Raw genomic sequence first — 144,179 nt, forward strand, 5'->3', positions numbered from 1 at the left:
GCTTGCGATTGCGCTCGCTCCCGTAACCTGGAGCGTTCTGCGCAGGCGCAGTGCTCCTGCGCATTAAGCTCCAGGCCACGTGTGCGCAATCACGAGCGTCACGGCCAGCACTCACGGCCAAGCGCTTGCGCAGCCGAAAAGGATACCGACCTGACGAGGTCGGCATCTGCAACAGAGGCAGAACCCTCAAGGGACTAATAGGTTGCCAGGGACTGGAGGAAGCCCCAGGTAAATAGATCTTTTTTTCACCTTGCACCTGTTCTTTCAGGCAGGGTACACACTTGCAGGGCCATTTTCCCTGTGATTCTCGGGTCTTCGTCGGCTTCTGCGTTCGCGCTTTTGCGTTCGCTCTTTTGTGTTCGCGCTTAACGTGTACGTTTTTCTAGGAATGTTTCCACATTTCTGACGGCATGTACATAATGCGAATGTGCACGTCGTGCAGAAAAAAGCAGAAAGTCGTACAATTTAAAAATGTAAAAAAGTTTATTTATTTTTTTACATTTGAAGGCTATAGAGGATTTGTAAAGATGGGTATCACAACATAATTTATGCATACATGTTGTTGCAAATACAGATATTTACAAAGGTTCTGCAGCTTTCAAATGTCAAAAAAGTGATATAATCAGCTGAAGTCACCCCCACTGATAATGGTACAATCCTATTTCCATAGTTTTGAGTTGTTGTTACAAAGGAAAACTGACTGAAAGATTTTAGGGAACAAAAGGCAAATATTGTAAAAAGCAAAGCGTTCTCTGTGATCGATGCTAATGGTATGCAGTACTAACAGAAATCATCATCAGCAGATGTCCTTTAATAACATTGCATGTAGAAGATGGTCTTTGTAAAGTGCTTCAAAGTGGTAGCGGAAATGTTAGCTTTTTGTGTTAGATGTACCATGCAGGCCTATACTGAAGTTATTGGTTTTCAATTAGAGTTCACAGAATTATTCAGTATGTTTTTTTTCTATGAAACTCTGTTTAATTAAGGACCGCCTAACGCCGATAGGCGTCGGCGGGTTTAAGTGGTTATTACATGGAAATGGCCTTTCCATGTCAGTTCACGGAGACTGTCTCCATGAACAGTGTGCGAGCCGCCGATCGTGGCTCGCACGCCTAATGTAAACACGCGGGGACGAAATCCCAGCTGTTTACATCAATACGGCGCTGCTGCGCAGCAACGCCGTAAGGCAGATCGGCGATCCCCGGCCTCTGATTGGCCGGGGATCGCCGTCATTTGATAGGCTGAAGCCTATCCTACATTGCGCAGGACGGACATCCGTCCTGCGCAGCATAACGAGGGAGAGGGAGGTAAGGGGAAGGAGGGAGCGCCGAAAACGCTGCAGAGGGGGGCTTTGAAGAGCCCCGCTCGGCCACACGGATCTGCGGCGATCAGACCCCCCCAGCAGGTCACCTCCCTAGTGGGGAAAAAAGGGGGGAAGTCTGATCGCCCTGCCCTGCTCACGATCTGCGCTGCGGGCTGGAGAGCCCACGCAGCGCAGATCACACAGAACAGCCCCGGTCCTTAAGTGGTTTAATTTTTACAGGCTCTGGAGCCCGGGGCAATTTCCCCTTTGCCTCTATGGAAGCGCCGGCCCTGGTTTGGTGAATGCACTTGAAAAACAGACAGCACAACCTCTTTGCTGGTAATATAGCAGCAACAGGCTTTATTACAGTGATAAATATATACTATTACTCTTATTGACCATCCTTTCATAAAGAAAAGTCTCAGAACAAACAATGATATTGCACATCTCCAAGGCAGTTTTGTATTTGAAGCAAATTAAATAAATACAGATTATGTCCACTGATGTCTTATGATAGCGCAGGTAAACTCAGACGGTATAGCAATGCTGTCAGCACAAATGCAGTTGCGTTATAATACTTCTTTCAGACGTGGTTAATCGGCTAGTAATCCTGTGTAAAAAAATATATATATATCAACAGTAAGTCAAAAGAATATCAACTGATAAAAAAAATCATCCAACAGACTGAATAGGATTTTTTTAAAGGACAACTGAAGTGAGAAGAATATGGAGGCTGCCATACTTATTTTCTTTTAAACAATACCAGTTGCCTGTCAGTCCCGCTGATCAGTTTGGCTGCAGTAGTGTCTGAATAACACCAGAAACATGCCTGCAGCTAATCTTGTCAGATCTGACAATAATGTCAGAAACACCTGATCTGCTGCATGCTTGTTCAGGGTCTAGATCAGCAGGATTGCCAGGAAACTGGCATTGCTTAAAAGGAAATAAATATGGCAGCCTCCGTATGCCTCTCACTTCAGTTGTTCTTTAAACATTTATTTTTAAATTACCTGCCCAGCAAATATAGAGACCCATTACCTCCCAACTTTTTAAGATAATAAAGAGGTAATAAAGAGCTCTAACCATGCCCGGCCACACATGACATTCATATTACAAAGAATTCAAAAGCAAAAGATGTAGTTTTAGGAATCAAACCACACTGGTCCTGACTATGATCATTAGTTTTCCTTCATTTTAACATTTGAAAAAAAAGAAATATACACATTTTAAACAGTTCCCCTCCCGAGGTTGGAGACAAGTAACTACGTCCCTGAAAATGTCACTTTAGCTCCCAGGGACGTAGATACTGTATATCCTTGAATATAAGTCGACCTTGTGTATAAGTCGACTCCAATATTTTACCCTCTTAAAGAGAGTCTGAAACCAGTCAAATTACCTTTTTTTTTATTTCCCATTCCTCTTCAGCATTAACATCAAATATTATTTGCTGCATCCCCGCGGCAGAACGATGTATTTATCCCCCCTGAAATCCCTGTGGCAAAATCCTCCATTACTTCCTGGAAAAGGCAGAGCTGAGTGCAGTAGCTCTGACTCCAGTGCAGTCAATCTCTCCCGATCTCCGCTTCTCCCCACCCCACTCAGTCTTCTTTCACTGAGAGGGGTAGGGAGAGGTGGAGATTGATTGGACTGGAGGCAGAGCTACAGTGCAAAGCTCTGCCTCCCCTGAGCAGCAAAATCTGCAACTTAGAAAGTCGTATAATTTTGCCCCGGGATGCCCCGGGAATACATTATTCTGCCGCGGGGATGCAGCGAATCATCTTTAATGTTAATGCAGAAGAGGAATGGGAAATAAAGAAAGGTTATTTTACTGGCTTCAGACTCTCTTTAAGCTGGAATGTTGTTCTGACTCAAGTATAAGAAGAATTATCAGTTTCACTTGAGGACCAGGAGGTGTTAAGGACTGTACTGTATACAGTATTGCAGCCATTAACTCCTTCTGTCTTTTTAGTGCAGCCAATAACTCCTCCTCCAGGCCCCCAAGTGCAGCAATTATTCACTCCCCTTCCTGCAGCCCAGTATTTTGCCCTGCCCCTTTCCTTGTCAATTGTTGTGGCCAGGACTATCAGACCTGTGCTTTCTTGGCATTTTCTTTATCAAGAAAATATCACTTGCCACTGGGTAAATTGCTTCAAATAGGAATGTCACTAATCGTACACACATTACTCTGCTCAGTGTTGCTGTGACTCGTGTATAAGTTGATCATTATACCGTTTTAATAAGTGAATCAGACCTAAATTTTTAGAATTATAGTTGAGTACATTCAGTACTTGTCTCTTCCTGATGACGAATGGCGCACATGCACACGCCTGTGCATTACACAGATTGGTGAATGGGTACATGTGTTCCCAAAACCAAGTAAAAAAAATGACATTAAAAAAATTACAAAATAAATTTACAGCTATAATATGCTTTTTAACTTCTTTTTCCCCTTCCCTACCCTATATAACACATTTGTGAATAAAAAGCCAAAGTGACGGAATTTAAAAGACAATACATAAATTGTTACTTCAGGGACTTAGCTTTTTAAATATGTATGCCATGAGGGTGTATTACTGTTATTTTAACAAATAAGAACTTGTACCGTAATTATTGATATATAGAGTTCAATGAGAAAACCAAAAACACAAAATGGAACAAAAAAAACTTTTTCCCAAATTAAATATTGTCGTCATGCATTGTACTAGAGGCGCAATTTAAACGGTGTAATAATCAGGACAATTGGGCAAATAAAATGTGCATTTCATGTACAGTAGCACGTTTTATTTTAAAACTATAATGGCTGAAAACGAAGAAATAATAATAAAATTTAACAAAAACATTTTAAGCAAAAAGTACCACCTAAGGAAAGCCTAATTTGTGGTGAAACAAAAACAATGTTAAGATCATTTACATGTGATAAGTAGTGCTTAAATGATTGCTGAATGAATGGGAGCAGCGCTGGAATGCGAAAATTGCTCTGGATTTGAAGGGAAATATCCTTAGTGGTGAAGTGGCTAATGGTGGGTATACAGTAATGTAGGCACATTAAAAAATACACATATTTACATAGATCTGTAGCAGAGCCGGGACAAGGTCCTCTAGCACCCAAGGCTGAGACACCAAAGTGCGCCCCTCCATCCCTCCCAACCCAGCCGTCACACACTGATTGCTATTAGACTTGGCGCCCCAGGCCCCCCAACACCTTAATCTCTAGTTATCTGGCTTGCAGTCACTGCTATGTATCCCCTTTTCTTATTTCTCTCTGCTTCAAACACAATAGGGGAATGATAGCTGAGTGAGTTGTGCGCCCTGTCCTACACTGCGCCCTGAGGCTGGAGCCTCTCTAGCCTCTGCCTCAGCCTGGCCCTGATCAGTAGATCAGTCTTGAAAGAAGGAATGGAAAGCAAATAAATACTTTCACTAATATGGAGCAATACTACTTTTATACACGGGACGTGAGACAAGGTACTGGGACTTGCATGGGGAGGATGTGCTGCATAGGGCTCAGTGTGTCTTTGCAGCTTGCTTATCTCTGCATTTTTGGCTTAGGGAGGCTTAAAAAGGACAGCTGTTTGCATTCTATGAAATTACTGGACAGGAAATCAGCTGTGTATAGGACACATTCCTTTCCCACCCTACCAGCTTCATATCAGCAATGAGTATACATTTCTCATCCCCTCCATCATAGAAAACTGCCTCTGTACCAGTACCAAAAATACAATCCTGTACTAATCATTGATATTATAAATGCAATTCTGACGGGCACTAGGCCCAATCTGCATGAGCTAGATATATAGATAGCATCTGCCGGCCCTGCTCACCACTAGAGGTCAGGCAGGAGGCAGAGGGCAGGTTCCTTTCCTCCCGAAGAGTAAGAAGTGTCCATTAATGGTGCGATTTTCAGCAAATGATCTTATTTCTGAAGAGAACATTCAGATTGAATGAAAAGATTGATCCACAGCTTTAAAAAATCCATGGTAATCGACCATAACCATAAGGAAATTATCGAAAATGTGATTGTTCAGGATCGATTGGGCCCACTAGCTTCTTGATGGGCTCCTTAAAGGACCACTATCGTGAAAACTTTTAACATTTAAAATACATGTAAACACATACAGACAAGAAATATATTTCTTCTAGAGTAAAATGAGCCATAAATTACTTTTCTCCTATAATGCTGTCTCTTACAATAGGTAATAGAAATCTGACTGAACCGACAGGTTTTGGACTAGTCCATCTCTTCATGGGGGATTCTCGCATGACCTACCATATATTTTTGTTTATGAAGACACTACCTGAAAAGATTTATACAATGATGCTGGCCAGCCTCCCTGCTCGCTGTACACTTTTTTGGCAGCTGGAATGAGCAACTGCCAATCACTAAGTGCTTTTGAAAATTAAGAAAACCTGGGGAACACACCATGAGTGGATGGGCTAGTCCAAAACCTGTTGGTTGTGTCAGTTTTCCACTACCTACTATAAGTGACAGCAACACAGGATACACATAATTTATGGCTCATTTTACTCTGGAAGAAACAAACTGCTTATTTGTATGTGTTTACATGTATTTTAAATTTTACAGTTTTCGCGATAGTGGTTCTTTAAGGCCTCTTTCACAAGTGAAGGTGTAAGGCGGCATTGTCACCACTAGTGAACTACTCCCATGTAACGCTTGGGCAAAGGAAGTGCGGAGCCACCAAACTGAGTCAAATCTGAGCATAACGACAGGAAGAATTCTTTTTTACTGCCAGGTAACCGCACCACACACCACGCACTGATAAGCGTGAGTTTACAAATGCTGTCATTCCATTGCATTTGATTGCAGCCGGAATGGGTCCAGGGGAGAGGCGGAACTGCACAACGAGAGTAAAATTCAGCCTCCTGTGTAAAAGAGGCCTAATGCAGATCAGGGCCGGATTTGTACTGTTTACTGCCAAAGGCCCATATCCACTATCAGCAGCTGCCCCAGGACCGACAATATCCCAAACAACCCCCCCCCCCCCAACATGGCAGGGATTAGATTGCAGGCTCCTCTGAGAACAGTTAGTGATTAGTAATGGCAGGGATTCAATTGTAAGTTCCTTGGTGGGCGACACATTTGGTGAGTGACAGGCAGCTCAGAGAGGTGTAAGGCTCCCTGCACACAGAGAGGTGTAAGGCTCAGAGAGGTGTAAGGCTCCCTGCACACTGCAAATCCGATTTGCGATTCCGATTCCACTTTTCAAAATCCGATTCCAATTTTCCCTGAATGCTATCAACAAAAGAACACAGCATACAGTAACGATTAAAAATTGGAAATCGGAATCGCATGTAAAAAAGATTGAAAATCGGAATCGCATGCAGTGTGCGGGGAGCCTTAGTGCCCATTCACTGCCCCTTCATCCCCCGAGTGCCAGATTTGACTGTTTGTCCACCCTGCTGCCCACGACCCGCCCCTTGCTTTCCTGGTGCCCTAGGCCATGGCTTATGTGGCCTTGCCTGAAATCCGGCCATGCATAAGAGACCACTAAAGATGGCAGGAGAGGACATGTGTAAGCTGCCAAGTGGTGTTGACTTTTTTTTTCTGTTTGGACTTGATGGACTTATGTCTTTTTTCAACCAAACTAACTATGTAACTATATGTAACGTAATATCGTATTTACTTTACGTTGCTGCAGAGATAGGGTACAACCCTACTTCTCCCTCCCTGATCTTTCCTTGCTAGTCAAGGTGAAGATTGTATAGAAAACGCATGCTCTTTGCTGATAACCGTTCGGTCAATATTTCCATCAAGGTTGGCCGAGTGAGGACTTAGCATTTAATTGTTTTTCATTAGATTCACTGTTTTTATCACGTTATAAAAGTCTGTTTGATTGAAAGCATAGCGCAGCATGTGGTAGTTTAGAGGACTTGAGGAGCTGCCTATAGACTGACTGTGAACATTGTTAGAGAACAAAGAGCTGGAAAGTGCCAGTAGTGCATTTTGTAGTTTGTTACATTGTGGAGGTTCTGCAGATGCAGCACAACCACATTCATTCACAAAGGGAAGCACGGCTGCTAGAACATACTCGGAAGGCTCTTGTCAGATAGGTCCAGAGGGTCCAAGTGGGCCAACACGATGGGAAACCTCTGTACTATCCAGAAGCTTACCTCTACCTAGGCACACCTCCCAACTTTTTGAAATGAGAAAGAGGGACACTTAAGCCACGCCCCTGTCACACCCCTGATCATGCCCTGTCACACCCCTAGTCACGCATACCATTAAGATTTCATAAGAAAAATATGTTGGTTTACAATTCAAACCACACTGGTCCTTTCTATTCTGTGTCACTTTCCTTCATATTAACATTTTAAAGAGGAACTCCAGCCTAAACAAACATACCGTCATTAAGTTACATTAGCTATGTTAATTAAAATAGATAGGTAATATAATCTCTTACCCACCCTGTTTTAAAAGAACAGGCAAAGGTTTGTGATTTCATAAGGGCAGACATCTTTTTGGTTGAAAGGAGGTGAAAGGGAGCATGAGACACAGTTCCAACTGTCCTGTGTGCTGATCACCCCTCCCAGTTGCTAGGCAACGTGAATAACAACATAGGTAATCCCTCCATCATGCTTTGCACAGCATCAGGGAAAAACCACCCGGCAGTTTTCTTTGGTGGGTTGAGCTTAGCTAAAAATGCAGCTAAAAAATGATGCTTTGGTAAGAAAAACAAAGTTCTGATGCTGTGAAACTGTTAAAGAAAAACACAAAACCTTTTGAGTTCTGCTAAGTAGATTTTGAGGCCTGGTTCACATTAGCGTTCCCTGTCCGGATCCACCTTATCGGATCTGGACCGCATACTGTACAAACGGAATGTACATTCCGCATAGCAATGCAAAGTCTCTGCGGACGTTCACATGCGTACGTTCCGTACAGCCCCGTTTCTTGCCCCGGGGCGCTGTTGAGAGGGGGGCGCTATAATGGAGGGGGGAGCCGGAGCCGCGGGGAGGGCAGCCCGACCTCTCCCTCCCTCTCCTCTCCCGGGCGCCCTCCGTGCTCCCCCCTCAGATGCAGAGTTCGTGAGCAGCAGGGAAGCGCTGTTTACAACTCACCGGCTGCCTGGCTCCAAGCGCTGCTCTCTCGCCGCTGGTCTCCTCTCTCTGTATACATACTGATACACGCTGCTTCCGGCTACAGGAAGCAGCGTGTATCAGTACGTATACAGAGAGAGAGAGGAGACCAGCGGCGAGAGAGCAGCGCTTGGAGCCAGGCAGCCGGTGAGTTGTAAACAGCGCTTCCCTGCTGCTCACGAACTCTGCATCTGAGGGGGGAGCACGGAGGGCGCCCGGGAGAGGAGAGGGAGGGAGAGGTCGGGCTGCCCTCCCTGCGGCTCCCCCCTCCATTATTGGGGGCATCTACCTATCTAACCTATTCTGGGGGCACCTACCTAATCTAACCTACGCTGGGGGGCAGCTGCTAATCTAACCTACGCTGGGGGGCACCTACCTATCTAACCTACACTGGGGGGCACCTACCTAATCTAACCTACGCTGGGGGGCAGCTACCTATCTAACCTATACTGGGGGCAGCTACCTAATCTAACCTACGCTGGGGGGCAGCTACCTATCTAACCTACACTGGGGGGCACCTACCTAATCTAACCTACGCTGGGGGGCAGCTACCTATCTAACCTACACTGGGGGGCAGCTACCTATCTAACCTACACTGGGGGGCAGCTACCTAATATAACCAACACTGGGGGGGCAGCTACCTATCTAACCTACACTGGGGGGCAGCTACCTAATCTAACCTATACTGGGGGGCAGCTACCTATCTAACCTATACTGGGGGGCACCTACCTAACCTATACTGGGGGGCACCTACCTAACCTATACTGGGGGGGCAGCTACCTTATCTAACCTATACTGGGGGGCAGCTACCTAATCTAACCTATTCTGGGGGGCACCTGTCTAATCTAGCCTATACTAGGGGGCACCTACCTAATCTAACCTATACTGAGAGGCACCTACCTATCTAACCTAGGGGGGGGGGGGGAGCGAAATTTTTACACCCTCGCCCTGGGTGCATTTTAGCCTAGAAACTGCACTGGTTCCGTACAGAACGGAGCCGGATCGGATCCGGACTCCGGAGGCTTTTCCAACATGTGCTATTTTTTGGGTCCGGATCATCCGGCCCACGCACCCGGACCGGATCCTGGCTGCACCATCCGGAAACAGAAACCTATGGGGAACGGAAAGCACAGAACACACAGGATACAAACACCTGATGTTCTACCCCACTTCCTATGCGTATATAGCGGCCATTTCGGATGGGGACACATGGGCCCCGCATTCCTGGAGTGGAGCAGCAGTGACTTTAACGTGCTGGAGCTGTTATGGCAGTATGTCGGAGGTGGAGGTGAGGCCTACAGCGGAGGACCTGATTCTACAGGTGCACCTTCTGCAGACCCCAACAATTTTTATGGTAATTTGTAATTTTTTTACCCCACGGATCCGGATGGCAGCCTGATGCATGCCTGATGCAAACGGACCGGATCAGGTTCGGTTCCGATCCGGATCAGGTCCTGATTCGATCCGGATCCGGTCCGTTTGCATGCCAAAACGCAAGTGTGAACGGGGCCTTAGTCCGGAGGTTCACTTTAAAGTTAGTAATAAATCAATTTAAAGAATGGGAATAAAGTTTACAGTTTTTTAGTAAAGAAATATATACTGGTATATTTACATAGAAAGAGGGACAAAGTCCTGAAAGCGGGACAAATGAGTAGGACTGAGGGACAGAGATACAGGGCTCCCAAAGAGGAACTGTCCCTCCAAAATAGGGACAGTTGGGAACTATGCCTAGGTAATTATCTAATGTGTGTGCCCCCGCTTATCCGGAGACTACAGGTTTACTTTAAAGCAGGGGTGTCAAAACGCAATCATGTAAGGGGCCAAAATCTAAAACCTAGTCTAAGCTGCATGCCAAATTGTTTATTAAGATTTAACAATTATTGAACAGTGTCAAACTATCAACTTAAAGCATGAGAATAAAGTTTGGAGCCAATTAAACACATTTTTCAGTAGAAAAATACACATTCAGTTCTGAAAGAGGGACAAATGAGGGAGAAAGAGGGACAGGGTTTCCAAAGAGGGACAGTTGGGAGCTATGACTGAGATCCTAAACAAGTACATATGCATCAACGGATCCTTGAAATTATGTTTCCAACAGTTAGGGGTACTTGACCAACCCAGTAATTATTACAGGGGTGTATGCCATAATGACATTGGGAAACACTACTTTAGGCCTGGTGCACACCAGAGGAGTTTTTCTGAGCGTTTTGAGTTTTTAAATTTGCTGCTAATGTTATCCTATGTGTCTGTGCACCCTGGAGCAATGAGGTTTTGTAAAAAAAAACAACCCATAGCATTACATTGAGGTACAGACTAACCAGCAAGGTCATGGTGACCCAGAACTCATTGGAGTGTGTAAGGGACTACAATGGTCCTAAAAGCCCCCTTACTAAGATGTTAAGAAAAACAAAAATTTGCTTTCCTAAAACAGAAAGAATTTGCGATAATTCAGGTTGGAGTGAGCTCGAGATGTCTCCCAGAGCACCACTGCTGAATATATGCAAATTAACCATTGTACCCTTAGAAGCTAAACACACCTCCAGAACCGCTGGATTGCAATGATGTGTCAGCTTGTTAAATTGTACAGAGCCATAATAATCCAACATGCATACAGACTGAATGACACATCATTGCAATCCAGCGGTTCTGGAGGTGTGTTTAGCTTCTAAGGGTACAATGGTTAATTTGCATGTATTCAGCAGTGGTGCTCTGGGAGACATCTCGAGCTCACTCCAACCTGAATTATCGCAAATTCTTTCTGTTTTAGGAAAGCAAATTTTAGTTTTTCTTAACATCTTAGTAAGGGGGCTTTTAGGACCATTGTAGTCCCTTACACACTCCAATGAGTTCTGGGTCACCATGAGCTTGCTGGTTAGTCTGTACCTCTCGGTTTACAAGCCCTACTCCATAGAGCCAAATTAATCCATGCCATGCACTGATGAGGATCAAACAATCTGAAACAGTCTGTATGCATGTTGGATTATTATGGCTCTGTACAATTTAACAAGCTGACACATCATTGCAATCCAGCGGTTCTGGAGAAGCATTACATTGGTAAGAGCTTTTGAAACCTCTAAAAGCTTTTCCCAATGTAATGCTATGTTTTTTTTTACAAAACCTCATCGCTCCAGTGTGCATAGACACATAGGATAACATTAGCAGCAGATTTAAAAACTCAAAACGCTCAGAAAAACTCCTCTGGTGTGCACCAGGCCTTAGTGAATACAGAGGAGGAAACAAGTTCAGGAAGCAGAAGGATCTTCCCAGCTATTGTATTGTAGTTAGGTCACTCCCACTTCCAGGATTACCCGCAGTGTCATAAAGTAGCTGAACAGGATAGAGTCTTTTATTGCTGTCCACTGCAAAAGCTGTTTTCTGTGACTCTAGGAAATAACAGCCTTTTGCAGCCAGTCTGCACTAAGCAGATTTGCACAGTTATGACGGAATAGCTGGGGTGAACTCTGACACAGGAACTAGTTGTATTAAAGGACAACTGAAGAGAGAGGGATATGGAGGCTGCCATATTTATTTCCTTTTAAACAATACCAGTTGCCTGGCTAGCTACTATGGCTGCTATGGTGAGCCCTACATCACTGTATTCAGTCATTTTCTGGGTTTTTCATTAAGGCTGCTTACACATAGGGACGTTACAGGCGCACGTTAGTGCGCCTGTAACGCTCCCCCAACGCACAGCAATGTAACACAAGTGGGCTGTTCACACAGCCCACGTTGCGTTACATGTAACGCTGCACGTTCTCCCGAAAGTGCAGCATGCTACGGCGTTAGAGCAGCTTAAGCCGCGTTAGACTGTCTGCACATGCGCAGTCATGTTGGGGAGGAGCGGAGAGCGGCCAGGCACATGGCTAATTAATATTCACTGCACGTTGTGACGTACAGTGTTTACTTCCTGGAGCGGCCGCTCTGTGCGGTGATTGGCCGGCGGGACCACGTGATGCCGCATGCGCACAAGAGTACGCATCACGGCATCACGGACGCCAGAGTGAGCTGCACAATGCGGCTCACTCTGACGTCCACATAGAAGAGCACCAGGCGTCGCGTTAGGTGCACGTTATGCGACCTTAACGTGGCACCTAACGCAACGTCTTAGTGTGCAAGTAGCCTTAAACTGTTTATCAGTATTTCTGCCTTCACAGCAAGGGGAACAAGAATATACAGGTACAGCATGAAATTCAGTTGTTAGTTTATGGTTAACAACACTACCCTTATCCTTTAAACATAAATTACTGTTTAACTCATGCCCTCTTTAACCTAATCCCATAATTAATGAACAATGCGCAGATGACAGCCTCCTTTTTGTTCCTCCCTACTGACATTCACATTTAGCTGTTATATACTGTAAGTGCGCGCCTATCACAAGCACTGGCCTTGTACAGTGAATGTACATTGATTTACCATTCATACTTTGCCTAGCAGTGGCACATATGTCTGGCTTCCCAGAATCCTCTGCAGCGCTCAGCTTCTCATTAATCCCTCTGCCAGGGAGTGCGAGCTGCAGAAGGCACGTGTCTGGGAGGGTGGAGGGGATGTAGCTGCCTGGCAGATTATCGTCTTATTTCATTATCTGCTTCCTGGACGTACTCGTTACAAAATAATCTCATTATTTGCTGTGTAAAGGGGTATTTTTCCAGAACTGGGTAGACGGTGGCATGGAGAAGCGTGCCGAACCTAGGTAGACAATAGACTTTTGTTTGGCAATGCTATCTTCTGCTGTATTGAATCAGAAGCATAACAAGTATTTTTTTAGACTGGTTTGTAGGACATGTCACTGTGTGCCTCAGGCTTGCTCCGAAAAGATGGAGTGAGTGTAAATTTAGATTCTAGGCCTCATTAACCCTTCTGTGGCATCCTCTGATGTATTGGAAACCCTGGGTAATATATTGTCAGCAGATTGTTGTTAAAAACAAGGGTCCTGATCTTCAGAACTTTGTGTATGCTGGAAATCAGTGAAGAAATAAAAGGGGCCAAATTAGACGAACAGTTGGAAAGCTGGGTTACTGCATCCTAACCGGGATGTCACCATAAAAATCAAATTTCAACAGCAACTGGTATGAGTGTATTAAGTGATAAAGATTCTAATCCTGCGTTCAAAACTTTCTAAACTTTTTCTGCTGTTATGGTTTGAAGTTATCACACACCTTAGGAGCACTGGCCCTTTAGTGGTCAGCGCCAAACAGTTGCATGCTGGGGGTTCTTTTTATCTATAATATATTCCTCCTCTTCCATTTATTTCCCTGCCTAGCTGCTTATTTTAATACGATCCCCTGCTCACTTGTGTTTACTAGCAAGGCTGCGGTGACTCAGCGATTGGAGGAGAAAAGAAAAAAAAGTAAAGGGCAGAAATGACATCAGGATTTAGCCTAAACTGTGGGCAAAAGACATGGTTCTCAGCAGGAACAGGATCCTCTTAATATCTACAGTATATATCAAATCGGATGTATGTATGTATGTATGTGTGTGTGTGTGTGTGTGTGTGTATGTGCCCCGATCACTCGAAAACGGCTTTACCGATTTGTACGAAACTTGGTATACAGATCCCTTACTACTTGGGATGATATGATCTGGGGGTCTCGTGTCCCCCCTGCACACCTGGGCGAAGCTACAAAAAGCAAATCAGATTTCACCCATTCAAGTCAATGGAAAAAAATGTAAAAGGCTGCCATTCTGCCAGTAATCAAGCCAAAGTCCCCACACTTGGCACAGTTGGTCACTTGGTGACCGAGGTTACGAATCCAGGAAAAATGGGAGGAGCATAACACAGCCAATCAAATTTCAGCCATTCATTTTAAATGGGAAAATGTAAACTGCAGCCATTCTTAGACTCTTAATCGCAGGGTTCTCAAACTTGCCACAGTTGGTCACTGGGTGAATGCGATTAAGATTCAAGAAAATGGGTGGAGCCTACAACAGCCAATCAAAATTCACCTATTGATTTTCAAGGGGAATATTTAAACTGCTGCCTTTCTTACACTGTTAATGGAAGAGGCTTCAAACTTGCTACAGTTGGTCATTGGGTGACTGGGGTCCAAATTCACTAAAGGAGCGGGGCCACCTACAGCCAATCAGATTTCCTTGGTGGATAAATTGCTTCCATTCACACATTTTTGATGCCAGGAACCTGAAAGCTCACAAACTTGGTCACTGGGTGACTGTGTGTCAAGGTTACTAAAAATGGGCGGAGCTAAAAACAACTTTTACTGGAAAATATAAACTACAGCCATTCTTACACCGTTAATGGCAGGGCTCTCAAACTTTGCACAGTTGGTCACTGGGTGAATGAGATTAAGATTTTGGAAGGTGGGTGGAGCCTACAACAGCCAATAAAAATTCACCTTTTGATTTTCAAAGGGAATATTATACTGTTAATAGCAAATGCCTCAAACCTGATACATTCAGTCATTGGGTGATTAGGGTTCAAATTCAGAAAGGGGCGGAGCCACAAACAGCCATATTTGTTTATTTTTAAATGGGAATATACAAAGTATTGATATCAAGGGCCCCAAAGCTGATAAACTTGATAACTGAGTGTCCAGTGCCAACAACTAAATTTTTAACATGGCAGGGTACCCAAACTTTACACAATTAGCCACTGGGTGACTGGGATCAATATTCAGAAATGTGGGTAGAGCCTACAACAGCCAATCAAAATTGACCTATTGATTTTCAAGGGGAATATTTACATTGCTACCATTCTTACACTGTTAATGGCAGAGGCCTCAAACCTGATACAGTCAGTCATTGGGTGACTGGGGTCCAAATTCACCAAAGGGGTGGAGTCACAAACAGCCAATCAGATTTGTTAGATTGATTTCAGCTGTTCTCTTATTGGCAGGGTTCTCAAACGTGACACAGTTGGCCACTGGGTGACTGGGACTAATATTCAGGAAAGTGGGTGGAGCCTACAGCAGCCAATCAAAATTCACCTTTTGATTTTCAAGGGGAATATTTACATTGCTGCCATTCATACACACTTAATGGCAGAAGCCTCAAGTCTGGTAAAGTCAGTCACTGGGAGACTGGGGTTTAAATTCTGAAGGGAGCGGGCCAAATACAGCCAATCAGATTTGTTTAATTTCAATGGTAAAATGCAACTTATTTATGCCAAGGACCCACTGGCGTAACAATAGGGGATGCAACCCCTGCCGTTGCGGGGGGGCCCGGGGCCCCCCTAGGGCCCCTCAGGGACCTTTGGAGGGCAGGAGGGGTCGCAGCATAAGAGGAGAGTGTGGCAGATCGGTTGGGAGGGGGGAAATTCCCCCCCCCTCACCTCGGGCTCTCCTCTTAGCCCTCCCCTCCTGCAATCATTGGTGGCAGCGGGCACCAGCAGCGTTGGCGGCAGGCTGAATACATTACCTCATTCTCACCGGAGCTCTTCCGTTCTCTAAGAGCTTCATGCAACTTCCTGTGTAAACAGGAAGTTGCTCTTAGAGAACGGAAGAGCTCCGGCGAGAAGGAGGCAATGTATTCAGCCTGCCGCCGCCGCTGCTGCTGCCCGCTGCCACCAATTATTGCAGGAGGGGAGCGCTGAGAGGAGAGTCCGAGGTGAGGGGGGGGGAATTTCCCCCCTCCCTACCAATCTGCCACACTCTCCTCTTATGCTGCGACCCCTCCTGCCCCCCAAAAGTCCCTGAGCGGACCCTGGGGGGGGGGGAGGGCGGATTTTTTTTTTGCAGGGGGGCCCGGGGATTTCTAGGTACGCCCCTGCAAGGGCCCCAAAGCTCATAAACTTGGTCATTGAGTGTCTGTATGTTAAGGTTAGAAATAGTGGGCGGAGCCAAAAACAACTAACTTTTTACATTGGAAAATATAAACTGCAGCTTTTCTTACACCGTTAATGGCAGGGTTCTCAAACTTCACACAGTTGGTCACTGGGTGACTGGGATTAATATTTGGAAAAGTAGGTGGAGCCTACAAGAGCCAATCAAAATTCACCTATTGATTTTCAAGGGGAATATTGAAACTGCAGCCATTCTTACACTGTTAATGGCAGAGGCCTCAAACTTGCTGCAGTCGGTCGTTAAGTGTCTGGGGTTCAAATTCAGTAAAGGGGCAGAGCCAAACACAGCCAATCAGATTTATTTGCTGGATAAACTGCTTCCATTAGCAGAATTTTGATGCCAGGAACCCAAAAGCTCACAAACTTGATCATTGAGTGACTGTGTGTCAAGGTTGCAAAAACTGGGTGGAGTCAAAAACAGATTTTTCTGGGAAATTGTAAACTGCAGCCTTTCTTCACTGTTAATGGCAGGGTTCTCAAACTTTGCCCAGATGGTCACTGGGTGACTGAGATTAATATTCAAGGAAGTGGGTGGAGCCTATAATAGCCAATCAACATTCACCTGTTGATTTTCAAGGGGAATATTGAAATTGCTGCCATTTTTACACTGCTGATAGCAGATGCTTCAAACCTGCTACAGTTGATCATTGGATGACTGGGGTTCAATTGCTGGAGAGGGGGTGAAGCCACAAACAGCCAATCTGATTTGTTTCATTTCATGGGAATATACAAATTATTGATGCCAAGGACCCCAAAGCTCACAAACTTGGTCATTAAGTGTTTGTGCGTTAGGGTTAGAAAGTGGGCGGAGCCAACACCAGTCAAATACATACACAGGCAACGCCGGGTCATCAGTGGGTGGAGACAAATACAAATTTCCCTGGGAAAATGTAAACTGCAGCCATTCTTACACTGTTAATGGCAGGGTTCTCAAACTTTGCACAGTTGGTCACTGGGTGACTGAGATTAATATTCAGAAAAGTGGGTGGAGCCTACAAAAGTGAATCAAACTTCACCTATTGCTTTTCAAGGGGAATATTTAATTGCTACCATTCTTGCACTGTTAATGGCACAGGCCTCAAACCTGGTACAGTTGGTCATTGGGTGACTGGGGTTCAAATTCAGAAAAGGGTGTGGAGCCACAAACAGCCAATCAGATTTTTTTATTTCAGTGCAAATTATTGATACCAAAGACCGCAAAGCTCACAAACTTGGTCATTGAGTAATTGTGTGTTAGGGCTAGAAAAAATGGACGGAGCCAACACCAGCCAAGAACATACCCGGGCAACGCTGGGCAATCAGCTAGTTTACTATATAACATTTACTGAAATCAAAACATGGACAGTACAATACATGTGTTATGTAACTAGATCAAGTATTTATCTACTTATATATGTTTTTCCCTGGCATAGTATGGCTAATCCGTCTGCTTTAAAGTGAACCTGAACTGAGTGAAATTGTTTAAAATAATCACATAATGTACCTGTGTAACGATTGGTGTCGGCACGCAGAGAGAATCTGATTATTGGTGATCTGCAGTATCACCAAGAATGCAGATATATACCTGATTATTGATGATCTGCAGAATCACAGATAATACAGATATATTGCTAACCTCTGAACACCTATAGGTATGTAAGTGTTTGATGTAACAGTAGTACTTTGAGTAATGCACCTGCTGGGCAGGTGATATTAGGTAGTAAAGGAACACTGCTCTGAGAGTACAGGAACCTTCCAGCAGCCTGAGACTCTCCAAGTGGTGGAGTCAGGCTGGAGACAGGAAGGGCCAGAGAGTGAGTGACACCTGAAGGTGGATGTCACTATCCGGTCTGGAGACTATCTCTTAAGAGCAGAGATAGCTCTCGAGGTCAGACACGCCTGGTCGGTAACACACGGACAGATAAAGTACAAAGACAGAAGGCTGATTCGGTATCCAAGGCAAGCAGGGTCTGGCAACGGAATATCAGATATGTGAGGTACCGAATCAGAGGACAGAAGAGTAGTCAAGAAAGCAATAAGTCATAACAGATATCAAACAATGCCTAGTCTGGGTGTGAGGTCCGTGGTCTCTCCACCCTGGAACTAGTCTGATGTATAACAAAATGATCGCACAAGTCCCCTAGTCTTGGGTGCGAGGTCCGTGGTCTCAGCACCCTGGAACTAGTCTGGAGTATAACACAAATGATAATACAGTTCCCTAGTCTGAGTGCAAGGTCCGTGGTCTCAGCACCCTGGAACTAGTCTGGAGTATAACACAAATGGTAATACAGTTCCCTAGTCTGGGTGTGAGGTCCTTGGTCTCTACACCCTGGAACTAGCTCAAGCATAAGCAGAATAACAGTTTAGGTAATCTGGCTCAGTGTGAATTCCCAGGTCCACCTGGTTCAAACACACTGTTGGATCTGACTAAGGTCTGAGTGCTTCCACGTAGTGTTCGCAACGGCAGACAACTTGCAACTGGCCAGCAGTAACTATATATGGAGTAGTGCTCTCCAGCACCACCCCTAATTGATCAACCAATAGTATCCTGCTCCAGTGCTGGGCCGAAATTACGCATGAGCGTAATTACGCATCGTAATTCAATGAAAATTTACGCGTAAGCGTTACGCGTCACTTACGGTCTTACGCGTAATTATTTACGCGTAAGACCGTAAGTGGTATCGTAATTACACTGTCTACCGTAATTGCTAGGCATGCGTAATTTTACGAACACTTACGCGTAATTTTACGCGTAATTACTAACGTAAAATCTCCCATTTTCTAAGAGTAGCCAATCAGTCAACATCCTAAGCAACCAATAGTATCTTCTCCCGCCCTTCAGTATAAGCGTACGTTTTGACGCATACGAATGATATGTACGCAATAACTGTCACATTGACGGCTATTGCGTACATATCGTCCGCATGCGTCAAAAAACACGCATTAATGGGTATTACGGCACTACGCGTAACATCGTAGTGTAAGCTCCTTCATTTCGGTATCCTTACGCGTAAATGCGTAAGTTTACGCGTAATTACAGTGATGTACCGTAGATATTTTCCTACGCCGTAACCGTAATTGCGTAATGCGTAGTAGCGTAAAATTACGCGTAATGATCCGTAAGCGTAGATTTTTCCATTACGAGCAGCACTGTCCTGCTCTGGAGTCAGCTGATCTCTCTGCCCAGTATAAGAATTCTGCCTCTCAGCGCCTGCGCGCGTATTCCTAAGCCTGTGTACACTAACAGACTCAGCCACACCTGACACACGCTGCCGCGTGCAAACCGCCGCGCTGGACGCGGAACCAGCCGCCTTACTGTTGTTGCATGCTGCAGCTTTCCGCGTTCTGCCCTGCTACCAGACACACGCTTCCGTGTGCAAACCACCGCATTGGACGCGGCATCAGCCGCCTCCTCAGTAGCACACGCGGCGGCTTTTCCGCGTTCTCTCACAACCTGCAAATGAATATTACATGCTTACCTCCCCTTCAGTTCCTCTCAGAAGCTCACCATTTTTTCTTACAACAATTCGTTCTAGTTCTGACAAGATTTTGTCAGAACTGAAATATATATAATTTGCTGTCAGTTATATATCAGTTGCTGTCAGTTATAACTGAAAGGACAACTGATGAGCAAGGTAACGTCCATGTTTCCCTATAGCTCAAGTGGGCGATATTACAGTTTAATAGTGTGCCAACCAAGAAGCTGTTATGGGGTAATTGCCATTTCTAAGATGGAAGACGGAGAATTCCATCGATCATAGTGGACAAACAGTATGCAGAAAAGGAGGAAGAGATTGATGAGTAGACTATTCGGAAGGTAAGTATGATGGTATGATGTATGTATGTTTGTTTTTACTTTTCATTTTCAGCTGCCGTGCGCACACCCAGCCGCCCGCTCATACGCCCGCCCAGCTCCCTGGCCCCGTCCTCCTGTCTCTGTGAGGCTGGGTCCGTGCTGCGCACATGCGCAGTAGCAAAGAGCACGGACACAGCTACATAGGGACAGCGTGACGCAGGGACACACGGGTTTTATTATAGAGCAGCCTTTCTCAACCTTTTTACCCTGGAGGAACCCTGCAAATAACTTTTGGATTTCGAGGAACCCCTGTAATTATTTTGCAGGAGGCTTGGTCTTTAAAAGTATGTGTAGCTGTTTAATTCACTACCCCCTATTATACTGCCACTCATACTGTCTCCTGAGCCCCTAATTTAGTGGTTCTTGTTACAGTACCACCTATTATAGTGTGCTCTATTACACTTCCCCCACGATAGGGGAAAATGCCAAGGAACCCATGCAGAGTGCTCAAGGGACCCTGGTTGAGAAAGCCTGTTATAGAGGATAATAGTGTAGTGCCCTGATCTTTATGTAGAAAACTCAACTGTTTGTTTGTTTGTTTGTTTGTTTGTTTGTTTGTTTGCTTTGGCACATGCACAATTTTTTCAACACAAGTGATCCATTTTTATATGATTGTTTAGGTACCTGTGAATTCCGCATCTGCTGTGACTGTAAGGATGTCCGACTCAACAAATTCAAGATGGCGGAGCACAGTTGGTTTTCTGTTAGGTCATTCAGGGCCTGATCGTCTGATCTGGTAAGATAAATGATTGCATTAATTGCTATCACATTATGTTTCCATCATTATACAAGTAATTGCCACTCACACAGGATTTTAAAATGTTTGGGTAATGGGACTGATGACAGCAAAGAATTCAGTCTAAATACCTTGAAAAATGTTTACACCTCACAGTCACGTGATTTTAAAATATCAGTATCTAATGCTATTGATTTGGTGGTCTGATTCCCCGTTAGAACACGTTCAGTTATTTTAATTAGAGTCTCATAAGAGTTAATTAAATACATACTTCCCAGAATAGCATCTATCACTTCTTTTCCACCCTGTCAGATCTAATCATCTGGCTGGCTTCTAATTACTAGTGTTGTCTGCCGGTCTCTGATTCAGAATTATGTGTGAAATAAGGAACAGCTTGAGGCCCCTTTTACACTTGCATACCTCCCAACTTTTTGAGATGAGAAAGAGAGACACTTAAAGAGGAACTCCAGCCTAAACAAACATACTGTCATTAAGTTACATTAGTTATGTTAATTGAAATAGATACCCACCCTGTTTTAAAATAACAGGCAAATGTTTGGTTTCATGATGGCAGCCATCTTTTTGGTTGAAAGGAGGTGACAGGGAGCATGAGACACAGTTCCAACTGTCCTGTGTGCTGATCACCCCTCCCAGTTGCTAGGCAACGTGAACAACAACATAGGAAATCTCATCATGCTTTGCACAGCATCAGGAAAAAACGCCCGGCAGTTTTCTTTGATGGGTGGAGCTTAGCTAAAAATGCAGCTAAAATGATGCTTTGGTAAGAAAAACAAAGTTCTGATGCTGTGAAACTGTCAAAGAAACGCCAAGCCTTTTCAGTTCTGCTAAGTAGATTTTTAGTCCGGAGGTTTACTTTAAGCCACGTCCTTGCCACACCCCTGATCACGCCCCTGACACACCCCTAGTCACACATACCATAAAGATTTCATAAGAAAAATATATTGTTTTATAATTCAAACCACACTGGTCCTTTCTATCCTGGTTCATTTTCCTTCATATTAATATTTTAAAATAAGTAATATATCAATTTAAAGGATGGGAATAAAGTTTAGAATCAATCAAACACATTTTTAGTAGAGAAATATATATATGTACATAGAAAGAGGGACAAAGTCCTGAAAGAGGGACAAATGAGGAGGAAAGAGGGACAGAGCTCCCAAAGAGGGACTGCCACTCCGAAAGAGGGACAGTTGGGGGCTATGCACTTGTCTTCCACAGCTGTGTTGCGTTACCCTGTTTTACTGCAGGGTAACGCAACAGCAATGAAAGGCAATGGGGCCTAGCACACTTACATGTCGCATGGCGCCAGAAGCGCCCAAATCGGCTGCTGAGCCGCCACAAAGTCAACAGCATGTTACTGTTGGGCTTCCGCGGCTCCAGAAGTATTGTGAAGTCAATGGGTGATGCAGGAAATGTAAACATGTTGGCGGCGGCGGTGCGGCACACATGTGTGGAACAAAATGACTACGACGGGGAAACTTGGGAATCCCAGTGATGTACTTCCTGTCCAGCAGGGAGTACATCACTGGGCACATGACTCTGTCAGCACACTCTGCCGCAGAGTCATATGATTAACGTTTTGTGCGTTGCGGTGAAATGCAACAAGGGCGGGGCATTGCACAGCAAACCCAATGGCCAGGTGCAAAACCAGCCTGAAGCTAATGAGCCCCAATGCTGGATTCCTGTAAAGCTTATACTGGATAAACTCTTCCAAGATGATCCGGAAGAGCTGTGCTGAATCATCTTGGAAGAGTTGGCTGGTGAACCCAGGTGGTACACGGGTGGATCCGTAGCACTCTTGTCCCCTGCATCACTTCAGTGCTGTCCTTTAGGCTGTGAGGCTGTGAACGAGAGGACATTTGAAGGAGGGTTTTTGAGCACTGCAGGGGAGAGCACAGACTACATCAACCAACATTGAACTTCCTATAACTGGATGCTAGCTGATCATGCGGCTTTACTCAGATGTGTTTTGCCTGACATCACCCAATCCCATGCACGCCTCCAGGACTTCTCAAGAGCTGCTCCAACACTATGGAACTCCCTACCTCCCCCCATTATGCTTTCCCCCTCCTTCAACATCTTCAAGAAAGCCCTCAAAACTCACCTTTTTACTCTGGCCTACTCCCCCCACCCCCCCTTCACTAGTGCTCTAAACCCGCAGCTGAACTCTGCTCCCCTACCTGTTGTGTCCCTACCTCTCCCTCTAGATTGTAAGCCTTCGGGCAGGGCCCTCCTCCTTATGTCTCCTACCTGTTCATGCACCTTCATTACCGCACACCCATCCTATGGATCTGAGTGAACTCGACTTGCCTAATCTCCATGCTCCCATCCAGTGACTAAGCATTACCTTGTACTCATACTGTGCTGCGTGATCTGGTTTGCATGTATTCCTGTATTGTCTTATTGCTGTACGTCATCCCTACATATTGTCTGTAACCTTAACCAATGTCTGGCGCTGCGTAATATGTTGGCGCTTTATAATTACAAAAAATAAATAATAAATAAAATAAATAAATGTATCAGATTTTCTTAAAGGTTATTTTAGTTAGTGTAGAGAAATAGAATCTATCCTTCTGGTACCTGAGCTCTGGCATGGCAATGTAGGCCAATCCAGGCAGCTCCTTCCTTGTAGAGTCCACTTGTGGGCCGGAGTATATGGCGTCTGTTCGGTAACCACTCTCTTCAACATCCCTAGTGTGAAAACAGTCAATTATTTCTATTTTGTCTAAAAAACACTTTTATGGACTTTCTTGCCCATCATTGGTTATAAGGAAAATCCTGGCAACCTCATAACACCCAACTTTTTGAGATATGAAAGACAGACACTTAAAGAGACACTGAAGCGGAAAAAAAAATGATATAGTGAATTGGTTGTGTACTATGAATAATTACTAGAAGATTAGCAGCAAAGAAAATATTCTCATATTTTTATTTTCAGGTATATAGTGTTTTTTCTAACATTGCATCATTCTCTAATATGTGCAGATTACACAACACAGAAGTCGTGGAGCTTAATGGCTTGTTTGCATAGAGATAACAACTGGAGTTTCTTAACTCCTCCTGTACTGGAAACAATTAGACTGATGTATCTGATCTTAATGTTTTATTTCTTAGCTGTGCTACACATACAAATCATAATATCATATTTTTTTTTCTCGCTTCAGTGTCTCTTTAAGCCACACTCATAACCATTAGATTGTAAACTCGCAAGGGCAGGGCTCTCACCCTTTTGTGTCATGGCATGTTATTTTAATTGCTTGCACTCTGTTATACATTTATACATTTTAGTCATGTTAAATTTGCTATTGTAATCATTCACCTGTTCTGTATTTTGTACCAGTGTTCATATTTGATGTATATCAGTGTCTGTATCATTATGTATCCCTTGTTTGTTTTCTTACATTGTACAGCTCCACGGAATATGTTGGCGCTTTATAAATAAATAATAATAATAATAACCACGCCTCCGGCACGGCCCCTAGTCACGCATACCATAGAGATTGCATAAGGAAAAAAATGTTGTTTTATAATTCAAATCACACTGGTCCCTTCTATCCTGGTTCATTTTCCCTCTTAAAAACATTTGAAAATAAGAAATATATCAGTTTAAAGGATGGAAATAAAGTGTCAACGAAACACATTTTTCAGTAGAAAAAATACATATATTTACATAGATCTGTACTGAAAGAGGAACAAATGAGGAACAAAGAGGGACAAGGGGACTGAGTTCCCAAAGAGGGACAGTTGGGAGCTATGGGCAACCTTCATTACCTACAAGGCTATTAAATGTTCCAATAGCAACTGTATTACCTGTAGAATGCTGTGTAATGACCCACACTGACAATCTAACCATTCTGACAACGGCCTGTACTTTATAAAGAAATCACCGAGTATATGGCCCCTCTTCCTTGTTTAGCTCTGAGTCACTGAGTGAAAGTATTTTATAACATGCCACTGTTTACTTTTTACGGCATGACATAGAATCACTCATTTAAATTCATGAGGTATGTTTAATTTATATATATCCCTTCCCAGAGCATTAATCATAGGCCACAGGAAGCACATAGTGAAATGAGGTAAATAAATTATAACTTCTCAATAGGCTGCAATCCTCCACAATGGGGGCAAAATGGCCGCTCACAGGAAGTCCCAGCAGGACTCCTCTAACCCATATGATTCTGTGAGAGACCCCTACTGTCAGATTGGGAGCAGTGATAGCTTGCGTAGGAACAAAGGCTCTTGACGTAGGTGATATTTTGCTACTTTAAAGTGGACCTGAACTCAGAACTTCCTCTCTGCTTTAAAAGATACCCAACAGTATAATAACCTTTAAAGAAAAACATTTCTTTGTTACAGCTGATACAAGTCTTAAAATAAATCTGCAATGTGTCTACTTCCTGGTTTCCTGGATTGTTGACATCCTGTGCTTTCAAGTTAGCCTCTCTGCCATGGCAGTCAACTGACACAGCTGAGGGATCAAATTCTAACTTGTGATTGGACACAGATGAGGGGGGATTAGACAGGCTAAACTCTCTAAATGCATACAGGGTGCATTTCTCTTTGTTTTCCCTTTGTCCTGTCCTGTGCAAGAGTTCAGGTCCACTTTAAGGAATAAGTTTAGTTCCAGATAAATATTCAGGGATCCACTTCACTCATCCTGTTTTACGCAGTCTCAAGAATGGTGCCATACGCCATGTCTTTCCAGGTCTCTACTGCTATTGGAACCCCATAGGAAGATCTTCTGCCAATCCTAGAAGGCTGTATTTAGCTGAATTCTAATACTGAGGCAAACTGCCACTGACCTAACTTTATACTGTATATTCTCTGTTTATTCCTGTGGATAATTCTTTGCAGGTTGCAAGATGGTCTATCGCCCTCTGCTGTTTATTTTATGGAACACATGATATACTCAGTATAGCTATAGAGGCAAGGTATAGAGTTGTCATTTTATAAACCGAGGAGTATTGTAAGGTCCATTTACTTACAAGTTAGGTCAAACCGTTTGGCTAATGAAAGTGAATGGGATGGTGCACACCAGAGAGGTTCATTTTTTCCACAAACGCAAACTCGGGGCTACAGCAGTTTTTAGATTTCTGAGGCGTTTCTGCCTCAATGTTAAAGTATAGGAAAGTGGAAAACCGCTCTGAAAAACGCTAGATCAGGGCAGTTTTCCAGGCGTTTTTGTTACAGAAGCTCTTCAGTAACAGCTTTTACTGTAACAATATCTGTAATCTGCTACACAAAAATGCTCCAAAAACACTAGGCATGTTTAGAAAACGCCTCTAAACATGCCTAGAATCGCTCTGAAATTCTGCTTCAAAAACCTCTAGCGTTAGCAGATTTGCTAGCGGTTTTTGGTGTGCACTGGACCTCAGTTTATATTTTTTTATTTATATATATATATATATATATATATATATATATATATATATATATATATATATATCTCATTCCCTGTTTTTGTATTTATTTATTTCTTCCCCCCTCCTTCTACCTGCCAGCCAATGTATACCCGCTGTACTGCGTCGGTCGTTGGGCATTCAAACGCCGCTAGCGACGCACTCCCGACCCGCCGGCGATCGAGAGAAATCTTCCGCACGAACGGATAGACAAAAATCGATGGTAATGATCGATTTCGGACGGATTTGATCACTGTGATCAAATCGGCCGTATATCGGTGGAAAAATCGTTAGGTGTATGGGCCCCTTAAGGCTTATTGTTTTTTTAGGGAGGGACCTCCAGAAATCTAAATATTGTGTATTTAGGGAGGGACCTCCAGAGATCTCCAAGTATCTCCGGTGATCCAGTAAACCTTGGCTAGGTTGATAAAGTAAAGATTTGACTCAATTGGGTCATATCAGGTCATAATGAATTTTGACCAACATTTTAAATCTTGCCCATTCTGTTTTTTCCCTCTTGAAGAGGAATTGTCCAAGAAGGGGCAAAAAATGCAAAAAGAAAAAAGAAAACCCAGACGTTTTAACCAGAAAAAGATTAACTACCTGGCGACCTCTCCATGCCAATGGCCGTGGCGGCAGCCCCAGGACCGCCTAACGTCAATTGGCGTCAGATCCTGGGGCCAGCTAATGCAGGAGATCGCGCGCAGGCTGTGCACGCATCTCCTACTCGGGGGGAGACTTTTAGACGGCAAAACCGCCGTCTTTACACAGAGTACAGCGCTGTACTGAGCAGCAGTACTGGGGACAGCCGTGTGACACGGCTGTCCCCCTGGGGGTACAAGAGAGCGATGGGCTCTCATAGGCAGAAGCCTATGACAGCCGATCGCCAGGATAGGCCGGCTGGGGGGAGGGAGGGATTTATATAAAGAAAAAAAAAAGAGACACAGTCTAAAATATAAATAGAAAATGAAAATAAATATTTATAAAAAAAAAAAAATAAACAACTGGGGGGCGATCAGACCCCACCAACAGAGAGCTCTGTTGGTGGGGAGAAAAGGGGGGGGGGGGGGTCACTTGTGTGCTGTGTTGTGCGGCCCTGCAGCTTGGCCTTAAAGCTGCAGTGGCCAATTGAACAAAAAAACAGCCTGGTCTTTAGGGGGGTTTAGCACTGTGGTCCTCAAGAGGTTAAAGTGGACCTGAACTCTTGCAAAGGACAGAAGGAAAACATAGAGAAATGCACCCTGTATGTATTTAGAGAGTTCAGCCTGTCTAATTATCCCTCATCTGTGACTAATCACAAGTTGTAATTTGATCTCCCTGCTGTGTCGGCTCGCCGCCTCGGTAGAGCAGCTAAGGGCCTGTACACAGTGTATGTATTGTGCTGCTGTGTTTTTAAAATTGCATGTATCTTTTAATCGTAAGGTCTTTTGAAAAATCATGAAAATTGTGATGACCTGTACACACTGGTGCGATGCGATTTTAGAAAAACGCAATCGCATTGACTGCTGCGCTTTTTAAGTGCTGCGCTTGAAAACTGACCTGAGAAATGCAATGCATGCAATTTTCATTGCGTTTTTAGGTAAACAATCAGGAAACCAGGAAAAGATACCCTCAGCGAAATCCCAATTGCATCGCAAATGCACAAAAATCGCAAATAGAATTTGATTAAAAAAATGCAATTGCAACGCACTACATTTTCAATTGCGCTTGGCGATTTTCAGTGTGTGCAGGCCCTAATTTGTAAACACAGAATATTAACAATATTTTTGCTTCCATAAAAGCAGGAAGTAGACACACTGTAGGTTTATTGCATGATTTGTATCAGCTGTAACAAAGAATCAGGTGTTACTGACATTATTGACAGATCTGACAAGATAAGCCAGACACTACTGCAGCCAAACAGATCAGTTGGGCTGCCAGGCAACTGGTATTGTTTAAAAGGAAATAAATATGGCAGCCTCCATATACCTCTCACCAGTGGCGTAGCTAAGGAACTGTGGGCCCCGATGCAAGTTTTACATTGGGCCCCCCAAGCACTCTATACGTAACAATTGATATGACGCACCAAAACCTGCCAATGGCAACTACAGTGTCAGAGGTATAAGAAGGGGATAGGGAACAGCTTGTTAATGATTATTACCATTCAAATCATCTACAGAAGTGATCATTACAAGCACAGGAACAATAAAGTGCTAATACTGTAGTTGAGGGAGGGCCCCTTGGGGCCCCGATGCGGTCGCAACCCCTGCACCCCCTATTGCTACACCCTTGCCTCTCACTACAGTTGTCGTTTAATGGTTATTTTGCTGTTGCTTATCTTTTAGAGCAGAGAGGAAGTGCTGAGTTCTGGTCCACTTTATGACATGTGGCCCTGGCAGGGGCATAGCAATAGGGGGTGCAGAGGTAGCGACCGTATTGGGGACCTAGGACCAGAGCGGCCCCAAAGGGCTCTCCCTGAACTACAGTATTAGATTCTATTGGTCCTCTGCTCATAATAATCACTTCTATAGATACTTATAATAGTGGTAATAATAGTGGTAATCATTAACACACTGTTTCCCATCCCCTTCTTGCACCTCTGACACTGTAGTTGCCATTGGCAGGTTTTGGTGCACCGTATCAATTGCTATGTATAGAGTGCTTGACGGGACCCATTGTAAAACTTGCATCGGGGCCCACAGCTCCTTAGCTACGCCACTGGGCCCTGGGCAAGATAGTGGCTCTGGTTGTAACCTTTTTTCTACATTATGCAAAAGAAAGAGTAATCATGTTTATCTGACAGTTTGCTGTTAATCACAATATTAGGCCTTTCCCTCCATGATTTTATACTGTAAATCAGATCAGAGACCAGCAGATAACATCTTAATGGATTTGCTTACCTTTTTCCCGCCATGGCAGAGTTGATGAGTTTTCGGATGGCGGCTGATCCTCTGGCCCGGCTGAACTCACTAGTGAACATGCCATCCACGTGTCTCTTATTCCTGTGTATAAAATGAATAATGCATGACTACTGAGAGAGTGCAGGATTTCTACAAGAGGTGAACTGAAAAAACACCGGAAGTGAAAATAAAATGATGAGATGATTCCTTGTATGTGTTTCAATAAAGTTAAATAGAATACACAACCCAGAGTCTCATATTTGTTATATTTACTTCAAGGACTTCATTTTAAGATTGCATTCTAAACAGCAGCTATGACAAATCTGCCTTGCTGAGCTGAAAAGCAAACAGAAATAATGAACCTTCCTGCACTAAAATCTTATCAGAAGCCTTTCCTCACTCAAGCACTTTTAGCTTCTCTTTACTTTTCAGCAAACCAGATTGAATTCAACAAGCTTATGAGCATAGATGACAATTTTAGTTTGTAGGGAAAAAAAAAAACCCAGAAAGGGACTTTAGACAATTTCTGGAAATAGAACTATATGTTTATGCCATCATGTCACTTCATGTGTGCTTAACTGGCATCTACCTTTGTGTATAGTGAAGTCAATAGGCTTATTCCAAAATGGAGTGAGAAACATGTGGTTCTAAGATCAACTAGCAGCGTGCGCACTTAAAGAGACACTGAAGCGAGAATAAATCTCGCTTCAGTGCTTATATTCAGCAGGGGCATGTGTGCCCCTGCTAAAACGCCGATATCCCGCGGCTAAACGGGGGTCCCTTCACCCCCAAACCCACCCCTGCAAAATCAACGACCAATTTGGTCGTCTATTTTGCTGCTCTTGAGGCAGGGCTAACGGCTGCAGCCCTGCCTCTCAGCGCGTCTATCAGACGCGCATCGCCGCCTCTCCCCCGCCCCTCTCAGTGAAGGAAGACTGTGAGGGGCGGGGGAGAGGCGGAGATACGCACTGACAGACGCGCGTGAGGCAGGGCTGCGGCGGTTAGCCCTGCCTCTATGCGGAAGAGGGGATGCGCTGCACGGAGGGGGATTTGGGGGTGAAGGGACCCCCGTTTCGCGGTGCGATAGCGGTGGTTTAGCAGGGGCACGCATGCCCCTGCTATCTATGAGGTCTGAAGCGAGATTCATTCTCGCTTCAGACTCTCTTTAAAGGACAACTGAAGTGAGAGGGATATGGAGACTGCCATTTTATTTCATTTTAAAAAATACCAGTTGCCTGGCAGTCCTGCTGATCCCCTGCCTCTTACTTTTAGCCATAGACCCTGAACAAGCATGCAGCAGATCAGGTGTTTATGATATTATTGTCAGATCTGACAAGATTACAAGATTAGCTGCATGCTTGTTGCTGATGTTATTCAGCCACTACTGCAGCCACATAGATCCACAGGGCTGCCAGACAACTGGTATTGTTTAACAGGAAATAAATATGGCAGCCTCCATATCACTCTCACTACAGTTGTCCTTTAACCACTTCGCATCCAGACCTTGTTTTTCCCTTATGGACCAGAGCTGTTTTGACGCTATGTCCCTGTTTAATCAGCAATAACTTTATCCCTATTCACTACATCTAAATGATGTATATAGCATTTTTTTCAAGACAAACTAGGCTTTCAATAGGGGGTATTTAGTCCAACAACATTTTTTGTTTTCTAGGCATTTTCATGGGAAAAAGAGGGAAAAAATGCATTATTTCTCAGTCTTTACCAATTCCAATTTAAAAATAAAAAGCGCCATTGTGATAAAAAAAACCATGCTGCTAGTTTTATGTCTCCCTAGTATAGTCAGATGTGTCCCAAGTAGCATCCCCCCCCCCTTCCCCAGTATAGCCAGATGTGTCCCCAATATCAGTCCCCCAGTATAGTGAAATGTGCCCCTTGTATTTGGCGCCCCCCAGTATAGAGACAGCAGCACTCCCAGGATTGGCACCCTTCATTACAGTCAGATGTTCCCCAGGATAAATTATTCCCCCATTATAATCAGATGTTCCCCCATCATCAGATCCACTCCGTCCCCCCACCCCACATCCAGTGGCCAGTTAACAACCCCCCCACCCCACCAGGCAGCCCCTCGGTGCACAGATCGGCTAAAAAAATTCAGCTGCAAGCAGCCTCTCACCTTACCTCATTCTAGCGATGAGCCTGCAGCCTCCGATCCCCGCTCTGAATTCACGTATTGCCGGTTACCCGGGTCCCGGCTTGATGACGTCATTATGCGGATATTCGCCATTACGCGGCTGAGTTCAGAGCGGGGATCGGAGGCTCGGGCTGCAGGCTCATAGCTGGAACGACGTAAGGTGAGAGGCTGCTTGCTGCTCAATTTATTCAACTGATCTGTGCACCGAGGGGAGAGATGAAGGATCACCACTGTTTGCTACAGCGGTGATCGTTCATCCGCAGGAGGGGATGGGGGCTAATTGGCTACAAGGGAACATGTTCCCTTTCACCAATTAGTATTGCAGCTGATAGTGCGATCGTGCAAAGTAGGGCTGAAAGCTGCATCAGTAGATCTATGTCATGGTGGCCTGGAGGATGCCACAGGTGACGTAGGTATACTGAGCTGTGGAGTAAGTGGTTAAAGTATTATTCCATCTTCCATTGAAATATCATGGATTTCCTGTCCCTGGGACTACCAGTTTTCATATTAAATCCCCAAAGCTCCGCCTCCATGGAGGTCACAGAGAAAGGAAGTGAGAGAAAGTTTTGCAAACAGAAATAGAGAACAGTGACAGCTGTACTCCTTCCCCCTTCCCAAACTCACACACAATCCTAGAAGCTCTTCTAACCTTTTTTAAAAAACACAATTAAAGGACTCCTGAAGTGAGAGGGATATGGAGGCAGCCATATTTATTTCTTTAAAAAAAAAAGAAAAAAAGAAAATACCAGTTGCTTGACAGTGCCTCTGATCTCTTTGGTTGCAGTAGTGTCTGAATTACACCTGAAGCAAGCATGCAGCTTTTCCAGTTAGACTTGAGATATAGACCCTGAACATGCATGCAGATCAGGTGCTCTGACTGAAGGTATTAGAGTCATATGACCAGTTGGACAGCCGGGCAACTTGCATTATTTAAAGGGATACCAATATGAAAGCCTCCATCTTTCTCTCACTTAAAAAGCGGTTACGAGATAAAAAACCACTAACTATACCAAGTAACGAGTCTATATATCTTATTTAAAGTTTAGATAGTTTACACAGCATATCTAGCTGCAAACAGCTTCAAAAGTTTATGATTATTTATTCCTGTGATACAATGAGGGCAGCCATGTTCTGTTTGTCACATTGTCACAGGCTGAGGGCTGGAGATGCTATCAGCTTGCCTGTGTGTAAATGCAGTCACCTCTCCTCCTCCCTCCTCCCCTCTGAAATCAATAGCTAGTAACCTCCTCCTCCTGCCCAGACTGAGGTCCCATAAGCCCTTGCTACAGTGCCAAGGCACAAAAGGAGCTGTGGGCGAGGCTTGTTTAGTTTATAGGGAATCATAGAGTATTAAAACAAAACAAAAAAAAGTATTTGGCTTGAGGAATGTCCTATAATAAACTATATGAAAGGAACACAATTATGCAATGAGTAAAAGTTTATCTCGGATCCACTTTAAGGTGTCCCTTTTTTGTCTGGAATCATGTATTCTATAAAATCTTTTTTTGTGGCCTCACGTTACCTGGCAGGAAGAGAGGAGGAACATGACAGATGTAGGAAGACTACGAGGATGGCAGCCGCTCTGAAAACCGTTGTTACAGGCATGATTCTGAGGAGACATGAAAATTGTACCAGTTACAACAATAATCACCATAGAGAAAAAAAAACTTCAAAAACGTTCTGATAATGTAAATATTTCTACTTACTCCTTAGAAGATGTTGGCTTGGTGTTGAGACTCTGGTGGTTGTTGGTTGGAGAAATGATGGGAAAGAGAGATCTTCTGTCACGGTATTTATACCTGTGCCCAGGATGCCTTCTGCATCACACAGGGCGATACCCGGTAGTCCATTGTTTCCAAATTAGTCATAAATGCCTATTACGCTGAGATTGACTTTTGATAGCAAAGCATGACTTTGTAGATAAGACAAAGATCGATTTTTACATGCGTGTGGCCATGTGTTGATTTCTTTCAGTTGACTTCCCTTTGCAAACAGAATTACCTGGAGACAGGTGAGTGGGCTAATGGGTGACTTTTGTTTACTGAATCAATTATGACTCTCATCATTAGGGACCCATTATCTGGCATACAGGAAGTTGCCGCTTACACATGAGCGGTGACAGTAATGAGGCTTATATATCACTACAGACCTATCCCTATTTTCTGTCTGAGCTCAGATTTCCTCAGAGAAGTTAAGGTAGAATAACAGAACTTATTTTTCAGGATGGTCTGATGCCCACACCCATGTACAAAACTTAAAAACTACTTGTAAAATGTAAGGATTGAACGCCATCCCAATCAATAGCAGATTCCCTCTTTCCCACAAGAAATCTTTACCTTTTCTACAATAGATCATCAGAGGGCTCTGTATGGCAGATATTGTGGTGAAACCCCTCCCACAGTGTGATGTCATGACCATGGTCCTGACAATTTCTGTCTGTAAACCTCATTGCATTGTGGGAAATAATGGCTTTTTCCAACTGCCAAGAAAGCAGTATCTCCTTCTGTGCATAGAACTTTCAGTAACAAACATTGCGGACTAGCAGGAATTCTGCAGTGTCTAGAAGGCAAAAGTTTTGGTCATATTATAGGTAAGGGCAGGCCCAGATTTACCTCACAGGAGCCTATAGGCACACATCCTGGCACCTTAGACTTCGCCCTCCATTAACCTACAAACCCCCAAACTGCACCGCAAGTGTGCTGGCTGGCCCACCTGTCACTCCTCTCTTATTTCCCTTGCCCAACATAAGTAGTTACAGGTGCCCCATAGTATTAGACAGCCAGAAATACTCTCAATATTAAGTAGCTAGAGGTGCCACTGACTGAAGGGAGATCTCGTCAGTGGAATGCCAAATGCTGTAACCTCTCATTTACACTCTTATCAGGACTCTAGGGGAGGAGGCACTCATGGAGGGGAATGCACTGCCTTTCCATCATCAGGCGCCTGTAGGCACGTGCCTACAGTGCCTTGTGGTAAATCCGGCCCTGGGTAAGGGTTTGGAGCCGTGTTTATTTGCATTCTGTACAGATCACCTGGCAGAACTAAAGCTGTCACCACCAGTGATACATTATAGAATGTAAAATGGGCTGAGGAAAGATTTTACAATGGGCAAACACAGAGTCAACCTATAAATGAATATTGTAAACAATAAGCAATTTTATTCATTATCTTATGGTCACTACAGTTCCTCTTTAATGTTAGACACTGTTTTCATTCATCCAAATCACTGTGAGTCTGACCATTAGCTATTAAAGTGGACCCAAATTAAAAATACAAGATTTCAGAAATAAAATCTATTTTATAAATTATAATAATAAATAGCAGCCTTTTTCAGCTGCATGATGACAAATATAAAATATTTTACATTTATTGGAGGAACCCCTCCCTTCCTTCAAATTGCCGGGATTTTTCCGGCAAACTGGTGGAGTAGATGGTGTCTGGCAATGGAGGAATTGCTAATGGCTGCCCCCAGTATAACCGTAGCTATGAAAAGAGAAGGGTGAAAAGCATGCACTGAAATGCTCATAGGTTTGAAGGAGTGTTTATTTATCTTTGTATGTGTCAGAGTGGTGCACCTAAATATTTTGAATTAAAAAAAATGTTTGGTTTGGGTCCGCTTTAAAGAGCAACTGTGGTGAAAATAACAAGGAATAAAATCGCACGGCAACTGCGGTCTCCGGCGACAGTTCGGGGTTCGCGCCTCATACACACGGGGCAACTGTCGCCCAGACATGTGCGTGTCTCGTGTTTGTGGCGACAGTTGTGACCCGTGTGTATGAGCCTTTAGAGTCAGTGCGAGCAGGCCTGCCAGGCAGAGCGGAGGAAGGGTAGAGCTGCTTATCGCAGGACCCAGGGAGGTGAGTAAAGGCTGCTGGCTGTACTGGGGACACCTGGCTATACTGGGGACAGCAATTCCTAGCTATCTATACTGGGGACTCCCAAACGTGCCCCCACTCCCCCCACATGTAAAATACACTGGTCCTTAAAGGGGAACTTCAGCCTAAACAAACATACTGTCATTGAGCTACATAGTTATGTTAATTAGAATAGATTGGTAATATATTCTCTTACTCGCCCTGTTTTAAAAGAACAGGCAAATGTTTGTGATTCATGGGGGCTGCCATCTTTGTCATGGGGGCAGCCATCTTTTTGGTTGAAAGGAGGTGACAGGGAACAGGAGACACAGTTCCAAATGTGACATGTCCTGTGTCCTGATCACCCCTCAGCTGCATGCCCCTAGGCTTCAAATGTCAAATTCAATATGTAAGAAAAAAAATTTGCACCAAAACAGCAGAACGAGAGCAACAACATCAGAAATCCCATCATGCTTTGCACAGCATCAGGGCAAAAATGCCCGGGCAGTTTTCTTCTGTGCAGCTAAAAATGAGGCCTGTATAAGAGAAACATAACATTTAAAAATCAATTCTTTATTTTTATCTGGTAAACAAGTAATAAGGATGCTAACCAGGCAATCCAAAAGTTAAAATCACTATTGCTTTTCTGTTGATAAATGATCATTCCCCAGTTTACCTGACTCTTATTTGGTACACACAAAATTTGGTATATTATATATACCAAATTATATATACCATATAAAAATTGGTATATTCAAAATATTTCTCATGCTGAGACAATGCACTTTCTATAGTGAAGGGCGGGCAAATCAGCAGAGGAGAGTAGGGCAGGAAATTACATCAGGATTTGCTTCAAAATAGCCACACTTAAAATGGGAAATGCTAAGAATTATTTTATTTTTTTTACTGTAGAAAAATGACTAAAATCAAAATGTGAACAGTGCAATACATACTGTATGTTATGTAAGTAGAGCAAGTATTTATCGACTTATATATGTGTTTTTTTTCTGAGATAGTATTGGATGACAGCTCCTCTTTAAGGGGGGTTAGGCTGCCAGTCACGAGAAGGCTAAGCTAGGCAAGATCTACTTACCCTGGGCTTCCTCTAGCCCCTTACAGCCAATATGTCCCTCACAGCATCTCCGCTCACAGCCGCCGGCCCGGGACCCCGCTGGTGCAGAGGCCTCCCTTGTGAGGTCGCTGTCTACTGCGCCTGCGCAAGCACCTCTGTCACTCAATTGCACGTGAGCTGGAGTGCTTTGCGCAGACGCAGTAGAGGATGACCTCGCGAGGGTGGCGTCTGCACCGGCAGGGACCAGGGGCCGGAAGCTGGGAGCGGAGCTGCGTCAAGCGGCATATCGGCTGCAAGGGGCTGGAGGAAGCCTAGCTTAAAAAGCCTGATGATTCCTTTAAGAAGCACTGCTCATATGACACGAATATATATGAAAACCTCTACCTGTCCTCCACTAGCGATTTTGACCTACCTAGCATAATTTTTGTTTTGACGCCACCTGACTACTGACCATAAGGCTGTGTTCCCACCTGAGCTGAGAATGGACATTCTTTGTTCGTTCTCCACTCGTAAAACTGACAGTGAACAGTTACTATTTTATATACTGTATAGGGGCCATTCACACTTGTCATTGTGTAACGGATCCGTGAGATCTGTAGCGGTAAGGGGGCAGGGGCCCACTTCTGTGCAATCCATGATAAACCTGGAAGAGCAGGTGCATTCCCTATATAGCCGATTAGGGTAACCCATCTACCTCTGTCTCCAGCCGGACCACCAGAGCGGTCACTCACTACACTGCCTGCTCACATGATCTGGCGCAAGTGGAGACTGAGCCTAACAGCTCTGTTTTCTGTATTTTTCCATTAAACACCTTCCATCCTTTTTCAGTGAAATAGAAAATTGTAAGTAAATAAGGCAGCTACATTTTTGGACTAATAAAGATAAGAAGGATTAACCTGCGGCAGCCGTCCAGTATATTGTTTGCTGAACTCATGTCTTATCTCTGCAGGCTCATAATGACACAGGAAGGCCCAATGCAGGATCCTGATTTCAAGTAGGGTAATGTGCAATTAAAAGGTTGTTCATTAAAAAAAAAAGATGTTTACCTAATTACTTCATTAAATGCCAGGCCAGACCATGAGCTAATTTATATCCGAGAAAGGTCATCTCATAACGTGTCAGAGCACATGTGGGAGGATTGGTCTTCTGGTTCCACCACTATTAGGAATGTTTACCTGTGCTAAAGTATAACTCTAGCTAGAAAAGAGGCTAATTTAGTTTCAATGTGACCTGTATTAAATACAGGAGCCTGTAGTTTTCCATGCTGGTTTTTGTCATACTGCATTTTTGTGCAGGGATGCGTAACATGTTTGGTTAGGTCAGAGCAGGACCCTCCACCAGGCAACTTAGGCAGATGCTTGGGGCCTAGTGGGTGTTAAAGGGCCATCTGCCCCTTTATTTGACCTCTCTCTCACAAGGGGGCCCCAGATCTACTACTATTGCCTAGGGCCCCAGTACATCCATCTCTGGGCTAGGTTCAGGGAAAGCTCCAGAAATGATGCAGTTGCGTGTGCACGTGCACGCTCTTGCACTCTCATGCACACACACTCTTGTGCACTGAACCCACTGTTAACTACTAGCCGACCGCGTCACACCAATGGGCGTGGCCGCAGCGGCAGCCCCAGGACCGGCTAACGCCGATCGATGTAAAGTACTGGGGCTTCAGTTTGCAGGAGATCGCACGCATCTCCTGCTTGGTAGGCGGAGCGGAGCTGCTCTGAGACTGTTAGACGGCGAAACTGCTGTCTAATTAGGGTGTACAGCGCTGCGATCTACAGCAGCGCTGTACTGGGGACAGCCCTGTGACACGGCTGTCCCCTCCAGCTGCACAGAGGTGATCGGCTGTCATAGGCTGAAGCCTATCACAGCTGATCACGGGGATTGGCTGGCGGGGGAGGGAGGGGGGAGTATACAAATTTAAAAAATGGCATATTTTTATTAAAAAACATACACCTAAATATTGATTAAAAACAAACAAACAAACACGGGGGGGGGGGGGGGGGGGGGAGCGATCAGACCCCACCAACAGAGAGCTCTGTTTCTGTTGGTGGGGAGAAAAGGGGGGGGGGAATCAATTGTGTGCTGTGTTGTGCGCCCCTGCAGCTTGGCCTTAAAGCTGCGGTGGCCTATTTTAGAAAAAAATTCCTATTCATGGGGGGGGGGGGGGGGGGAGATTGAGGTTTAGGGGGGGAGGGGGGTAAAGCCTGTGGTCCTTAAGTGGTTAATGACTGCTAAAAGTATATACAATGTTTCACTCCTTTTAATGTCAGCTCAGGAAAAGGCGCATATAAAATGTTTCAAGCTGTTTAGCGTCAGCTCAGGAAAAGCATATACAATGTTTCAAGCTCTTTAGCGTCAGCTCTGGAGAAGCATATACAATGTTTCAATCCCTTCAGCGTCACCTTAGGAAAAGTGTATCCAATGTTTCAATCTCTTAAACAGCGATGTCTCAGATTACAGTCTGTAATCTCTTTTAATAGAGGTGCTGTGGCACTTCTAGAAGAAATAAAAAGTTAATATGAATTTACAGTGTATTAAATGAAGAATGAACACATTTACTTGCATAGTAAATTACAGTACACAACTAAAGACACAGGAAATAAAATAAATTAGTAAAATATGTTACCCTTAACCTCCCCCCTTAAACCCTAACCTTAGCCCTAACCCTTCACCTCCCCCCTCCTTAACTCCTAACCCTTAACCTACCCCCTCCTTAACCCTAACCTTAACCCTTAACCTACCCCCTCCTTAACACTAACCTTAACCTTTAACCTCCCTCTAGAGTTGGGCCGAACGGTTCGCCTGCGAACGGTTCCATGCGAACTTCCGTGGTTCGCGTTCGCGTCCCGCAGGCGAACGTTTGCGGAAGTTCGGTTCGCCCCATAATGCACCATGGAGGGTCAACTTTGACCCTCTACATCACAGTCAGCAGGCCCAGTGTAGCCAATTAGGCTACACTAGCCCCTGGAGCCCCACCCCCCTTATATAAGGCAGGCAGCGGCGGCCATTACGGTCACTCGTGAGCCTGCATTAGTGAGAGTAGGGCGAGCTGCTGCAGACTGTCTCTCATAGGGAAAGATTAGTTAGGCTTAGCTTGTTCCTGGCTGCATACCTGTTCTGTGAACCCACCACTGCATACCTGTACTGTGAACCCACCACTGCATACCTGTTCATTGAACCCACCACTGCATACCTGTTCAGTGAACCCACCACTGCATACCTGTTCAGTGAACCCGCCACTGCATACCTGTTCTGTGAACCCACCACTGCATACCTGTTCTGTGAACCCACCACTGCATACCTGTTCAGTGAACCCACCACTGCATACCTGTTGTGTTCAGTGAACCCGCCACTGCATACCTGTTCTGTTCAGTGGACCCGCCACTGTATACCTGTTCAGTGAACCCGCCACTGCATACCTGTTGTGTTCAAGGAACCCGCCACTGCATACCTGTTCTGTGAACCCACCACTGCATACCTGTTCTGTGAACCCACCACTGCATACCTGTTCAGTGAACCCACCACTGCATACCTGTTGTGTTCAGCGAACCCGCCACTGCATACCTGTTCTGTTCAGTGGACCCGCCACTGTATACCTGTTCAGTGAACCCGCCACTGCATACCTGTTGTGTTCAGTGAACCTGCCACTGCATACCTGTTCTGTGAACCCGCCACTGCATACCTGTTCTGTGAACCCACCACTGCATACCTGTACTGTGAACCCACCACTGCATACCTGTTCAGTGAACCCACCACTGCATACCTGTTCAGTGAACCCACCACTGCATACCTGTTCAGTGAACCTGCCACTGCATACCTGTTCTGTGAACCCACCACTGCATACCTGTTCTGTGAACCCACCACTGCATACCTGTTCAGTGAACCCACCACTGCATACCTGTTGTGTTCAGTCAGTGAACCCGCCACTGCATACCTGTTCTGTTCAGTGGACCCGCCACTGTATACCTGTTCAGTGAACCCGCCACTGCATACCTGTTCTGTTCAGTGAACCTGCCACTGCATACCTGTTCTGTTCAGTGGACCCGCCACTGTATACCTGTTCAGTGAACCCGCCACTGCATACCTGTTGTGTTCAGTGAACCTGCCACTGCATACCTGTTCTGTGAACCCGCCACTGCATACCTGTTGTGTTCAGTGAACCTGCCACTGCATACCTGTTCTGTGAACCCGCCACTGCATACCTGTTGTGTTCAGTGAACCCGCCACTGCATACCTGTTCTGTTCAGTGAACCCGCCACTGTATACCTGTTCAGTGAACCCGCCACTGCATACCTGTTGTGTTCAGTGAACCTGCCACTGCATACCTGTTCTGTGAACCCGCCACTGCATACCTGTTCTGTGAACCCGCCACTGCATACCTGTTGTGTTCAGTGAACCCGCCACTGTATACCTGTTCTGTTCAGTGGACCCGCCACTGTATACCTGTTCAGTGAACCCGCCACTGCATACCTGTTGTGTTCAGTGAACCTGCCACTGCATACCTGTTCTGTGAACCCGCCACTGTATACCTGTACTGTTCAGTGAACCCGCCACTGTATACCTGTTCTGTTCAGTGAACCCGCCACTGTATACCTGTTCAGTGAACCCGCCACTGCATACCTGTTGTGTTCAGTGAACCCGCCACTGTTCTGTTCAGTGAACCCGCCACTGCATACCTGTTGTGTTCAGTGAACCCGCCACTGTATACCTGTACTGTTCAGTGAACCCGCCACTGTATACCTGTTGTGTTCAGTGAACCCGCCACTGTATACCTGTTCAGTGAACCCGCCACTGCATACCTGTTGTGTTCAGTGAACCCGCCACTGTATACCTATTCTGTTCAGTGAACCCACCGCATCAGTGCGCATACCTGTGCAGTTAAGTGAACCCACCTACCTACGTGAGTGCATGCAGTGTGATATACCACTCCGTGCATACCCGATATGGACAAAACAGGTAGAGGAAGAGGTAGTGCCGGAGCCAGAGGAAGGCCACCCGGCAGGTCTGCGCGAGGTCGTGTAAATGTAATTTCGTGTGGACCTGGCCCACAGTACAGTGCTCGGAAGAAGGCACGTCCCATCACCTCCCAAGATTGTCAGGACGTGGTTGAGTATTTAGCGACACAGAACACCTCATCTTGCTCAGCCACCAGCGCTACTACTAGCACCACTTCCGCTGCATTTGACACTTCGCAAGAATTATTTAGTGTTGAAATCACTGATGCACAGCCATTGTTGTTACAGCCAGATGAATTTTCACCAGCTCATATGTCTGAGTTACGCGGCAACACTATGGATGTAACGTGTAAGGAGGATGAAGGACCTACTGATGGTGCATGTTTAGATTTTTCTGAGGCAAGGGAAGCTGGGCAGGATGATTACGATGATGACGATGATAGGGATCCTCTGTATGTTCCCAATAGAGGAGATGAAGAGGGGGACAGTTCAGAGGGGGAGTCAGAGAGTAGTAGGAGGAGAGAAGTTGCTGAAAGAAGCTGGGGCAGCTCTTCGTCAGAAACAGCTGGTGGCAGTGTCCGGCACCATGTATCGCCACCTATGTACAGCCAGCCAACTTGCCCTTCAGCATCAGCTGCTGAGGTCCCCATAGTGCCCACATCCCAGGGTGGCTCAGCGGTGTGGAAATTTTTTAATGTGTGTGCCTCAGATCGGACCAAAGCCATCTGTTCGCTCTGCCAACAAAAATTGAGCCGTGGAAAGGCCAACACTCACGTAGGGACAAGTGCCTTACGAAGGCACCTGGAGAAAAGGCACAAAAAGCAATGGGATGGCCACCTGAGCAAAAGCAGCAGCAGCACACAAAAGAAAAGTCACCCTCCTTCTCCTCTTCCTCCTTCAGGTGCATCATCTGCTTCTGCCGCTTTCTCCCTTCCACCTTCACAGACACCCTCCTCCACTCCGCCTCTGCCCTTGAGCGCTTCCTGCTCCTCTGCCCACAGCAGCAGTCAGGTGTCCGTGAAGGAAATGTTTGAGCGGAAGAAGCCAATTTTGGCCAGTCACCCCCTTGCCCGGCGTCTGACAGCTGGCGTGGAGGAACTGTTAGCTCGCCAGCTGTTACCATACCGGCTGGTGGACTCTGAGGCCTTCCGTAAATTTGTGGCCATCGGAACACCGCAGTGGAAGATGCCTGGCCGCACTTATTTTTCGAGAAAGGCCATACCCCAACTGCACCGTGAAGTTGAGAGGCAAGTGGTGTCATCTCTTGCGAAGAGCGTTGGGTCAAGGGTCCGCCTGACCACGGATGCCTGGTCTGCCAAGCACGGGCAGGGCCGCTACATTACGTACACAGCCCATTGGGTCAACCGGGTGGTGAACGATGGCAAGCAGGGCGCAGCGGACCAAATTGTGACACCTCCACGGCTTGCAGGCAGGCCTCCTGCCACCTCCTCTCCTCCTGCTACATGCTCTTCGCTGTCCTCCTCCTCCTTGGCTGAGTGGCAGTTCTCCTCTCCAGCTACACAGCCCCAGCTCCGCAGGGCCTATGCTGCATGCCAGGTACGACGGTGTCACGCCATCTTAGACATGTCTTGTCTCAAAGCGGAGAGTCACACTGGAGCAGCTCTCCTGGCTGCTCTTAAGAAACAGTTGGATGAGTGGCTGACCCCGCACCACCTGGAGATAGGCAACGTGGTGTGCGCCAACGGCAGCAATCTGCTTGCCGCTTTGCATATGGGGAAGCTGACACACATACCCTGCATGGCACATGTCATGAATCTAGTTGTTCAAAGATTTGTGGCAAAGTACCCTGGCTTAGCGGATGTCCTGAAGCAGGCCAGGAAGTTCTGTGGGCATTTGAGGCGGTCTTACACAGCCATGGCACGCTTTGCGGAAATTCAGCGGAAAAACAACATGCCGGTGAGACGCCTGATTTGCGATAGCCCGACTCGCTGGAATTCGACCCTGCTCATGTTCTCCCGCCTGCTAGAACAGAAGAAAGCCGTCACCCAGTACCTCTACAACTACAGTAGAATGAAACAGTCTGGGAAGATGGGGATGTTCTGGCCCGACAACTGGACACTGATGAAAAATGCATGCAGGCTCATGCGGCCGTTTGAGAAGGTGACCAACCTGGTGAGCCGCAGTGAGGGCACCATCAGCGGCTTAATTCCCTACGCTTACTTCTTGGAGCATGCTGTGCGTAGAGTGGCGGATGAAGCTGCGAATGAGCGTGACCAGGAACCGTTATGGCAGGAACAGGCATGGGACCAATTTTCATCAGACCCAGCTGTTTCCTCAACACCTGCGGCAGCACAGAGGGGGGAGGAGGAGGAAGAAGAGAAGTCGTGTGCAGAAGACGAGTCAGACTCAGAGGATGATGAGCAAGGTGTTTCTTTGGGGGAGGAGGAGGAGGAGGGGACGGCGGCAGGAGAACAACCGCAGCAGGCGTCGCAGGGAGCTTGTGCTGCTCAACCTTCCCGTGGTATTGTTCGCGGCTGGGGGGAGGAGGTTGACTTACGTGACGTCACTGAGGAAGAGCAAGAGGAGATGGAGGGTACTGGATCCGACTTTGTGCAGATGTCGTCTTTTATGCTGTCCTGCCTGTTGAGGGACCCCCGTATAAAAAAACTCAAGGGGATTGAGCTGTACTGGGTGGCCACACTACTAGACCCTCGGTACAGGCACAAAGTGGCGGACCTGTTACCAACTCACCTGAAGGTGGAAAGGATGCAGCACATGCAGAACCAGCTGTCAACTATGCTTTGCAATGCCTTTAAGGGTGATGTGACAGCACAACGCCAGCAAGGTACCACTGCCACTAATCCTCCTCCCGTGTCCACGCAGTCAAAGACAGGACGCTCCAGCGATCTCATGGTGATGTCGGACATGCGGTCGTTCTTTAGTCCAACGCCTCGCCGTAGCCCTTCCGGAACCACCCTCCACCAACGCCTGGAACGGCAGGTAGCCAACTACCTGGCCTTAAGTGTGGATGTAGACACTGCTGTGAACAGCGATGAGGAACCCTTGAACTACTGGGTGCGCAGGCTTGACCTGTGGCCAGAGCTGTCCCAATTTGCCATCCAACTTCTCTCCTGCCCTGCCGCAAGCGTCCTGTCAGAAAGGACCTTCATCGCAGCTGGAGGCATTGTCACTGAGAAGAGAAGTCGCCTATTAAGTCACAAAAGTACCTCACCTTTATCAAAATGAATGAGGCATGGATCCCGGAGGGCTGCTGCCCGCCCCAAGACTAAGTCAGTCCCCGCACACACAGCATCTCTGCCTGCACGCCGTGTGACTGGCTGCCTGGCCTGCCCCAAGAAGACTAAGTCGCTCCCAGTCCCTCCACACAGCATGTCTGCCTGCAGGCCGCTTGACTACCTTCTCCGCCACCACCAACAGGGTCCGGGACTCCAGGCGGATTGCTGAATTTTTTTAGGCCGCTGCTAACAGCGGCCGCTGTAATAATTTTTCTGGTGCGTGTACATGACTGCCTAATTTTTCTGGCTGCACTGCGGGCAGCTGCAACAACAAAAGAAAAGGGATGTACATGCACCCATTCCCCTTCGTGATCATTACCTTGCCGTGGTGAAGGGGCTTGCGTATCACAATGAAGCAATGACCGGCGCCTAGATGAGTGTCTCGGGGGGCACACAAAAGAGAATAAGGTCGTTGCTTCATTGTGGTCAGACCAAATTTGATCAGCTGGACAGTCACTGTTCTGTCATTCAGCTACATCAGCCAGGCGACCATATGGGCTGTAAAGCCACCAAAACCTGCACTCTCGCCATGGTGCGCACCAGTCCAGCACGGCCGTCACTACACAAACAGCTGTTTGCGGTGCGTTACACGGTGAGTTTGGTGTGTCAGTGTGAAGCAGTACCTTAATTACACTACCTGATTGATGTATACACATGCAAGATGTTTTAAAGCACTTTAGGCCTGTCATTTAGCATTCAATGTGATTTCTGCCCTTTAAAAGCTGCTTTGCGTCAAATCCAGATTTTTCCCGGGGACTTTTGGCGTGTATCCCACTCCGCCATGCCCCCCTCCAGGTGTTAGACCCCTTGAAACATCTTTTCCATCACTTTTGTGGCCAGCAGAATTTTTTTTTCCAAAGTTCGCCTCCCCATTGAAGTCTATTGCGGTTCGCGAACTTTTCCGCGAACCGAACGTTCCGCGGAAGTTCGCGAACCCGGTTCGCGAACCTAAAATCGGAGGTTCGGCCCAACTCTACCTCCCTCCTCCTCAACCCTAACCTTATCTCCCCCCCTTAAACCCCTGACCTTAACCCCCATAACTCTTAACACCAAACCCTTGACCCCATACCTTAATCTCCCCCCTCCTTAACCCCCAACCTTAACTCTATCTATTCACCACCCCACTCCTCAACTCCTAACCTTAACCCTAAACCTTAACCTCTCTGTCTCCTTAACTCCTAGCCTTAACCCTAACCCTTAACCTCCCTCTCCTTAATCCTAACCTTAAGGCTGCATTAACCCCTAACCTTAACCTCTTTTCCCCTCTCCTTAACGCGTAACCTTAACCCTTAAGCCCCTTCCCTTAACTCCTTACCTTAACCCTCCCCTTCTAAGATTAGCAGTTAAGGAGGGGGAAGGTTAGTGGTTAAAGAGAGGGGAGGTTAAGATTAGGGGTAATGAGGGGGAGGTTGCTTAATGGTTAAGGATAGGAGTTAAGGAGGGGGAGGGTTAGGGTTAAGGTTAGGAGTTAAGGAGGGGGAGAGATTAAGGTTAGGAGTTAAGGTGGAGAGGTTAAGGGTTAGGGTTAAGGAGGAGGGAGGTTAAGGGTTAAGGTTAGAAATTAAGGAGGGGAGAGGTTAACGTTAGGGGTTAAGGAGGAGGAAGGTTAAAGGGTAAGGTTAGGAATTAAGGAGGGGAGAGGTTAACGTTAGGGGTTAAGGAGTGAGGGAGGTTAAGGGTTAGGGTTAATATTAGCAATTAAGGAGGGGGAGGTTAAGGGTTAAGGTTAGTGGTTAAGGAGGGAGGATATTAAGGGTTACTAATTTATTTAACTCAATCTTTTTAAAATTATGTTTCCTGTGTCTATAATTATGTAATTTAATTTATTATGTTAGGAAATGTGTTCATTCTTAATTTAAATGGAAATCATAAGTGAAAATAAACTTATGATATAATGATTTGTATGTGTAGTACAGCTAAGAAATAAAATATTAGGAGCAGAGACAAGAGTCTAATAATGTTTCCAGTACAGGAAGAGTTAAAGGGGCACTATGGCGAAAAATTTTAAAATTTTAAACTGTGCAAACATATACAAATAAGAAGTACGTTTTTTCCAGAGTAAAATGAGCCATGAATTACTTTTCTCCTGTGTTGCTGTCACTTACAGTAGGTAGTAGAAATCTGACAGAAGTGCCAGATTTTGGACTAGTCCATATCTTCATAGGGGATTCTCAGGGATTTATTTATTTTCAAAAGCACTTAGTGAATGGCAGTTGCTCTGTCCAACTGCCAAAAAACTGTTTAGCGAGCAGGGAAGCTGGTGGGCACAGGACGTCTGCAGGGGGCTGGTAGAAGCCCCAGGTAAGTTAAAGTATTTTTTAATCATCAGTTTAGGTTCTCTTTAAAGCATACCAGAGGCAAATGAAGCAAGAGAAATGGGGGAGCAGGAATAAACTATCACCTGCCCTGATGCCCACTGCACCAGGACAAGTGATGGTCCTCTCTGCCCCCCATATCTTACCTAAAAGCCCCCGGGATCCTCTTCCAGATTGCTGGAGTTGGGCTTTACTGCGCAGGCGCTAGCCGGGTTGCGCACTTCCTGCAGCTGGGAGCACACAGAGCATGATGTCACACATCATGCTTTTCCCACCGTTTTTCTAGGTTTATTCTGGTATCCTATAAACCAATAATGCCAGCCTGGAGTCTTGGTGTGTTCATTTTCAGGTAATTAAGTGTAGATGTCAATATTTACAAGCAGTGTTGTCTGCAGTCCCATAAATATTATTGTTAAAATACTATCTGTGAGTTTTTGTATGACATGGGAATGCATTTGACATTATTATGTTATATCAACTTTACAGTTATCAATAACTTAACTCTAATAAATAAAACACAAACCATGTTTTGGCGTTTTAACAGCCCGCTGCCATTGTTTATTGGGGGAAAGGGGGGGGGGGGGTGTTTAACACAACCAACTTTATTCGTATAATTTAATGATTTAAAACCATTTTAAACTTTTCATTTAATGTAACACCACACAAGCTACTTGACCAATAAACCACAATTGATGGTCTGTGGACCCGACTCAATCGCCAACACCAGTTAAGAAGTCCACAACCGTCCATACCATACCCCCAATAAAAGAGCGGCCCGTGACAACCAATTATCATAAAGGGGCGGGTGGGCGGGCAGCTGCACAGGTCTGCCTCAAGTGACACTGCCTGCTCTGACAGGAACAGTTTTATTTCACCTAAGCCCACCTGCTGATTGGCTGAGTACTTCTGGAGGGAACAAAACTCTGCCGAATCATCTCCAGCTGCACCTGATTGGTTCACAGCCCCAACAACTGTTTGTCAACAGCTTCCCACGGTATCTGTAAAAAAACAGAAAAGACTGACAGTACCACAGCTTATATATTATTAATATTATTGATTTATAAAGCGCCAACATATTCTGTGGCGCTGTACAAAGTAAGAAACAAACATGGGGTACATAATACAGACAATGGTGTACACCAAAATACAAGATACATAATTGGTGACAAAATACAAAAAAATGATACAGCATACAGAATACAGAAGTGGTAATGACAGTGATAAAAGTAACATGATGAATAACATGTATAATGTTTTCCAAGACACAAAAGGGGGAGAGAGCCCTGCCCTTGCGAGCTTACAATCTAAAGGAAATGGGGGGAAACAAGAGGAGGGGTAGTATACAATAAAATATATAAAGGCAGTGTGTTTTAGGACAGTGTTTCTCAACATTTTATTGGTGTGTACCCCTTTTAAAACCCTGTACTCACCAAGTACCCCCTAGCATAGTAAACATTATCACAAGTACCCCTTGACTAATATATATTTAATTGTAGTACATGATAATTGGTTCTAAAAATGTCCAAGCATTTACCATTGCTTTTAATTAGCTAAAACACTAATTTGGTGTTGTTTAAATAAGATTTTATCATTTTCGAAGACTCTTGATTTGTTATTCTTGGTTAAGTATATCAAGCCCGAGTACCCCCTGGCACCATCAGAAGTACCCCCTGGGGTACGTGTACCACACGTTGAGAACCTAGGTTTTAGGATACCTAGTAGGAGTGCAATTTGGTCTTAGGACAAAGGGAAGTGGCCTAAGGTAGCGCATATGCTTGTTGGAACAAGTGAGTTTTTAGAGAGCATTTAAAGGTAACAAAGGTTGGTGAGTGACGGATGTGTTGTGGGAGGGCATTCCAGAGGAGGGGTGAAGCGCGTGCAAAATCTTGTAAACGTGAATGTGAGGAGATGATTCTAGAGGAGGGCAACAGAAGATCACGTGCAGATCTGAGATTGCGATTGGGTTTGTATCTGGAAATGAGTGATGATATGTACCAGGGAGAGAGATTGTGGAGAGCTTTGTAGGTTAGGGTTAGGAGTTTGAACTGGATCCTCTGGTAAATTGGCAGCCAGTGAAGAGCTTGATAGAGAGGAGCAGCAGAGGAAGATTGAGAAGAAAGATGAATGAGAGGAGCAGCTGAGTTCAGTACAGACTGGAGCGGGGCCAGTCTGTTAGAAGGTAGTCCACAAAGTAGTATGTTGCAGTACTCCAGACGAGAAATTATAAGAGCATGTATTAACATTTTGGTTGTGCCTTGAGTGAGAAAGGGACGGATGCGAGATATATTTGTGATATATATCACAGTATACATAAGTACAAGGCTCTATAGACTCAGCATGCCCATGTTCGCTGCAGTCCTATACGTACTGCAGCTCATTGATTATCTCAGTCACCGATACATGATGCAATCATGCTATGTGCACTTTCTCATCTATTTTGATTTCATCACAGGGAATTCCATCCTGAGCTCACTCACAGACTTGTGCCTCAGCCATTCACGCAGCAGCTGAGCTGTCATGATGGGCTGGCTCAGGAGGAAGGCGTTCTCAGTAATTGAAACTGAAACCACAAGACCATTCAGAGATCGCCGGTGATCGTCCACTCTAAGGTAAGGCTCTGCAATATAAGATTGTAAATGTGATATTTTTTTAATTGAAAATCACAGGAAGCAGGTTAATGTTTGTGCTTTTCAGTCAGCAGATCTCTTCATAAGAAAGGTGGATGCAGAATCACTGAACATTTCTGCAGCAAATGGGCAAAACAACTTCCTGAAATGTGTCTTTCTTCTAGGGCAGGGGTCTCAAACTCAATTTACCTGGGGGCCGCAGGAGGAAAAGTCAGGATGAGGCTGGGCCGCATAAGGGATTTCACAAAATCGCCCGGGGGGCAATCCGCCGGCATTTCCTCGAAGGGGCAGAGATTTCAGCTTCAGCTCTGTCCCTCCTGACGTCAATCGTGGCAGATCGTGGCAGATCGCCACCTCTGCCTGCCCCTCTCACTCTTCCTTCACAGAGAGGCGGCGATCTGTGCGGCGATTGATGTCAGGAGGGGCAGAGCTACAGCTGGAAGCTCTGCCCCTCAGCGCAGTCGTGAATGTTTGCCCGCGGGATTTGGGGGCTCTGCAGCCCTCGTTTAGCGGCGGGGATGTGGCGGATTACTTGGGAGCACTAAAGCGAACTGTAAGGTAAAATAGGTAAAAATAGTTAGCTTCCGTGTCTCTTTTGCTTTTGCCGGCGCGGGCCACAAAATATTGCACCGAGGGCCGCAAATGGCCCGCGGGCCGCGAGTTTGAGACTCCTGTTCTAGGGTTATTATTCAGCAAGGCTGTGTGGGACACCTCATCTGCTCATTGCAACCAGAATATACACAAACACCTTCTGTTTTAAGAAAGCAAATTTCTGTTTTGCATAGCATTCTAGAGAGAGAGAGCTTTTTGGTCTCTTTCAGCCCCCTTACACACTCCTAGGAGTTGTGGTTCACCATGGGTTGCTGGGTACCCTGTAAGGGCTTGTTCACACTAAGAGCCCTGTTTCAAGCGCAGGCGATTTTCAAAATCGCCCTCAAAACGCTTGTGCAATTATTCTGTATGAGAAGGTTCATATCAGCCCATTTTGTAAAGCGGAGCCTGACCCATTTTTGGTATAGGTATAGGAAGAGCGCTAAATGCTCACAAAATCGCTTTGTGCTCAATTGCGTTCACGATTTTAAGAATAAATACATTGTATTTATTATTTTCCAGGTCAAAGAGTTCGCTTCCTGTCTTGCCTTAGGGAGTGAATTAAAAATCGTTCTGCAAAAGTGTTTTTTAAAAAACGCAGCCAAGCGCCAGGAGGCGCTAAAAGAAAACTCACACAAAATCGCAAAACACTTGCGTTTCGATTTTAGATGTGAACAGAGCCTAACTCTGGGTGCTCCAAGTCCTACCCCATATTTCATTTATTTATTTAAGTATTTATATAGCGCTGACATATTATGTGACGTCACACGTGCTAATGCAGCAGTCAGGTGGGCAGCGCTGGTTCTAGGCTTTTTGCTGCCTGAGGCAACCTTGTGAGTATGCTCCCCCCCATTTGTAATAATTGTACAGCAGCCAACAATTTACTCTGCTTCATTTAATGTTCTCACATAACATACTACAGCTCAACACAATAGCACACTGGTAGTGTCACCTCCTCCCTTCTGCTGTACAAGTCAAATGAAACACTGCTGCTCTCCTGCCTCCCCCCTCCTCACTCACTGTCAGACTCCTCACACAGCACAACAAGCTGCTTTTCCCCAATGATGACCTCTTCTTATCGCTTGCCTCTCACTTCTCCTCCTACTCTGACTGCATGCTGTTAGTGTAAACACAGTACAATAGTGCTGCCCCTGAAATCTCTGCACCTGATGCAAATGTTTCCCCTTGCTTCATGAGAGAACCAGCCCTGCATGTGGGAGCGCGAGTGGGAAGAAGCAGCTGGACTCGCCGTGGCCAATCAGATGAGAGATTTTAATGCAAAGGCACTGGGGGGCACATTAACAATTGTGGGGACAGCCGCTGAGGGTTCATCACTGATCCCGATATCACACGCCATTACCGCCATGCACCCTATTGACCACACTGGCAGGAGATTTTTCAGTCTGCTTGATCAATACATTGGACCGATTTTGTCTCAAAATCGGTCAAACCGTCGATCAGGGATACTTGTTTCAGTACTGATTTTCTTCAGATTCGATAATAATAATTATCAAATCAAATGGTCATATGGCCGCAAAATCAATAGATGTACGGCCGCCTTAAAGGTGCAAATTAACCATACAATCCCACGGACGATCGATTGTTTCCGATCACTCCGGTAAATGATCAGTCGTGTCCATTAACAGCCGTAAACCAGCTAGACCTGGTGAGTGGTGGTGAGAGGGTGAATCTACAAACAGTAAACCAGCTAAACAGTTTGATCAGATTAATGGAATCGATCTGTTTGTTGTCAAATCGATTATATCAGTCTGATCGGATTGGTAAGCGGGTATTTTGGGAGTTTCAGGATTGTGGGATTATATCGTTACTGGCCACTTTAAGCTATGGACACACTCTTAGGCTAGGTTTACAGTGGGACGTTGCATTGTGATGAGACGTTAAAGTCACAACGCAGCATTACAACGCAACAAAAAAAAAGGTAACGTACTTTAAAGTGAACCTTAAGTCAGGAAAAAAAAATGAGTTTTACTCACCTGGGGCTTCTACCAGCCCCTGCAGCAGTCCTGTGCCCTCACAGCCACTCACTAATCCTCTGGTCCCCCGCTGCCAGCTAGTTTCGTTTTTGCCGACAGGCCCGTCAGGACTGGCCACGCGTAGCTTTTTCCGCATTCCCGACTGTAATTAGCGCTATTGCGGGCCGCAACGCATACAAAAATATGCGTTGCCGCATATCTATGCGTTCGTAATGCGGCAACGTGTGTTTTTGTATGCGTTGCGGCCCAAAATAGCGCTAATTACAGTCGGGAATGCGGAAAAAGCTACGCGTGGCCAGTCCTGACGGGCCTTTCGGCAAAAACGAAACTAGCTGGCAACGGGGGACCAGAGGATTAGTGAGTGGCTGTGAGGGCACAGGACTGCTGCAAGGGGCTGGTAGAAGCCCCAGGTGAGTAAAATGCATTTTTTTTTCTGGCCTAAGTGTCTCTTTAACGCTGCATTACCGTCGCATACAGTAGGTGCAGGAAAGGATGAAAGCAATTTAAAGTATGTTTTCCTGTACCTGGTAACGTGTGTGTTTAGAGGCATTGCAGCAATGCGTTCTTTACAGTAAGAGTGATTAAGATGTGGAATGCATTGCCTCAGGAAGTCGTTATGGCAAACTCTATACCTGCATTTAAAGGGAGCTTAGATGCTTTCCTTGCATTGAAAGACATCCATGGCTACAATTACTAGGTAATGCCTAATAATGTTGATCCAAGGATTTTATCTGATTGCCATCTGGTGTCAGGAAGGAATTTTTCCCTTTTGGGGCTAATTGGACCATGCCTTGTGGGGGTTTTTTTCGCCTTCCTCTGGATCAACAGGGATATGTGAGGGAGAAGGCTGGTGTTGTACTTTATACTGTTTGGAACTTGATGGACGTATGTCTTTTTTCAACCAAAATAACTATGTTACCATAGCGCTACACGTTACAACGCTTACGTCACATTCATAGGATTAGCATTGCAGTGCGGTAAGCTGCGTTATAAGAGTTTATAACGCAGCACGACAACATCCCGCTGTGAACCTAGCCTCACCGATTATTACAGTTCCCTTACAAACAGGGAGGCTGTTTGTAATTAATTTTGTTTGTAAGCTTTAGGGCTCTTTCACACTAAGACGTTGCGTTTGATGCGACGTTAAGGTCGCATAACGTGCCCCTAACGCAACGCATGTTAGCTTTGAAGTTGGACGTTACATTGAACTGCGTTATGCGTCTCTTGATGCGTACTTGATGCATACTTTTTGACGCATACTGATCGAACGAAAACAGCGCATGCGGCACATTTAAAAAAACAAATACAAACATTACTTAGCATGTGCAAACATTCTAATGCAGGGAAATACGCAACGTGGGCACTGTGAACAACCCATTGATTTATAATTGCTGTGAGTTGGACTGCGTTACAGGCTGCTGTAACGTGGGACTTTAACCACTTTACCCCCACCCGTACGGATTTCTCCCTCCCTTTTTCCATACTTTTACCACCAGGGACGGAGAAATACGTACTTTCCGCGCTCCCGCCGCTGCCCGCACTCCCGCTCGCATGCACGCCGCCGCCCGCTCGCCCGGAGATCAATGAACAGGAAAATTCATTCCCGTTTGTTGATTTAAGCCCCGCAATGATCTGCTGCTTCTCCAATAAGCAGCGCGATTATTGTGAAAAAAAAAAAATTCCCAGCCTCTTTGTACTTCCTGCAAGCGTCCGGAAGGTCACATAAACAAAATGTTACTGTGTCCATCTTGTGGGAAAATAGTAAAAAACTACACCCTAAAACATTTTTCACATACAAATACATTACTTATACACAAAAAATTAACTCATTACCTCCCACACTCCCCCCCCTTTTTTTTTTTTTTGTAAAAAAAAAAAAAAATTAAAAAATTTACAATTAAAAAATATTACATAAATAGTTACCTTAGGGACTGAACTTTTTAAATATTTATGTCAGGAGGGTACAACACTGTTACTTTATAAACTATGGGCTTGTAATTCGGGATAGACGCAAAACTGAAAAAAAATGCACCTTTATTTCCAAATAAAATATTGGCGCCAAACATTGTGATAGGGACATAATTTAAACGGGTTTATAATCGGGACAAATGGGCAAATACATTTCATGGGTTTTAATTACAGTAGCATGCATTATTTAAAAACTATAATGGCCGAAAACTGAAAAATAATGAATTGTTTCCCACATTTTTCCTATTTTCCCATGAAAACATATTTAGAATAAAATAATTCTTGGCATAATGTCCCACCGAGAAAATATACCAGGGAAAAATAATCAAACACAGGGTCACTAATGACCAGCCCTTTGAGTATCAATATAGGAGTATTTGGCTCCACATTATTGGACCTAATGGTCAGTAAAAGAAACACAACTTTAATCGTGCCTAACAAGATTCACAAATGAATGTATAAAACCTCTAGTGTGGAGGTCTTGGCTTATCCCCCACAATAAGACATCTAATGTGGTGTAGCTATTCCACATAAAGGTTTAGAACCCTGCTGGTATAGGAGATGGTTGTAGCCACTAGCATTCAATCAGCTGTCATGTAGACTGCTAGCAGATGCTGCCTGTAGTCAGTACAGACCATCACCTACATATACATATCAGGAGGACATATAGAGGAGTGATAGTGCTATTTACACAGTGATTGTACAATGATATTTAACATGTTTCACCCTACGGCTTTTTCAAAAAGTGCTATACATATATACAATGAGCATAGTGCACCCCCCACCAGCAAAATGTCCCCCAGCAAATAGCCCAAGTCAGAGCTGAGGCACTGTTTGCAGTGCAGGTTTAAATAGACTGAGAGAGAGGACAAGCACACCCACAGGGCGTGGCTACATGCATTAACCATTTCTATTCAGGTACACATCAGGGTTCTGATGTGTGTGAAGTGATGCGTATCTATGCGCCCTGCAGCCGGCGAGCTTATAAGCTATGAATGTCGACTGCACCTGCGACACATCACAAAGTCAGCTGTAGAGACATACCAAAAGGAGGGGGGGGGGGGGGGGTTACAACAACCCATGTTATTAGGCCTAGCGCTGTTAGTCCGTATAAGACTGTGCTTCAATCCATATGCAAAGTGACAAATAAACGCATGATATGTATCAAACGTATATTCGATTGCTCATCTGAGCACTGCAATGCTGGCATTGCATCCATGCATTACATGCACTTTGGAAATTCAGCATCAGAGCCTCCACATAGATAAGTAGCAGTAACAATTATACACTTGCACCTTGTATCTTAGGGTAGAAGTCACATTGTGACTGACATGACATAACACATCATCTCGAATGATGTCTATCGATTTCCAGGTGAGTATATAGAGTGTATCTAAAAGTCTCAACCACTGTGCATTATGTCATTCTGATAGGTGCATAAGGGGATTAGTATCTCAGCATATGCATACGATTGTATCTATCAATCTGCCTACCTTGTTCCCATAGACTGCCAATCTCCATCATTCGATCGGTTACATCCATGCACTATATATACTCTGGAAACTTGACATCAAAGCCTCAACATGAATAGATGGTATTTACATTTGTGCAATTGCACCATACACATTGGGATAGAGCTCCCATTGTGACTAACATGAAGAGGAAACACATCACCTCAAGTGGCGTATATCCACGTTCACTGAACAGTCCCATTCAGTCTTTCAAATTGTCGAGCATTACTGGCCAATATTAAAAAAAGATAAAGATCTAGCTAGTATTTTACCCTCAAGACCCTCAATAACATATAGAAGGGCATCCAACCTGAGGGACATTCTTGTCCACAGCGCGTTTTCCAAGAATCCAGAACAACACAAAAGCACCTGGTTACCTACTAAACCACAAGGATCGTTCCATTGTGGGAAGTGCAAAGCATGCAAATATATGCCCACAATCAAACAATTTGTCTCCCCAGTAAACGGTAGGGTTTTTGACATTCGCTCATTTATCACATGCAATACAAAGGGGGTCGTATATGCGGCTAAGTGCAAATGTGAACTTTTGTATGTGGGTAAAACCACGAGAGCACTCAAGGAGCGAGTATTAGAACACATTGGCGACATAAAACACAGGAACGACACACCGATTGCACGACACATGAATCAGGTACACCCAAAATCCAGGTTCGACATCATGTTCTGGGGGATTCAGGAATGGAAAAGAAGCATTAGGGGGTTTAACCTCGACAAAAAATTAACCCAAATCGAGTCGAGGTGGATTTTTCGTCTTGACTCGATTGCTCCAAACGGACTGAATGAGGATTTCAATCTGGCTTGTTTCCTCTGACTGGTTCACACTTATCTACTAACAGTAATAAATCGGGCAATTGAGCAAGTATAAATTCAATCCATGAGCAACTGAGATCTCCATATATAGAGTAATCAACGAGAGATGGAGATTGGCTGTCTATGGGAGTAAGGGAGGTAGACTGATTGATACAATTGTGTGCACTTGCTGAGATGCTAATCCCTTTTATGCACCTATCTGACATAATGCACAGAGGCTGAGACCCTTGATACTACTCATATACCCATCTGGCAATCGATATACGCCACTTGAGGTGATGTGTTTCCTCTTCATGTTAGTCACAATGGGAGCTCTATCCCAATGTGTATGGTGCAATTGCACAAATGTAAATACCATCTATTCATGTTGAGGCTTTGATGTCAAGTTTCCAGAGTATATATAGTGCATGGATGTAACCGATCGAATGATGGAGATTGGCAGTCTATGGGAACAAGGTAGGCAGATTGATAGATACAATCGTATGCATATGCTGAGATACTAATCCCCTTATGCACCTATCAGAATGACATAATGCACAGTGGTTGAGACTTTTAGATACACTCTATATACTCACCTGGAAATCGATAGACATCATTCGAGATGATGTGTTATGTCATGTCAGTCACAATGTGACTTCTACCCTAAGATACAAGGTGCAAGTGTATAATTGTTACTGCTACTTATCTATGTGGAGGCTCTGATGCTGAATTTCCAAAGTGCATGTAATGCATGGATGCAATGCCAGCATTGCAGTGCTCAGATGAGCAATCGAATATACGTTTGATACATATCATGCGTTTATTTGTCACTTTGCATATGGATTGAAGCACAGTCTTATACGGACTAACAGCGCTAGGCCTAATAACATGGGTTGTTGTAACCCCCCCCCCCCCCTCCTTTTGGTATGTCTCTACAGCTGACTTTGTGATGTGTCGCAGGTGCAGTCGACATTCATAGCTTATAAGCTCGCCGGCTGCAGGGCGCATAGATACGCATCACTTCACACACATCAGAACCCTGATGTGTACCTGAATAGAAATGGTTGATGCATGTAGCCACGCCCTGTGGGTGTGCTTGTCCTCTCTCTCAGTCTATTTAAACCTGCACTGCAAACAGTGCCTCAGCTCTGACTTGGGCTATTTGCTGGGGGACATTTTGCTGGTGGGGGGTGCACTATGCTCATTGTATATATGTATAGCACTTTTTGAAAAAGCCGTAGGGTGAAACATGTTAAAGATCATTGTACAATCACTGTGTAAATAGCACTATCACTCCTCTATATGTCCTCCTGATATGTATATGTAGGTGATGGTCTGTACTGACTACAGGCAGCATCTGCTAGCAGTCTACATGACAGCTGATTGAATGCTAGTGGCTACAACCATCTCCTATACCAGCAGGGTTCTAAACCTTTATGTGGAATAGCTACACCACATTAGATGTCTTATTGTGGGGGATAAGCCAAGACCTCCACACTAGAGGTTTTATACATTCATTTGTGAATCTTGTTAGGCACGATTAAAGTTGTGTTTCTTTTACTGACCATTAGGTCCAATAATGTGGAGCCAAATACTCCTATATTGATACTCAAAGGGCTGGTCATTAGTGACCCTGTGTTTGTTCATAATGTCCCACCTAAAGAAAGCCTAATTGGTGGCGGAAAAAACAAGCTATAGTTCATTTAATTGTGATAAGTAATGATAAAGTTATAGACGAATGAATGGAAGGAGCGCTGAAAGGTGAAAATTGCTCTGGTGCTCAAAGGGGAAAACCCCTCAGTGGTGAAGTGGTTAACATCCCACTGTTAAAGGGAAGGTTCAGGGACTGTTTAAAAAAAATAAAAATCCGCATCCACTTACCTGGGGCTTCCTCCAGCCCGTGGCAGGCAGTAGGTGCCCTCGGCGCCGCTCTGCAGGCTGCCGGTGGTCTCCGGTGGCCGACCTGGCCAGGCCGGCGGCCAGGTCGGGCTCCTTCCGCGTTCCAAAATGCGCCTCACAGCGGCGCGCTGACGTCATCGGACGTCCTCCGGGCTTTACTGCGCAGGCTCAGAACTACTGAGCCTGCGCAGTAAAGCCCGGAGGACGTCCGATGACGTCAGCGCGCCGGCGTGGAACGCACAATGGAGCGCAGAAGAGGCTCGACCTGGCCGCTGGCCTGGCCAGGTCGGGTTGGCCACCGGAGACCACCGGGAGCCTGCGGAGCGGCACCGAGGGCACCTCCTGCCTGCCACGGGCTGGAGGAAGCCCCAGGTAAGTGGATGCGGATTTTTATTTTTTTTAAACAGTCCCTGAACCTTCCCTTTAAAGCAGCCTTATAGCAACTTTCAAATGCAGTTTTTCTATCGCGAAAAAAGTAGCAGTTAAAATCTGACAGAACCGACAGGTTCTCATGGGGGATTCTCAGGGTTTTCTTTGTTTTGAACAGCATTTTATGAACAGCAGTTGAAAAATCTAATCTAAAAATCTAATTGACAAAATAGGACAAAATAGTGTGCAAGTGAGTAGGGAGGCTGGCTGGTATCTTACTAATTTAGCAGTTAAACTGCTGTTCAGGAAATGCTGTTGAAACAAAGAAAACTACGAGAATCCCCCATGAGGAGATGGACTGGCCCAAAACTTGTCAGTTCAGTTCACTTTTTCGCGATAGCGGTCCTTTAAAGACAATAATGGTGGCCACACACCATCCAATTTTTGCATTAGTTTTGCATCAGTTTTACCTGACTGGACCGGAAATAGGGTCACACTTTTCTGAGCACGCCAATGCAAATCGATCAGAAAAAGATTCTAAATCAGATCGGACCTGTCAAAAATTATCTATTCGACCCATCTATCTGATAGGAAATTGCATGGTGTGCAACAGGCTTTAAATATACATTTTCCCTGACTTTGCCTCTTACTGGTTCAGGGCCAGTGCACACCAAAAACCTGAAGCAGATTTAAGAGCGATTCTAGGCATGTTTAGAGAGATTTTCAAAACATGCCAAAGCGTTTTTGGAAGCATTTTTGTGTAGCCGATGTCACATATTGTTACAGTAAAGCTGTTACTGAACAGCTTCTGTAACAAAAATGCCTGGAAAACCGCTCTGATCTAGCGTTTTTCAGAGCGGTTTGAGCTTTTCCTATACTTTAACATTGAGGCAGAAACGCCTCAGAAATCTAAAAAATGCTGCAACCCCCCGAGTTTGCGTTTGTGGAAAAAAACGAAGCGCTCTGGTGTGCACCATCCCATTCACTTTTATTAGCTACACGGTACTCCCCCTGCAAGCGTTTTAAAAAACTCTCCAGAACCGCTCTGGTGTGCACCAACCCTTACTCATATATTTTATTGTTACTATTCTTTTTATTTTGTATAGCGCCAACATCTTCCGTAGCGCTGAACATAGTACAAAACAAATAATTAGGAACAAATATACACAAATACAAGGCACTGTACGGTCATGACATTAAATAGTAGAAATACAAATACATACATAGTTAGTGTGTAATTGGTACATGTGCATATGTTAAATTACAGCAGTATGAGAAACACTAGGCGGAGGTCCCTGCCCTTGCGAGCTTACATTGTAGAGGGTAGTGGGGAGGAAACAACAGGGAAGGAAACACAGGGGTTAGTGGGTGAGGCAGTGTGACTTCAGTGCTACCTATAGCAAATCATAGACTGAACAGGTGTGTTTTCAGTGTACGTTTGAAGGTTTCCAGGCTTGGAGCATGACGAACTGGGTGAGGGAAAGAGTTCCAAAGGAGGGGGTGGTCTCATGGACTTTAACCTCCTTAGCGGTAACCCCGTGTGTGACACGGGGTAAGCCACCGGAGGGTGCCGCTCAGGCCCTGCTGGGCCGATTTACTTAATTTTTTTTTTTGCTGGACGCAGCTAGCACTTTGCTAGCTGCGCCAGCACCCCGATCGCCGCCGCCGCGCGCCCGATCGCCGCTATCCGGTGCGGCGCGCCCCCCCCCCCCAGACCCCGAGCGCTGCCTGGCCAATCAGTGCCAGGCAGCGCCGAGGAGTGGATCGGGTCTCCCAATGACGTCCCGACGTCGCTGACGTCGGTGACGTCATTCCGCCCCGTCGCCATGGCGACGGGGGAAGCCCTCCAGGAAATCCCGTTCTTTGAACGGGATTTCCTGATCGCCTATCGCCGGAGGCGATCGGCGGGGCTGGGGGGATGCCGCTGAGCAGCGGCTATCATGTAGCGAGCCCTCGGCTCGCTACATGATTTAAAAAAAAAATAATTTTAAAAAAACTGCTGCGCTGCCCCCTGGCGGTATTTTTCATACCGCCAAGGGGGTTAAAGTGAACCGAGCACCTTTTTTTTATCACTCAGGACATTTCTATAGCACATTAAAAATGCATGCCGACAATCTGTTTCATTATTAAAATAAACTTTCATTTTACCTTGTATTTTACATTCAAAGTAGTTTTAGTAGCCTGTTTCAGCAGGCCTTCCCAAGGGTCCCCAACTGCAGAGACTTCAGGAACCTAATTGTTTTATTGAGCTAATTACCAAGAGGTAAACAAGGCCTTTTCATCAGCATAGGGGGTGAGTAATTAGGACTGTTTCTTCAAAGCCATTGTGTGTGTCAATGTGTCAAGATAGCATCTCTGACTTCTGTAAATAAGGAATGTGAGAAGGGGAGGGGGGGACATGGCAGCTTCTATGCCAGGAGAGATTCCAGTGAAAGAGAATGTGCTCAGTTCCCTTTAAAGTGACCCGGGGCTTCCTCCAGCCCCATAAGTGTGGTGTAACGATTGGTGTCAGCACACAGAGAGAATCTGATTATTGGTGATCTGCAGTATCGCCAACAATACAGATATATACCCGATTATTGATGATGTGCAGAATCACCAATAATACAAGTATGACTAACCTCTGGACACCTGATAAAGTGTAAGTGTTTTGGTGCAACAGTAGGCTGTCTCCCGTGGGGCGGGAGACGCAGATGACAATGAGCATGGACCACCTGAGGAGCAGGTGGCCCTTGGCTGTGTGTGAATTATCTCCTAGGAAAGGGGAGAGAGATAACCTGCGAGCCAGTGATTCCCTGCAATACTGGGAATCAGACTATACTGCAGCCAAAGGACTCCTAAGGGATAGAGCCCATGACTGGACTGCAGAGAGGCCTCTCTGAGGAACAGGAGGTCTCTGCAGCTCCCTGACACTTGGCGGGGTAAATGTCACAGGTAGTACAGACAGACTGAACACTCAAGGAATGAGTGACAGCCAGAAGGGTCGGCCAGGCCAGGTCAGCAACACACGAGCAGATAAGGTACAGAGACAGAAGGCTGATTCAGTAACCAGGTACAGGCAGGGTATGGCAACAGGTAGGCAGATATGCAATAGGTACCGAATCAGAAAGCAGAAGAGATGTCGAGAGAGCAATTGGTCATAACAGATAAAGCAGAGGCCTAGTCTAGAGTGTGAGGTCTGTGGTCTCAACACCCAGGAATTGGTCTAAAGTATAAAACAGTAATGACACAAGCGTAATCTGGCTAAGTGTGAATTCCCAGGTCCACCTGATTCTAACACACTGTGGGATCTGACTATGGTCTGAGTGCTCACACGTATGTATTCGCAACGGCAGACAACCTGAGACTGACCAGCGAGATCTACATATAGTGCAGCGCTCCTCAGAGCCACCCAGCGCTACTCAGCCAATGACAGTCTGTGCTGGGATCAGCTGTCCAACCTGATCAGCTGATCCCTCTCCTCCTGGCATAAAGGTCCTGCCTCCCAGCGCGCGCGCGTAGCTCTCCATCTGTGTGCACTAGAAGGCTCAGACAAACCAGACGCATGCTGCTGTGCGGAAACCGCCGGTCTGAACGCGGAGACAGCCGCCCCGCCGCCAGACCGCGCGGCGGCATCTCCGCAATCCTTTACAGTACCCCCCCCTGAGGAGTGGACTCCGGACACTTCCCACCAGGCTTCCCAGGATGTGAGTCATGAAACTCTTTCTTTAATTCTTCCGCATGCATGCGACAATCTGGCACCCAAGTTCTTTCCTCCACACCATATCCCTTCCAGTGAACCAGATACTGCACGGAATTCTGCACTAACCAAGAGTCCAGAATCTTTTCAATCTCATATTCAGGTTGGTCATCAACCAACACAGGGGGGGGGGGGGGGGGGGGGGAGAGGAATCCACGTGCACTGCCGGCTTTAACAGAGACACATGGAATGATCTCACACCTCGCATGCTGGCTGGGAGATCAATCGCATAAGTGACGTTATTAATTTTTCTGGTCACTGGAAAAGGTCCTATGAATCTAGGACCCAGTTTGGGTGACAGTTGCTTCAAGGCCAAATGCGTTGACACCCACACCAAGTCCCCTGGAGAGAATTTCCACTCTACGGACCGTCTTTTGTCTGCCTGCTTTTTCTGGGTCTGGAAGGCTTTCCCCAAGTTTCTCTTAACCATTCCCCAAATCTCCTTCAAAGCCCTCTGCCAATCCTCCAGGGCCGGAAATTGTGTAGATGCCACTGGCAATGGAGCAAACTTGGGTGATCTTCCCGGCACTATCTGGAATGGGGAAAACCCTGAAGAGGAACTCTTCAGGTTGTTGTGCGCAAATTCTGCAAACGGCAAAAATTTTACCCAATCGGATTGCGCATCTGCAACATAACATCTAAGAAATTGTTCCAGGGACTGGTAAACTCTCTCGGTCTGGCATTGGTCTGTGGATGGTAGCCTGATGAGAATGCAAGATCCATGTCCAGCTGATGGCAAAAAGCTCTCCAAAACTTAGATACAAATTGGACTCCCCGATCTGACACTACATTTTCCGGAATGCCATGCAGCCGGAAAATGTGCTGGATGAAGAGATCAGCCAATTCCTGGGCCGAGGGGAGTCCTTTCAAGGGGACAAAATGAGCCATCTTACTGAATCTGTCTACTACCACCCAAATGACCGTCTTGCCCTCAGACCTGGGGATTTCTCCCACAAAATCCATGGACAAGTGAGTCCAAGGTTCACTCGGGACTGGTAAAGGTTGTAAAGTACCAACAGGAGCCTGACGAGAAGGTTTACTCCTAGCACACACTGCACACTCTCTTACAAACTCCTTACAGTCTGTTGCTAATGTAGGCCACCAAGCACATCTGGCCAGCAAATCCTGAGTTCTGGTGGCCCCAGGGTGACCAGCATTTTTGTGAGAATGGAAAAGCTGTAACAGTTGTAGACGGAAAGGTAGTGGCACAAACATAACCCCGTCAGGCTTCCCCTCTGGAACATCCTGTTGGTAAGGGCTCAGAGTGACTGTCCAATCTTTCCAGGTCTCAGTGGCTGCCAAAACCACCTTCTGAGGTAGAATGGTCTCAGGGGCTGAGGGCTGTACCGTCTCAGGCTCGAAACACAAGGCCTTGGCCTTGACGTTTTTACTACCAGGGGTATACGTAATTACAAATCTAATTCTCGAGAAGAACAAAGACCACCGGGCCTGACGGGGGCTAAGTCTCTTGGCACCCTCTATGTACTCCAAATTTTTATGATCTGTATAAACTGTGATAGTGTGTTCTGCACCTTCTAGCCAATGTCGCCATTCCTCAAAGGCTAACCTGATGGCTAAAAGCTCCCAGTTGCCTATATCGTAGTTTTTCTCTGCGGGTGAAAACCTACGAGAGAAGTAAGCGCACGGGTGGAGTTTACCCTGTAAACCCGAACGCTGAGACAATACAGCCCCCACCCCCACCTCTGAAGCATCCACCTCCACGATGAAGGGGAAGGTGACATCCACATGTCTTAATATGGGTGCAGAACAGAACAGTTTTTTCAGTGTGGAAAAAGCAGTATGTGCCTCTGCTGACCAGTGGTAAGTATCAGCCCCCTTTTTGGTGAGACTGGTGAGGGGCGAGACCACTGTAGAGTACCCCTTTATAAACCTCCTGTAGTAGTTGTCAAAGCCCTAAAACCTTTGGAGCGCCTTCAGTCCCACAGGCTGAGGCCACTCCAAGACAGCAGAAACCTTACCAGGATCCATAGAGAGGCCAGACATAGATAATGTACCCCAGGAAGGCAACAGAGGTCACTTCGAAAAGACATTTCTCAAGTTTAGCGAAAAGCAGATTCTGTCTTAACTTCCCTAGGACAAACTTGACATGCTTTTGGTGTTCCGAGAGATTAGACGAAAAGATCAGAATATCGTCCAGATATACTAGGACAAACTTCCCCAACACCTCCCTGAACACCTCATTAATCAACTCCTGGAAGACGGCCGGGGCGTTACACAACCCGAAGGGCATCACCAGGTACTCGTAGTGCCCATCGGGTGTGTTGAAGGCCGTTTTCCATTTGTCACCATCCCTGATACGAACTAGGTTGTATGCACCTCTTAAATCTAATTTCGAGAAAATCTTGGCGTTAGTAACCTGAGTGAACAAATCGTCAATCAAGGGCAGAGGATAACGATTTTTCACTGTAATCTTGTTTAAACCTCGGTAATCAATGCAAGGACGAAGGCCTCCATCCTTTTTGTTTTTTACAAAAAAGAATCCTGCCCCTGCTGGTGAACGAGAGGGGTGCATGAAACCTTTAGCCAAATTTTCTTTGATATACTCCTGTATTGCCAGTTTCTCAGGCCCAGATAGATTATAGAGGTGACCTCTGGGAGGCATACAACCAGATCTTAAATCGATGAGACAGTCGATACTACGGTGGGGGGGAAGTTTATCAGCTGATTTGGGACAAAACACGTCTGCAAATTCTGCGTATTGGCTTGGGACACCTTTAACCTGAATCTTGGTGTTACCCACGGTTACTTTCGCTAAACAGTGATGATAACAATGGGTAGACCAGCTCGTTAGCTGACCTGAAACCCAGTCTATCTGAGGTGAGTGAAGTTGTAACCATGGCATGCCAAGAAAAACGGTGGAGGTTGCCATACGCAAGACCAGAAACTGTAGACTCTCTTTATGTAGTACCCCAACACTGAACCCCAACTCCGGGGTCCGAGACAGGGGATGTCTACCTTGCAGAGGAGAGTCATCTACTGCAGTGACCAAAACCTGCTGGTCCAATGGAAGTATGGGAATCCCCAACTTTTTTGCAAACTCGGAATCCATAAAGTTGGCCGCTGAGCCAGAGTCTAAGAAAGCTTCAGTGGAAACAGTCTGAACTTCCCATGTGACAGAACAGGGAAGGAGCAAGCGATTATCGTTTAGAGGTAAAGACTGCGCGCCTAGGGTATTACCTCTGACTACACCTAGGTGGCAGCGTTTCCCGACTTCTTGGGACAATTCTGCACCTTATGACCCTCCTCTGCACAGTATAAACAGAGCTGTTCTGTTTTCCTGCGATTCTTTTCTACCCGTGTCAATTTTGACTGTCCAATTTGCATTGGCTCTGGCGGAGGTGACACGGGTGGAGGAGAGGCGTAGGAGACATATCTCACAGTGTTCTTACCCCGGGTCTGTTTGTGATAGCGCAAACGCCGATCAACCCGTACTGCTAAAGTGATTGCCTCATCGATAGATTTAGGTTCAGGGTGTCCCAACATCTAATGTCTAACAATGCAAATGTCCCCCACCTAGCTGACACAGACCACTTCCTGAACTCAGCTGCGTAGACTTCTACCGGATCCTTGCCTTGACGCAAAGTTTTGAGCTTCCGCTCAGCAGTGGAGGCAATGTCCGGATCATCATAAATTATGGCCATGGCCTTAAAAAATTCCTCGACTGACGTCAAAGCCTCATGCCCTGCCTGAAGGCTATATGCCCATGTTTGAGAATCCCCTGACAGCAGGGTCTTAATAAATGTAATTCTCTGTGCCTCAGTTCCTGACAAGTTGGGTCTTAACTAAAAATACGACATTACTCGATTTTTAAAATTCTGAAAGTCAGATCTTTGACCAGAAAACCTTTCGGGTACAGACATACATAAGTCTGTAACTGGAGGGGATCGCACTGAATTCACAGCCGTCTGAAGGACCTGTATGGACCCAGACAAGGCAGTGATCTGGGTCTGATGACCGTCCAGCACTGTGATGAAATTCTCCACCGAGGTGGTGAGTGCATCAAGACGGCTGTGGAGTGCGTTCATTTTGTTTTTCAGGTCTGCCGTTCTGTAACGATTGGTGTCAGCACACAGAGAGAATCTGATTATTGGTGATCTGCAGTATCACCAACAATACAGATATACAGTGGTGTGAAAAACTATTTGCCCCCTTCCTGATTTCTTATTCTTTTGCATGCTTGTCACACTTAAATGTTTCTGCTCATCAAAAACCATTAACTATTAGTCAAAGATAACATAATTGAACACAAAATGCAGTTTTAAATGATGGTTTTTATTATTTAGTGAGAAAAAAAACTCAAAACCTACATGGCCCTGTGTGAAAAAGAAATTGCCCCCTGAACCTAATAACTGGTTGGGCCACCCTTAGCAGCAATAACTGCAATCAAGCGTTTACGATAACTTGCTGCAACAAGTCTTTTACAGCGCTCTGGAGGAATTTTGGCCCACTCATCTTTGCAGAATTGTTGTAATTCAGCTTTATTTGAGGGCTTTCTAGCATGAACCACATTTTTAAGGTCATGCCACAACATCTCAATAGGATTCAGGTCAGGACTTTGACTAGGCCACTCCAAAGTCTTCATTTTGTTTTTCTTCAGCCATTCAGAGGTGGATTTGCTGGTGTGTTTTGGGTCATTGTCCTGCTGCAGCACCCAAGATCGCTTCAGCTTGAGTTGACGAACAGATGGCTGGACATTCTCCTTCAGGATTTTTTGGTAGACAGTAGAATTCATGGTTCCATCTTTCACAGCAAGCCTTCCAGGTCCTGAAGCAGCAAAACAACCCCAGACCATCACACTACCACCACCATATTTTACTGTTGGTATGATGTTCTTTTGCTGAAATGCTGTGTTACTTCTACGCCAGATGTAATGGGACACACACCTTCCAAAAAGTTCAACTTTTGTCTCGTCTGTCCACAAGGTATTTTCCAAAAAGTCTTGGCAATCATTGAGATGTTTTTTAGCAAAATTGAGATGAGCCTTAATGTTCTTTTTGCTTAAAAGTGGTTTGCGCCTTGGATATCTGCCATGCAGGCCGTTTTTGCCCAGTCTCTTTCTTATGGTGGAGTCGTGAACACTGACCTTAATTGAGGCAAGTGAGGCCTGCAGTTCTTTAGATGTTGTCCTGGGGTCTTTTGTGGCATCTCTGATGAGTTTTCTCTGCGCTCTTGGGGTAATTTTGGTCGGCTGGCCACTCCTGGGAAGGTTCTTCACTGTTCCATGTTTTTGTCATTTGTGGATAATGGCTCTCACTGTGGTTTGCGGGAGTCCCAAAGCTTTAGAAATGGCTTTATAACCTTTACCAGACTGATACATCTCAATTACAGTACTTTTGTTCTCATTTGTTCCTGAATTTCTTTGGATCTTGGCATGATGTCTAGCTTTTGAGGTGCTTTTGGTCTACTTCTCTGTGTCAGATAGCTCCTATTTAAGTGATTTCTTGATTGAAACAGGTGTGGCAGTAATCAGGCCTGGGGGTGACTACAGAAATTGAACTCAGGTGTGATAAACCACAGTTAAGTTATTTTTTAACAAGGAGGGCAATCACTTTTTCCCACAGGGCCATGTAGGTTTTGAGGGTTTTTTTGTCACTAAATAATAAAAAACATCATTTAAAACTGCATTTTGTGTTAAATTATGTTATCTTTGACTAATAGTTAATGGCTTTTGATGAGCAGAAACATTTAAGTGTGACAAACATGCAAAAGAATAAGAAATCAGGAAGGGGGCAAATAGTTTTTCACACCACTGTATACCCGATTATTGATGATGTGCAGAATCACCAATAATACAAGTATGACTAACCTCTGGACAACTGATAAAGTGTAAGTGTTTTGGTGCAACAGTAGGCTGTCTCCCGTGGGGTGGGAGACGCAGATAACAATGAGCATGGACCACCTGAGGAGCAGGTGGCCCTTGGCTGTGTGTGAATTATCTCCTAGAAAAGGGGAGAGAGATAACCTGCGAGCCAGTGATTCCCTGCAATACTGGGAATCAGACTATACTGCAGCCAAAGGACTCCTAAGGGATAGAGCCCCTGACTGGACTGCAGAGAGGCCTCTCTGAGGAACAGGAGGTCTCTGCAGCTCCCTGACACTTGGCGGGGTAAATGTCACAGGTAGTACAGACAGACTGAACACTCAAGGAATGAGTGACAGCCAGAAGGGTCGGCCAGGCCAGGTCGGCAACACACGAGCAGATAAGGTACAGAGACAGAAGGCTGATTCAGTAACCAGGTACAGGCAGGGTTTGGCAACAGGTAGGCAGATATGCATAGGTACCGAATCAGAAAGCAGGAGAGAGATCGAGAGAGCAATTGGTCATAACAGATAAAGCAGAGGCCTAGTCTAGAGTGTGAGGTCCGTGGTCTCAACACTCAGGTACTGGTCTAAAGTATAACACAGCTCTGACACAGTATTCCTAAGCTTGGGTGTGAGGTCCTTGGTCACAACACCCTGGAACTGGTCTAAAGTATAACACAGCAATGACACAGTATTCCTAAGCTTGGGTGTGAGGTCCTTGGTCACAACACCCTGGAACTGGTCTAAAGTATAACACAGCAATGACACAGTATTCCTAAGCTTGGGTGTGAGGTCCTTGGTCACAACACCCTGGAACTGGTCTAAAGTATAACACAGTAATGACACAAGCATAATCTGGCTAAGTGTGAATTCCCAGGTCCACCTGGTTCTAACACACTGTGGGATCTGACTATGGTCTGAGTGCTCACACGTATGTATTCACAACGGCAGACAACCTGAGACTGACCAGCGAGATCTATATATAGTGCAGCGCTCCTCAGCACCACCCAGCGCTACTCAGCCAATGACAGTCTGCGCTGGGATCAGCTGAGCAACCTGATCAGCTGATCCCTCTCCTCCTGGCATAAAGGTCCTGCCGCCCAGCGCGCGCGCGTAGCTTTCCATTTGTGTGCACTAGAAGGCTCAGACAAACCAGACGCATGCTGCTGTGCGGAAACCGCCGGTCTGAACGTGGAGACAGTCGCCCCACCGCCAGACCGCGCGGCGGCATCTCCGCAATCCTTTACATATGGATGCATCCTTTGCTGTCCTCCCGAAATCCTCCATTCAGCCACAATCAACCCCCGGCAAGCGGCTCAGTCGGACTCAGTCTGACTGAGTGACGTCAGCCAAGGCCTGCTGCGCTTGCACAGAAGGTCCACACATGCGCAGAAGGTCCACCGCTGACATCACTGAGCTGCTTACCGGGGCTCACCGCGGCTGAACGAGACATCGTAGTAGGACGGCGAGGGACACAGCCATGCTTATGGGGCTGGAGGAAGCCCCAGGTAAGTAAAAAATGGCAGCTTTCTTCATCTCTGGGTCACTTTAAAGGGGATAGATCATTTATTTATTTAAAATGAATGTTTTATTTCGACAGAAGAATCTCTGAAGAAAGTGAGAGGCCAGCACCATCAAAATGTATTAACCTCCTGGGGGATACAATTATATCGCCCAGGAGGTGGCGCAGCACTATTTTTTAAAAAATTTTATTTTTTAAATCATGTAGCGAGCCCAGGGCTCGCTACATGATAGCCGCTGTGCAGCTGCATCCCCCCACCCCCTCCGATCGCCTCCGGCATACAAAGCAAACAGGAAATCCCGTTCAGAACGGGATTTCCTGTTTGGCTTCCCCCGTCGCCATGGCGACGATCGGGATGACGTCATCGACAGAGGGAGTCTCGATCCACCCCTCAGCGCTGCCTGGCACTGATTGGCCAGGCTGCGCACGGGGTCTTGGGGGGGGGAGCGGCGCGGCACGGCGGGTAGCGGCGAATCAGCGCGGAGCGGCGGCGATCGGTATATACACGCAGCTAGCAAAGTGCTAGCTGCGTGCAACAACAAAAAAATTATGCAAATCGGCCCACCAGGGCCTGAAAAATCCTCTGTGGCGGCTTACCCCGAGCTCAGCTCGGGATTATCCCCCAGAGGGTTAAAGCTCTTTAGGTTTATGGAAGACACTTAGACATATTGCAACCAGCAATCAATGCAATGTTTCGGAGAAGAACCTCCTTTATCAAGCTATGTCAGTGTCTGAAAGATAATGCAACATAACGGGCTTTATATACTCACAAGATGTGTCAGCTTACCAATCGCATTGTTTCGCTGCCTCTGGCGACCCATCCTCTTCCGTCCTGCCGAGTGGACCTTATGGGGAACGTCTACTAAAAATACACAATGGGGTTGATTCACTAAACCATTCTAACTCATAGCACGGCCACGCTAGCACTTTGCATGCGTTATAATGCGCGTAACGGTTTTAGTGCGCAAACACAAATTTTTGCTCGTTATGCCGCGAAAATATGCATTTAACGCGTGCAAAACGCTAGCACGGCCGTGCTATGAGTTAGCACAGTTTAGTGAATCGAGCCCAATGTGTTCTGCCCATTGAAGTCTCAACAGCAGCGCCGCATCCACCCACAGTTTTCACCTTATAAGTTGAATTACTGAAATAACCTGATGGGAAACCTCTTACCCCCCTGTGCGATCTGAGCACTGCCCGATCAGACAGGCTCAAAGCAGACCATGTGAGTAGGCAACCTCTGCCGCCCATGTGACTGCTTCCTGTGTCTGACGCGGCCAACACGCCTACGCATGGGACTGCCGACCAATGGGAAAAGAGATAGATGTAAACACCATCACAGTACCTCCCACAAAAGACGGAGGACTGAATGGGGGTCCCTCATCACCACTGTGCAGCAAAATCACCGCAGTGTCAACGGCCCCATAGTGGACATGTGGTGCATAGTGGGGGAGGTTTCCCATCAGGTCTGCTCCAGCGAGGGGCGTGACCATGATGACGGGTTACAGCTCCTCTTCCCCCATAGGTCGGCGGCTCTTCTGGTCTGGTGATGTGTCCATCACAATGGGCTCTATTCACAATGAGACATGCGGTAAAGGATTTTTTATCGCAAAAATACCGCCAGCGGTAATCCCTGCATTTTTTGCACTTTCACTAAAATTTACCGCATGTTTTCCGCATGCGGTAAAAAAAGTGCGGAAACAGCCATTAAACTTGCGGTAAACATGCGGTAAAAGTCCAGCAAGCGCAGCACTTAAGCCTCCAGACTTCATTTAAATCAATGGGAAGTGAAATATATCACCTACTACTTGTAGGTGATAAAAACATCGGTACTTAACGCAGAAATAAGGCGCCTTAATTTTTTGGAGAATTTGGATTTTTTTGCGGAAAATACCGACTTTTGCTGAACTTTTTCTGCATTACTACCGAACATTTACCTCACTTTTTCCGCATGTGGAAAAAAAATGCGGAAAATTTTGTGAATGTCCACATGGCGTTGTTTTGGTCGCAAATTTCCCGCAAGTACTTTACCGCATGCGGTAAGTCATTGTCAATAGAGCCCAAAGTGTATTTTTAGTAGAAGTTCCCCATAAGGTCCGCTAGGCAGGACGGAAGAGAATTGGTCGCCACTCGCCAGATGCAGCGAAACAATGTGATTGGTAAGTTAACATGTCTTGTGAGTACTGTATATAAAGCCAGTTATATTGCATTATCTTTCTGATTTCAAATTCTTTTAGACCACAAATATTTACAGGTGAAACTGGAAAAATTTGAATATTGTGCAAAAGTCCATTTATTTCAGTAATTCAACTTATAAGGTGAAACTAGTATATGAAATAGAAAGGAACCATTTGCAGGTATTTTGGATGAATTAGCTGATTACAGTCTGACACTTTGAGGTTAGAATCAGTGCAGTTTCTAGGCTAAAATGCACCCAGGGCGAGGGTGTAAAAATTGCGCCCCCCCCCCCTAGGTTAGATAGGTAGGTGCCTCTCAGTATAGGTTAGATTAGGTAGGTGCCCCCTAGTATAGGCTAGATTAGACAGGTGCCCCCCAGAATAGGTTAGATTAGGTAGCTGCCCCCCAGTTTAGGTTAGATAAGGTAGCTGCCCCCCCAGTATAGGTTAGGTAGGTGCCCCCCAGTATAGGTTAGGTAGGTGCCCCCCAGTATAGGTTAGATAGGTAGCTGCCCCCCAGTATAGGTTAGATTAGGTAGCTGCCCCCCAGTGTAGGTTAGATAGGTAGCTGCCCCCCCAGTGTTGGTTATATTAGGTAGCTGCCCCCCAGTGTAGGTTAGATAGGTAGCTGCCCCCCAGTGTAGGTTAGATAGGTAGCTGCCCCCCAGCGTAGGTTAGATTAGGTAGGTGCCCCCCAGTGTAGGTTAGATAGGTAGCTGCCCCCCAGCGTAGGTTAGATTAGGTAGCTGCCCCCAGTATAGGTTAGATAGGTAGCTGCCCCCCAGCGTAGGTTAGATTAGGTAGCTGCCCCCAGTATAGGTTAGATAGGTAGCTGCCCCCCAGTGTAGGTTAGATTAGGTAGGTGCCCCCCAGTGTATGTTAGATAGGTAGGCGCCCCCCAGCGTAGGTTAGATTAGCAGCTGCCCCCCAGCGTAGGTTAGATTAGGTAGGTGCCCCCAGAATAGGTTAGATAGGTAGATGCCCCCAATAATGGAGGGGGGAGCCGCAGGGAGGGCAGCCCGACCTCTCCCTCCCTCTCCTCTCCCGGGCGCCCTCCGTGCTCCCCCCTCAGATGCAGAGTTCGTGAGCAGCAGGGAAGCGCTGTTTACAACTCACCGGCTGCCTGGCTCCAAGCGCTGCTCTCTCGCCGCTGGTCTCCTCTCTCTGTATACATACTGATACACGCTGCTTCCGGCTACAGGAAGCAGCGTGTATCAGTACGTATACAGAGAGAGAGAGGAGACCAGCGGCGAGAGAGCAGCGCTTGGAGCCAGGCAGCCGGTGAGTTGTAAACAGCGCTTCCCTGCTGCTCACGAACTCTGCATCTGAGGGGGGAGCACGGAGGGCGCCCAGGAGAGGAGAGGGAGGGAGAGGTCGGGCTGCCCTCCCCGCGGCTCCGGCTCCCCCCTCCATTATAGCGCCCCCTCCCAACAGCGCCCCGGGCGGCGGCACGCTCCGCACGGGGCAAGAAACGGGGCTGGTTAGAATATTGAACCTTTTCACAATATTCTAATGGTCTGAGATTTTGATTTTGGGGTTCTCATAAGATATAAGCCATAATCATCACAATTATATTTCATATATTAGTTTCACCTTTTAAAGAGAAACTGTAACCAAGGATTGATCTTCATCCCAATCAGTAGCAGATAACCTCTTTCCCACAAGAAATCTTTACGTTTTCTCAAATAGATCATCAAGAGTCGGTATGGCTGATATTGTGGTGAAACCCCTCCTACAGTGTGATGTCATGACCATGGTCCTGACAGTTTCCTGTCTGTGAGCCTTGTTGCATTTTGGAAAATAATAGCTGTTCCCAACTGCTAAGCAACCAGTATCTCACGATGTGCATATGTATATCTATAAAAAAAACGACCTTTTAGACTATTGCATTGTTTGGGGGGGGGGGGGGGGTTAAAGATGATGGCAGTTGGTGCTGTCTAGTATTTTTCATGTCTGCCAGTAGTAAAGATGATGATGTGCAGGCTGGTTGTGGATCAAACAATATGAACAAATTACATGGCGAATATCAATCATTTCTTGAGCTCTGTTCTATTTTTTAACTTCTCACTTTGCAATGTATGGATTTATTTTTCCCCCTTTTCCCTGCAGTTCCTCTTTAAGTTGAATTACTGATATAAATAGACTTTTGCACCATATTCTAATTTTTCAAGTTTCACCTGTATGTGATTGCAGATAATTTGGAATGTGGGGGAAACTTTCTATTACTAATGCTTTCTGGCTCTAGTGCTCTACTGCTCTTGCAATTTTGTATTGTTCTTTCACATTTCACTGGTTCACTGTTTCAAAGCATTTCAAATATTTACTTTTGGCAATTTTGCATTTTGTAAAAACCAACCTTGTGACACATGGAATTCCCCTTCATTTCCAGGGTAGACGCAGCATTTCACTCAGGCAGAAACTGAAAGGAAACTGACCTGAACATGTGCGGTCATATCAGACTGTGGCTGCCGGAGGTGGCAGGCAGCCAAGTCATCCTCACTTTCCCTGAAGGGAGCAATGACTGCCCTGAAGAGGAACTTATGACTGAATGGAGTTGATTCTCAAAGCTTACTTATTTTGCCCCATAACTGTACAAAAGGAGATAATGAGAAAAAAAGGAGATCCATGAGATAAACAAGATAATTTATGAGATAAACAGATATGGAGAGATAAACCATGAGTTAAATTCAACCTGACAGTGTTTTTCCAGCCGGGTGGTATGAAAAAATAGCCGGGTGGGGCGAGATGAGAGAATGCAGGGCTGGCGCTCCTCTGCCTATAGCAGAGGAGGAGGTGAGCCGATGAGAGCCGGGTGGAGCACCCGCCTAAAAGAGCCTGGGGAGAACACTGCCTGAGATCGGGGGGATGTATACATACCTGGGGCTTCCTCCAGCCCCCTCCAGGATCACTCCCTCGCCAATGTCGCCATCCTCCTCCGCCACCTGGATGGTCCTCAATTCGACCAAAAAGTCCTCCAGTCTGAGGCACCGACCCGTTCCCATTGTCCGGAGCGTTTTGCACTTTCACTGCACTTCCCCAGATACCCCATACCATGGCCCTTATTCACTACACTTCATCAGCATTCCCAAACCAGAAACATCAGTCTTAGGAATTACTAAGCCTCGATTCACACCAGCGTATCCTGTGCGGATACGCTATGCCCAGGGCTGGCCTTGAGCGAAACCTGATTTTTGTGCCCGCCCTTCCTCCCCCTTCATCCTCTTCGCCTGTGCACACGCACGCACACACAGGCCCCCCCCCCCTCCATTTGGAATGCTAGCACAGTACCAACAATTTGCACCACGCATTATAGCCACAGTGCGCCCCCCTCCTCCCCCAAAAAAATGCCCTCAGACTCAGTATAGGTTGGTTGCCAGGTATATGTGCTGCCAGTATAGAATCTCCTGTATAGGTGCCCTCAATATAGGTAGCCAAGCATAGGTGCCCCCAGTATAGGAAGTCAGTTGAAGGTCTCCCCCATCGGAAGCCAGGCGTAGGTTCCTCCAGTATAGGTAGCCAGGTGTTGGTGCCCTCAGTACAGGAAGTCAGGTGTAGGTGCCCTCAGTATAATTAGCCTGCTATAGGTGCCCCCTTGGAAGCCGGCGCCCTGAGTGACCACTCTGGTCGCTCAGGTCAAAAGCCGGCTATGGCTATGCCTGTCACAAAGTTTGCTGCCTAATTTCGCATTACCCTATTATCCACTGCTGTCGGGTACTAACGTCACAGTACCAATGGAAGCCCCCAGTAGCTACCCATTGAACTGAAACAGACCAAAAGGAATCCTCCCTCCCCAAGAAGGATTCTCATTGGTCCACTGATCTACTTACTAATTTGTCTGTCACATGATCACAGCTGATTGATCTGCCTAGCAGCTTAATAGAGAGAAGAAAGAAAATTACCTGCATTGCAGTTTCAAGCACATCTGGGCCATGAAACTTATTATCCTGATTTCTATTAGAATTTGCCTTTCTGTTTTGGGTTTGTTCAGAGTAGATATACGGTATATGAATCAAAAGCTAAGCAATAAATTAAAACCGATCAATATACCACCCAATCTCAATCAGATTATCGATCTACCAAACCACAGCCTGCTAGCTGTGCAGTGCTCCAAGCCGTGCAAACTATCCAAATATTTGGGGGCCCTTTTACATCAGCTGCATTCCGTTTTATTTTTGAAACGGCACGCGATTTTTCAATTGCAAATTTTCGAAAAGTTACAGTTATAATCGTGAAAATGCATTCCTGATTTTCTAAAAAGGCATTTATAGTTCTGCTGCATTTTACCTGCGTTTCAATTGAGGTCAACACAGTGAAAATCGTAAAATGCAAAATGTATTTACGCTTAGTGATTATTTCACAAATGGTGGTGTGAAAGAGCCCTTACATGACTTAGCTCATAGTTGAAGAGAAATCGAGAGCCCAATATGGTGCAGTATGTCAAAATTGATTGGATAAATGAAACAGTGAGATGGTAATACTCACAAACACGGGTTACCACCTAGGTAACCACTCATTAGGCAGGTGAGGAGATTAGACCTGTCCTCACTCAGGATTAAGAAGTTGCTCTCTGTAGATAGGAAGAAAGGGGGTAGATCACCCCTCCACCTGGGGTGGACTCAAATATATTGGTAGGTGAACAGAGGCGCCAGAAGGATAAAAGTACATAAAATTTTTAAAAAATTGCTGGGAGGAAGTGGTGGACTCGCCTCCGTTAAAGCAGACACCAAGGACTGTAAATGTATAGATATACACATTTATTGAAAATACCCCAAAGATGCAACGCGTTTTGCGGGCACAGCCCACTTCTTCAGGCAATAAGCAGGGGATAAACAACAGCAATTCAGTTATAGCAAGCAGAGCGCCTCTGTTCACCTACCAATATGACTTAGCTCATGGTTTATCTCTCCTTAACCGACACAGGCCTTGTTCACATTGCGTTCGGCTCGCGTGTCCGCGGTGGACTTTTTTTCCCGCATTTTTTTAGAGCGTTTTCCGGCTATTTTCTTCGCGTTCGCTCGTTTTTGTGGGCGTTTTTGTAAGCGCTTTTGCAGAGCGCTTCCGTCTGTTGTTCCGGTAAAAAATCCGGAAACAATAAATACAATGTATTTTTTTTTTTTTTAAATGCTCACACAATTGCTTGCCAAAGCAATTTTGTGAGCATTTTTTTCCTATACCTTCCATTGAGGCAAATCGCCTCAAAAATGGCTCAAGCACCGCTTTTCAAAGCGGATCGCAAACGAACCGCTCTGATATGAACTCTCTCATAGAGAATCATTGCACAAGTGCTTTCAAGGCGATTTTGAAAATTGCCTGCGCTTAAAATTTTACAAAAACGCCTCTAATGTGAACAAGGCCTAATAGTGTACTGAGACGAGGGGGGGGGGGGGGAAATTATATAAGTAATTTGTCCCCCCCATCTTGGTACACTTTAAAGAGAAACCGTGACCAAGAATTGAACTTCATCTCAATCAGTAGCTGATAACCCCTTTTACATGAGAAAACTATTCCTTTTCACAAACGGATCATCAGGGGGCTCTGTATGTCTGATTTTGTGGTGAAACCTCTCCCACAGGAAACTGTGAGGACCATGAGTTTCCTGTCTGTGAACCTCATTGCATTGTGGGAAATAGCCGTTTACAGCTGTTTCCAACTGCCAAAAAAAAGCAAGCAGCAGATACTTCCAGTGACATCACCTGCCAGCAGTAAAAATGTCACCATGTGATAAATGTCAGAATGTAAATCAGGGAGAGGAAAGCTTTTACAATGGGCAAACAAAAGCACTTTTTAAATTATATTATTTTTACTGTAGTTCCTCTTTAAAGGGGCACTATGGCGAAAAATTGTAAAATGTAAAATATGTGCACACATAGACAAATAAGAAGTATGTTTTTTCGAGTAAAATGAGCCATAAATTACTTTTCTCCTATGTTTCTGTCACTTACAGTAGGTAGTGGAAATCTGACAGAAGCGACAGGTTTTGGACTAGTCCATCTCTTCAGGGGGGTATTCTCAGGGATTTATTTATTTTCAAAAGCACTTAGTGAATGGCAGTTTCTCTGTCCAACTGCCAAAAAACTGTGTAGCAAGCAGGGAAGCTGTCCAGCATCATTGTTTAAATCCTTTTTAGGCAATATCTTTATTTAAAAAAAAGCCTTGCTGAAAATCCCCTACGAAGAGGCGATCTAGTCCAAAACCTGTCGCTTCTGTCAGATTCCGACTACCTACTGTAAGTGACAGCGACAAAGGAGAAAAGTAATTTATGGCTCATTTTACTCTGAAAAAAACTGACTTCTTATTTGTCTATGTTTGCACATAATTTAAATTTTACAATTTTTTGCCATAGTGCCCCTTTAAAGGACTTCCGAGGCCAAAATGAAGAAAATTACACTATACCTTTTTATTAGCAGAATCCACGGAGGACATTCTGCAGGTCCCCCGCTCCGTTCCGCCGTCAATGCAGGCCTTTCCGTTCCCCCAGGGCATGGCCCGACCCCACCGAACGGGTCGCATCGATTCCACCTCTAAGATGGCCGCCGCCTTGATCCGCGGGTGCGCAGTACGCTTTGCCGCGAGTGCGACTGCGCAGCCTTTAGCCCGCCTCCCGCTGCGTAGTGGGTCCCGGCATGCTCCCCAAGTGTACGTCGGGCGTGCTCACATCACTGCGCAGTCGCACTCATGGCAAAGCGTACTGCGCAGCCGCGGATCAAGGCGGCGGCCATCTTAGAGGTGGAATCGATGCGACCCGTTCGGTGGGGTCGGGCCATGCCCTGGGGGAACGGAAAGGCCTGCATTGACGGCGGAACAGAGCGGGGGACGTGCAGAATGTCCTCCGTGGATTCTGCTAATAAAAAGGTATAGTGTAATTTTCTTCATTTTGGCCTCGGAAGTCCTTTAAGTCAGTTAAAGAGAAACTCCAACCAAGAATTGAACTTTATCCCAATCAGTAGCTGATACCCCCTTTTAGACAAGACAAGACAAACAAATAACATTTATATTGCGCTTTTCTCCTGGCGGACTCAAAGCGCCAGAGCAGCAGCCACTAGGGCGCGCTCTATAGGCAGTAGCAGTGTTAGGGAGACTTGCCTAAGGTCTCCTACTGAATAAGTGCTGGCTTACTGAACAGGCAGAGCCGATATTTGAACCCTGGTCTCCTGTGTCAGAGGCAGAGCCCTTAACCATTACACCTTCTAGCCACCACTAGATTACATTAGAAATCTATTCCTTTTCACAAACAGACCATCAGGGGGCGCTGTATGACTGATATTGTGGTGAAACCCCTCCCACAAGAAACTCTTGAGTACGTACTGGCAGTTTCCTGTCTGGGAACCTTGCTGCATTGTGGGAAATAGCTGTTTACAGCTGTTTCCAACTGCCAAAAACCATGCATCAGCTACATCACCTGCCAGCAGTAAAAATGTCACCATGTAATAAATGTCAGAATGTAAATCAGGGATTTATAAGATTTTACAATGGGCAAACACTGACTAAATCATTTATACATAATTATTGTAAAAATGAAGCACTTTTTTTATTACATTATATTCACTGGAGTTTCCCTTTAAGTAGAGATAAGCCATGAGCTAAGTCATGTAATGCTTGGTACACACCATACAATTTTGTCTTAGATGGTTCGATAGATAATTTCCGACATGTCCGATCTTATTTTTTGATGATTTTTCGTATCGATTTCTCATAGAGGTGAATGGAAATAGATAGGAAAAGATAACAGAATCGAATCGGAAATCGATCGGGAAAGCGAATCGGAAATCGATCGGATGGAAAATTGACTGAAAAACGCATCGATTTGCAGCGTGCAGGGAGCAAGCTGCAAATCGGAATCTGAATCGGATGAAAAAACTGATTAAAAGGTGGAATCTGAATCGGAATCGCTTGCAGTGTGCAAGAGGCCTAAGGGCTCTTTCACACCAAAATTTGTGAAACAATCACAAAAAGAAAATACATTTTGCATTTTATGATTTCCGGGGAAGTGCAGTGAATATGGAGCATGGTATGGGGAATCTGGGGAAGTGCAGTGAAGGAGGAGCATGGTATGGGGAATCTGGGGAAGTGCAGTGAATGAGGAGCATGGTATGGGGAATCTGGGGAAGTGCAGTTAATGAGGAGCATGGTATGGGGGATCTGGGGAAGTGCAGTGAAGGAGGAGCATGGTATGGGGAATCTGGGGAAGTGCAGTGAATAAGGAGCATGGTATGGGGAATCTGGGGAAGTGCAGTGAATATGGAGCATGGTATGGGGAATCTGGGGAAGTGCAGTGAATAAGGAGCATGGTATGGGGAATCTGGGGAAGTGCAGTGAATATGGAGCATGGTATAGGTAATCTGGGGAAGTGCAGTGAAGGAGGAGCATGGTATGGGGAATCTGGGGAAGTGCAGTGAATATGGAGCATGGTATGGGGAATCTGGAGAAGTGCAATGAATATGGAGCATGGTATGGGGAATCTGGGGAAGTGCAGTGAAGGAGGAGCATGGTATGGGGAATCTGGGGAAGTGCAGTGAAGGAGGAGCATGGTATGGGGAATCTGGGGAAGTGCAGTGAATATGGAGCATGGTATAGGTAATCTGGGGAAGTGCAGTGAAGGAGGAGCATGGTATGGGGAATCTGGGGAAGTGCAGTGAATATGGAGCATGGTATGGGGAATCTGGAGAAGTGCAGTGAATATGGAGCATGGTATGGGGAATCTGGGGAAGTGCAGTGAAGGAGGAGCATGGTATGGGGAATCTGGGGAAGTGCAGTGAATAAGGAGCATGGTATGGGGAATCTGGGGACGTGCAGTGAATAAGGAGCATGGTATGGGGAATGTGGGGAAGTGCAGTGAATATGGAGCATGGTATGGGGAATCTGGGGAAGTGCAGTGAATGAGGAGCATAGTGTGGGGAATCTGGGGAAGTGCAGTGAATGAGGAGCATGGTATTGGGAATCTGGGGAAGTGCAGTGAATATGGAGCATGGTATGGGGGATCTGTGGAAGTGCAGTGAATATGGAGCATGGTATGGGGAATCTGGAGAAGTGCAGTGAATGAGGAGCATGGTATAGGGAATCTGGGGAAGTGCAGTGAAGGAGGAGCATGGTATGGGGAATCTGGGGAAGTGCAGTGAATATGGAGCATGGTATAGGTAATCTGGGGAAGTGCAGTGAAGGAGGAGCATGGTATGGGGAATCTGGGGAAGTGCAGTGAATATGGAGCATGGTATGGGGAATCTGGAGAAGTGCAGTGAATATGGAGCATGGTATGGGGAATCTGGGGAAGTGCAGTGAAGGAGGAGCATGGTATGGGGAATCTGGGGAAGTGCAGTGAATAAGGAGCATGGTATGGGGAATCTGGGGACGTGCAGTGAATAAGGAGATTGGTATGGGGAATCTGGGGAAGTGCAGTGAAGGAGGAGCATGGTATGGGGAATCTGGGGAAGTGCAGTGAATGAGGAGCATGGTATGGGGAATCTGGGGAAGTGCAGTTAATGAGGAGCATGGTATGGGGGATCTGGGGAAGTGCAGTGAAGGAGGAGCATGGTATGGGGAATCTGGGGAAGTGCAGTGAATAAGGAGCATGGTATGGGGAATCTGGGGAAGTGCAGTGAATATGGAGCATGGTATGGGGAATCTGGGGAAGTGCAGTGAATAAGGAGCATGGTATGGGGAATCTGGGGAAGTGCAGTGAATATGGAGCATGGTATAGGTAATCTGGGGAAGTGCAGTGAAGGAGGAGCATGGTATGGGGAATCTGGGGAAGTGCAGTGAATATGGAGCATGGTATGGGGAATCTGGAGAAGTGCAGTGAATATGGAGCATGGTATGGGGAATCTGGGGAAGTGCAGTGAAGGAGGAGCATGGTATGGGGAATCTGGGGAAGTGCAGTGAAGGAGGAGCATGGTATGGGGAATCTGGGGAAGTGCAGTGAATATGGAGCATGGTATAGGTAATCTGGGGAAGTGCAGTGAAGGAGGAGCATGGTATGGGGAATCTGGGGAAGTGCAGTGAATATGGAGCATGGTATGGGGAATCTGGAGAAGTGCAGTGAATATGGAGCATGGTATGGGGAATCTGGGGAAGTGCAGTGAAGGAGGAGCATGGTATGGGGAATCTGGGGAAGTGCAGTGAATAAGGAGCATGGTATGGGGAATCTGGGGACGTGCAGTGAATAAGGAGCATGGTATGGGGAATCTGGGGAAGTGCAGTGAATATGGAGCATGGTATGGGGAATCTGGGGAAGTGCAGTGAATGAGGAGCATGGTGTGGGGAATCTGGGGAAGTGCAGTGAATGAGGAGCATGGTATTGGGAATCTGGGGAAGTGCAGTGAATATGGAGCATGGTATGGGGGATCTGTGGAAGTGCAGTGAATATGGAGCATGGTATGGGGAATCTGGAGAAGTGCAGTGAATGAGGAGCATGGTATAGGGAATCTGGGGAAGTGCAGTGAATAAGGAGCATAGTATGGGAAATCTGGGGAAGTGCAGTGAAGGAGGAGCATGGTATGGGGAATCTGGGGACGTGCAGTGAATAAGGAGCATAGTATGGGAAATCTGGGGAAGTGCAGTGAAGGAGGAGCATGGTATGGGGAATCTTGAGAAGTGCAGTGAATAAGGAGCATGGTATGGGGAATCTGGGGAAGTGCAGTGAATGAGGAGCATGGTATGGGGAATCTGGGGAAGTGCAGTGAATATGGAGCATAGTATGGGGAATCTGGGGAAGTGCAGTGAATAAGGAGCATAGTATGGGGAATCTGGGGAAGTGCAGTGAATATGGAGCATGGTATGGGGAATCTGGGGAAGTGCAGTGAATGAGGAGCATGGTATTGGGAATCTGGGGAAGTGCAGTGAATATGGAGCATGGTATGGGAAATCTGGGGAAGTGCAGTGAATATGGAGCATGGTATGGGGAATCTGGGGAAGTGCAGTGAATGAGGAGCATGGTATTGGGAATCTGGGGAAGTGCAGTGAATATGGAGCATGGTATGGGGGATCTGGGGAAGTGCAGTGAAGGAGGAGCATGGTATGGGGAATCTGGGGAAGTGCAGTGAATGAGGAGCATGGTATAGGGAATCTGGGGAAGTGCAGTGAATAAGGAGCATAGTATGGGGAATCTGGGGAAGTGCAGTGAATGAGGAGCATGGTATGGGGAATCTGGGGAAGTGCAGTGAATATGGAGCATGGTATGGGGAATCTGGGGAAGTGCAGTGAAGGAGGAGCATGGTATGGAGAATCTGGGGAAGTGCAGTGAATGAGGAGCATGGTATGGGGAATCTGGGGAAGTGCAGTGAATATGGAGCATGGTATGGGGAATCTGGGGAAGTGCAGTGAATGAGGAGCATGGTATGGGGAATCTGGGGAAGTGCAGTGAAGGAGGAGCATGGTATGGGGAATCTGGGGAAGTGCAGTGAATAAGGAGCATAGTATGGGGAATCTGGGGAAGTGCAGTGAAGGAGGAGCATGGTATGGGGGATCTGGGGAAGTGCAGTGAATGAGGAGCATGGTATGGGGAATCTGGGGAAGTGCAGTGAATAAGGAGCATAGTATGGGGAATCTGGGGAAGTGCAGTGAATGAGGAGCATGGTATGGGGAATCTGGGGAAGTGCAGTGAATAAGGAGCATGGTATGGGGAATCTGGAGAAGTGCAGTGAATGAGGAGCATGCTATGGGGAATCTGGGGAAGTGCAGTGAAGGAGGAGCATGGTATGGGGAATCTGGGGAAGTGCAATGAATAAGGAGCATTGTATGGGGAATCTGGGGAAGTGCAGTGAAGGAGGAGCATGGTATGGGGGATCTGGGGAAGTGCAGTGAATGAGGAGCATGGTATGGGGAATCTGGGGAAGTGCAGTGAATAAGGAGCATAGTATGGGGAATCTGGGGAAGTGCAGTGAATGAGGAGCATGGTATGGGGGATCTGGGGAAGTGCAGTGAATGAGGAGCATGTTATGGGGAATCTGGGGAAGTGCAGTGAATATGGAGCATGGTGTGGGGAATCTGGGGAAGTGCAGTGAATGAGGAGCATGGTATGGGGAATCTGGGGAAGTGCAGTAAATAAGGAGCATAGTATGGGGAATCTGGGGAAGTGCAGTGAATGAGGAGCATGGTATGGGGAATCTGGGGAAGTGCAGTGAAGGAGGAGCATGGTATGGGGAATCTGGGGAAATGCAGCGAATATGGAGCATGGTGTGGGGAATCTGGGGAAGTGCAGTGAATAAGGATCATGGTATGGGGAATCTGGGGAAGTGCAGTGAATAAGGAGCATGGTATGGGGAATCTGGGGAAGTGCAGTGAAGGAGGAGCATGGTATGGGGAATCTGGGGTAGTGCAGCGAATATGGAGCATGGTATGGGGGATCTGTGGAAGTGCAGTGAATAAGGAGCATGGTATGGGGAATCTGGGGAAGTGCAGTGAATAAGGAGCATGGTATTGGGAATCTGGGGAAGTGCAGTGAATGAGGAGCATGGTATGGGGAATCTGGGAAAGTGCAGTGAAGGAGGAGCATGGTATGGGGAATCTGGGGAAGTGCAGCGAATATGGAGCATGGTATGGGGGATCTGTGGAAGTGCAGTGAATAAGGAGCATGGTATGGGGAATCTTGAGAAGTGCAGTGAATAAGGAGCATGGTATGGGGAATCTGGGGAAGTGCAGTGAATGAGGAGCATGGTATGGGGAATCTGGGGAAGTGCAGTGAATATGGAGCATGGTATGGGGAATCTGGGGAAGTGCAGTGAATGAGGAGCATGGTGTGGGGAATCTGTGGAAGTGCAGTGAATGAGGAGCATGGTATGGGGAATCTGGGGAAGTGCAGTGAATAAGGAGCATAGTATGGGGAATCTGGGGAAGTGCAGTGAATGAGGAGCATGGTATGGGGAATCTGGGGAAGTGCAGTGAAGGAGGAGCATGGTATGGGGAATCTGGGGAAGTGCAGTGAATATGAAGCATGGTATGGGGGATCTGTGAAAGTGCAGTGAAGGAGGAGCATGGTATGGGGGATCTGGGGAAGTGCAGTGAATAAGGAGCATGGTATGGGGGATCTGTGGAAGTGCAGTGAATAAGGAGCATGGTATGGGGAATCTTGAGAAGTGCAGTGAATAAGGAGCATGGTATGGGGAATCTGGGGAAGTGCAGTGAATGAGGAGCATGGTATGGGGAATCTTGAGAAGTGCAGTGAATAAGGAGCATAGTATGGGGGATCTGTGGAAGTGCAGTGAATAAGGAGCATGGTATGGGGAATCTTGAGAAGTGCAGTGAATAAGGAGCATGGTATGGGGAATCTGGGGAAGTGCAGTGAATGAGGAGCATGGTATGGGGAATCTGGGGAAGTGCAGTGAATATGGAGCATGGTGTGGGGAATCTGGGGAAGTGCAGTGAATGAGGAGCATGGTATGGGGAATCTGGGGAAGTGCAGTGAATGAGGAGCATGGTATGGGGAATCTGGGGAAGTGCAGTTAATGAGGAGCATGGTATGGGGAATCTGGGGAAGTGCAGTGAAGGAGGAGCATGGTATGGGGGATCTGGGGAAGTGCAGTGAAGGAGGAGCATGGTATGGGGAATCTGGGGAAGTACAGTGAATATGGAGCATAGTATGGGGAATCTGGGGAAGTGCAGTGAATAAGGAGCATAGTATGGGGAATCTGGGGAAGTGCAGTGAATATGGAGCATGGTATGGGGAATCTGGGGAAGTGCAGTGAATGAGGAGCATGGTATTGGGAATCTGGGGAAGTGCAGTGAATATGGAGCATGGTATGTGAAATCTGGGGAAGTGCAGTGAATATGGAGCATGGTATGGGAAATCTGGGGAAGTGCAGTGAATATGGAGCATGGTATGGGGAATCTGGGGAAGTGCAGTGAATGAGGAGCATGGTATTGGGAATCTGGGGAAGTGCAGTGAATATGGAGCATGGTATGGGGGATCTGGGGAAGTGCAGTGAAGGAGGAGCATGGTATGGGGAATCTGGGGAAGTGCAGTGAATGAGGAGCATGGTATAGGAAATCTGGGGAAGTGCAGTGAATAAGGAGCATAGTATGGGGAATCTGGGGAAGTGCAGTGAATGAGGAGCATGGTATGGGGAATCTGGGGAAGTGCAGTGAATATGGAGCATGGTATGGGGAATCTGGGGAAGTGCAGTGAAGGAGGAGCATGGTATGGAGAATCTGGGGAAGTGCAGTGAATGAGGAGCATGGTATGGGGAATCTGGGGAAGTGCAGTGAATATGGAGCATGGTATGGGGAATCTGGGGAAGTGCAGTGAATGAGGAGCATGGTATGGGGAATCTGGGGAAGTGCAGTGAAGGAGGAGCATGGTATGGGGAATCTGGGGAAGTGCAGTGAATAAGGAGCATAGTATGGGGAATCTGGGGAAGTGCAGTGAAGGAGGAGCATGGTATGGGGGATCTGGGGAAGTGCAGTGAATGAGGAGCATGGTATGGGGAATCTGGGGAAGTGCAGTGAATAAGGAGCATAGTATGGGGAATCTGGGGAAGTGCAGTGAATGAGGAGCATGGTATGGGGAATCTGGGGAAGTGCAGTGAATAAGGAGCATGGTATGGGGAATCTGGAGAAGTGCAGTGAATGAGGAGCATGCTATGGGGAATCTGGGGAAGTGCAGTGAAGGAGGAGCATGGTATGGGGAATCTGGGTAAGTGCAATGAATAAGGAGCATAGTATGGGGAATCTGGGGAAGTGCAGTGAAGGAGGAGCATGGTATGGGGGATCTGGGGAAGTGCAGTGAATGAGGAGCATGGTATGGGGAATCTGGGGAAGTGCAGTGAATAAGGAGCATAGTATGGGGAATCTGGGGAAGTGCAGTGAATGAGGAGCATGGTAATGGGGATCTGGGGAAGTGCAGTGAATGAGGAGCATGTTATGGGGAATCTGGGGAAGTGCAGTGAATATGGAGCATGGTGTGGGGAATCTGGGGAAGTGCAGTGAATGAGGAGCATGGTATGGGGAATCTGGGGAAGTTCAGTAAATAAGGAGCATAGTATGGGGAATCTGGGGAAGTGCAGTGAATGAGGAGCATGGTATGGGGAATCTGGGGAAGTGCAGTGAAGGAGGAGCATGGTATGGGGAATCTGGGGAAGTGCAGCGAATATGGAGCATGGTGTGGGGAATCTGGGGAAGTGCAGTGAATAAGGAGCATGGTATGGGGAATCTGGGGAAGTGCAGTGAAGGAGGAGCATGGTATGGGGAATCTGGGGTAGTGCAGCGAATATGGAGCATGGTATGGGGGATCTGTGGAAGTGCAGTGAATAAGGAGCATGGTATGGGGAATCTGGGGAAGTGCAGTGAATAAGTAGCATGGTATTGGGAATCTGGGGAAGTGCAGTGAATGAGGAGCATGGTATGGGGAATCTGGGGAAGTGCAGTGAAGGAGGAGCATGGTATGGGGAATCTGGGGAAGTGCAGCGAATATGGAGCATGGTATGGGGGATCTGTGGAAGTGCAGTGAATAAGGAGCATGGTATGGGGAATCTTGAGAAGTGCAGTGAATAAGGAGCATGGTATGGGGAATCTGGGGAAGTGCAGTGAATGAGGAGCATGGTATGGGGAATCTGGGGAAGTGCAGTGAAGGAGGAGCATGGTATGGGGAATCTGGGGAAGTGCAGTGAATGAGGAGCATGGTGTGGGGAATCTGTGGAAGTGCAGTGAATGAGGAGCATGGTATGGGGAATCTGGGGAAGTGCAGTGAATAAGGAGCATAGTATGGGGAATCTGGGGAAGTGCAGTGAATGAGGAGCATGGTATGGGGAATCTGGGGAAGTGCAGTGAAGGAGGAGCATGGTATGGGGAATCTGGGGAAGTGCAGTGAATATGGAGCATGGTATGGGGGATCTGTGGAAGTGCAGTGAAGGAGGAGCATGGTATGGGGGATCTGGGGAAGTGCAGTGAATAAGGAGCATGGTATGGGGGATCTGTGGAAGTGCAGTGAATAAGGAGCATGGTATGGGGAATCTTGAGAAGTGCAGTGAATAAGGAGCATGGTATGGGGAATCTGGGGAAGTGCAGTGAATGAGGAGCATGGTATGGGGAATCTTGAGAAGTGCAGTGAATAAGGAGCATAGTATGGGGGATCTGTGGAAGTGCAGTGAATAAGGAGCATGGTATGGGGAATCTTGAGAAGTGCAGTGAATAAGGAGCATGGTATGGGGAATCTGGGGAAGTGCAGTGAATGAGGAGCATGGTATGGGGAATCTGGGGAAGTGCAGTGAATATGGAGCATGGTGTGGGGAATCTGGGGAAGTGCAGTGAATGAGGAGCATGGTATGGGGAATCTGGGGAAGTGCAGTGAATGAGGAGCATGGTATGGGGAATCTGGGGAAGTGCAGTTAATGAGGAGCATGGTATGGGGAATCTGGGAAAGTGCAGTGAAGGAGGAGCATGGTATGGGGGATCTGGGGAAGTGCAGTGAAGGAGGAGCATGGTATGGGGAATCTGGGGAAGTGCAGTGAAGGAGGAGCATGGTATGGGGAATCTGGGGAAGTGCAGTGAATAAGGAGCATAGTATGGGGAATCTGGGGAAGTGCAGTGAATATGGAGCATGGTATGGGGAATCTGGGGAAGTGCAGTGAAGGAGGAGCATGGTATGGGGAATCTGGGGAAGTGCAGTGAAGGAGGAGCATGGTATGGGGAATCTGGGGAAGTGCAGCGAATATGGAGCATGGTATGGGGGATCTGTGGAAGTGCAGTGAATAAGGAGCATGGTATGGGGAATCTGGGGAAGTGCAGTGAAGGAGGAGCATGGTATGGGGAATCTGGGGAAGTGCAGTGAATAAGGAGCATAGTATGGGGAATCTGGGGAAGTGCAGTGAAGGAGGAGCATGGTATGGGGAATCTGGGGAAGTGCAGTGAATATGGAGCATGGTATGGGGAATCTGGGGAAGTGCAGTGAATATGGAGCATGGTATGGGGAATCGGGAGAAGTGCAGTGAATGAGGAGCATGGTATGGGGAATCTGGGGAAGTGCAGTGAAGGAGGAGCATGGTATGGGGAATCTGGGGAAATGCAGTGAATATGGAGCATGGTATGGGGAATCTGGGGAAGTGCAGTGAATGAGGAGCATGGTATTGGGAATCTGGGGAAGTGCAGTGAATATGGAGCATGGTATGGGGAATCTGGGGAAGTGCAGTGAAGGAGGAGCATGGTATGGGGAATCTGGGGAAGTGCAGTGAAGGAGGAGCATGGTATGGGGAATCTGGGGAAGTGCAGTGAAGAAGGAGCATGGTATGGGGAATCTGGGGAAGTGCAGTGAATATGGAGCATGGTATGGGGAATCTGGGGAAGTGCAGTGAAGGAGGAGCATGGTATGGGGAATCTGGGGAAGAGCAGTGAATATTGAGCATGGTATAGGGAATCTGGGAAACTTGCACTGTCTAAAATAACTTGTGTAGGTTGTTGAATGACTTGTCTTTGTTATCCCTTGTTCCTCTGACAGAAGAGCTCTGTGTAGCGCATGAAGATGGCTTCTAATAAACCACGCATTATTCCTTGGCTTAAAGAGCAGATCAGCAGCCAGGCATACCCTGGTCTCAGGTGGTACAATGCGGAGAAGACACAGTTCACCATACCCTGGAAACATGGCTTACGCCAAGACAGGACACTCGAAGATGTAGGGATATTCGAGGTAAGGTCGTCTGCTAACTAAAGTGGACCTGTATTAAATTAAGCAAATGTGTAGTGTGCCTATATTGCCTTAAAGGACACCTGAAGTGAGAGGTATATGGAGGATGCCATATTCATTTCCCTTTAAACAATATCAGTTGCCTGGCTGATCTAGTTATCTGCAGTAGTGTCAGAATAACACCAGAAACAATCATGCAGCTAATGTGCGGAGTTGGGGTAATTGGGTTAACCAATCTGCAGCGGCCATCACTCCCTATTCAGGCACCCTAGGAGGAGATACAGTTACTCATTTTGAGGAACAGCAGAGTAACCAAGCAACTCGGGGTGACCCAAACCACTAGCAAAATATAGGAGACCAAAAGAGACCGAAAAGCTCACCTACTAAAAAGCGTTGCTTAGTGTGGTTTGCATTCTTTAAACAGAAGGGATTTGCGAGAATGCTGCTTTAAGTGAACATCTGTACTGTAGTTACCCACAATGCACCGCTACTAAATATGCAAATAATCTCTTTATGCCCCTGAAGCCAGGCTTGCATCATTTTGAGGAAGAGAGTCAATCAAATAACTGTACTTATGTACCTTAGCATGCACCTTACTTAGTTTTATACATCCCTGGGGCTTCCTCCACCCCCCTTCATGCTGATTTGTCCCTCGCCATCCTTCTCCGCTGCCTCCAGCCTCTGCAATCCGGCCCGGTAACTGTGGTAGTCAGAAGCTTACTGCGCATGCGTGGGTTGGCCGTGCATGCTCCCCTATCGCACTCCTGTCACTGGGAGAGTTCTGTGCTTACGCAGTACTACAGCGCAGGCGCAGAACACTCCCAGCCGCGAGACGGAGGAGCACGCTTAGCCGCACTGCACCCGCACCGACTGCCCCTGACTTGCTGAATTACCAGGCAGGCAGCGGAAGAACGCGACAAGGGAGCGATCAGGGCAGAGGGAGCTGAGTAAAACTTTTTCTACTTCGTCTCAGGTACACTTTAACAACAAATCTTTACCAGACTCCAATTAGCTGTTATGTCCTGTATTTTGCAGCCTTAAGGTGGCCACTAACGGTCCAATTTCTAGCGAAAGATCATTCGAGCGATCAGAAATTCTGATCGGATTGGTTGTAAATAATCTCCATTGGTGGACACAATCGATTATGAGCGAGTGAAAAAAATGTCGCCCGAATGAATTTTCGTCGAACCAAAATTTGGATTTTCCTGTTGGTTGTGATAGAGAGGAAGTAAAGATTGGTTCGTTGATGGTGTAGTAAACGATTTATTACAATATTTCACTTCCGATCAGAATTTCTGATCGCTCGAACGATTTTTCGCTAGAAATTGGACCGTTAGTGGCCACCTTTAGACATATTTAAATCCATCCTGATTTATTATTGTGTCAACAGGAAGTAGCCATAAAACCAAACTGCTATTCACTTCTGCACAGGACCTGGAACATTATAAATATGAGCTTGTGTGTATTCCATCTGTTGTTTTTATTTAAAAACTTTTAATTTCCGGCAAAAGTTTTCTTTCTAGAAGCAAAGTGGACCTTAAAGCCACATGCAGGCCCGGCCCTAGACTTTTTGCCGCCTGAGGCAAGCTTTAAACAAATAGCCCCCTCCCCCCCCCCCCAAGCCGTGGGTGTTAGGGGCCGCCGGAGCTGGAGGGGATAGCGGGCGGGAAGGGAGTATTGGGCCAATACCCCCTTCCTGCCCGCTATCCCCTCCAGCTCGGGCGGCCCCTCACACCCACGGACGGGCGGGTGCCGCCCCCCCAGAAGTGCCGCCTGAGGCAAAAGTTTTACCCCGCCTCATGGGCGGGCCGGCCCTGGCCACATGTTTTAGCGTAAGATTATTTATAGAAGTTATAAGCATTGCAGTGGATCATACCATTTTTTTGCATTTGCAGGGATGTTCTTGAGCACTAACTTGTCTCTCCTCCCTCCAGGCGTGGGCTTGTGCCAGCGGTAGTTACAACCCCGACACGGATCAACCAAACCCAGCTGTATGGAAAAGGAACTTTCGGTCTGCTCTAAACAGGAAATCTGAGATCCGTGTGATCCAGGATAGTAGCTCAGACTCCAGCAATCCTCATAAAATCTATGAGTTTGTCAGCGGAGACACACCTACTAGTAAGCCAAATAACCTGCCCATAATATTCGGAATAAAATGAGACTACCTTCAGTGATTAAAATATAAAGACGTGACTGTGTCTTTAAGCAGGACCTTTAATATTGATTGGTTATAATCGAGGCTGGATTTATACTTTTTGTGCCCCTAGGCCAAGTTTGTTGTGGCTCCCCTTTCTTGTGCAGCAGCAGCCCTCCCTCTCTAAAGCCCCATCTACACTATACAATTTTTTGTCCAATTCGATTCAATCTGATTCGATTCATTGATTCGATTCAATCCGACATGTCCGATCGGGATTCGATTCAAATTGCCATTGTTTTGCATCGAAATTAATCGAATCGGACAAAAAATTGTATGGTGTAGATGGGGCTTTAAGGTTCCCATTAATGGTACAATTTTTTCATCAGATGTGATTTTTCCGATCAAAAGTAATCGGAGTATAATTATCGATTGTTCCTTTAAAGGAGAACTGTAGTGAGAGGGATATGGAGGCTGCCATATTGATTTCCTTTTAAGCAATACCAGTTGCCTGGCTATCCTGCTGATCCTCTGCCTCTAATACGTTTAGCCATAGCCCCTGAACAAGCATGCAGCAGATCAGGTGTTTCTGACATTGTCAGATCTGACAAGATTAGCTGCATGCTTGTTTCTGGTGTGATTCTGCAGGCAGATAGCTCAGCCGGGCTGCCAGGTAACTGGTATTGCTTAAAAGGAAATCAATATGGCAGCCTCCATATCCCTCTCACTACAGTTGTCCTTTAAACAGGTCGATTAGGGCATTTTCACTCTTCTGATTTGATTGAAAAATCCAACATTCAGAGCGATTACATTTCCTGTTCCAATCGACCATAAATAGTTTTATGCTGGGAATACACCATTAGATTTTGTGTTAGATAGATGGTTTGATAGATAATTTCCAACATGTTCGATCTTATCTTTAATCGTTTTTTCTGATCGATTTCTCATAGAAGTGAATGGAAATTGATAAGAGAAGATAAAATCGATCGGAAAATCGATCGGAAATAAGATTGAACAGTAAATCTCATCGTGTATTCCCAGCATTACATTGCTTTTTGCCATACACTGCACAGTTTTCTGTACAATTCTATCATAAAAATCTCATTGAGGCCTTGTTCACATTGCGTTCTGTTCGCCTGGCCGTCCGCGTTTTGTGTTTTTTTCTTTCCGACTCCCGTCTATTACCTGCGCGCTGTTTTTTTGTGAACCGCTTTTCTAAGCGGTTTTGCAGACCGATTGCGTTTTTTCACTTCATGACGTCAGCGATTTTGTGAACGTTTGCGTTTTTCCTATACCTTCCATTGAAGCACAATTCGCCTCAGAAATGACCCATGCACCGCTTTTCTGAGCGAATCGGAAACAAACCGCTCATATGTGAACTCTCTCATAGAGAAGCATGGTGGAACCGCTTTCTGGGCGTTTTTGAAAAACCGTCTATGCTTAAAATTGTCCAAAAACGCCTCCAGTGTGAACGTGCCCTAAAGTTTGCATCTGATTAAAAAAATTGTACTGTTAATGGGTAACTTAAGGCTTCAGTCTATCCTTTTTGTCCAACCCTTTGATAGAAGGTACTTGGTGCCTGTCTGCACTGTGTTATGGCAGGATCTATGGCCTGGACTGCCAGAATCCCAGGCCACACCCGAGATTGCCTGGTATACCAGGTCTGGCTTCAGGAGAAAGCAGAGGTCACATGACTGCTGCGCCAGGTCTGGCTCCAGGAGAAAGCAGAGGTCACATGACTGCTGCTGATTATCTTTAATATAAGGTTTATCATTTTGAAAAAATGTATTTTAGCACAAGCATTAGGGGGCTTTACAAAGGGAAGGTAGCTTATAAGCCGAATTCCAGAACTCCTAGAATTTAGCTTTTATGGATTTATTTATGTGGCGTAAACTGGAATATTGAATTGGTACCATTTTTTCCTGACAGGTGGTGTGTCATCTGCAGACCTCTACTCAAGTGACAGCTACCCATCCATCAGTCCAAGTTCCGATACAGTTCCATTTAGCAGCCCAACCTGCACGCTTTCTGTGGTCAGTAAAGTGACAGATTGGCAAACCTGTGTATTCCTCTCTCTGAGTTCTGTTCAAATATGCCAAATTCTACATCCTTTAAAGTGACAAGTGTAGTACGCATAATTACTTGAACATTAGTAGCAAAGTAATTACTCATATTTTTATTTTCCGTTATATAGTTGTTTTTTTTAAAACATTGCATCATTCTCTAATATTTGTAGATTACAAATTACACTCAGCATTCTAAATGATTTCACAGAGCAGGTTAGTGAACTTTTGAACCGTCCTCTTCAGATAAAAACAAAATACAGTGAGAGACACTTGAGATAATAAGCTTCAGAAGATAGAGCTCTCTGTGACTTTGAAAGTTGGAGAGATCAGTGGCTCTTATGCATACAGTAGCATAGCTAAGGAGCTGTGGGCCCGATGCAAGTTTTACATTGGGGCCCCCCAAGCACTCTATACATAACAATTGATATGGCGCACCAAACTCTGCCAATGGCAACTACAGTGTCAGAAATGCAAGAAGGGAATGGGGAGAAGTTTGTTAATGATTACTACCATTCAAAGTATCTATAGACGTGATTATTAGGAGAACAGGACCAATACAGAGCTAATTCTGTAGTTGAGGGAGGGCCCCTCGGGGCCCCACTGGCCTAAGGGCTCTGATGCGGTCGCAACCTCTGCACCCCCTATTTTTATGCCCCTGTATGCATAGATTACTGGAGTTTCTTAATTCTTCCTGCACTGGAAACAATATTAGACTCATATCTCTGCTGCTAATGTTTTATTTCTTAGCTGTACTACACATACAAATCATTGTATCATAAGTTTATTTTCACTTCAGATTCTTTAAGACTTTAAGACCTTAACTCCAAGCAAGCATATAAAACACAATTTCATCTAGTTGTGAATTTATTAAAGGACCACTAACGCGTAAATTGTAAAAAATATAAAATACACGTAACATACAAATAAGAAGTACATTTCTTTCTGAGTAAAATGAACCATAAATTACTTTTCTCCTATGTTGCCGTCACAGTAGGTAGTAGAAGACAGAACAAACAGGTTTTGGATTAGCCCATCTCCTCAGAGGGTTCTCTGGGCTTTCTTTATTTTCAAAAACACTAATGGCAGTTGCTCCGTCCAACTGCTAAAAAAAGAGTGCAGCGAGCAGGAAGGCTGGCCAGCATCTTTAAAGGGAAGGTTCAGGGACTATCTAAAAAAAATAAAAATCCATTTCCACTTACCTGGGGCTTCCTCCAGCCCGTGGCAGGCAGGAGGTGCCCTCGGCGCCGCTCCGCAGGCTCCCGGTGGTCTCCGGTGGCCGACCCGACCTGGCCAGGCCGGCGGCCAGGTCGGGCCTCTTCTGCGCTCCATGGTGCGTTCCACGCCGGCGCGCTGACGTCATCGGACGTCCTCCGGGTTGTACTGCGCAGGCTCAGAACTACTGAGCCTGCGCAGTACAGCCCGGAGGACGTCCGATGACGTCAGCGCGCCGGCGTGGAACGCACCATGGAGCGCAGAAGAGGCCCGACCTGGCCGCCGGCCTGGCCAGGTCGGGTCGGCCACCGGAGACCACCGGGAGCCTGCGGAGCGGCGCCGAGGGCACCTCCTGCCTGCCACGGGCTGGAGGAAGCCCCAGGTAAGTGGAAATGGATTTTTATTTTTTTTAGATAGTCCCTGAACCTTCCCTTTAAATAAATCCCCAGGGAGTGTCTTTATAAAGAATAAAGGCCTTGCTGAGAATCCCCGTGGACTAGATAAACTAGACCGAAACCTGTCAGTTGTGTCACATTTCTACAACCTACTGTAAGTGACAGCAAGCTAGCAGAAAAGTAACTTAAGGCTCATTTTTCTCTGGAAGAAACATACTTCTTATTTGTATGTGTTTACATGTATTTTAAATTTTCACGTTTTTCAAGAGAATGGTGCTTTAAAAAATATTAAATGTCATTTTATGTGCAGCTGGTATAACTATCCAAATCTGTGCCCTAAACATCATGTTGAGAGGTGTCTTTATCAGCTGCCTGAGCTTCTTACATACATATAATTTAAAGGACCACCATCGCAAAAAAAAAATAAGCAGTTACAAACTGACAGAACCGACAGGTTTTGGGCCAGTCCATCTCCTCATGGGGGATTCTCAGGGTTTTCTTTGTTTTTAACAACATTTCCTGAACAGCAGATGCAAAGTCTAACTGACAAAATAGTGTGCAAGTGAGTAGGGAGGCTGGCTGGTATCTTACTATTTTGGCAGTTAATTTGCTGTTCAAGAAGAGCTGTTGAAAGCAGAGAAAACTCTGAGAATCCCCCATGAGGAGTTGGACTGGCCCAAAACCTGTCGGTTCTGTCAGATTTTAACTGCTTACTTTTTTCATGATAGTGGTCCTTCAACATTTCAAGGTGCCTGGAAGTTATACGGTACATGGAAATGAAGTTAATAGCTTTCTTATAGCCCTTGTCCAAATAAAAATATTTTGTGTTGGTTTATGTTGGTAAGAAAGTGGTGTATGGAGGGAGCACTCCTCATCCATTGCTTCAAAATTATTTTTATTGTTGGGATTTTCCCCACAGGCAGTTTTTGTTCTGATAACGCCTTGTGCATGCATCAAAGGTTTTTGTTTTTTTTTATATATAAATACAGGTATTTTTATACTAACTTGACTCTCTAAATATAGATGAAAGAGCAGTTTGACACAGAGGATGATTACCTCCTCAATGGTTTTTACTAGTATATTCTTATTAATGACTGGTATACAGTTGAATGGAGATTTGTAATTACATTGTTTGCATGTTTTACAGGACACAGTGTTCTTACCAGACTTACTGAACATAAGTCAGATGCAGATTTCTGAAGAGGGTAATTATATTTAATCACCTGGTGTATTTGTGTTTACACAATGACATGCTGAAGATAGAAGTGATGCAGTCACACTGATTATTTACCTTCACTCGTAGACTTGTACCTGGCTCCGGAAGATCTGCCAAGCTCAGTGCTGGGGGAAGCTCAGGACTGGTACCGCAACATAGGCACTCCAGATGTGTTTGTCCCTGAAGTGTCCCCTGTGGGCCCTGACACTTCTCCCTACTCTACCTACCCAGAGCAGCCTGGTAAGGATGGCACCATCGCTTTTACAATGGGTAGCTAAATAAAGCTGGCCATACTCTGTTCAATTATCACTAGATTTTTTGTTTTCAATCCATATTATGGTGAATTATTTTACGACTGACTAAAACACAACATTGCAGATCAATCTTTCAATTTTTGCCCGTAAAGGAGTACTTTAAGCTGCAAAAAAATGAGTTCATCTTACCTGGGGCTTCTACCTCGAACCCCCCCCCCCACACACCCTGTACATGTCCTGTGCCCGCACCGGGACAAAATGATCCTCCGGTCAGCGGGAAGAAGGGCTGTGCAGCCGCAATTGCCTGCGACATAAAGTCGCAAAAAATTGGAAGTGAGCCGTGGCGGGAGCAGAGGAACGTCTTGTCCCGACGCGGGCACAGGACGTCTGTGGTAGAAGCCCCGGTTAAGATAAACGTTCTTTTTTTTTTGCAGCTTACAGTAATCCTTTAATATCAATTGAAAATAAAATCGAGTGATAATTGATTAGTGTATTGCCCTGAGCCTGAAGCGAAAATATTCTCATGTTGTTTTCCAGTACAGGAAGAGTTAAAAAACTTCAGCTGTTATGTATGCAAAAGAACTTCTCTGAGCGAATACAGTCCTGTTTTCTGAAGTACTTAAACAGCCAAGAAACATTGAGGGACAGCTTTAGATAAGGTTTTACTGCAGGAAAGTTCAAAGGGTCATTATTTCTACTTTATTATATAAAACGGGAAAATGAACTTACCCGGGGTGTCCTCCAGCCCCACGTAGTTGGTGAAGTTCCTCAACGTCCTCTGGGCTCCCTCTCTTCTGTCCCCAGCAGCTCCGTTAGAGCTTCGACTTCGGCCAAAGTCGTGGGCCACTGCGCATGCACAGCCCCTCCGTTTCACTCGCGCTGTAAGCTTACGCAACGGGTGAACGTAGGGGCCGCACATCCATACTGGCCCACGACTTTGGCCGAAGTCGGTGCTCTAACGGAGCTACTGAGGACAGAAGAGAGGGAGCCTTGAGGATCCTGAGGGACTTCATCAACTACGAGGGGCGGGAGGAAGCCTCATTTTCCTGTTTTTTGGTCCTGTTCAAGGCCCCTTTAAAAGGCAGAGTGCGATTATAAACCGCAAATATTAGAGAATGATTCGATGTTACAAAAAATTGAAAAAAGCTATATAATTGAAAATAAAAAAAAAGAGTTGAACTTAAAATGCGTACGCACGCACTACCAGCGGCCACGACTGGTCCGTCAGACCCTCCCGCTGGGCGGACTTTTAGCCGACAGTAGCGCGTGTGTACACGCTGTCGGCGGACTGATAAGGCTGTTTCTGAACGATACTCGTACACATGCACTACTGTTGGCTGAATGTCCGCCCAGCGGGAGGGTCCGGCGGACCAGTTGCTGCCGCTGGTAGTGCATGTGTACGCACCTTTACCTGGGGCTTCTACCTGTCCCCCGCAAACTTTGCCTACTTCCAGTTTTTGCGATTTTAATGTCGCAAGCCACTGCACCTCCGCACATGTCCTCGCTGCCCGTTCTCGTTGCCGGAAGCTTCCTGTGCAGGGCGCTCCCTGCGGCGTGAGCGGGAGCAGGGGCGCGCATGGCCAGAGCCGCACAGACGTAGTGGTTTGCAACATTAAAGTTGCAAAAACCGTAAGTGATCCGCAGCGGGGGACCGGAGGATCTTTTTCTCCTGCCGCGGACACAGGACGTTTGCGCGGGACCGGCAGAAGCTCCAGGTAAGTTAAACCTATTTTCACTAGCACGGGTTCGAATCGCATATGGAAGTCCCCATCCGTTTTTAATGTGGAGATGCATTATTCATAAGCGTTTTTATGCGAAAATACGCGTTGTGATTTGAAAACACATGCCACGTGTCACATGTGCTTGATGGGTAAATCCGCGTTCGCAATGTGAATTTCTGCGTTTGTAATGCAGGTATATGCGGCCCCATTGACTTACATTAGCCTCGATTCGCATCTAGATCCCACCCACATGCGGAATAAATGCAGCATACCATCCAGATTTTTTTACGCACCGCATCACATTTTCAAACATTCGCATTAAATGGAAATAGCTCCAGTCACTAACATGTGTTGCATTTTGGATACGGAAAATCACATGCGGAATCCGCGTGTAGAGGAAATAGGCCCTAAGGGCTCGTTCACACTAGGAATCCCAAAGCACTAGCGATTACCGCTTAAACCGATAAGTGCAGAAAAGTCACTGGGCCAAATAGCGTTTTGGGAGCAATCGTGATTAGCGGTTCTATACATGTTAATGGCGATTGCTCCAGAATCGCTGGCAAACCGCTGCAAGTAACGCATTTGCGATTAGCGATAATCGCAAAACGCCCATGATCGTGGCAGTGAGAACACTGCCATGGACTACAATAGGACTAGCCATTATTTTCAAAATGCTAGCGGTTTGCGGTTACCGGGAATCGCACGATTCCCGCTTAGGTGTGAACAGGGCCTTACACTCAGGGCCAGGCAGAGGCTGGAGAGGCTCCAGCCTCAGGGCACAGTATAGGAGGGGGTGCACAATTCATTCAGCTGTCATTCCCAATTGTGTTTGAAGCAGAAATAAATAAGAAAAGGGGATACATGGTAGTGACTGCAAGCCAGATAACTAGAGATTAAGGTGTTGGGGAGGTTGGGGGCCCTGGGGCACCTCTGTCTAATAGCAATCAGTGTGTGACGGCTGGGGTGGGAGGGATGGGGGGTGCACTTTGCTGTCTCAGCCTTGGGTGCTGGAGGACCTTGTCCTGGCTCTGTTACACTGCATCAAGCAGCACAGGGGATCAGTCGATGCTCAAATGATTTCTGCTGGAATCTAATCCAGACCAAGTGTTCAGAATGGAAGTAATCTCTAAGTAATCGATTTCCAATTGAGGAGGGATCAATCAGTTTGGAGTATCAGGCCGTCATCTACCTATGTTTGCTTGGCTTGATGAAGATCCCTCATCTACACCTGATTTCTTCTTTCTGGTAAGACTTTTAACAGTTAACAGTCACTACATTAGTATAACAGAAATTTGCCTTGTTAAAACAGAAGGTATTTGCGATAATTCAGGTTGGAGTGAGCTCTGAGGTTTCCCACAAAGCATCACTGCTAAATATCCAAATCAATCTTTGTTGTCCCTGATAGCTAAGCACACCTCCAGAACCGCTGGAATGCAACGATGTGTTCGCTTGTTAATATTACAGAGCCAAAATAATCCAACATGGAATACAGACTGTTTCGGATTGGGTGAGCCTCATCAGCGCATGGCATGGATTAATGTGGCTCTATGAGGTAGAACTCGAAACATCCAGAGTTATAGATTGCTTAGCAAGCTCAAGCTCAAATGTATCAGATATTTATCAGTTGCTGTCAGTTATAACTGAAAGGAGAACTGATGTGCAAGGTCATTTCCATGTTTCCCTATGGCTCAAGTGGACAATATTACAGTTTCATTCAGTGGACAAACAGGACGTTTAAAAGTAAAGAGATTGATGAGATTGATGCCTACACAGGAGGTAAGTAGAGATTGATGCCTACACAGGAGGTAAGTATGATGTGGGGATGTTAATTTTGACTTTTCATTTTCAGTTCAGAGAACAGAGACACCAAGAGCCCAATATAGCATGTACTGGTATGTGGATATGATATGCAAGTATCTATTTATACTCACAAACATGGGTTACCGTCCAGGTAACTACTATATCAGCCGGAGGGGAGATTAGACCTGTCCCCACACAGGATTAAGAAGTCGCTCTCTGTAGATAGGAAATAAGGGGCAACACCCCTCCACCAAGGGTGGACTCAGGAACTGTATAAGCAGATAGAGGCGCCAAAAGGATAAAATACTCTAAAATGTTTAAAATGAGGAGGCAGAGGTGGACTTACCTCTCACCCAAGCAGACACAGGCGGGTGTTGTGTATATTCAAAACATCAAAAATGTATTTATATACTCCAGAAAGTGCAAGTGCAACGCGTTTCGCGGGCATCTCCCGCTTCATCAGACAATAGAAACGGAGCATAGAACTCAAATAAGTCTGGTGCAAAGCTCAGCGCTTTAGGTCCGCGCATAGTGTGTGTGCACTAATTTTATAGCCCACTGCTTGTGCTCTATAGGTTTATTGTGATTTAGTGAATCAACCTGAATTTTAGGCATGCTGTGCAGTACTGGGCAACATACGTGTTTACAGTTGCAGTGAAGCATACTTTTCATGAACTGTATGCTTCACTTTGCAACTTTTTCCCTCTTTTGTGTTGTGATCCTGGTTTTTTGTTTGTTTGTTTTTTTACAAGCTACACAATGCAACGCCCTAGGGTGACATTGTTAATCATTTTTCTACATTATCCTTATTTTTCCAGGAGAGGCGGCAGGATGTTCAGAAGAGGACCAGACTGCTCATCACCAGCAACATCTGCTAAGCCAGTTTTTCCCCAACAGCACATTCGGTATGTAAGAGTGAACTGGGGGAGCACTTATTAAGACCGATCCCCACATTAAAAACTGCTGTCAAGATTTGAGTACATCTTGTTGCTGAGTTTCATAGCTCAATTGCAGTTTTATTCCCCCTTTTAGTTATGGATAGTGTAGAAAGGGGCAAAACAGTTTTGGGGTGTTACTGTTGTCTGTGTCCCACTGAAGAAATATTTCCTTTCTTCCTGATCCTGGGACCTCCATGGAGCGTTTCGCTATTAATATGTAATAGTCCTGGGATAGGAAATGAAGGACACCAATGCAAGGTGATGTATGCACGGGACTACATAAAGTATCCATTCATAGAATATTCACTTACTTTAGCATTTTACAATTGTACAATCAATATTGTATCATTAGTAGGCACCTTTAAAGGAACACTATCAAACCAAGTGTTCTAAAATGACAATGTACAAATAATATCTAAGTAGCTGTGTACTTTTCATATTAAATATCAGAGGCAAAAGCTTTAAGGCTCGGTCCACACTACATGCGGTTGCAGAATGCAATCCACGGTCTGTGCTCCAGTTTTCAAAAACCGGAACGTAGTGATAAAAACGGACTAGTGATGCATTTTTGCAGCATGTTTTCAGTCCGTTCAGTGGCCATGGGCAGGAGTGCCGCCATGCTGAAGGGGGTAGCAGGCAGGATGGGGGGCAGCGGTCACAGCCCCCCTCCCTCACCTGGGACCCCCTTTCCCCGCTTCCCTCCAGCTAGTTTCCTTTAAAATCAATTCAGCGGCGAGCGGAGAGCTTACTCCCTTGTTCCACCGCTTGCTGGGTCACTTCCTGCAATGCTGCCCGCTGAAGTACAGAGGGTGGCATTGCAGGAAGTGACGCGGCGAGCGGTGGAATGGAAGGAAGTGAGTGGGTTCCCCACTCGCCGCCGGATTGATTTTAAAAGAAACTAGCTGGAGGGAAGCGGGGAAAGGGGGTCCCAGGTGAGGGAGGGGGGGTTCCAACCCCCCCTTCCCGCCACTGTGCCCACTCCCCCCTTTCCTGGCTGCTTCCCCCAGCCTATCAGGAGGCACCTATGACTTTGAGGGGAGGAGCAGGCAGTAGGCAATCCGGATCAGCCTTCATTCCTGCGTCTGTTTAGAAGGAGATCTGCTTTTGCATTGCCTGCCACTACCCCTCCATGTATCTGGGCTCTATGAAGTCCCATCCGGGGTCCGTGAAGTCTAGACTTTGTCGGGACTTGCCGTTCAGTTTTTAAAACTGATCCCTGGATCACCCACGGATCAGTTTTTTAATTGGGTGAAGACGGCTGCTATTTTTAACATTGGTATCCGTGGCTCTGGTTTTGATTCGGGTCAAAAAGCGGAGCCACGGATACGTTTTTCAACAAGTCTGAACCGACCCTTATTCATTGTGTGTAGATTTTAGCTACATTTAGAAAGTCTTATTTGCAAAGGTATGAATCTCTGCAGTCTGACGTGCTAAGAACACTGTAATATTGAAGCATTAAAAACCTGTCAGGTTTCACACACACAATTACAAATGTTTATGTTGCACCTAAGAAGCATTTCCTCTTCTCTCTGCAGAGAGCTTAGTCAGAGACAGACAGAGCCAGACAGAGCTTTCTCTCACACACACAGGATCAACAGATAAAGTGTGAGGGAATTCCCCCTCCCCTCAGGGTTCATTTCGCCATCAGATTTGCCATCAGAAAAGTGTGGAAGGAAACAGTAAACAAAGAGATAACAATTCAAATGTATACACCAGTACTTAGCAGCACTTCCCAAACATTTCCTATCTCAATTTAAAAAAAAAACACGGTAACCAATACTGTTTCTTTAAGGTAGCCATGCATCAGATGGAGCCAGATCGAATCGCATTGCATCTGTAGATAACAATAATAGTAAAAAAAAGTCAAATATTGGGTGCTGCTAAATATTGGCATTTGGGCACCCGCCATGCGCTCTCATATATATATATATATATATATATATATATATATATATATATATATATATATATATATATATATATACACACATATATTCTACCTATCTATCGGGCACGGCGGGTGCCCAATTAGTCCACTTGCCGCATGCGCCCATTTTTTCTGTTTCCAGTCTAGAGAGCGTCAGGGAAGTTGCCCAGGAGCTCTGTTGTCACCACATGAGCTTTAAGCTGAATTCTGGGCAAACTGTAACACAAACATGGGGAGCAAAGGTGATACCGCCCTTTCCGGCAAGGCTTTCTCTGATCCTTGCTTCTCCTTTTCTAAACCCATTGACTTTCAGTGTCACTGTCCTGACCTCATGGTGAAAAACTCAGAATTTCAAAACTGCTCCAAGTCTCCTTCCTTCTTGTACTCAGTTCTGTGGAGCAGCTTCGACTGACAGGGGGGCTGCTATCCAATCACCAGAACAGTGACCTTAAGGAGCAGAGATGGACAAGTGCATGAAGATCTCACTGCAAACATAAGTCTGTGAGAGGAGAAGAGGAGGCGCGTATGTCTATTATTCCTCCCTCCCTAGGCTTCAATTCATTAATCTCCTTAGCAGTATGATTATTTATAGATTTTAGGGTCTTTCTAAAACGTTTCAGACCCTAAAATCAGGGGGAAAAAAATCATGCCACCAGAGTCTCTGCAGCAGCCCCTGGTCTCACTCACCTCTCTGGGCTCCAGCGCTGCAGTTTTACCTTTGTCCTCCGGGTGGCGCTGTAACTCTGTGGTGCGATCGATGGCGGGGATCTCACCAGAGTGATTCAGAGCCTCGGAGGACAGGAAGGAGAACGGCTGCCGACGTCTGGGTGGTGAGTAAAAACGCCCGCTGCGCATTATACTCTGCAAGTCTGCATAGAGTTCCCGGCGGCTAGCCCGAGCATAGCTCGGGATTACTGCCAGGGAGGTTAAGCATTACCGCATTTGGTAGTACGGAAAACAGCTGATTTTAGCGATCACCTTGCCAAATGCCAATTCACTAAACCTATTACCGCACTGAAAGGTAAAATTACTGACAAATGAGGTAAATTACCAATTTGTGTGGTAAATACCTAAAACAATGTCAAATTGCAATTCACAACATCTGAAGCATTCAGTAAATCAAATAAAAATGTTCGGTATTTACCTCCAGCTCTGAGCAGCTGGTACCTCACACTCTCCATGCAGTAACATTGACAGATGTAGCAGACAGCCAATAGGAAAAGCCACACAGCCCTGCTTCTCACCCTGATTTAGCCCAATACTCTGGAGCAGGGGCATAACAACAGCGGATGCAGCCACTGCACCAGCGGAGGGGCCTGGGGCCCTTCTGGGGCTCACTCAAGGTCGTTTTGGGGGGGCAGGAGGGGTCGCAGCATGAGGGGAGAGCATTAGACATCAGCAGGGAGGGGCGACAGTCCCCCCCCTCCCTCACCTCGGGCTCTCCTCTCAGCGCTCCCCCTCCAGCATCTATCACTGGCAGCAGCGGCGGCAGCATCCACCGCGGAGGTCTCCGATCTCTAAGTACTTCATGCTACTTCCTGTTGCCACCTGCCCCTACCCTATGGATATGAGTTAAGGTGGCCATACATCTAGCGATTTGGCTGTACAATTGACCATTCGATTTGATAATTTTATAGGATTGAGAGGGAATCGAGTGTGTTCCAGAATTCCCAATGATGAAAAGTGGCTGATTTTATGTCGAATCGACCAGCTTAGTCGATCGAGCAGGATGCAATATATCAGTCAATTGCACAGGAATTGGCTACTGCTCACGTTATTCGATTTTTTTTTGATTTTTTTTTTTGCATTCAGAGCATGGAGACACAACATTGGTCAGATTGATTAGTGAAGTGAATCTCATAGGATATCATTTGTAGTGTTTTCGATCAACCATACTGAAGTCGATTCCTTATTAAAGTCGATCGCTTTGTTGATTGAATCAGAATCGCTAGATGGATGGCTACCTTTAGTTGAGCAATTTATATTCTCATGCAATCTACACTGCATATAATACATGGACACTGAGACAAAATTTAGAGGGTGACAGAACAAGAAAGTTTAATAGTGAACAGATCAAGTACCACCTGGGCCCTGTCTGCTCCAGGGCCCAATAGCAACTGCTATGGCTGCTATGGCTATTGCTACGCCCCTGAATAATGAACTGCAATAAATTATTACTACTGGGCAAGCACTTTAAAATGCGTCATTAAGTTATTTTTCACCTTCTGTTACCTACAGAGACACAGTTTGAAGTGAAGATATATTACCGGAAAAATTTGGTGGGGAGCGTCCATGTGACCAACCCTCGTGGCTTCCGCCTCACTTCCAAGCCACAAAACAACCCAGAAGCCTATTTGCAGGACGTAGCCCTGCCGCCCCATACCGCGATCAGCGACCTCAAAGTAGGGAGTAAAATCAAGGAACTTTTACAGAACCTGGAACATGGGACACTGGTGGAGGTTCAGAATGGCAGCATCTGTGCTAAAAGGCTGGGCAAGTGCAGGAGCTACTGGAGTATGACTGACTCGCCACCAACCACCCAACCCAACCAGATAAGCAAAGACTCCTACTCTGTGCTGTACAATTTCCAGCAGTTTGTCAAAGGTACGAGATGGAATCATTTCTGAACAACTTTGTCATCTCATTGTAATTGCAAATGTTTTCCAAGAAATCCCACTGTAAGCGCCAATGTTTTCCGAGAACCATGTAGACACTTGTTTTTTATTTATTTAGAAGATTTGTGATAAGCTCAGTTTTATTAATAATTGACTGTGAAACTACCTGGTCAGGAACTCAGATACTGGCCACTTCCTACACAATCGACATTGCTGTAGGCTGCATTTGTGGACCGCGCGTCCCCCCCTGCTGTGCTTACCCATCAGAACCCATAGAGCCATGATTGGTAATAGGGTAGAAGTGTTGCCTGAACCAATCAAAGTACCTGTAAGAGAAAGATCATGGCTGCAACGAGAAGCCAATGATCTTTGCTATAATAACACTGTCTGTGTGCTGTTTCAGGTGACACTAGTCTAGTGAACCTAGTGGTAAAAAAAAAAAAATACATACAAAAGTAAGAATACACCTTTTACACTACATTTTACTAAATAAAAATAAATTAACCCCCCCCCCCCCCAATTACCAAATTAAAAGACAAATAAAGAATGACATTTGAAAAAAATTACATAAATAGTTACGTTAGGGACTTTTTTTTTTACTATGTATGGCATGAGGGTATATTACTTTTATATATCCTGCATATATGAGCTTGTAATTAGTGACAGACGCAAAACTGAAAAAAATTCACCTTTATTTCCAAATAAAATATTTTTGCCATACATTGTACTAGGGCCATAATTTAAATGTTGTAATAACCTGTACAAATGGGCAAATAAAATATGTGGGTTTTACTTACAGTAGCACATTTTATTTTAAAACTGTAATGGCAGAAATCTGAGAAATAATTATTTTTTCCATTTTTTTTCTTATTGTTTCTGCAAAAATGCATTTAGTATAAAATAATTTATAGCAAAATGTACCATCCAAAGAAAGCCTAATTGGTGACGGAAAAAAAACAAGATATAGATCATTTTGGTGTGATAAGTAATGATAAAGTTATTGGCGAATGAAAGGGAAGAGCGCTGAAAGGTGAAAATTGTTCTGGAATTTACTAGCGTTAAGGTGCGTACACACATGCGACTATAGTCGTTTGTAACGATCGTTCCCCGATCTTTACCAACGACGATCGTTACAAAAAACGAACCACCGACTATTAAGGCAAACGACGAACGAGCCAAATCGCTGCAAAAGAAAGTTCTGTCTCGGCGGATTTTAACCAACGACGATCGTTTGCAAAAGTAGTACATCGTTGGAAACGGTCGTTCGTACTAGGCTTGACATGCGCATTTCGCAATTTCTCCATGGAACTTTTCATTTTTATGCGCAGGCGCAATAGTTGCTTTACGTGATGTAACGTTTGTTCTAACGATCAGATCGTTACACACTTTTAAAAACTAACTTTACTCAGGTCGTTCTTTCATCAATTAAAAGTTCGTTCGTCGTTCTCAACGAACGATCGTTGTCGCATGTGTGTACGTAGCATTAGCCTGTGATGATATGACATTTGTGTGCTGAAAGAGAAGCTTTTCGTTGACCTTTTGTTACTTTCTCTTCCCAACAGAACTGATAGCATTCATAGAACAGAAAAGGAGAGAATCTCCACAATACGACATCTGGATTTGCCTTGGAGAATTGTGGCCGGATGGCTATTCATGGAAGGAGAAACTAATCATGGTGCAGGTGGGTCCTTGTATTGTGGAACTTTCTCTTACCTTAAAGAGAACCTGAGAGGAAGAAAAGATACATACCTGGGCTTCCTTCTGCCCCCTTCACGCTGATTTGTCCCATACAGTCCTTCTCTTCTGCTGCCTGCAGCCTTCACAATCCGGCCCGGTGATTTTGGGGAGTCGGGGGCTTACTGCACATGCGCGGCCTAGCTGTGCGTTCGTCCCATCATGCTCTCGTCCCCGGAAGAGTTCTGCTCCTGCACAGTATGTTCCCGGCAGCGAGAGCCCAATGGGGGAGTGCGCATGGCTGGACTGCGCCTGCGCCGACTGGCCCCGACTGACCAAATTACCGGGCCTGAATTGTGGAGGCTGCAGATGGTGGCGGACAGCATCGAGGGAGCGATCAGGCCGAAGGGGGCTCTCATCTCAGGTTCTCATTAAAGTGTAACAAAAGTGAGAACTTCTCTGCTCTAAAAGTGTAGTCACAGCTTTATGGAAAAAACATTTCTTCATTACAATTTGTTGAAAATCATAAAAGAAAAAAAATCCTGAAGTTTCAACTTGGATTGACTTTCCAAGGAGCACTGAAAGGGTTAAAGGACAACTGAAGTGAGAAGCATATGGAGGCTGCCATATTTATTTCCTTTTTTACAATATCAGTTGCCTGGCAGCCCTGCTTGTCTATTTGGCTGCAGTAGTGTCTGAATCACACCAGAAACAAGCATGCAACTAATCTTGTCTTATCTGACAATAATGTCAGAAACACCTGATCTGCTGCATGCTTGTTCAGGGTCAATGGCTAAAAGTATCAGCGCAGGAACACACTAGGCAGAATTGCATATGCGTTTCCATAGCACATAGTGGAAAACACATATGTGATTCTGCCTAGTGTGTTCCTACCCTTAGAGGCAGGGGATTAGCAGGATATCCAGGGCCAGGCAACTGGTATTGCTTAAAAGGAAATACATATGGCAGCCTCCATATTCTTCTCACTTCAGTTGTCCTTTAAGCCTCAGTATTTATTATTTGAGGAGACAGCCAAGGCAGAGGATGGCAGAGCTCCTGCAGTCTATTCACAGCTAAAGATAAGAACTAATTAGATACTTTGATCTGGTTAAACAAACACAGAACACAGAGCAGTGAATTTCTTCAGCAACTAATTGTGGAATAAAGACTTTTTATTGTATGCTGTGCAAGGGTTTGAAGAGTCTGCTTTGAAGGCAATGTAGAGTATAGTCATTTTTATATTTTTGTTTTAGTATTTATTAGGTTTGGTACTAAAGATTTTGTTCTTTCAAAAGATACGTTTTTGATGAGGAAAAAAACTAAATATAAAGGTAACAAAACTGTGGTATTTGCTTAGAGTTCCACCTGCTGGCAGGAGCAGAGAGCTTTGTCAGCAGAAGAAAGGCCTCATTTCGGTGCAGTGCAGTAAAGTTAAGATCCTTAGATAAGTCCTCAATAGTGTAGGAAATACATGGTTGCAAGTCTTTACAGAACTTTATTTTAAAGGACAACTGAAGTGAGAGGTATATGGAGGCTGCCATATTTATTTCCATCTAAGCAATGCCAGTTGCCAGGCCCTCCTGCTGATCCTCTGCCTCTAATACTATTAGCCATAGCCCCTAAACAAGCATGCAGCAGATCAGGTGTTTCAGACTTTTAAGTCAGATCTGACAAGACTAGCGGCATGCTTGTTTCTGGTGTGATTCAGATACTACTGCAGAGAAATAGACCAGCAGGGCTGCCAGGCAACTGGTATTGATTACTACAAGGAAATAAATATGGCAGCCTCTGTATACCTCTTACATCAGTTCCCCTTTAAACAAGAAATATATCCTAATCATCTTTTAATTTCTGCAGAGTATTCTGACTTATGGTGGCCATACGTGGTACATTTTTTAAATGTTTTATTAGATAATTTCATTCATTCATTCAGCTTGATCGAATATGAAGATTTTCCCAACATGTCAGATCAGATTTTAATAGAAAAAACAGGAAAATCATTCATTTTTCTTAATAAGAAAAAAAGATTATTTTCAACTTTCATTAGATTTAATCTTTTTGGTCAAATAAATGGGAAAATCGAATGTTTTGATTGTACTGTGTATGGGCACCGTAATGTTAATTATTTCTGTTCATTTGGTCTACTGTCTTATTTTTTTTATTCTTTTTGTGGAGCAAGTGGTTCTTTGAAGTATTCCTGAGATGGGGCAGGAGAGAAAAGTTATACATACCTGGGACTTCCTCCAGCTCCCTCCGGCCTGATAGCCCCTCCCCTGCCTCTCCGTTTGTTCGTAATTGGCCCAGTCGTGGCCAGTCTGCGCAGATCTGGACGGGAGCATTCTGTGCCTGTGCAGTTGTACTGCGCAGGCGCAGAACTCTCCTGGCTACAGGAGCGCGATGGGGGCGCACATGGCCAGGCCGAACATGCACATATTTCCCCAAATAGGCGGACTTACCGGAGCCGTTTGCAGACGAACGGAGAGGTGGTGGAGGACGTTGAGGGAGCTATCAGGCCAGAGGAAGCTCCAGGTATGTATAATTTTTCTCTCCTGCTCCATCTCAGGTACACTTTAAAGAACAAGCGACACCCATGCTAACCCCACTGAGGTGTATACTAACAACTGCACTGTCTTTTTTTTTTATTTATACAATCACTGAGTCACCTAAGCCTTGCTTGTAAACACAAGTATTCAGAGGGTGTTTCTGATAAGCAGCTAGGCAGGGAAATAAATGGAAGAGGAGGAATATATTATAGATAAAAAGAACTCCCAGCATTCAACTCTTTGGCACTGTTTGGCACTAGAGCCAGTGCTCCTAAAGTATATGATAACTACAAACCATAACAGCAGAAAAAGTTTTGCTAGTTTTGAATGCAGGATTAGCATCTTATTAATACACTCAGACCAGTTGCTGTTGAAATTAGATTTTTATGGTGACAATACCGCTTTAAGTGCAACTAAGGTGGTGATTGGATGAAGTAAACCCCCCGTGTCATTCATATAGGTCGGGTTTCAGGCGAAGAGGTACAAAGGATCAGGGAGGGATTTTGATAGTATTGATTCTGATTGACTTCTTGCGTTTCATTCTTTAATAGGTCACTCCCATTTCAATGCAGCTGCTTCATCAGATGAGTTATAGCAATGGAGCCTCGTCCTTACGCAGCAGCGATATCAACCTGCAAATCTCCGACTCCCTGCGCAGCACAAGCGATATACTCAGCTTCCTGAGAGAGTTTGAGGACAGGATGGAGTGAGCTTAGCTGGAGCCTGTTTAATTGTCTTGGTTTTGTTTAGGTGGCCATACACTGATCAATACACACAGCAAAGGATTTAGATGAAATGGGGCACTAGAGGAGATGGCAGTTCTTGCCTTCCAGTGATGGTCATCTGGCTTTAGTAAGATTTGGTGGGGGATAGCATCAACCAGGCCCTTGACTCTCTCTAGGCCCTAGGCAACTGCCTAGGATTGCCTTGTGGATAATCCTTGTGGATAATCCGGCTCTAGATACACTGGCCAACAGAGAGATCCCTCTCCTATAATTATCTGAAGAGAGAGGGATCTATCTATTCAAATCCCTCCACACACTACACACACATTTTAAATAAATTTCAGCATGAAATTTTACAAAATCGGTGTGCGCTTGCCGATTCTCTGAGGCCCCTCCCCCCATTGCCGTGCCGTGAAGCCAAAGCCTAATCTTACCTGTACACCGTGTGGTCCTGGTCTGTGTTTCCCCGCCAGGCGCTGTTTCTTCACTCCTGAGTCTCGGGGCGCATGTGTGATGTAATGCAGAGGACAGACACTAGAGGCACTACCATACGTGACCACTAGAGGCCTCTGGTATTTGGTCTCTAGCATTTGGGACATCATACAGGTGCCGGGAGACTCAAGAGAGGAAGAAGCAGCCAGCGGGGAGAGATGAGATTGGGACAGCGCCGTGAATAGGTGAGAGTAGATTAATCAGTCATCAAATTGAACAGCGGTAGCGACGCGCTACCAATTTGCCACCAATCAATTACAATCTTCCGTCCTGCGCAGTCGACCGCAATTGGCCAGAAACCAAATGCGAGTATCCTTTGTGGCATCGATTTCTAGCGGATTCAATCAAATGGTCGAATCAGACGGGTATCGATGAAAAAAAAAAACAATAAGTGTATTGCCATCTTTCATTGGAAATAATGGTTCTACATCTGTGTAGACTACAGACCTGAGCATGTCTAAGCTATGAGGCCCAAGGCAACTACCTCAGTGGCTTTGTCACTAAACTAGCCTGCTATACTAGTACTATTTAAAGGACAACTGAAGTGAGAGGGGTATGGAGGCTGCCATATTTATAAGCAATACCAGTTGCCTGGCAGTCCTGCTGAGCTATTTGGCTGCAGTAGTGTCTGAATTACATACCAGAAACAAGCATGAAGCTAATCTTGGCAGATCTGACAATGTCAGAAACACCTGATCTGCCACATGCTTGTTCAGGGTCTATGGCTAAATGTATTAGAGGTAGAGGAAAAGCAGGCTAGCCAGGCAACTGGTATTGCTTATAAATATGGCAGCCTCCATACCCCTCTCACTTCAGGAACCTGAGGTGAAAGGGATATGGAGGCTGAACTATTTTTCCCCCCTTTTAAACAATACCAGTTGCCTGGCTGCCCTGCTGATCCTCTGCCTCTAATACTTATAGCCATAGACCCAGAAAAAGCATGAAGATCACCTGCTTCGGTTCAAGTCTGACTGTATTATTCACATGGTTTATTCAGGCACTAGTGACCAGAAAGATCAGCAGGACCACCAGGCAATTGGTTTAAAAGGAAATAAATATGGCTGCCTCCAAATTCCTTTCTCTCCAGGTGTCCTTTAAATATTGGATGATTGAAATCATGTTAGTTCAGCAGACATGGTTCATCTTGTTTTGTATTGCAGTGACTTCCAGGGCCTCGTTCACACTGGAGGCGTTTTCGGGGTTTTTTTTTACATGTAGGCGATTTTTAAAATCGCCCACCAAAAGCTTGTGCAATCAATGTCTATGAGAAGGTTCACATCAGCGCGGGTTGTGCGCTGTCAGTTCAGTAAAGCGGTGCTTGGGACATTTTTGAGGCGATTTTGCCTCAATGGAAAGTATAGGAGAAACGCAAAACACTCACAAAATAGCTTTGTGTAGCTATTGCGTTCGCGTTTTTAAGAATAAATACATTGTATTTATTTTTTCCCGGGTCAAAGAGTCAAAGACTTACGCCAGGGAGTGAATTACAAAACTGCTTCGAAAAAACGCTTAGAAAACCGCTAAGCACAAAAACAAATCGCCCACCCAAGCACCGGGAATCGGAAAAAAAAGACACCTCAAAAACAGCCCAACGCGGACGGACACGTGAGCCGGACGCAATGTGAACAAGGCCTCAGAGTGATCAGACTTTTTAAAGGAAATATCCGAGCAGTTCTCACGCAGACGCAGAAGATCCCCACCTGGCGAGGTCGCCATTGCTAACAGAGGGGGCCCCTGGCCTCCGTCTGGAAGCGGAGCTGCGGCGAGGGACAGATCAACTGCTAGGGGCTGGAAGAAGCCCCGGGTAAGTAGATGTCATTTTTTATAGGGGAGCTTGGACGTTTCCTTAACCTCCCTGGTGGTAAGCCCGACCTTAGGTCGGGCTATGCCACGCAGGAGGATTTCTCAGGTCCTGCTGGGCCGATTTGCATAATTTTATTTTTGGTACACGCAGCTAGCACTTTGCTAGCTGCGTGTACTTCCCGATTGCCGCCGCTCAGCGCCGTTTTGCCTATCAGCGCCAGACAGCGCTGAGGGGTGGATCGGGACTCCTGATGACGACGGGGAAGCCCCATGGCGACGGGGGAAGCCAAACAGGAGATCCCATTCTGAATGGAATTTCCTGTTTGGGCTGATCGCCGGAGGTGATCGGAGGGGGTTTGGGGGATGCCGCTGCACAGCGGCTATCATGTAGCTAGCGTTAGGCTAGCTACATGATTAAAAAATAAATAAATAAATAAAAAGTGCTGCGCTGCCCCCTGGCGGTTTTAATAGACCGCCAGGGAGGTTAAGGGCTCTTTCACACCAGAGGCAGAGGCAATTCTTTGCGTTAACTAAGGTAAAATGAAAGTCCATAGACTTTCATTTTACCTTTCACACCCGACGCTGCGTTTTGGTGCGTTGCGGTTCGATGCACCCGGGAGCGTTGATGTTTTTGGTCGGGTTCAATTAATAGCTGCCGCCGCTGATTGTGTCACACCGCAGATTCCCGACGACACACCGCAGGGCATATAACGCATGCAGGAAACGGCTCCTGCACGCATTGATAGATGTGAAAGAGGCCTTAAGAAAACCCAGCTAAAGAAAGTCTGGCTAGCCATTAAAAATAACCTGTAATGTTGTTTACCAAAATAAACCATCATACTGTGTTTGGTTTAAAACAATGATAAACAGAGTAGCTCACCTCCACAACGCACAAGTGGCATATTTCAAGGTGCTACCACTGACCACCAGGTACTTTATTGTGTAAGTGGAAGGTACTTCCCCAAATCCATTGTCTGTGTGGTGAGTGGATGTATGTTTACATATGCCAGTTGTTGCTTTTTGGCGGTATCTTACATATCTTATGATACAATGGGTGCTTCCTGTTTATCATTGCCTAGTATCTACCTCTATTGGAAGGTTTAGATTTTTATGGGTCTTTAATAAAATTAAGTTGTTTTTTTGGTTGTTGCTTTTTTTTTGGTTGAGGGGGAAGAAAGAGACTGGAATCTACACAGACCCAAGTGGGTGTGGACCTTCCCCACGTATTTTCAATTCTGGTACACTCCATGCAATTTTTATTTTAAATCCTACTTCCGAATGAGAAAATGATTGGATCAGGCCAAAAAGTACACAGCCTGCTGATTGCCAGCAACCAGTTCCATTTTCAAAAATAATCTCCTTCTGGATCAGAAGCAGATCGCACACGGTGGAAAAAAATGTCAATTGAAATACTGGCTTTCGCCCTGTGTGTATGTCCTTCCGATTCATTTTTGACCGATATCAATTGGAAAAATGATGGGAAATCTTATCGTAATCAAAAAAAATCACATACATGTGTACACTACAGTAGCTTTCTTCTGTAGCTAATCGATGTCAGATCTGAATATTGATTTGATCGAATAGGATCTGAAGTGAAAATTGCGTGGTGTGTACCAGTGGTTGCTAATTGGGTTTGTGAGTACCATCTATTCATTCTATCTCATCTGTCCTCACAGCATCTACTACATTGTGCTGGGATCCCAGTGTCCTTGTGTTTCTTGCCTCTTTCTGGGAGGTTACTTGAAACCTACAAATTATTGCTATATTGATACTGTATATATATATATTTTGTCCTTTGCTTTGCGCTAGCATCTTCCTCCTCATAATATGTACAGCTGAAGTGCCTAAGTCCCTTTCTCTGGAAGCAAAGAGTGCCTGTTGCAGATGACATACTGTAACTTCCCACAATGCTCCTGTGATAAAGACCTTGAACTTCACCGCCTAGGCAAAGTCTTTTGATGGCCATACCATAGATGTTTTTTTGTAACTTATGGACAAAATGTAAAAAAAAAAAGTCATGCTAAATCCATATACCGTATGTGTAAAATAAAAATGATGTTGTACTTTTTTTTGTTCTGTCATTTCTTGTATTTTTTGTGTGTGTGTTTTTAAATCTTTTTATTGTGGCAAGATAGAAAAACAGCATTTTACAACTTACAAGATCACGTCTTTACAAATTCAGCCAGTTTTTATAAACATAACATAGCACTTAATGAGGGACGTGACCACAATTCATGGGGCCACCCGCTAAACTTTGATGAGGCCCCCCAATGTTCACACCCCTTCCCTTGCCTCCCCCTTGGTGCACTTCATGGCCTTGGGGCCCATCTCAGGCCTCTTGCACACTAAGGGCTTGATTCACTAAACCGTGATAACTCAAATATCACACCTGATCAAAGATATCACACCTTATGAAAATATATCACACCTTATGAAAATATATCACACCTTAACAAAGATATCACACCTTATCAAAGATATCACACCTTATGAAAAAATATCACACCTTATGAAAACATATCACACCTTATCAAAGATTTCAGCAAGGCTTGGTGTACAGAGGCGCCAGAGTAGAATAAAAATGTTTAAAAACCGTCTAAAAGAGGGGGATGTTCAGGTGGACTTACCTCCCTCAAAAATATAGAACTCAGTTGAGTCACAATATATCAATACAAAAAACGTTTTATTTAACTCCACTTAGTGCAACGCGTTTCGCAGGTGTGGTCCTGCTTCATCAGGCAAACAGGAGTATAACTCAATGGGTCTAGATGCAGAAGTGAGCGCCTCTGTGGATGGACTTCTGCATCTAGACCCATTGAGTTATACTCCTGTTTGCCTGATGAAACAGAACCACACCTGCGAAACGCGTTGCACTAAGTGGAGTTAAATAAAACGTTTTTTTGTATTGATATATTGTGACTCAATTGAGTTCTATATTTTTGAGGGAGGTAAGTCCACCTGAACATCCCCCTCTTTTAGACGTTTTTTAAACATTTTTATTCTACTCTGGAGCCTCTGTACACCAAGCCTTGCTGAAATCTTGATTCCACCCTCGGTGGAGGGGTGCTACCCCGTTTCCTATCTATAGAGAGCGACATCTTAATAACCTGAGTGAGGTCAGGTTCTAATACTCCCCACCTGCACTTGAAGTGGTTGCCTATGGGTAACCCATGTTTGTGAGTATTTCTAAATATAATATTTTGCTTTAAACCACAACCAACTTAACAATACTACACCATATTGGGCTCTCGATTTCTCTTTGTTCTTCCAAGCACTTATCAAAGATATCACACCTTATGAAAAGATATCACACCTTATCAAAGATCTCATACCTTATCAAAATTACACCTTATCAAAGATATCACACCTTATCAAAATCACACCTTATCAAAGATATCACACCTTATCAAAGATATCACACCTTATGAAAAGATATCACACCTTATCAAAGATATCACACCTTATGAAAAGATATCACACCTTATCAAAGATATCACACCTTATGAAAAGATATCACACCTTATTAAATATATCACACCTTATCAAATATATCACACATTATCAAAGATATCACACCTTATGAAAAGATATCACCTTATCAAAGATATCACACCTTATCAAATATATTACACCTTATTAAATATATCACACCTTATCAAAGATATCACACCTTATGAAAAGATATCACACCTTATCAAAATCACACCTTATCAAAGATATCACACCTTATGAAAAGATATCACACCTTATCAAAGTTAACATGCCTTATCAGAGTAGCATGGCAAGCACTATGAACCCGCAGGGGCTCAGGGCAGGACGAGTGCCATTGCCAATTAGCAGGCATAAGTTTGTAGCGCTCGCTATGCTACTCTGATAAGGCATGTTAACTTTGATAAGGTGTGATATCTTTGATAAGGTGTGATGTTTGAGTGATCACAGTTTAGTGAATCAAGCCCTACATGTGATTCTGATTTTTTTTTTATACAATCCGATTTTTTATTCCGATTAAAAAAAAGCACTGCATGCTGCTACATTTTTAAATTGGAATCGAAAATTGGATTGTATAAAAAAATCGGAATCGCTTGTAGTGTGCAAGAGGCCTCACAAGCGTCATAAAACAAGTGTGATCATCATGATATTCACATAACGAGTTTGGCCACAAAAACACCGGATCTGAAGCATAGTCCATCCTATCGGAGGAAGGGAAGGTTAGTAGTTGCGGGACCTCCACACCTCTGGCGCCCCCTGCGATCGCTGGTACTGCTCCCCTTTAGTTATGCCCCTGCACTTAATTAGTCTACACCAGTGTTGATCGGATACCACATTATCCTATTCGAGTTTGGTCGAATTCGGATAGTAAACTATCCGAAATTCATCTCGAAGTTCGATATTCGAGTTAATCGAATATCCGATTCGACCTCGGATATCCAACGTCACTATCCGAGTCTGTATTCAAGTAAAATATTTGAGATGGCCTTAAATAGCTTTTAAAACTTGAATTGGAGGTCAATGATCCATGAAACCACCTTTTTTATGAAGAAAAACATCAAGTGATTATGTGGTGATGTAGTAGTTATAAAAAAGGTATCAAAAATAGTAAATTAACTTCATGAAAAGTGTTTGCATGAGAAGGTGTGTCCAAAATGGTTGTAAGTAGGAAGTCTTCATTTACGTCGTCTTCATCTTCTTCTATATCTTCTTCTTTTTCTTCTTCTTCTATATCTTCTTCTACTCAAATCTTCTTCATCTTCTACTTCTTGTATCTTCTTCAATTATCTTTTTCTTCTTCTATATCTTCTTCCTCTTCTTCTTCTTCTATATCTTCTTCTTCTTCTTCTATATCTTCTTCTTCTATATCTTCTTCTTCTTCTACATCTTCTTCTTTTTCTTCTATATCTTCTTCTTCTATATCTTCTTCTTCTTCTTCTATATCTTCTTCTTCTTCTATATCTTCTTCTCCTTCTCGTTCTTCTTCTATAACTTCTTCTTCTTCTATATCTTCTTCTTCTTCTATATCTTCATCTTCTTCTTCTATATCTTCTTCTTCTTCTTCTTCTATATCTTCTTCTTCTATATCTTCTTCTCCTTCTCGTTCTTCTTCTATATCTTCTTCTTCTTCTATATCTTCTTCTTCTTCTATATCTTCATCTTCTTCTTCTATATCGTCTTCGTCTTCTATATCTTCTTCTTCTTCCTCTTCTTCTTCTATATCTTCTTCTTCCTCTTCTTCTCTATCATTATATTATGTGTCTTGGTTTTCCTTTCTTTTGTAATATTTTTTTTTTACTTCATTTGTGGAAATATTTTATTTTAATAACACCATAGTTATATTTGTGTTGATGGCATAATAGGTAGGTAGTGGCACATTGCAAGCCACAGCACCTTTTTCTGTGTACCCTGGTGGTGGTAAAACACAGACATCAGCAGGAGGAGGAAGTAGTTGCAGGTTGTAGTGTGGTAATAGCTGCCGGTAGAAGAGTGGGTGGGCAGGTGGCAGCAGAAAATAGTTCTTCTTCTGTTCTCCCTGGCAGTGGTAGCAGCACACAGACAGCAGAAGCTCAATGCAGCTACAGGAGGAGGAGTAGTGTGTGTCAGGCAGTGTGATTTGACTGACATAATAGGCCCTGGTTCCTAGCGGTGGTACCAGGGCCGTAAATAAACAGCATGAGGTTCCAGACAGCGGTCGTGAAGCCCACATTGTGTCCAATACACAATTGGGACAGCACAGTTTTCAACCCGGACACCTCTAAAATAATTACAATTTTTTTTTTCAAAATAATGCAGGCAGCTATTTTTGAGCGAAATAGCTGTTGGCGCATGGGCAGCAGCACCTTGTAATGTGTTCCCTGGCAGTGGAGACACAGACAGCAGGAGGAAATACAACAGCAGGCAGCGTGAGGAGGATGAGTGCGTGTGGCAGACTGGCATTTGGCAGCAGGCAGGAGGGCAGGCAGCGAGACATAATAGGCCCTGGTTCCTAGCGGTGGTACCAGGGCCGTAAATACACAGCATGAGGTTCCAGACAGCGGTCGTGAAGCCCACATTGTGTCTAATACACAATTGGGACAGCACAGTTTTCAACCCAGACACCTCTAAATTAATTACAATTTTTTTTTCAAAATAATGCAGGCAGAGAAGAAGCTATTTTTGAGCGTAATAGCTGTTGGCGCATGGGCAGCAGCACCTTGTAATGTGTTCCCTGGCAGTGGAGACACAGACAGCAGGAGGAAATTCAACAGCAGGCAGCGTGAGAAGGATGAGTGTGTGTGGCAGACTGGCAGCAGGCAGCGAGACATAATAGGCCCTGGTTCCTAGCGGTGGTTCCAGAGCCGTAAATACACAGCATGAGGTTCCAGACAGCGGTCGTGAAGCCCACATTGTGTCCAATACACAATTGGGACAGCACAGTTTTCAACCCGGACACCTCTAAAATAATTACAATTTTTTATTTTTATTTTTTCAAATTAATGCAGGCAGAGAGGCAGCTATTTTTGAGCGTAATAGCTGGTGGCGCATGGGCAGCAGCACCTTGTAATATGTTCCCTGGCAGTGGAAACACAGACAGCAGGAGGAAATACAGCAGAAGGCAGCGTGAGGAGGATGAGTGTGTGTGGCTGACTGGCATTTGGCAGCAGGCAGGAGGGCAGGCAGCGAGACATAATAGGCCCTGGTTTCTAGCGGTGGTACCAGGGCCGTAAATAAACAGCATGAGGTTCCAGACAGCGGTCGTAAAGCCCACATTGTGTCCAATACACAATTGGGACAGCACAGTTTTAAACCCGGACACCTCCAAAATAATTACAATTTTTTTTTTCAAATTAATGCAGGCAGAGAGGCAGCTATTTTTGAGTGTAATAGCCGGTGGCGCATGGGCAGCAGCACCTTGTAATGTGTTCCCTGGCAGTGGAAACACAGACAGCAGGAGAAAATACAGCAGCAGGCAGCGTGAGGAGGATGAGTGTGTGTGGCAGACTGGCATTTGGCAGCAGGCAGGAGGGCAGGCAGCGAGACATAATAGGCCCTGGGTCCTAGCGGTGGTTCCAGGGCCGTAAATACACAGCATGAGGTTCCAGACAGCGGTCGTGTGTCCAATACACAATTGGGTCAGCTCAGTTTTCAACCCGGACACCTCTAAAATAATTACAATTTTTTTTCTCTCAAAATAATGCAGGCAGCTATTTTTGAGCGTAATAGCTGTTGGCGAATGGGCAGCAGCACCTTGTAATGCGTTCCCTGGCAGTGGAGACACAGACAGCAGGAAGAAATACAGCAGCAGGTGTAATGTGTGTGCGCGCCACTTCATGTCCCCCTCTCGCCGACAACAGGGGCCAGGAATTCGCCTTCCACCCAAGCCTGGTTCATTTTGAGAAACGTCAGTCTGTCCACAGACTTCTGAGACAGACGAGATCGCTTCTCAGTGACGACTCCACCGGCTGCACTGAAGCAACGCTCTGAAAGTACGCTGGAAGGGGGGCAGGAGAGCACTTCCAGGGCGTACTGCGCAAGCTCGCTCCAGATCGCCAGGTGCATGACCCAATACTCCATGGGATCAACAGGGGCAACGCTGTCAAGCCCGCTGAAGGACCCCATGTAGTCAGCCACCATGCGGGTCAAGCGCTGTCTGTGACCGGAGAAGGATGCTGCTGCAGGCACCTCCTCTCTAGTCCTTGGCAGCTCTACACTCATGTAGAGCTTGTTGGTCAGAGACAGCAGGTCTGTGGTGGATGCAGGCACCTGCTGCTGCCTCTTTGCTGGCTGGACAGTGGGGGTGGATGGCTGAGAGAAGGCTTCCTCCAAGCGCTCAACAAGGGACAGCTGCAAATCCCTCATTTGTTGCGCACGGTCTCCTCCTGCAGGCAGGAACTGGCTGAGCTTCCCCTTCAGACGTGGGTCCAGCATCATGCAGATCCAGATGTCCTCCCTCTTCTTCATCTGGATGACCCTTGGGTCCGTGCGCAGGCACCTCAGCATGTGCGCTGCCATTGGGAAGAGTCTGGCCACGTCTGCTGGCACATCATCGGCAGCCCCAGAGCCGACAGTGCTGTCTTCCTCTTCCTCTGCCTCCTGCATCTCATCCTCTCCACCCCCGCACCAGTCCAGCTGCGCTCTTCTGCTCCCCCTCATCAGCAGCAAGGTCGGGGACCTCCACCAACTCCAAGCCCTCCTCCTCAGAGGTGGCCTGTGAAGCTGCCTGCAGCTCCTGCTGGTCCAAGGCTGCCACTCCCTCTTCCAGCAGTGCATACAGGGCCCTGTCCAGCACACACACCAAGGGGACCCACTCGCACACCATTGCATGGTCCCTGCTTACAATGTTGGTGGCCTGCAGGAAGGGTGCCAGGACTGAGCACACCTGCTGCATGTGCCCCCAGTCCTCGGTGGAGATGATGGACGGGAGGTTGGTGGCAGCACGCCCAGTTGCAGTGATGGCGGCAACTGTTGCTCGTGCAACGTACTGGCTCACAGCCTGCCTCTGTTCGACGAGACGCTCCAACATCGCCAGGGTGGAGTTCCAGCGAGTTGGAACATTGATCATGAGCCGGTGCTGTGGCAGGTGCAGCTCCTCCTGCACCTCTTCCAGGCTCGCTACGGCTGCAGGCAAGTGCCGGAAATGATGCACAACCTTCCTTGCCGCCTCAAGGAGTCGGTCCATCCCCTGGTAGGTCCGCAGGAACTTTTGGACTACCAGGTTTAGGACGTGCGCCAGGCAGGGGATGTGGGTCAGGTCTCCCTTGTTGATGGCAGCAACAAGGTTTGCCCCATTGTCGGACACCACCTCTCCGACTCTGAGGCCTCTGGGGGTCAGCCAATTCCTCTCCTGCTCTCGGAGTTTGGCCAGGACATGGTTCGCCGTCAGTTTGGTCTTCCCCAGGCTGACCAATTCCAGCAGCGCTTGGCAGTGGCGAGGCTTCACGCTGCTGCTGAGGCGGGGGGTTTGGGCTGGTGTGCCGGAAGAAGGAAGCGGATCAGAGAAACCTGCTGCAATTCCGCTGACCCTGCATGGTGGCACCACCCACTGCGTTGTTGCTGCTGCTGTTCTGACAGTGCCCGATGCTGCTCCCCCCTCCTCACCCCCTTCCACCAAGCTAACCCAATGCACGGTGAAGGACAGATAGCGGCCTGTCCCAAACCGGCTGCTCCACGAGTCCATGGTGACGTGGACCCGTTGACCCACCGCGTGCTCCAGCCCTCTCCCGACGTTGGCCATCACAGAGCGGTGAAGTGCAGGGATGGCCGTGCGTGCGAAATAATGTCGGCTGGGGATTGGCCAATCGGGGGCTGCACACATCAGGAGCGCACGCATGTCGCTCCCCTCCTGCACAAGGGAATAAGGCAGGAGTTGGGAGCACATGGCCCTTGCCAGCAAGCCGTTCAGCTGACGCACGCGACGGCTGCTGGGAGGCAGAACCCTGACCACCCCCTGGAATGTGTCGCTGAGCAGGGTCTGGCGACGCCTTTTGCTGACACGGGAATCAGTGGAGGGAGCAGAGGAGGCCACTGAGGACTGGCTGCCAGAACAGGCCTCAGTGTCGGCGGCAGGAGTTGCAGAGGGAGGAGGAGCAGTGCATTTCTGACGCACTCCTGCTGGTGCTGCTGGAGGAGGTGGAGGAGGGCGGGTGGCTGCTGCCGACGGCTTCGCAGTGGTGGCGGGTCTGCCACTGCCAGCTTCCTTCAACTTCATGAACTCCTCCTGCTCATGAAAGTGTTTCCATGCCAGATGGTTGACCAGAGAGGTGGTGCCGTACGCAGAGGGCTCCTTCCCTCTGCTGAGCTGCTGGTGGCACTGGTTGCAGGTGGCATACTTGCACTCCACATATGGCAGGGTGAAATAATTCCAAATTGGGGAGGTGAAGTTGCCCCTTCGGCTGGAAGGTGCTGCTGCCGCTGGTTTCCCTGTGGTGGTTGGGGGGGGGGGGGGGGGGTTCTTGGTGCAGCTGGTGGTGGCACTGGCAGAACTCGTCTCCGGATCAGCACGCTGTGTGGCCTGCATACCACGCCCACTTGTGATCCTGCCCATGCCTGCGATGCTGATCCTTCTAGCAAGGCCCACAGACGCATCCTCCTTCTCCTCCTCAGAGCTGATGACATCCCCACTCCCAGGACCTGGCACCCAGTCTCTGTCCTTCACTCTGTCATCATCATCCTCCCCCTCCGCAAACATGTCCTGCTGGGATCCCACAAACTCCCCTTCTGCATGCATGGGCGGATGGACAGTCACCACTGTCTGACTGTCCAAAGCATCATCCCCCAAAGTGCCCATGAGCATTCCTTCCTCCTCCAATTCTGCCGCATCAGCACTCCATAACCCCGCTGTGCTTGGGGATAAGAAGGTGCTGATTGACAGGGTGCTGGTGTCGTCCGCTGGGGCTGGAGAACTGCACTCCTCCTTCTCCTACCCAGGCAGTGCTGGTCGGCTGTAGTGTTGGGCGAACAGTGTTCGCCACTGTTCGGGTTCTGCAGAACATCACCCTGTTCGGGTGATGTTCGAGTTCGGCCGAACACCTGACGGTGCTCGGCCAAACCGTTCGGCCACATGGCCGAACTAAGAGCGCATGGCCGAACGTTCCCCGAACGTTCGGCTAGCGCTGTGATTGGCCGAACGGGTCACGTGGTTCGGGCCCGAACGCGCTCTGATTGGCCGAACGGTCACGTGGTTCGGGTAAATAAATACCCGAACCACGTCATATCTCCGCCATTTGTCTGTGGGTTTAGCTTTGGGTAGGCAGGCAGGGTAGTTCGCTCTCCAGCCACGCTAGCCAGGGTCCCCCCCAGTCATTGTGTGTCGCTGCTGGGAACAGTAGTACACCGCTCGCTCAGCCACACTATATATAGCATTGTTTACTGCCACTGTGTACCTCGCTCAGCCACGCTATATATATAGCATTGTGTTTTCTGACACTCTGTGTACACGGCTTAGCCTGACTAATATAGCATTGTGTGTACTGCCACTGTGCACCTCGCTCAGCCACGCTATATATAGCATTGTGTGTACTGCCACTGTGCACCTCGCTCAGCCACGCTATATATAGCATTGTGTGTACTGCCACTGTGCACCTCGCTCAGCCACGCTATATATAGCATTGTGTGTACTGCCACTGTGCACCTCGCTCAGCCACGCTATATATATAGCATTGTGTTTTCTGACACTCTGTGTACACGGCTTAGCCTGACTAATATAGCATTGTGTGTACTGCCACTGTGCACCTCGCTCAGCCACGCTATATATAGCATTGTGTGTACTGCCACTGTGCACCTCGCTCAGCCACGCTATATATAGCATTGTGTTTTCTGACACTCTGTGTACACGGCTTAGCCTGACTAATATAGCATTGTGTGTACTGCCACTGTGCACCTCGCTCAGCCACGCTATATATAGCATTGTGTTTACTGCCACTCTGTGTACACCGCTCAGCCAGACTATATACCGTTGTTTACTGACACTCTGTGTACACCGCTCAGCCAGACTATATACCATTGTTTACTGACACTCTGTGTACACCGCTCAGCCAGACTATATACCATTGTTTACTGACACTCTGTGTACACCGCTCAGCCAGACTATATACCATTGTTTACTGACACTCTGTGTACACCGCTCAGCCAGACTATATACCATTGTTTACTGACACTCTGTGTACACCGCTCAGCCAGACTATATACCATTGTTTACTGACACTCTGTGTACACCGCTCAGCCAGACTATATACCATTGTTTACTGACACTCTGTGTACACCTCTCAGCCAGACTATATTGCATTGTTTACTGACACTCTGTGTACACCGCTCAGCCAGACTATATACCATTGTTTACTGACACTCTGTGTACACCGCTCAGCCAGACTATATACCATTGTTTACTGACACTCTGTGTACACCGCTCAGCCAGACTATATACCATTGTTTACTGACACTCTGTGTACACCGCTCAGCCAGACTATATACCATTGTTTACTGACACTCTGTGTACACCGCTCAGCCAGACTATATACCATTGTTTACTGACACTCTGTGTACACCGCTCAGCCAGACTATATACCATTGTTTACTGACACTCTGTGTACACCGCTCAGCCAGACTATATACCATTGTTTACTGACACTCTGTGTACACTGCTCAGCCAGACTATATACCATTGTTTACTGCCACTCTGATTCTGCTGGGAACAGTAGTACACCGCTCGCTCAGCCAGACTATATGGCATTGTGTTTACTGCCACTCTGTGTACACCGCTCAGCCACACTATATAGCATTGCGTACTCTGCCAGTCAGTGTGTATATTGCTGGGATCAGTAATACTCCACTCACCGTCAACCACTATATGAGCTCAACATGAGTTCCCCAGAGACCTCCGCTGTGAGCAGCACTCCCAACAACAGCAACAGCCAACGCCCCACGCAAGCTATAACATCCACCCCAGCAGCCAGTGGTCAGCAGCAGCCCTCCCCGGAGGAGAACGTTGTGTCCATCGGTCCGGCGCCAGAGCGATTAATGAGGGCTGCCATTGAGGAGATGATGGGGCCTGATGTGGAGGAGGAGGTCTGGCTCAGGCCAGCATCCCAAGTTAATGTTGAGGACGATGAGGGGTCTGTGTCTGGGGATGTTGGGGTGGCAGAGGTGGTGGGTGGGTCAGACTCAGGAGAAGAGTTGTATGATGAGGATGATGATCGGGACCATCTGTATGTGCCTCAGAGTCTGACCCCGGAAAACATGTTGTATCGTGTGTTTAGGTACTAAAATCTGCGTTCCCTCCCAGTAGTGTTGGGCGAACAGTGTTTGCCACTGTTCGGGTTCTGCAGAACATCACCCTGTTCGGGGTGACTATATAGCAGACTATATAGCATTGTGTTTAATGCCACTCTGTGTACACGGCTCAGCCACACTATATAGCATTGTGTTTACTTCCACTCTGTGTCTGCTGGGAACAGTAGTACACCGCTCACCCGCCACTGTATAGCATTGTGCTCTGTGTCGCTGCTGACAAAAGTGGTACACCGCTCACCCACCACTGTATAGCATTTCTGTACTGCCACTGTACTGCTGCCAGTCAGCGTGTACTTTAAGGATAAGTGAAATGAGGAAGAAATCCGGTGAAAGAGGGAGGGGCAAGGGAAGAGGTGTTTCCCCTGACGGTTCACGTACAGGCCACAGGGGAGCACCCAAGAAAACCCACTCAATACCGCCCATGTTGTCCAGGACAACAACCCTCACAGATCCAAAAGAACAGGACCAGATAATTACTTGGATGACCTCTCAAGCGTCCAGCAGTGGGTTAAGCAGCACCAGCACATCACGCACGAGGTCCGAGTCCTCAGCCAGTTACAAGGAGCCAGTGGGCACAAAGCTGACACAACCGGCAGCGACACCACGCACACAACTGCCAGATAACCAGACGACGTTGGAGTGAGCTGCGCAGAGGTTGTTCTGGGGAGCTCTACTCCACGGCGGCGGCCCCCCACAATGACATATGACGAGTTTGAGGAGATGGAAGAGGAGGGTATGGACAATGTGGACATAGACCCAGATTTTGTTTGTGAACGAGAACATCGCCGTCGTAGCAGCAGCACAGATGAGTCTGTTGAGGAACCCACTGCTGCACGAGTTCGCCTTGTGCCACAAGGTAGGCGGCGCGCAATTTCAGGCACCGCAAGCATGGTTCAAGTGAGAGGCAAAAGAGGCGCAAACAGAAATCGCCAGCAAGGCAGGTGCTCCAAAGTCTGGGCTTTCTTTGAAGACTGCACTGAGGATGTTACCATGGCGATTTGCAAGGTGTGCAAGACCCGCCTGAGCAGGGGGAAAAGTATTAACAACCTCTCCACCACCAGCATGAGCCGCCACATTCTATCCAAACATCCCACACTGTGGGCAAACGCGGCAGGACAGGGTACCACCAGCAACACTGCCTCCCTTGGGTTCACCAGACTCACCACCAGACCCGCCTCAGCAGCAGCAGTAGTCCAGCCATTGCGTGGTTCACAACATTCACAAACATCAGACGATGCTGACACTGTCACTTTCCGGACTAGTGCTCTTGAGGTCTCCCAGTGTTCATCAAACACAACAACCAACAGCCCTTCGGTGTGCAGCTCTACGGTTGAGTTGTCTGTCTCTGAGATGTTTGAGCGCAAGAGGAAATTGCCAGCAAATGACCCCCGGGCCGTGGCAGTAACAGCCAGCCAGCATAGCCAAGGTTCTGGCCTGCGAAATGCTGCCATATCGAGTGGTGGAGACAAACAGCTTCAAGGGCATGATGTCAGTGGCCATCCCACGTTACGTGGTTCCCAGCCGCTACCACTTTGCGCGCTCTGCAGTGCCTGAGTTGCATGAGCACGTGGTCAGCTAAATAACCCGAAGCTTGAAGAATGCCGTTGCCTGCAAGGTTCACCTCACCACTGACACCTGGACGAGTGCGTTCGGCCAGGGTCGATACATCTCCCTTACCGCGCACTGGGTGAACCTTGTGGAGCCTGGCAGCGATTCCTCACCTGCTACGGCGCGGGTGTTGCCCACGCCGCAAACAGCTGCACCGCCGTCCCTCCCACTGGATAACAACAGCAGCACCTACCTCTCTGACTCCTTCTCCTCCAACGCATCTCAAAGCTGTACCTCATCCGGAAACGCTAACCCAGCACCAGCAGCAGTAGGATCGTGGAAGCAGTGCAGCACAGCTGTTGGCATGCGTCAGCAAGCGTTGCTGAAGCTGATCTGCCTTGGGGATAAGCAGAACACAGGGGAGGAAATTTGGAGGGGAATAAAGGAACAGACAGATTTGTGGCTGGCACCGCTGGACCTGAAACCGGGCATGAAGCTAGACACCTGGCACGAACTGGCAATGTACGCAATAGAGGTGCTGGCTTGCCCGGCAGCCAGCGTTATGTCGGAACGCTGTTTCAGTGCTGCCGGAGGCATCGTCACAGATCGGCGTATCCGCCTCTCCACAGAAAATGCAGACCGTCTGACTCAAATTAAAATGAATCAATCCTGGATTGGAAACGACTACGCAACACTCCAGGACCCCAACCAAGTAACATGACCAATGAACATCTGGGATGGTTTAGCGTTTCCGGTCCCTGTTTATTGAACCTCTCATCTGTATTACATTTATGACTGCATGGCGGTACAAAGCATGCTATCCGCACGCTTCTTGTCCTCATGCAAGGCCTGGGTTGTTGTGTCTCACAAAGCGTGGCCTTCTCCTCCTGCGCCTCCTCCTGTTCCATCACGTGTGCTGCTGCTGCTGGGTTAGCGTTGCCGGTCCCTGTTTATAGAACCTCTTATCTTTATTACATTTATGACTGCATGCATGGCGGTAAAAAGCATGCTATCCGCACGCTTTTTGTCCTCATGCAAGGCCTGGGTTGTTGTGTCTCACAAAGCGTGGCCTTCTCCTCCTGCGCCTCCTCCTGTTCCATCACGTGTGCTGCTGCTGCTGCTGCTGGGTTAGCATTGCCGGTCCCTGTTTATGGAACCTCTTATCTTTATTACATTTATGACTGCATGGCGGTACAAAGCATGCTATCCGCACGCTTCTTGTCCTCATGCAAGGCCTGGGTTGTTGTGTCTCACAAAGCGTGGCCTTCTCCTCCTGCGCCTCCTCCTGTTCCATCACGTGTGCTGCTGCTGCTGCTGCTGGGTTAGCGTTGCCGGTCCTTGTTTATGGAACCTCTTATCTTTATTACATTTATGACTGCATGGCGGTACAAAGCATGCTATCCGCACGCTTCTTGCCCTCATGCAAGGCCGGGGTTGTTGTGTCTCACAAAGCGTGGCCTTCTCCTCCTGCGCCTCCTCCTGTTCCATCACGTGTGCTGCTGCTGGGTTAGCGTTACCGGTCCCTTTTCCTGGAACCTCTTATATGTATTACATTTATGACTGCATGCCGACAAAAAACATGTTACCTGTGCAAAGAAAACAGACATTTCCCGCATTTAAAAGACAGTTTTCCCTTTGAAACTTTAAAATCGATTTTCTCAAAAACTATAAGCTCTTTTTGCTAATTTTTTTTTCCTCTTGTACCCACTCCCAAGGTGCACATACCCTGTAAATTTGGGGTATGTAGCATGTAAGGAGGCTTTACAAACCACAAAAGTTCGGGTCCCCATTGACTTCCATTATGTTCGGAGTTCGGGTCGAACACCCGAACATCGCGGCCATGTTCGGCCTGTTCGGCCCGAACCCGAACATCTAGATGTTCGCCCAACACTAGTCGGCTGCTGCTGCTCTTGCGAACAGGAGTGGTGGCGGGGGTGGAGGACTTGGTTCCAGAGCTAATGGTGGCCTGCTCATGCACCATCAGTTCCACCACAGAGTCTGCGTCCTTCTCCTCAATAGGACGGCTACGACCTGGCGGTGGGAGGAACATCTGCGCCAGTGCCACACGCTGCTGCTGCTGTGTCTCTGCAGCGTGACTCCCAGCTGTTGGGCGGCCAAGGTGTCCACGGCCAGTGGCTAATGGCGGAATAGCAACTGGTGCAGACGCAGAACTGCGCATGGTGGTGGTGGCACGGCTGCCACGCCCACGACCTCCTCTCTTCGCGATGCCCTTGCTGCCCTTGCTGACCCTGCACAAACCGTGGCTGCCAGTGCCAGATATCGTATATTTTTAATATTATACAAATGAAGAAAAAAAACCTATGTATGTAAAGGCGGGTAGGACAAGTGGTGTACTTTAATGGGGTGGGACTGGTGGTGGTGGGTGTGTGAGGTGACGGACAGGTGTACTCTACAGCAGAGATTGGTGTATCGCTAACGAGAGAGTGCGCAGTGCGCACACAAAGACTCTAGCTGACGCTGACTGACGGTGTCCCTAATACACAGACTACAGTACAATTCAGCGAATACACAATACAAGTAATATAAACAATAGGACGGGTGTAGCACTAACGAGAGAGTGCGGACAGCACAGACGTGCACTGTGCACACAAAGACCCTTGCTGACGCTGACTGACGGTGTCCCTATACACAGACTACAGTACAGTATAGTCAGCGAATACACAATAGAAGTAATATAAACAAATAGGACGGGTGTAGCACTAACGAGAGGGTGCGGACAGCGCAGACGTGCACTGCGCACACAAAGACCCTAGCTGACGCTGACTGTCGGTGTCCCTATACACAGACTACAGTACAGTACAAGTCAGCAAATACACAATAGAAGTAATAGAAAAAAATAGGACGGGTGTAGCACTAACGAGAGGGTGCGGATAGCGCAGACGTGCACTGCGCACACAAAGACCCTAGCTGACGCTGACTGACGGTGTCCCTATACACAGACTACAGTACAGTACAAAATTCAGCGAATACACAATAGAAGTAATATAAACAAATAGGACGGGTGTAGCACTAACGAGAGGGTGCGGACAGCGCAGACGTGCACTGCGCACACAAAGACCCTAGCTGACGCTGACTGACGGTGTCCCTATACACAGACTACAGTACAGTATAGTCAGTGAATACACAATAGAAGTAATATAAACAATAGGACGGGTGTAGCACTAACGAGAGGGTGCGGACAGCGCAAACGTGCACTGCGCACACAAAGACCCTAGCTGACGCTGACTGACGGTGTCCCTATACACAGACTACAGTACAGTATAGTCAGCGAATACACAATAGAAGTAATATAAACAATAGGACGGGTGTAGCACTAATGAGAGGGTGCGGACAGCGCAGACGTGCACTGCGCACACAAAGACCCTAGGTAACGCGGTGACGGACGGTCCCTATACACAGACTAGAGTACACTACAGTACTACTAACTAAACAATAGAAGAATCTAGCTAAATAATAGAACAGGTGTGACTAGATTACAGAGAGCAGATACAGGACAGGTATAGCAGTAAAGCTGGGCCTTGCTAACTACAAAATAGTACAAATCTATCTAACACAGAAGTAGTAGTACAGTAGAGTAGGACAGGTGAGAGCACAGGTAACTAGAGACTAGAGCACAGAGCAGGGCAGGCTGCCTTGCCTAGGCACAGGGCCTAGCTGCTGGCTGCAGCTGCAGCAGCACCAGTGACAGTCTCCCTCCCTAGTCCCTTATCACACAAACTAAACTGCCTAAAATACAATCTATCTACAATACAAAGCAATACAGTTGAATATCAAGTGTTGGAGTGTAAAAACGCTTGGTTTAGAACAATATAAATGCACTTGCACACAGACAAAAAGCACTGGAGCAGTTCTCTCAGTACAATCAGTCAGTAAGTCGCAAGCAGGACGAGTGAGGCAAGATGGCGTCCGCTATTTATAGAGGGGGGCTTGGCCAGGCTCCCCCTCTGTGATTGGCTGCAGTCAGAGGGCTGGGAGCCCTCTGATTCACTTGTGAGGACTCGAGGTGACGTCTGACGTGACGCTATGCGAGCGGATGACGCTATCCGAGCTCGGATAGCTAGGATATCTCCGGATAGCTGATTGCTTCCTGAGTGCGCTCGGATAGCACAGCCCGAATAGCTAATACTATTCGAGCTCGGTATTCGAGCTCGAATAGTGAAAAAAGAGCTAGGATATCCGAGTAACTCGGATATCCTAGCTCTGATGAGCACCACTGGTCTACACATCAATCCTTTGCAACAAAGCAGAGCACAGCTATCGCTAACATTGAGACAGTAATGAGGTCATGGAACTTGCTGTGCTATGAAAAAAAAGAAAAGTAGAACAATATAAAAGCCAAGCCAAAATCAAACAAATTGCCAAATATGCAGTATCACTTTCCTCTACCTTCACTACTCTTCCCAGACCCCAGGTGGCTGTTTACAAAAGTTATAGTAGTGTGCCCTGTAGAATTATAATTTCTGCATTTTCATGCAGAGGATGCTGAAACATTAACCACTTGAGGACCTAGGGCTTTACCCCCCTTAAGGACCGGCCACTTTTTTTCCATTCAGACCACTGCAGCTTTCACGGTTTATTGCTCGCTCATACAACCTACCACCTAAATGAATTTTGGCTCCTTTTCTTGTCACTAATAAAGCTTTCTTTTGATGCTATTTGATTGCTCCTGCGATTTTTACTTTTTATTATATTCATCAAAAAAGACATGAATTTTGGCAAAAAAATGATTTTTTTAACTTTCTGTGCTGACATTTTTCAAATAAAGTAAAATTTCTGTATACATGCAGCGCGAAAAATGTGGACAAACATGTTTTTGATAAAAAAAAACCCATTCAGTGTATATTTATTGGTTTGGGTAAAAGTTATAGCGTTTACAAACTATGGTGCCAAAAGTGAATTTTCCCATTTTCAAGCATCTCTGACTTTTCTGACCCCCTGTCATGTTTCATGAGGGGCTAGAATTCCAGGATAGTATAAATACCCCCCAAATGACCCCATTTTGGAAAGAAGACATCCCAAAGTATTCACTGAGAGGCATAGTGAGTTCATAGAAGATATTATTTTTTGTCACAAGTAAGCGGAAAATGACACTTTGTGAGGAAAAAAAAAAAAAAAAAAAGTTTCCATTTCTTCTAACTTGCGACAAAAAAAAATGAAATCTGCCACGGACTCACCATGCCCCTCTCTGAATACCTTGAAGGGTCTACTTTCCAAAATGGGATCATTTGTGGGGTGTGTTTACTGTCCTGACATTTTGGGGGGTGCTAAATTGTAAGCACCCCTGTAAAGCCTAAAGGTGCTCATTGGACTTTGGACCCCTTAGCGCAGTTAGGCTGCAAAAAAGTGCCACACATGTGGTATTGCCGTACTCAGGAGAAGTAGTATAATGTGTTTTGAGGTGTATTTTTACACATACCCATGCTGGGTGGGAGAAATATCTCTGTAAATGACAATTTGTTAATTTTTTTTACACACAATTGTCCATTTACAGAGATATTTCTCCCACTCAGCATGGGTATGTGTAAAAATACACCACAAAACACATTATACTACTTCTCCTGAGTACGGCGATACCACATGTGTGGCACTTTTTTGCACCCTAACTGCGCTAAAGGGCCCAAAGTCCAATGAGTACCTTTAGGATTTCACAGGTCATTTTGAGAAATTTCGTTTCAAGACTACTCCTCACGGTTTAGGGCCCCTAAAATGCCAGGGCAGTATAGGAACCCCACAAATGACCCCATTTTAGAAAGAAGACACCCCAAGGTATTCCGTTAGTAGTATGGCGAGTTCATAGAAGATTTTATTTTTTGTCACAAGTTAGCGGAAAATGACACTTTGTGAAAAAACACAATTAAAATCAATTTCCGCTAACTTTTGACAAAAAATAAAATCTTCTATGAACTCACCATACTCCTAACGGAATACCTTGGGGTGTCTTCTTTCTAAAATGGGGTCATTTGTGGGGTTCCTATACTGCCCTGGCATTTTAGGGGCCCTAAACCGTGAGGAGTAGTCTTGAAACGAAATTTCTCAAAATGACCTGTGAAATCCTAAAGGTACTCATTGGACTTTGGGCCCTTTAGCGCACTTAGGGTGCAAAAAAGTGCCACACATGTGGTATCGCCATACTCGGGAGAAGTAGTACAATGTGTTTTGGGGTGTATTTTTACACATACCCATGCTGGGTGGGAGAAATTTCTATGTAAATGGACAATTGTGTGTAAAAAAATCAAACAATTGTCATTTACAGAGATATTTCTCCCACTTAGCATGGGTATGTGTAAAAATACACCCCAAAACGCATTATACTACTTCTCCTGAGTACGGCGGTACCACATGTGTGGCACTTTTTTACACCCTAAGTACGCTAAGGGGCCCAAAGTCCAATGAGTACCTTTAGGATTTCACAGGTCATTTTTGTTTCAAGACTACTCCTCACGGTTTAGGGCCCCTAAAATGCCAGGGCAGTATAGGAACCCCACTAATGACCCCATTTTAGAAAGAAGACCCCCCAAGGTATTCCGTTAGGAGTATGGTGAGTTCATAGAAGTTTTTATTTTTTTGTCACAAGTTAGCGGAAATTGATTTTAATAGTTTTTTTTCACAAAGTGTCATTTTCCGCTAACTTGTGACAAAAAATAAAATCTTCTATGAACTCACCATACTCCGTACGGAATACCTTTGGGTGTCTTCTTTCTAGAATGGGGTCATTTGTGGGGTTCCTATACTGCCCTGGCATTTTAGGGGCCCTAAACCGTGAGGAGTAGTCTTGAAACCAAATGTCGCAAAATGACCTGTGAAATCCTAAAGGTACTCATTGGACTTTGGGCCCCTTAGCGTACTTAGGGTGTAAAAAAGTGCCACACATGTGGTACCGCTGTACTCAGGAGAAGTAGTATAATGCGTTTTGGGGTGTATTTTTACACATACCCATGCTAAGTGGGAGAAATATCTCTGTAAATGACAATTGTTTGATTTTTTTACACACAATTGTCCATTTACATAGAAATTTCTCCCACCCAGCATGGGTATGTGTAAAAATACACCCCAAAACACATTATACTACTTTTCCTGAGTACGGCGGTACCACATGTGTGACACTTTTTTGCAGCCTAGGTGCGCTAAGGGGCCCAACGTCCTATTCACAGGTCATTTTGAAGCATTTGTTTTCTAGACTACTCCTCGCGGTTTAGGGCCCCTAAAATGCCAGGGCAGTATAGGAACCCCACAAGTGACCCCATTTTAGAAAGAAGACACCCCAAGGTATTCCGTTAGGTGTATGGCAAGTTCATAGATTTTATTTTTTGTCACAAGTTAGTGAAAAATGACACTTTGTGAAAAAAAACTAATAAAAATTAATTTCCGCTAACTTTTGACAAAAAATTAAATCTTCTATGAACTCGTCATACACCTAACATAATACCTTGGGGTGTCTTTTTTTTCTAAAATGGGGTCACTTGTGGGGTTCCTATACCGCCCTGGCATTTTACAGGCCCAAAACCGTGAGTAGTCTGGAAACCAAATGTCTCAAAATGACTGTTCAGGGGTATAAGCATCTGCAAATTTTGATGACAGGTGGTCTATGAGGGGGCGAATTTTGTGGAACCGGTCATAAGCAGGGTGGGCTTTTAGATGACAGGTTGTATTGGGCCTGATCTGATGGATAGGAGTGCTAGGGGGGTGACAGGAGGTGATTGATGGGTGTCTCAGGGGGTGGTTAGAGGGGAAAATAGATGCAATCCATGCACTGGGGAGGTGATCGGAAGGGGGTCTGAGGGTTTGGCCGAGTGATCAGGAGCCCACACGGGGCAAATTGGGGCCTGATCTGATGGGTAGGTGTGCTAGGGGGTGACAGGAGGTGATTGATGGGTGTCTCAAGGTGTGATTAGAGGGGGGAATGGATGCAAGCAATGCACTGGCGAGGTGATCAGGGCTGGGGTCTGAGGGCATTCTGAGGGTGTGGGCGGGTGATTGAGTGCCCTAGGGGCAGATAGGGGTCTAATCTGATAGGTAGCAGTGACAGGGGGTGATTGATGGGTAATTAGTGGGTGTTTAGAGGAGAGAATAGATGGAAACACTGCGCTTGGGTGGTGATCTGATGTCGGATCTGCGGGCGATCTATTGGTGTGGGTGGGTGATCAGATTGCCCGCAAGGGGCAGGTTAGGGGCTGATTGTTGGGTGGCAGTGACAGGGGGTGATTGATGGGTGATAGGTGATTGGCAGGTGATTGACAGGTGATCAGTGGGTTATTACAGGGAAGGACAGATGTAATTAATGCACTGGCGAATTGATAAGGGGGGGGGGGTCTGAGGGCAATCTGAGCGTGTGGGCGGGTGATTGGGTGCCCGCAAGGGGCAGATTAGGGTCTGATCTGATAGGTAACAGTGACAGGTGGTGATAGGGGGTGATTGATGGGTAATTAGTGGGTGTTTAGAGAAGATAACAGATGTAAACGATACATTTGGGAGGTAATCTGACGGCGGGTTTGCGGGCGATCTAATGGTGTGGGTGGGTGATCAGATTGCCCGCAAGGGGCAGGTTAGGGGCTGATTGATGGGTGGCAGTGACAGGGGGTGATTGATGGGTGATAGGTGATTGGCAGGTGATTGACAGGTGATCAGTGGGTTATTACAGGGAAGAACAGATGTAATTAATGCACTGGTGAATTGATAAGGGGGGGTCAGAGGGCAATCTGAGCGTGTGGGCGGGTGATTGGGTGCCCGCAAGGGGCAGATTAGGGTCTGATCTGATAGGTAAAAGTGACAAGTGGTGATAGGGGGTGATTGATGGGTGATTGATGGGTAATTAGTGGGTGTTTAGAGGAGAGAATAGATGTAAACAATGGATTTGGGAGGTGATCTGATGTCGGATCTGTGGGCGATCTATTGGTGTGGGGGGGTGATCAGATTGCCCGCAAGGGGCAGGTTAGGGGCTGATTGATGGGTGGCAGTGACAGGGGGTGATTGATGGGTGATAGGTGATTGGCAGGTGATTGACAGGTGATCAGTGGGTTATTACAGGGAAGAACAGATGTAATTAATGCACTGGTGAATTGATAAGGGGGGGTCAGAGGGCAATCTGAGCGTGTGGGCGGGTGATTGGGTGCCCGCAAGGGGCAGATTAGGGTCTGATCTGATAGGTAAAAGTGACAAGTGGTGATAGGGGGTGATTGATGGGTGATTGATGGGTAATTAGTGGGTGTTTAGAGGAGAGAATAGATGTAAACAATGGATTTGGGAGGTGATCTGATGTCGGATCTGTGGGCGATCTATTGGTGTGGGGGGGTGATCAGATTGCCCGCAAGGGGCAGGTTAGGGGCTGATTGATGGGTGGCAGTGACAGGGGGTGATTGATGGGTGATAGGTGATTGGCAGGTGATTGACAGGTGATCAGTGGGTTATTACAGGGAAGAACAGATGTAATTAATGCACTGGTGAATTGATAAGGGGGGGTCAGAGGGCAATCTGAGCGTGTGGGCGGGTGATTGGGTGCCCGCAAGGGGCAGATTAGGGTCTGATCTGATAGGTAAAAGTGACAAGTGGTGATAGGGGGTGATTGATGGGTGATTGATGGGTAATTAGTGGGTGTTTAGAGGAGAGAATAGATGTAAACAATGGATTTGGGAGGTGATCTGATGTCGGATCTGTGGGCGATCTATTGGTGTGGGGGGGTGATCAGATTGCCCGCAAGGGGCAGGTTAGGGGCTGATTGATGGGTGGCAGTGACAGGGGGTGATTGACGGGTGATTGATGGGTGATTGACGGGTGATTGACGGGTGATTGACAGGTGATTGACAGGTGATCAGGGGGATAGATGCATACAGTAAACAGGGGGGGGTGGTCTGGGGGGGGGGTCTGGGGAGAATCTGAGGGGTGGGGGGTGATCAGGAGGGGGCAGGGAGCAGGGGGGGGGGATAAAAAAAAAATAGCGTTGACAGATAGTGACAGGGAGTGATTGATGGGTGATTAGGGGGGTGATTGGGTGCAAACAGGGGTCTGGGGGGTGGGCAGGGGGGGGGTCTGATGGGTGCTGTGGGCGATCTGGGGCGGGGGGGGGAGAAAATCAGTGTGCTTGGTGCAGACTAGGGTGGCTGCAGCCTGCCCTGGTGGTCCCTCGGACACTGGGACCACCAGGGCAGGAGGCAGCCTGTATAATACACTTTGTAAACATTACAAAGTGTATTATACACTTTGTATGCGGCGATCGCGGGGTTAACATCCCGCCGGCGCTTCCGTATAGCCGGCGGGATGTTGCGGCGAGCGAGCGGTGACAGGCGCCGGCGGAGGATCGCGTCACGGATGACGCGATCGCTCCGCCCATGCCCTTAAATGGACCGCCGCCTCTGTGGGTGAGGCCGTCCTGCAGGGCTCCACTTCCCCGCCGCCCCTGTGTAGTGGGCGGTCGGGAAGTGGTTAATATGAATGCACTTCCTATTGAAGGAATTAGACTAGGCTAGACTGGAGGAAAGGGATTTAACAAAATATGGTGTAAAAAGGGTAAATCTTTTTAAAATATAATAATTGGATGCTCATTCGACATAGATATTAACAAAATTGTTTAACCCAAGAGTCACATGTATAGTTAGTATTACAGTATTGTAAAACAGAGAACATTTAGCGTATTTTTCGGACTATAAGATGGAACGGACTATACGACGCACTTAGGTTTAGAGGGCAAAAACCAGGGGAAACCTTGACCTAAAGACATTCACAGTCAGATGAGTATAGGCCTGAGAGCCAAACCTAAGCCACAAAGTGTGTACAGTTAGTAGCCAGTGTCCAGCGTAAACTTGCTGATGAAAGCAACCCAGAACCTGGAGAGACCCAAATTCTGTCCCTGAGTGGTATTGCTAAAGAGTGCCTGTGTAAGAGTGCTGTACAGTCACAGAGACATTGTGCCGAGAATACAGTTGTTTATGCAGAAGAAAGCTGCTGATATAAAGTGAGACAAGTTGCTATTGATTATAAAAAGTCCAGGCCCTACTCAGGGCAGTTTCTAGGCTAAATTTCACCCAGGGCGAGTGTGTAAAAATCGCCCCCCCTTTCCCGCCATGGAGCCAGGTATAGGTGCCCACAGTTTAGGTTAGCTATGTAGGTGCCACCAGTATGAATTAGATAGGTAGGTGCCTGCAGTATAGGTTTGGTAGGTAGGTGCCTGCAGTATAGGTTAGGTAGGTGCCTGCAGTATAGGTTAGATAGGTAGGTGCCTGCAGTATAGGTTTGGTAGGTAGGTGCCTGCAGTATAGGTTATATAGGTAGGTGCCTGCAATATAGATAGGTAGCTTAGATAGATAGGTGACTGCAGTATAGCTTAGATAGGTAGGTGACAGTATAGGTTAGATAGGTAGGTAGGTGACTGCAGTATAGGTTAGATAGGTAGGTGCCTGCTGTATAGGTTAGATAGGTAAGTACTTGCAGTATAGGTTTGGTAGGTAGGTGCCTGCAGTATAGGTTTGGTGGTAGGTGCCTGCAGTATAGGTTTGGTAGGTGCCTGCAGTATAGGTTAGATAGGTAGGTGACTGCAGTATAGCTTAGATAAGTAGGTGCCAGTATAGGATAGATAGGTAGGTGACTGCAGAATAGGTTAGATAGGTAGGTGCCTGCTGTATAGGTTAGATAGGTAAGTGCTTGCAGTATAGGTTAGGTAGGTAGGTACCTGCAGTATAGCTTATGTAGGTGACTGCAGTATAGCTTAGATAAGTAGGTGCCAGTATAGGATAGATAGGTAGGTGACTGCCGTATAGCTTAGGTAGGTGACTGCAGTATAGCTTCAATAAGTAGGTGCCAGTATAGGTTAGATAGGTAGGTGACTGCAGTATAGGATAGATAGGTAGGTGACTGCAGTATAGGTTAGGTAGGTGCTGCAGTATAGATTAGGTAGGTAGGTGCTGCAGTATAGATTAGGTAGGTAGGTGCTGCAGTATAGCGTAGGTAGGTAGGTAGGTGCTGCAGTATAGATTAGGTAGGTAGGTAGGTGCTGCAGTATAGATTAGGTAGGTAGGTGCTGCAGTATAGTGTAGGTAGGTAGGTAGGTAGGTGCTGCAGTATAGATTAGGTAGGTGCTGCAGTATAGAGTAGGTAGGTAGGTAGGTAGGTGCTGCAGTATAGAGTAGGTAGGTAGGTGCTGCAGTATAGATTAGGTAGGTAGGTGCTGCAGTACAGATTAGGTAGGTAGGTAGGTGCTGCAGTATAGATTAGGTAGGTAGGTAGGTAGGTGCTGCAGTATAGATTAGGTAGGTAGGTAGGTAGGTGCTGCAGTATAGATTAGGTAGGTAGGTAGGTAGGTGCTGCAGTATAGAGTAGGTAGGTAGGTAGGTGCTGCAGTATAGATTAGGTAGGTAGGTGCTGCAGTATAGATTAGGTAGGTAGGTCGGTGCTGCAGTATAGATTAGGTAGGTAGGTAGGTAGGTGCTGCAGTATAGATTAGGTAGGTAGGTAGGTAGGTAGGTGCTGCAGTATAGATTAGGTAGGTAGGTAGGTAGGTGCTGCAGTATAGATTAGGTAGGTAGGTAGGTAGGTGCTGCAGTATAGATTAGGTAGGTAGGTGCTGCAGTATAGATTAGGTAGGTAGGTAGGTGCTGCAGTATAGAGTAGGTAGGTAGGTGCTGCAGTATAGAGTAGGTAGGTAGGTGCTGCAGTATAGATTAGGTAGGTGCTGCAGTATAGATTAGGTAGGTAGGTAGGTGCTGCAGTATAGAGTAGGTAGGTAGGTGCTGCAGTATAGAGTAGGTAGGTAGGTGCTGCAGTATAGATTAGGTAGGTGCTGCAGTATAGATTAGGTAGGTAGGTAGGTGCTGCACTGCAGTATAGATTAGGTAGGTGCTGCAGCATAGATTAGGTAGGTGCTGGAGTATAGAGTAAGTAGGTAGGTAGGTGCTGCAGTATAGAGTAGGTAGGTAGGTAGGTAGGTGCTGCAGTATAGAGTAGGTAGGTAGGTAGGTAGGTAGGTAGGTGCTGCAGTATAGATTAGGTAGGTAGGTAGGTGCTGCAGTATAGATTAGGTAGGTAGTTAGGTGCTGCAGTGGTGGTGGGAGCGGGCATAATAGTAATAACTCACCTTTCTTCATCTTCAGCCGAGTAGCTGATCTCACGCTGCTTCAATGTACTTCCTGTCTCGGCATCTGTCTCAGTAACAGCGCCCCCTGTGTTGACATTCGGAACATCATCACAGGGGGCGCTGTTACTGAGACAGATGCCGAGACAGGAAGTACATTGAAGCAGCATAAGATCGGCTATTCGGATGAAGATGAAGAAAGGTGAGTTATTACTATTATGCCCGCTCCCACCACCACAGCGCCCCCCTCCGGCCACAACAATCCAGCGCCCCGGGCGATTGCACGCATCGCACGCCCATAGAAACGGGGCTGGCCCTACTGTCACTGAGAGACATTCATAGCCTCCATAGAGTTCCCTGCTGAGCTGACACGGCCCCCGCTTGCATATGGTCCGGTTACATAGAGACATTATTCCTGTCAAGTCAAGAGTAAAACTTCATATGTTCTTTAGTTGATGTGTTCTGTATAATTACAAAGAGTCTGATATCTAAAGAGGACCTGTCAGTATTACGAAGCTAAGTGGAAGAGGAGAAGTTATATTGCATCTTGTGATATTAAAGTATACTGCAGGAGAAACCAGGTGATACCTGTTAAAGATACAACTAGGTTGGAATACAATTGTTGCAGCATTGCAAAGTTCAGAGCTTATTTAGCATTAAAGTCAAAGTGCACTTTAAAGAGAGTTCTATTGTAAGAGGGTGGTGTTGATGGTGTAGAGGGGTGCATCGGTCACTTTATATTTTATTTATGTTTATTTTGCTTTAACCCTTTTTGATTATTTGATTTATATTTTATTTTGTTTGTTGTTTTGGGAGGCCCAATCCAGAGGGATGGTATTAAGAGTAAAGTGTATTGAGTGCTAAAAATACAACCTAAAGAGTCTAAAAGATCTTGGAGCAAGTTGAATGTCCTGATTGAACCAACCAACGAACTGTGAACTATTCAGTACCATATTGTGAACTGTCACGAGTTTCCCCCAAGGTTTTGCTAAGCAATATAGCTTGGACTTGGTTGCAAGGGACTGAGAACTGATTAGGTATTGGATTGAATTGCTAAGTAGACCAGCCCTTTCCCCAGCCCACGCCCAACGACAGTGCTGTGATCTGTATATGCTGTATAAAGTGGTTGATTGTTGTACGAGAAGACCTATTGTAGCTCACTATAATTTGTATGTAACTAACTGTTTCCTTCCACAGGTTTTAGCGGTGCACCGGCTGTGAAGACTAGGGATTGTGTATCATTGACCTTTGATGTGCAAGGGAGGTGTGTTGTGACATTGAAGTGTTTTGGGCTGATTGAAACTACCGTGACCACTGTTAGGTTACGAATAAATCTCATCTGAGTCAGTGTCTGGAGGATTCCACTCAGCCGGAGCCTGGTGCTAGCGGATCATACGGGTAACAACACTACTGTCCAGGAAACAATACACACATTCATGAAAATACATTATGTAATAGGGCAGTACACAACATACTGTAGTGTTGAGCTTCGGACACGTGCCAGATAACACTTGTCTCAACTAAGGTGGTCGATAACTCTGCCAAGAATCCAGCATGTAAACAGCAGACTGGCCGCTCTTGGCCAGCTGAGCAACAGCTGAGAACACTGTTCTGGTCACTTACTGTTAAGCTTGGAGGTGTAATCTCCACAGTCAGCATGCAACACATAAGCTGACGTGAAGGAGGTACACACACCAGCACAAGGAATCAGGATATCCCCAGTTTAGTGGAGGAGAGAACTGACTCCAATAGGAGATTGTGGTGCACAGAGCCGGTGCAGATCCGAACAGCCACAAACAACACTTTCGTAATAACGTCTCAGCGCAAAGTAGCGCTGAGCGCATAAACCAGGACTGAGGAGATCAGGACAGGTAGACAGAATGAACGCTTGCTTAACTAGCCACTATTTAGTGACAGCAAGCGTCCACAATAAAAACAGACTGGAATGAGGTAGCCAATGCGTTTGCAGCGATGGCGTGCCTCACCAAGACAGGACAGGATAGTCAGGAAATAGCAGGATCAAGATAGATGAACGTAACACAGATAAATATACAATAAGTATGATTTCCTAGCGTATTACAATTACAGCTATCAATGAAACTATTTGTAACGTCTGACTAACATATGTATATATCGGCAATGAACCGATATATGACATAAGCAGGAACACTGACTTAGGACTGGAACGATACAGGGAACAGGATTCAGAAGGATTCGTTATCTCCTCGCGGAGATGAACGCAATCCACAAACAGGACCAGGAACAGGATAACTAGCTCAGCACGGGTGATCACGATACGCGCAACCACCAAAACGTGCTGGAACGCTGACTAACTGAACACAGGAAATAAACAGTTCGTGTACGTATATATCAGCAACACTGATGTATCAACGTAACACGAATACAAGGAAAATAACAAAATGCGCAAGTATGCGTATATATTGGCGATGAACCAATATATGACACAAGACAAGCAGAGTAACAACTTCTAGAACAAGAGCAGAACTAAGAGGACTCGCTGACCCCTTCGCAGGAGTCAGCGCAGTCCACACGGACTAGGAACGAGGTGGGGCACGAGCAGAGTAACAGACAGAATCTGAGACTATGGTAGCCCATGAGGCATTGCAGGAAGCAGTTCTTTATACTGAGGTCATCCAATGGGAGCAGACCTGCAGATTCCCACACAAGTGAATGGTAATTAATCACAGGCTGACAGCAGGAAAAGGCAGACAATGATATGCAGCCTGCAGGAAAGGGACTGCCCCTCCATTGCAGCAGACAATGTTTGTTTACACAAAAGCATATCAAACTGTCATCAACTTCAGAGCGACTGCAGATGGAATCAGCAACTAGTTTAAGTGCAAACCAAACTATGCAAGCAAATGCATGTAATGACATTAGAACTGCTTGGTTTGCAATACCACTGCAGTCAGCAGTAAACGCTGCAGAAGCAGGGCCGGGCCGAGGCATAGGCTGGAGAGGCTCCAGCCTCAGGGCGCAGTGTAGGAGAGGCGCACAATTCATTCAGCTGTCATTCCTAATTGTGTTTGAAGCAGAAATAAATAAGAAAAGGGAATACATGGCAGTGACTGCAAGCCAGATAACTAGATATTAAGGTGTTGGGGAGGTTGTGGGCCCTGTGGCGCCTCTTAGTCTAATAGCAATCAGTGTGTGATGGCTGGGGTGGCAGGAATGGAGGGGCGCACTTTGGTGTCTCAGCCTTGGGTGCTGGAGGACCTTGTCCCAGCTCTGTGCAGAAGCGATCATAACACTTACCCCGCCCACCAAGTGACGTCACTCCCCCCCATATAGGAACCGAACACATCACTGGCCTGCAGGCAGCTCTGTACGACCTCAGCTCTGCAGTGTCGCAGGGCAACATTATGCCTCGCACTGAGCTGCTGCTCAAGGAATCTGTGCATGAACAAGGCTGCTGTATATGGCTATTATACATGGGAGAGGGAGCTACTATAGGAGGGGGCTTCTGCATGTGGAAGTAGAGCAACAAGACAGTTGGCTTAGGGCGCTTTTACACTTAAAGGGAACCTGAAGTTAGTAAAATTATTTAAAATAAACACATGACGTAGCTGCAAATGAATATTACATACTTACCTCACAGTCAGTTCCTCTCAGGGCTCTTTCACATTAGGGCAGATTTTCTGCGTTTCAACGCAAAGGATAAAGTTTGCGTTACCCAAGGTGAAATGAAAGTCCATAGACTTTCATTTTAGCTTTCACATATAACGCAGCCTTTTTGTGCGTTGCGTTCCACTGCACCCAGGCGCAGTTTTTTGGCCAACGCTAGCTTTATGCGTTACAATGTTAGTCAATGTAAAACGCACACTATGCGCGTTTTCAATCCGTTAACGCAGGCAATCAGTCCCAGAATGCAACAGAGGAACAATGTAGAAAGTTGACAACTAAAAGAAAAAAAAAATTCCTGCGTTTTTCTATGTGCAGTAACGGATTGAAAACGGAT

General features: G+C 46.2%; 2 protein-coding genes and 1 long non-coding RNA gene across 3 annotated transcripts; 2 read left to right on the forward strand and 1 right to left on the reverse strand.

Moving 5' to 3' along the window:
* Positions 1–1,697: 1,697 nt before the first annotated feature.
* SCT (secretin) lies at positions 1,698–32,961 on the reverse strand. Its single transcript, XM_068243016.1, has 6 exons — positions 32,919–32,961; positions 32,735–32,821; positions 29,061–29,162; positions 23,363–23,473; positions 20,650–20,758; positions 1,698–1,913 (listed from the first exon to the last, which is right to left on the reverse strand). The coding sequence occupies exons 2-6, from the start codon at positions 32,815–32,817 to the stop codon at positions 1,905–1,907; spliced, it is 414 nt and encodes a 137-aa protein (XP_068099117.1). The 5' UTR covers positions 32,818–32,821; positions 32,919–32,961; the 3' UTR covers positions 1,698–1,904.
* Positions 7,876–29,305, forward strand: LOC137522875 (uncharacterized). The gene is made up of 3 exons (XR_011022469.1): positions 7,876–7,985; positions 20,646–20,761; positions 29,080–29,305. It is a non-coding gene; the product is annotated as an uncharacterized lncRNA (long non-coding RNA).
* A 13,631-nt stretch (positions 32,962–46,592) lies between the features above and the next one.
* Positions 46,593–111,764, forward strand: LOC137521725 (interferon regulatory factor 3-like). The gene is made up of 11 exons (XM_068241382.1): positions 46,593–46,651; positions 49,118–49,274; positions 89,115–89,303; positions 91,235–91,418; positions 93,364–93,467; positions 96,255–96,312; positions 96,411–96,563; positions 100,917–101,003; positions 105,202–105,567; positions 107,141–107,259; positions 110,347–111,764. Exons 3-11 carry the CDS (start codon positions 89,133–89,135, stop codon positions 110,503–110,505), a joined length of 1,401 nt encoding a protein of 466 aa, XP_068097483.1. The 5' UTR covers positions 46,593–46,651; positions 49,118–49,274; positions 89,115–89,132; the 3' UTR covers positions 110,506–111,764.
* The last annotated feature ends 32,415 nt before the right edge of the window (positions 111,765–144,179 follow it).

Source organism: Hyperolius riggenbachi, chromosome 6 (assembly GCF_040937935.1).
Source record: "Hyperolius riggenbachi isolate aHypRig1 chromosome 6, aHypRig1.pri, whole genome shotgun sequence".
NCBI lineage: Eukaryota > Metazoa > Chordata > Amphibia > Anura > Hyperoliidae > Hyperolius > Hyperolius riggenbachi.

Bases quoted from the DNA above. Each gene is read 5' to 3' on its own strand.
- SCT (XM_068243016.1), bottom strand. From the start codon at position 32,817: ATGCCTGTAACAACGGTTTTCAGAGCGGCTGCCATCCTCGTAGTCTTC. The intron at 23,474-29,060 runs GTAAGCAAATCC...TTTTCACACTAG, and splicing joins TCTGCCATGGCGGGAAAAAG to GGATGTTGAAGAGAGTGGTT. The intron at 20,759-23,362 runs GTACCAGAAGGA...TTATCTTACCAG, and splicing joins ATTGCCATGCCAGAGCTCAG to ATCAGACGATCAGGCCCTGA.
- LOC137521725 (XM_068241382.1), top strand. From the start codon at position 89,133: ATGAAGATGGCTTCTAATAAACCACGCATTATTCCTTGGCTTAAAGAG. The intron at 91,419-93,363 runs GTAAGCCAAATA...TTTTCCTGACAG, and splicing joins CAGCGGAGACACACCTACTA to GTGGTGTGTCATCTGCAGAC. The intron at 101,004-105,201 runs GTATGTAAGAGT...TGTTACCTACAG, and splicing joins TTTCCCCAACAGCACATTCG to AGACACAGTTTGAAGTGAAG.